The 114538-nt window shown below is 43.8% G+C and overlaps 3 protein-coding genes and 1 non-coding gene across 17 annotated transcripts; 1 reads left to right on the top strand and 3 right to left on the bottom strand.

Moving 5' to 3' along the window:
- Positions 1–775: 775 nt before the first annotated feature.
- Positions 776–10927, bottom strand: tfcp2l1 (transcription factor CP2-like 1). Of its 2 annotated transcripts, XM_029257119.1 has the most exons (15): positions 10646–10927; positions 8994–9142; positions 8282–8355; positions 6606–6711; positions 6056–6162; positions 5805–5957; positions 5523–5633; positions 4854–4951; positions 4562–4613; positions 4327–4420; positions 3832–3922; positions 3586–3668; positions 3079–3221; positions 2351–2402; positions 776–2188 (listed from the first exon to the last, which is right to left on the bottom strand). In XM_029257119.1, exons 1-15 carry the CDS (start codon positions 10708–10710, stop codon positions 2151–2153), a joined length of 1416 nt encoding a protein of 471 aa, XP_029112952.1. In that variant the 5' UTR covers positions 10711–10927; the 3' UTR covers positions 776–2150. The 2 variants fall into 2 exon arrangements, with proteins under 2 accessions (XP_029112952.1, XP_029112951.1); XM_029257118.1 differs by lacking the exons at positions 776–2188; positions 2351–2402 and having other exon boundaries at positions 2612–3221.
- Positions 10928–12643: 1716 nt separating this feature from the next.
- On the bottom strand, positions 12644–74902 carry clasp1a (cytoplasmic linker associated protein 1a). Of its 13 annotated transcripts, none has more exons than XM_018744754.2 (44): positions 74773–74902; positions 72660–73186; positions 59932–60010; positions 59593–59696; positions 58952–59043; positions 58632–58707; positions 58115–58212; positions 55132–55202; positions 45998–46132; positions 45795–45871; positions 45321–45413; positions 45053–45198; positions 44479–44614; positions 43801–43871; positions 43661–43720; positions 42774–42851; positions 42492–42659; positions 42138–42184; positions 41482–41655; positions 41096–41119; positions 37780–37887; positions 37357–37383; positions 36443–36583; positions 34761–34919; positions 33996–34058; positions 32652–32755; positions 31835–31858; positions 30700–30944; positions 29987–30050; positions 29614–29616; positions 29216–29379; positions 29051–29129; positions 27686–27829; positions 26717–26812; positions 25598–25741; positions 25210–25316; positions 21903–22050; positions 20740–20992; positions 19816–19872; positions 18971–19143; positions 18433–18561; positions 17241–17447; positions 16720–16836; positions 12644–14089 (listed from the first exon to the last, which is right to left on the bottom strand). In XM_018744754.2, exons 2-44 carry the CDS (start codon positions 72852–72854, stop codon positions 14003–14005), a joined length of 4767 nt encoding a protein of 1588 aa, XP_018600270.1. In that variant the 5' UTR covers positions 72855–73186; positions 74773–74902; the 3' UTR covers positions 12644–14002. The 13 variants fall into 13 exon arrangements, with proteins under 13 accessions (XP_018600270.1, XP_018600251.1, XP_018600258.1 ...); XM_018744735.2 differs by having other exon boundaries at positions 18971–19161; XM_018744742.2 differs by having other exon boundaries at positions 19810–19872.
- On the top strand, positions 60350–60480 carry LOC114912079 (U4atac minor spliceosomal RNA). Its single transcript, XR_003798069.1, has one exon. It is a non-coding gene; the product is annotated as a U4atac minor spliceosomal RNA (small nuclear RNA).
- A 12149-nt stretch (positions 74903–87051) lies between the features above and the next one.
- Positions 87052–113432, bottom strand: LOC108930614 (band 4.1-like protein 5). The gene is made up of 26 exons (XM_018745970.2): positions 113341–113432; positions 111839–112041; positions 109190–109294; positions 108383–108425; positions 108099–108177; positions 107890–107934; positions 105156–105208; positions 103099–103219; positions 102642–102729; positions 101769–101857; positions 101589–101658; positions 99973–100142; positions 98106–98212; positions 97993–98011; positions 97233–97272; positions 96986–97101; positions 91949–92121; positions 91622–91791; positions 90892–91005; positions 90608–90666; positions 90213–90326; positions 88509–88593; positions 88303–88380; positions 88100–88150; positions 87883–87989; positions 87052–87707 (listed from the first exon to the last, which is right to left on the bottom strand). Exons 2-26 carry the CDS (start codon positions 112016–112018, stop codon positions 87641–87643), a joined length of 2343 nt encoding a protein of 780 aa, XP_018601486.2. The 5' UTR covers positions 112019–112041; positions 113341–113432; the 3' UTR covers positions 87052–87640.
- Positions 113433–114538: the final 1106 nt, after the last annotated feature.

A 114538-nucleotide genomic window follows, 5' to 3' on the forward strand; every position in this document is an offset into this window, starting at 1 on the left:
TATGCAGTCAGGTCAAAGGCATGTAATGTACCTAATATAAAGCATATAAATATAAATGTACCTAAAGGCAGCCTTTCCAAATGGTCACATACAGCAAGGACACATCATCATCCAGGGGCATTTGTTTTAGTGCAAAATATATACGTGAAAACAGAAACAAAAGAAAATTAAAATGGCTGACACATAGATCACAGGACATGCTTTCTGAGCAGCACACATGAGAAAACAGGTAATTTAGCTTGCCAGCTCTCAAATTAATGGAGACCAATAATACGGAGGTTTCTGGGCAACTGCGTTGTCTCAGGGAAAAATATCTCAGACTGTCAGCGCAGGACAGCAGCCGAGAGGGTCCGCTGTAACGTAAGCGTGTTGGCTTTCAGGCCTCGACCGGGCAAAACCGGTTGAGGTTACGCAAGCTGCCGTTCGGAGCCCTTTCGCGTTTGCGAGAATGGGATGAATCCGCCACGCTCTCTGCTCCTGTGACACTGACATCACGGCTACGGAGGAACTCGTTCACCCCTGCGCAGCTCCAATCAGTTACCCGGGAACCAGCTGCAGTCACAACACCGTGCTGACTGAGTACTTTGGTCAGTCCAGATGCTTGTGCAAACAGGACGGGGAGTCCTCCTATTTATGTTTTCACCGCAACACCTCCGGGAGAAATATTTACCACACTGTGTCACAACTCATTGTTATTTTAAGAAAGGTTGTTTCAAGCCAAATATTTGGCTTGACAGCAGTTACAACACAGTACACTGGACCACATAAGCCCGCGAGAAAATACAAAGCAGTGCAAAACGCTTTATTGTGAACAGAACATACAAAACGCAAGGGATTTCCTTCCACGTTCAATCAAAGGAGCGGTAAGGAACGACAAACTGATAGAACACAAAACAAAGGCCTCAGTACATTAACCCTAAAAATAAATGTTACTTACATATTTTTGGAGGAAATAAAATTGCACCTGGACACACTCCATACACAGGATTTACAATTTTGGCTGCAGAGCACTAACCCCCCAAAAAATTTTGCTAGTATTGTAATATGTTACCAAAAAAAAAAAAAAAACATACACACACAACACATATGACACATGGGTAAAAACAATGCTCTTTACAGGAAATCAGTGACAAGGGTGCAGCTGTGTTTCAGTTTGCACAAAAAGCAATAAGTCAACAGTACCACACACCACTTGCTCTTAACATGTCATTTGTTCATCAGCTTTATTGGTGTGACTCTTGCATTGACAATATGTTTAAGCTCCATTTTCACTATTTAAAATTAAACATTTGAATGTACACCAATTTCAGATACAAGGATATGCTAAATATCCTTTAAAAATGCTCTTGAAACTCATTGCTGTTTGACTAAAGGTATGTATGGCGAGGAGGAACGAAAAGAAATGGTTTCCTACAGGACACCAAAGCAAGAGCGTACATTAACCCATGAAGGAAATAAGTGGCAGAGGCTTCTTAAAGAGTTACACATCGGATCAAAGAGATTAAATTGTAAATGCTTTAAGCAATGTGGGAGGTTTTGTTTTCGTGGAATGGGTGTACACTGTGTGCCCAGTTCAGTTTCGAGCCAAAAATTGACACCCTGTGTCAACAACAGCCAGGTATGTTTCTCAGAATGAGTGTTCTTGGAAACTGCTGGCACTGGTCCCTGTTGCCCCAAACGTGCATAGCACACGAGACGATTCTCGAGTTAAGTGCTGTAGTCACTGCGCCGGTGGTGCAGGGCTCATTCCCAATTGGCTCCAAGGCCATAACAGGGGATCCCCAGAATTGGGGGGGGGGGGGGGAAGAGGGAGAGGAAGAAGAGGGAAAAAAAAAAAAGTTTCAAATGTTAGAAAAAGATTGTTACTTTGTAGAGCACGGATTACAAATTGCTTCTTGGTGGGTTGATTCCTTTGTAGGGATGCGCCATGCTTCGTATCTTCAAGCAAATTTGTCAGTTTCAGCACTTCTGTCCATAGATGCAATATTTGAAAGAAACTTAATTCTCAAATAATTATAAATTTCAGAAGTCAATCAATAACTTAAGTCAATATAAAAATACAAAAAAAAAAAAAGTGAGAATTTGTAAACCAAGAAGTCCAGGTTCCAGCAACACTTGAAACTTAGTTCTTGTTGTAGCTGCATTTTCTGCTACTTCAGAACAATACAGTAGCCATCACTGGTCTCATCTGAAAACAGAAGAAAAGTCACTTGATCTTCAAGACCAAGTTTGAACAAAAGCCATTCGTAACGTGCATCCCTTGGTGACGTACTCACATTTTTTGCATACATCATAAATACCATCATAATTTCAATCCACAGAAAACAAGTTATAAAGTTCATAAATATACCTTTAACTGTGTTTAAAATAAAGCAAGTCTCCTCCATGAAGTTCTGCACCATCTGAAAAACAAGCAATTTTTTTTTTTGTTTTAAAAAACAAAAAGTTCAAAGAGTATGAGTTTTACATACTGTATGTCCATGTTCAGCATGACACGCTAAGCTGGACAGTCATACTAATGCCAGCAATGTGTGCTCATACCTATGCCAAAACACTTGCTTGAAATAAAAGGCCCTAAATCTGCCTGGTTAGTTATTAACATGCTCCCATAATCTAATATCTCTAAATGGTACTAGCAAAAAGCTGGGAATGGACATCTGTTCCAAGTGTCATTATTAACTTGGCAGTTTTGCATGCCTTCGTTTCCCACAAGAATTATTGGCGAGCCATTTTCTACTCCAATGACTCTACATGCAGTCATTAGTGTGCAAGTGCACGTTCGGCCAGACCGCAGTTGCAGCGGAAGCAGGCACACAGCACTTCTGTGGCTTTATGGGAACGCTGCCCTGCTCCTCAAAAATTGCCCGTTTTACCAATATTTTACCATTATCCTTGAGTGGCAGAACAGAAGTGCTAATGGCAACCTGCATACAGGTCATTTTATGCTTCCCGTTTATCTCAGTAGCATATACTACCTTGGTTTCAAGGGTTTGGAACTAAAATTGGGATAATATGGGCAAAAGGACACTGGACCAACAGCTTCCCTTTCAACAAAAGGGTACTGCACTTCTCCTTCACCTTGTCGGAAACCAGCACGTGGATGCCCGTGGGACCTTGACGGTAGACGTGGCTGATTTGTGCAGGGGAGATGTTGTAGAGGTGGGCAATCTTCTCCGTGAGCTCTGCTGTTGTCAGGTCCTCCAAGTACAGAGCGTGGTAGACTGTAGGGCCAACAGTGGCCAGTTACCAACCCGAGCTGACCCAGCACTGGGGTTATCAACACAATACTAAGAGCCCTATGCTCTGACCTAAGGTTGGCATTACTCGTTCACATCACACACTCATCTGCTTTATACTTCAACATGTGACAGTATAGTATTAAAAAAGGTTCAACGGGCCAATGTCAATGTCAATTGTGTAACCGCAATGTCAAACAGCAAACCTTGGGCGAACTCAATGATGCATGCGAGCAACTAGACTGTGCTCCTCTGGAACCAGGTTACAGACCTCAGATCTGCTCACCGATCTTACCTGGCATCTAAACAACTGTGTGTGACCAATGAGCGTGACGGCTCAGTGACTCACCATCTCCACCCAGGGACTTAGGCGGTTGCTGGCCTTTCAACTTGTGTTGACACACATAGATTGTGAGCCTAGGTTGTATACACCTGAGGGGAATTTGGTAAACAAAATAAACAGAAAGGCACACATACAAGGAGTTGCACTTCAGTATCGACGTATATAGGACAACTGATCCCTGTTCAAAGACCTTTCAAATCTTGGAGGTCCACAATGCCACCAAGATAGCAGTACGATGATGTAACGACCAACCTTCCTTTGACCGCATTGAAAAGGCGAATCCCATCTGCTGGACCGCAGACCTGGATGAAATCTTCTTTGGTCATCTTTAATAAATCAGCTCCTTATGTGTTCACAAATGAACAACAGAACAGAAGTCACCATGTGCTGGATGAGAGAGGAACAAATATGACTGTACTGGTGATGAAAATTAGTAACCTGCTTATTCAGGTTGACTTCATCATGAGCATTTTCCACAGATTACAATGCTACACTAAGAATACAAAATAACGAGATTGACCAATTTTGTGATTAGGACCTTCTCTAGAGCATTAGTGATTAATGAGTAGACCCCTTCAGAGAGCAGAGTTCCATTAGGTGCATGAGTCCAGCCCACAGCAACATGTACACTAGCTGTCCAAAGGAGCACAAGAGGTCCAGTAAAACGCCATGGGGCTGTCGCTGAGCAAAGTAGAAGCGAACACCTCCTACCCGACCCCACCCCACACCAGCTGTGGTGCCACCTACCAGAGAAGCTGGAGAAGAGCCTGCAGAATGATGAGAACCTGTGTCGAAGCAGCCACTGCTGCGTGTCCTGCATGGAGGACGTGGCAAGAAGGTTCTGCGTCGTGAAGAGAAGGGCACTTTTAAAGTCAGTTCCGGCCCCCTTCACCCCTCCACCCCAAAAAAAACACACACACACACACACACACACACACACACACACACACACACACACACAGAGAGAGAAAGTATATCTCACATCTGAACAGCTAGGAAAGGTTAGGTCCTCCTGCTGATCTGGAGAAGCATTTCTGCAAAATATGGGGGGGTATCATTTAAACCACACATCGAACATTTCAGGGCCACCCTGAACAGAGAAATTGGGGGTGGGGGTGTTAATTGAATTTGACAAACTGCAGAGCAAGAGGTGAGAATTTTCTGCAACTGCTTATGAGCTGTGGCTCCTTCTGCTTATTCTTCAGAAAAATAAAATAAATGAAAAAAGCAATAAAAGGTGGATTAGCAGCGGGAGCAGCAATACCAAGGCATACCCGTCAATAATACTGTAGGGCGTCGGAGAGCTGTGGTAAACAGGGGATGGTGTGCTGCTCGAGCTGTTCATACTGGGAGCGTCAGGCCAGGGTGAACACTGGGGAGGGTAAAGGGGAAAGGAGCTGCCAGTTAGGTCTCAATCATTCTGTTTGTTTTAGGAAAAGGCTGGTAAAAGAACCATATAAGCGGGGTGGGGGGGGGAACGACACCACACAACGCTGGAACAAGCTTTTTTTTTTTTTAAAATGTTCTCACATGATTTCTCTACTGTAAAGCAGCAGCTTATTTGACCACCCCTTTCACCTACAACCCCGTGGGTCACAGTGCATTCGAAGGCAGCCACTTCAAACTTGCCGCACACGAAGGACGGAAGTTGGCGCAGGCAGAGCCGAAAAGCGACGCCAATCGAGAAAGACCCCGATCAAGTGACCAAATAGCGGTCAGAAAAACTGGCTCTATTTGCTACTTCAGAACAGGTCATGAGAATCTGATGGCAAAACATCTGGCTCATCTGTTAACCGGCAGCTTGGTTAATCATTAAGTGACAACGGTACAAGAAGCTGGTGGATCACCGGGTCTTTAACCAAAGCCTAGCAGCGAACACAGTCTTAAGAGTACGACATGACAAGGAAAGCAAGACGGACGCAACGGAAGGGCCAAAAACAGACCTCTCTGAGCACTGTGGTTTCATAGGAAGGCTGATATTTCTCCTTCTCTTGAAAAGATCTCTTCTCAATCTTCTCCCTGTCGGTCTTCAGCTTTCGATCAGCTCCTTTGGGCTTTAGGAAAAGGACGGTGGAGAAGTTTGAGCAAGACCTACAGTCGTGCGTTCCCATTATTTTGCCCTGACTTGACACTCATACTGGCAGCACGGGGGAAGTCTCGTTTTGCTGAAAAAGGACATTTGGCGAAGCTGGTCCTCATTTCAGGGCGGATGAACGACTCCTTACCTTGAACACCTTGACTTGGCAGCTGGCAGAGTGGATGTGCTCCATGTATTCCTTGTTCTCATTCTGAGCAAACGTGTCTATTTGGATGCGGAAGGGGACGCCCTTCTCCCCGCCATGCTTCCGAGGGGTGAACTCTGTGCTGATGCAGTTCACCTGTAACACAGCGGCGCACCCCCACCCCCCACAGGGACTGTTTAATCCTCCTTCTGCACCAATCAGCAGCTACCGCAAATACAAATGCAGGTCTTTACCTGGACGAACGCAGAAGCACATTTGTTCGGATCCCAGAGGAACTCGACAGTGTTGAGCTGCATCGGAGGAACTTGAGGCTCCACGATTCCCACTGACAGGGGAACGTCTGCAAGCAGTCAATCAGAAGCACAAGGCGAACCCCCGCTGAGTTCAAGGACTCTCATGTCACGATGAAAAAAAAAGGACATCACCATCAGCAGGTGTGCGGGAGCTCAGCTTTATCCATAAGGGACAAAAAGCCAAACCCTTGCGTGAAACTCAAGATGAAGTGCTCAACTCAAGAGCTCCAAATCACCTTCATGCACTACATGTCCTTCCTGGACAAGTGAGGATATTTTCCTCAGGAAGGTGTCACAAAGCCCTTATGTACGCTCCCCATACAGATCATTACCTACCCATCCATGCTGTTGACATAATCATTTATGAATGTTTACATATTGCTTATGAAAACACCATGCGCAGCTTATGAATGACGCAAAGGTTTCACGCAAGGTCTACTCTCGTTTACGCAGCCGCTGATAATTTCTGGGGCGAGAAGCCGCGACGCACCGAGATCCAGGATCCTGTCTCCGGGTCGGTTCCATCGCCATCCTTCAAGCTGCTGGTGTTCAGTGTACTGGAGGCGCCGGTCGTGAAACACAACCCGTACGATGCTCTGGAAACAGGCAGGACGAGGAAACACCAGCAGGTCAACTGTCGTGCAAAGAGGTTGTGCACACCACCCCCTCTACACTGACTGAACGCTGCGAAAGGCACCGAGGCTCTCCCAGCATTTCTGAACCCAACGTCTACAGGAGTGCGTGCAGAAGGCAAACATGAGGATGCTTGAAACAATATCCCCACCTTCCTAAGGTGTATGTAAATAACCAGGAGAGGCGACCGTGGTATCTGAGCACCAGAACTGCTGCTTTCACAACCCAAAGCCAAGAACTTGAGGTCTGTTGGGAAGTCTTGGACTTCCGATAGGAACCCGTGGTCATGTCTTTAAGCGTCACCGCGTGGCCTTCATGATTATGTGGCATTACCAAGAGACGAGGCACGTTGAGTGCTTTTTCTCCCCTGCTTTTCCACATTCTGTGGTTTAAATTACCCTCATCCAAAATTTAAATTAACAGGCAAAACTGTACTCTAAATATGGCTTAATCTACACATGTTCGGAAAGTAAAGTTTCGGGAAACATGAAGGAATAATAAATATCCTTTAAAAATATATGTAAGCTTACATAAGGTCCTGCCCTGTAAGGCTCGGAGACAATTTTAACGTTTTGTTTGCAAAGATGCCGCTGTCAAAATCCGATGTCATTAATCTCACAAACACACCAAACTAGAGATAAATTAAGGATCATAAAGGGGGGCGGAAAAAAACACTCTGAGAAACAGAGCCACTGCTGCAACACGTTAAATCCAGCGGAGTTTTCTGTAACAGCCATGTGACAATTATAGCATTTGTATCGTACGCAGGTCACATTTCGGCACATTCTGTGACAAACCCACTACTGACCACACATCTACACTTATTACCGTAGTAAACTAAGCTCAGATATGTCAATATGTGTTCACCCAGCGCAATACGTGTAAACAATACAATTCAGGCCATTTCTAATTTTAAAGGATAATAAAGGCACCTGCTGTAACTGAGTCATATTGGGGACAATTCATGAAATATTATCACACAAAAAGTCTGCACTGCAAAAAGTAAAGCAATACTGGGATGTTGCAAAAAATAAATTATGCCTTATACAGAACATGCTCCAAGCAATTCTAAAGAAACAAATAAGGAAGTAATAACTAATTGACATAGCAAAACATTTAATCATTACTTGGGGTTTAAGATTTTATATTTTAAATTTTTTTCTGATTAAATAAAGTCTACTTTGCACAATTTTACTTATGTGCTAGACACATTTTTTTAAAGATAATATTTGATGAATAAGCCCCATTGGAAAATGCACAGCAGAATCCAGTATAATGAAGAGAATTAGATGAAGGCAGAATGTGTAGCGGGTCACGTGGGGTTGTGCGTCTTAAGCACGTCGGGTACCGAAGGAAAAGAGGCGAAAAGTTGATAGTATCAGAGACTTGAAGGTCACCCAACACCTGAGCCAGAAAGTCATGTTGTGGTGCCACGCTTGGTACCGAAGAGGTAAAAAGGTGGAGGAGGAGGAGGAAGTGATGGGAAACAGTTGAAACACACACACACACACACACACAGTACCTTTAACCTACCTTTACATATTTGCTGCTTATATCTGTACACTCCACTAGTTTTCTGTTTAGCATACGGATTTCGTAGGACTGACCTACATTTTAAGACATTAAAACAAACCTGATTAAAATTTAAGAAAAAAAAAAAAAAGCAGTCAATCAAAGAAGCAGGTCAGTGGATGTTGATGAACTGCATTCTTCAAATAAGTACTTTATGGTATTCTTACGGTATTGTCATGTTCTGTTATGGTGGTATTATTGTTTATCACAACGCTGTCCTTTCTCATTATGTTGCACAGAAATTGTGTACATTTGTTTCGGTAAAGGGTTTGGTTAAAAAAAAAAAAAAAAAAAAACTATGGCATTAATATTGACAAGAACACAAATACAGAATTACCTGAGATGTGTGAGAAACTAAAGTTACAGAAGGACACAGATGAGGTGAAGAAGCAATATGGAATATGATATGAACACACTGCTCAAAGAGGGCACTGGAGTAGGTACAAGGATGGAGGACTGAGGACTGACCACTTTATGCTACTCTGCCAGGGGGTCGGAACTACAGCGGTCCTGGAAGACCATGATTCATAAAGAGGTTGGTTAAGAGCTTCTCGCTCAATGAGCCTCGAGAGGAATGAGCTGAAGGTCAAGAGTGTGTGGAAACCGCATGGCATGAAAAGCTAAGCGAAGCGGAGACAGCTGCTCGTCCCCCAGAGCGGAAGAACCGCGGTACCTTGGTTCAGGTAGGTCAACGTTTCTTCTTGCAGCTTGACAGCCGGAGAGGTGGCTGCGCAAAGAACATACTGGAAAGGCGGCGCCTTGCTGTCCTTCTCGGCCGGCGGTTGCGGGGTCTCGTGCTTGAGGAAGGGTGCCAGCGCATCGCTGAGGAGGAGAGGACAAGCAGCAGCTCATTCGCACATTTTGGATGAAAAAATATTGAGCAGCAGCATCCTCGATACAGTTTTTCGGATAAGAGCTCCTGCCAGAATCGGAAAAAACGGCATCTAACACAGAAGAGAAAAACAGATTAAATTCAATATATGGCTCTTCAAAGTGAGTAAAATCCACTAGTCAGAGAAATAACAGGCGAGGCATCATTGTGATTATATCCAGAGAAACACTTCCCAAATTCCAGAAAAGTTCAAGGAAAGACACCGGGAAATGTTATTTTGACAAGACTCCAGGCAAAAATAGACAGAAAAGATTACATAACAGATGAAAAGTTGCTCATTAATCCAAAACATTCCGGGTTGAGTTTTTCAGGTGGCTGAGATGTTTACAGCACCGGGATTTTTGGAGCGGACATCGCGACGCAGTCTAGAAGATCCAAAGCCCCGAAACCCGAACCGATTGTTCTCTGGTTGAGCCGTTTAAGGGCGACAGAAGTGCGTGTGTGTTTCTGTAGGTTGATGGTTGGCCAAGAAGTGTGACTTTGAGGAACACCATTCAAGCGAAAAACACAGAAGGATTTGCTTCCCGTTGAAATGATGATAATTTCACACGGAAAATACTCAGCGTGCTGTGTGTTCAGCTACTCTCTGCGTTTGTTATTCATCATGGAGTCCCACCCACAGGGCGTAACAACACTTTTACTACGGTAACTCTGCAGAACTCATCCAAGGGATACGCAGTTAGTCGAGCAATTAATTTCTTCAGACATAACTGGTAACTGTGATGGGCTGGAGTCCCATCCAGGGGGGTCCCCGCCAGCATCTCGCTCTGCGATTCCAGGATAGGTTCCGGACCACTATGACCCTGACAAGCAGTTAGGGAAAGTGAGTGAGTGAGTGAGTGAGTAAACTGGTGTAGATGCAAACTGACCTGACAAACTGGCAGATTATTTTTGTTAATCAATAGCCGTCGTTAATCAGTACTCAACCGCAATGAGAATTTCAAAGAATGGAGCACAATCGGAAGCCCAGTTTAGGGAATGAGCTCCAGACCCCACTCACCGTAAAAGACCGGTTCTCAGCTCATCCCTGCATGGAGTCAGAAAAATGTACTCAGAGCTGTCTGTTGATGTTATTGGACGTCAATGTCTTTTACTTGCCTTTTTTATTATTATTATTATTATTAATTTGTTTATTTATTTATTTATTTCTTTTTATTTTAACACCCCCCCCCCTCGGTTACAACAATCAGTCACAGCTAAACAGCTTCAGTCAGTGGTCGATCGCCCCGCCCGCAATCCGTTGTCACCGCGAAGTTTAAAAAAGACAACTAATAACTAATAAATAAAAATAACTCCGAAATCGACCTGCGGCACGGAACACAGAGGGGGAAAAACTCCCAACACGCTTCGGGAGTTACACACACACAGCGCACTCCTGTCACTGATCATCATGGCGAGCGGAGCGGGGCCACGAGTGATGACGGGTCACCTACCGCAGGTAGCCGGCGTTCGCGTGCTGCTGGTGGTAAGTCTCCGGCTGCGAGTGCCAGAACAGCATGGTGTCCGGTCCAGCGGGGGAGGGGCCGGGCCGTTCGCGGGCGGGCGGACGGACGGACGGACGCACGAACCCGAGGAGACGCGGCGGCGCGGCGGCACTCCCACCGACCGACCGACCCTCCCGAGGGCAGACCTCTCGAGCACCTCGTAGGGAAGGCGAGCGAAAGCGGCTCCGCGGCGCGCGCTGCTAACGCTTTTTATAAAGGAGGCGCGCGCACTGACGCCACACCTGCGGTGACCTTTCGGACGGCCGTGGACACACCCCCCTCGAGAAAGGTGTCCCCGAGGCCCCTCCCCGAGAGAGAGAAAGAGAGAGAGAGAGAGACTCTCTCTGGCTCAGATGCACGAGACACACAAACTGTGACAAAGGCAATATTGAATATCTTTTTTTTTTTATCGTTTTTCTTCAGCTTGCTGACCGCTTTCTCCAAGATCACTCTTTTACCCAGGCCATTCTTTTTGTATGCATTCAAGGTAAGTACTTTGACCAAGGGTACTAGAGCAAGGGGGATTTGAACCAGGAACCTTCTGAGTACAAGGGACAGCTCCAACCACCACACTGTCCATTTGTTTGAAAACAGTTTTTTTTTTCCTTTTTTTTTTAAAAAACACACCAAAAAAATCCAATGTGTTTGAGAGTTCAGGAGCACAGACATATAAAGCGAACACTTTCACAGTATAAATAATTCATACAAGGTCAGTGGGACAGTGAATGTTTCACAGCAGAGCAGCAGATCACGCAAATTAAGTGGAACCACATGTACAAGTGGAAGGAGGAGAAAAGAGACCAAAGAAAACAAGCCACGTAACCTTTTCGAGATCGTTTATTTCTACAGCAAACTGATTTATATTTTCGCAAATTCTATCACAGGTGAATATTAACAAAAAATGTAATCTGTACAGTTGTCATAATTCACACAAAATGAAACAATATATAAATACAGATATGGATATTACCGACAAAAGAAAAAAAGCCGTGAGCAGTTTTCTTAGAATACAGCTTCTAATGCCAAACACCTTGGCAAAATATATTAACAGTAAACCACTTGATGTCATCTCAGCAAAGAATTGCTGTCTTCTACAAAACATTGGCTTTTCCCCTGCATGGGAATCAGATATTACCTGCAAAGGAAAGAGGGTTCCACATAACAAAAAGAAAATGCAGTTCACTTAAAGCCAGTAAAGCGTTTGAGAAGTATTGCCGGATACAGTCAAGGCACCAAAGTGTACCTTTAAAAGCCACATGCCTCAGTATGTGAAACTACAGGAGAACTAGGGTTGCAATTTTGAAGGCCCCCAAGGCCTACACACTTGGAGACCAGACACTTTGGAGATCTACATTTCAATGAACTCCGTGAGCCACATTGTTTTACGCGTGATGGCTTGTTGTTCTGTTCTGACCCAGATTAATACTGCATGTACAGGCTGCTGAAAGCATTAGGTGTTCTCCACCAGTCAGAGTATATCAACCGGTGACGGCAGTGAGGGGGTTAAGTAGCTGAAAACATGCAAGTTATTTCTTAACGTGCACAAAAAAAAAAAAAAAGTCAGATCTCAGACCCTCTTGCCTTCTACTAAGATTACTATTAAACATGACTTGAGTAGTGTACAAAAAAAAAAATAAAGAAATTCAGTGGATTGTTTAATTTGAGCTGTGCAAAGGTTTGTGTGGGTGGGAACCTGGGGAAAACACAGTAAGACACATCAGGAACTCTAGTATTGTGGCCGTGGTTGACTAAATGCAGTGAGTCTTCACATTTGAGAACAAAAGAGGCTATGCGCTCATTCCATTTAACAGTCCATACAGTGAAACAGTACCTGGTAGAGTAAGGCCTAATAGTGTTTGGTTATTTTCCCTCAGCAATGTACATGACACATTCTTTCTCAGTAAATACATGTGGTAGACTGGGTGCAGTATTTTTTAAAAAAAAAAAAAAAAAAAAAAAAAAACAGCAGTGTTAGAGATTAACTCCAGTACACCTTACACCTTGAAATCCTATGTGTGTGTCAAACCATGTACAGCACTTCGACTAAAATTACATCCAAAATATATTCCAGGTGTTCTAGTTGTTCTCTTTGACGTCAGGACAAGTACATCCTAAGTAGTGTTCTGTGAGAGGCATGCCTGACGTCGTTGACAGTACGCTTTAAAATGGTAAGATTGAATTTCCCCCCATTGGCACTTCATTTAGAACTAACTTTTCAACCTAAGCCAATTTTAGGCATTATATTCAGATTGTCAAGTTTATTCCTCCCCCTACGTTTTGCCGCTTTTAATTTTTTCTTTAGATTGGATATGTTTTTCTCAGCTTTTCTACTGTGGTCAACTCAGTTTAAATGAAGAAAATGCTCACAGGAAAGAAAGTATGTCCCATAGTGTTACCATCATGCATCATCAAGCACAAAAGCTTATTATATCACACTCAATACTTTCATCTCATGAGGTTTCTGCATCAGATTCTCATTTTTAAAGTAAACAAGTTTTCTGGATGACTGAAGTAAAACATACCTAGCTTAAAACTGGCCCTCATACTGATTCAAAGCAACACAAACTGAAAAACAAATTTCAAACTACTTTGACCAAACAGCTCCCCTCCATTACCCAAACATGGGCTTTAGAACAAATGTCAACTAAATATCATTAAAATGAAAATACCAAATTTGAACACTACACCTTTTGATTTGATTGTACCCAAACTTCAGTTCTATATTTCACATAATTTTCAACCTTTTTATTTAATCACTGGGCCAGCCAAATGATCATCTACTGCAAATGATTACATCACACAGTTCTCTTGTTCACAAACACAGGCTCCTTTATAGTGTTTACTCAACAACATCTGGAATGCTTAGTATTTCCTTACTGTTGGGGGCAATGTAACCAGGTGTGCCAATTTCCTTGCATTTTAACACAAGGAAATACTAATGTATATAGAGGCAATGCACCAGAAGTTCAGAAAACATTTCCATACAGCAGAGTCAAATGGACCTGTGAAACCATTTGAGAAAAAAAAAAAATCCTCTCAGTTTTAGACCTCTTTACATTCACCATGCAGCACTTTAAAAAGGGCGGGCAATAGGAACTGGTAAATAAAAAGAGGGGATTGCATGGATCAAAACATATCTACGGGGGGGGGAAAAAAAAAAAAAAAAAGTGATTGCAGCAAGCAAAACGTCCTCCGGCACGTGTGGAAGGAAGCAGCATGGGTGGGGGCATGTAGTGCGGTGGGATCTGGAGAGAGGCACGACTATTTTCCTGTCTGTAGGGACAGCGAACAAGGGCCTCCTTCCCACTAGCTGTGTGTGGATACATCCGAGGAACTGCTGCTGTTGCTGTTGGTGGTCTGGGCCCTCTTGATGTACAGGTTTAGGAGTTTCATCTGTAGGGAAATATGGTAAATTAAGTTTTCAATTATTTATGTGTTGTATCTGTCATTTTTTGTATCTCTTTCCATGCATCTGCCCTCCTTGACTTCCCATCTTTGTTCGCATCGAGTTCAAAACCAGCTATGATCTACAAGATGGATCTGCACCTTAACACATACAGGACCTCATCCATCCCTACACGCCACTAAGAGCAAAGTGCTTCTCAGTCTCTGGCCATTTAGTGGTTCCACTCACAAGGGTCCAAAACTGAAGGTATTTAGGTTCTCAGTTTTGGCTCTGATGTGATGGAATGAGCTCCCTCTGTCTCTCAGTGTTGCTGAATCCCTCCAAGCATTGAAGAACTGTCTCAGAATTCATCTCTTTCTGATACAATTCTGTCCTGATCTCTAAACAGCTACAAAAATTTCCATCACACCATTTCTCACAATCATCTTTCCTATCTAATTCTTACTTATATTGGCAAGACATCAGAAAAAAAATGGTGATATCAGACAAACAAGCTGTGGATTTCAAGATCATCAGCAGGACCTGTAAATGCAATAAGGAAAGCAGTCACAAAATGGCTGCAACAGGAATGTCATGAGAAGTCAGGTGCCCTCAGGGCTGTGGGGGTGTAGCAGGGCTAGCAGGCAAACAGATCCTTGCTGGCCAAATTTCAAGGTCACTTAGCCATTTTGACATTAACCCTTGGGATACTGCAGGGCACTCAAGGGTGGCAGGAAGGTGACTTGCACTCTAGGAAAGTGATTTAAAAAAAAAGAAAAAAAAAAATCACTAAGTCCAGATTAGACTCATATATGATTTCTTAACTTGATCACATGCCCCACAGTGTAAGCAATAGATTCATTATTGTCAAAATGATTCCCATTTGGGAGCCCACTCAATGTGATCACTTTTTCCACAACCAATACTGGCTTTAGGTCCAAAGAGTGCATGAAGACAAGGGGGCTCCTGACATATTTGAACTCCTCCTTAGAGGCTTGCGCTATGTTTGCATCTCAGTTTGAGATATCCATCTTAATGTGCAAAACAATCATTAAAAGCAACAGGGATTTCTGGAAGTCCTGCATATTCCTAGAAATACTGGAGAACAATTTAAATTTATAAGCAGATAGATGTCTTCAGCATAAGAGGCTGGGACCTTTCATAGTACCTTGAACAGGGATCCAGTCAAACTGGCTGTGAATACAGTATGCTGATGAACACTGGTAAAGGAATGTGAATAAGAAAACTCCTGCCGTAGAGCCCTAAATAATACTGCGCACTTTCCAGAATGATGTTTTAATTGGAATCAAAGTGCAATAAATTTGCTCTCAGAATAAAGTGAACGTTAAAAACACAAATAAGAAAATTAGTGATATAAGCTTAAGAAACTAATAAGTGGCTTTTAAGATACTTAACAAAAGACATTGCTTCTTAAAACAAATAGTAATTTTAAAATAATATCAAAAAGTAAAATTCTTTCCATGCATATTACTCAAAGCACTATACAGTAATCCAAAACAATAAAACAAAAAAGACAAAAAAGAGTGGTAAACTTGTGATGTAAAACAGTCAATAGATGGGTAATATACAAAAAAGTGCTTTGTTTCTGAAGGAATAATCCTGCACAGCTTTGGATCACCTTCAGTTTTGCATTCAATCCCAGGTAAAGGCAGGTGATATCTCTGTGTGTCACACGGTGCTGTTTTGAAGTTACACTAACTATACACAAACCTTGATGTGGACTTTCATCATGGTATGTATGCCAGTAACATCTTTACAATACAAGTGGATGCTAGGTTGCTAATAAAATCTAAAAATAAGTTTTAGCACTGACTGGCAAACAATAAACCTCTGCTAGGACACGAGTCATGCAGTTTAAGTATTGCAAAAGTTGATAATGAAACAGAGGACAAATTCATGGATATAAAAAGTCTCATAGTAAGTAGGTCTGAACGAAGTAAAAATCATGACTTTTCTGAATCAGTGTAGGAGAGAAGAAAATGACCCAATTATGATTACACTACATAATGAGCTATCATTGAACACTTTTATTAAGTTTTGAAAATAAAGAGAAACAAAATCCAGCCACTGCAAAAGAAATGTGTGCAACATGTAATCAAGGCTGAGCAGCTAACTTGCTGGGACAGTCAATCTGTAAAATTCCGACCCACAGGATGCACGTGAACAAGGAATGCAATATCTGCTTTGAGGAGCAGATATGACATCTACCCTGCAGTGTGACATGTCGGACACAGGGGAACTTGATAATTCAGTCAGCAAAGAAAAAACAAATTCTGAAATTCACACTGCTTCTGATGTCACTCAGAGTACAGACTTGTGGCCCTTTTGTGTTGATTTCTGCTTGTGCACGTGGCGGAGCACTGTCAGTCTTTCTCAAGTGTAGAAGGTCACTGGATCAACAGCGACCCAGCGCTTTGCAGCCTGGTTGCTCAAGCCAATAGCGATCAATGTGTAATGGACTGACTCGAGCCAGACTGCCAGCCGCCAAAACGTACGCCTGGACGTCCACCCGTCTCTTATGCAACCCAAGGTGGTAATGCAATGCTGAAAAGACATGACCCTCTGCTGACACAGAAACCGTGGTACTGTAAACATTTGCCAAGGTGGGGATTGGTACCTTGCTGCCTGTCAGTTGGGTCAAGTGAGGCTTTAGCTCTTCACCAATGACTGAGTAGATGGCTACCAGACAGAAGACACTGGCTTTGCGTACACTGCTCTCCGTGTTGTCATAGCCCTGTGGATAGAAGGACCAACATGACACTTCAACAATGTAAACACTTACACACCTGTGCTTGCTATATGAGACACTGTGCATTGTGATGATACTACTGGAACTTATTTTCCTTGGATTTGTTGACAACACAGTTAACCTTACAGTAGCATAACAACTGCAACAGTCATTTTTGTCAGTTAAAAATCAAAGTAAGTGTGGTAGAGGGGAGAAACTAAATAACTGTCCAGAAGGCACAAATATAGCTAAATATGTTTTATCGGTTTTAATTATGATTACATTTTAAAATTTTACAAAACAGAATGTCAGCAGCAGTACCATCAAAACATGAAACTCCTAGGAGACAAGACATTCAACAACAACATCGCCTCTTCCTAGCCCCACCCATCCTATCACCTCCCCATTACCTGCAGGAGGCCTGGGATGATGTCAGGCAGCAACTGGTGCAGAGACTCCTTGCCAATGCGCTCAATGACTTTGGTCTGCATTTTAATGGCGGCCAGATTTATGGGGTAGTCAGCTGTCTGGACAATGGGGCAGAGCACCTTGATGCACTGTTCTGGGTGAATGGACCCAGCCAGAGTGGAGGCCGCCTCCTCTGCTGCCCGTACCACCTGCAAAGGAAGAGAGAACCGCAAAAATGTCAAATGAGACATATTTATAAAAAATAAAATAACCACACCAAATCAAGAGGGAAATATTGTAAACTAAAATGCAATTTCTTTTTCAAAAATGAAGAAAATCATTTGTGAACATGCCTGTTTTTTAGAGAAGAAAACTCATACACCATCAGCCCTGACTCTGTAAATGTTTCATCATGAATGCATGCATCTATTCTTCCTCACCTAAAGTAAAGTTTATACAGTTTATACCGTTGAGATGTGGCATCGGACATCACGTGAAAAAAATTTCTTATACCAGTTAGCCATTCTGGGGTAAAGGCAACAGTCTCTACTTATGAATGTTTTATTAAATTCTATTTTAGCCCCCAAGTTGTCACTCAAGTGCCAGCAATGAACTAGCAATTGCTATGGTGCACTGGTGAAGGATTTAATATGGGATTAGGACAGCCCATTCAGTTTTGTGAGCCTATTCTTTCCCCGGTTGGTTTCTAAGAATTGGTAATTGCCTTCGTTTTCTCAGAATTGCCGGCAAGCACGTAGGTGGTTGGCTGCAACGGGTCTGCCCGCACATGCTTGCTTCACAGACGCTGTTTTTGTGTTGCTTAGCAGAGGAATGTGCTCTACCCCCAAGCCTTTTCCTGGTACTGTCCAATCTAGTCCACACATCGTTGAGATGGGGGAGGGGCCTGGAACAAGACTGACTGCGCTTGGACTGCAGCAAGTCAAATGATGACAACTCTGTTACAGGTGTGCGTGTTACCAGCAAGAAAAAGGGGGAGAAAAAAAAAAAAAAGTGAAAGAAATCATTGAATAGTAGCTACACAAGGGCAGCAGAGTTTTAAGAATAAGGACTTATTACTACAATCTGAGTGAGATTCAGCTGTTGTACCCTTGAGATTAAAATATCCAGCTTTCAAACTCTGCTATAATAGAACCAAAGACAAATGATTTTGGGGAAGATGTGGCTGTGACTCACCTCTTTGTGAGAATCTTTATGGGCCTCCAATGTCTTCATGATTGTGAGCTCGGCGTAGTTCTTGAAGCGGGCAGGCTGGTTCCTCAAGATCTCTTTGAGCACACGCAGCGCCAAGGCCCGTATAGTGTGCTTTGTAAGAGCGTGGAGAGATGAGCAACAGGGGTCAAAACCTGCATGGAGGCCCAATGGCTAACCTGTATGTGCTCTTACAGACTGGATTACTGTTCTGACATTTCTCACATTATAGTGCCTTGTCAGAAGAAAGGTTTTTGCTTTCAGTAAACAACGATAACTTGTATCAGGCAATGACAGACATTTTAACGACATATTTTATGTATACTTATGTATGTGTGTATGCATATGTTTGGATACTGTCTGTGAGCGCATGTGGATTTACACGTATACATTTTTTGTTTGCAGATGTGAATGTCCTCTGAAGCAGCTGTCTGCAAACGGATGCATGCTGCTGCATGTCCTTTGCGTGCGTGGCAGGGCACCTGTGTGTCAGGTAAGGTGTGCTCAATGGACGGAGCCTTACATCTTTGTCTCCCAGCGTTTCCAGCAGCAGCAACAGGACAGTCTTGAAGTGCTCATCCCAGACACCAAGACTGTCTTCCCGTGTAATCTTGAGCAGCTCCACCAGTGCAGCTTTGCGCTCCTCCACGCGCTCATTGTGATTCGAAAGCTCCTTCAGCAGCTCGGCCACCAGGTCTGAGTGGTCCAGGGGAACTTGTATGAGACAGAAGCGATGGGGAGGGAAGGGGGGGGGGGGGGGGTACTGACATCATTCAAACAGGTCTTGACCACCCAGGTCTCCTGGTCCTCTCACAGACCAAGATGCCTGGAGCCAGAAACACGTGAACCCTCATGTGTGACCCTCTTGGGTCTGTTCAACTGAACAAAGCACCCCATACCCCACTTTGCTGCACAAATAATGTGTATCATTACAGGCTCGACAGTTCCAGAGCTGTGTGTGCTTGGAGGGTATGCCCCTCCACCATATTTTAATAATAAGGCTCACAGCCCTTAACCATTCACCACATAAGGTCAGGAAAGTTTCACTTTGGTTAGTCAAGGTCTTAGTAAAGATGTTTTCGTGAGGTGTCAGTAGTACAGTTTGAGTGTAGCTACTTTGGGTCATCAAAGCTATTATCAGAACATGCACATCTACCTGACTGACACACGTAAAAGTGTTAAAAGACCACTGGTCATTATCATTACATGGTAAGAACATGCTCATGGAAATGAACTGCACATAGCCAAATGAAAGACATACAATGGATGAGAGTTAAACTGACAATATGTTAAAACACATTAAAGAGACAAACACACACAGGGAAAGAAAATTTTATTCTACTGATTCTTAAGGGAACGTGCCTTTACCAGGAGCAAAACCCTTGGGATGCAACATCTTGTTTTCGCCACAGTCATGGCGACGGCCTGCGTGGGAGGGGGACAGGAGTGCATTCATGGTCACAGTGCTCACAGTATAGCTTGCCTTCCACTACGCTGAATAAGAGATCTAATACTGGGTGCATATCACGCATTAAAAAGCAGTTAAGCGATTTCACCACAGTAAAGTGATTTCCAGTTCTGCACAGGACCAGATTTTCTGTGACATTACTCATTCCGAGTGTTTGTGTAACTTCTTTGCAAATCTACCACTTTAACAGAGATGTGAAGAAGAGGCTTTACACCATATCGCTACTGCCAAGTAGCTACAAGTTGGTGTCCAAGATACAATCTAGCAAACTTTAAGAAACAGGCACATACACCTGCAGTGTCATGCAACTGCAGATACCCTGAAGACCATCAGGAAATGTGCTGCTCAGTCTCAATAAGGTAAAGCTACATCACAAGATGGCAAGAATTCACATCCTCATGATGCACAATCTGTTAAGAGGATGTAAGGTTTTAGGTCACAGGATGTAAAGACAGCTAACACTACCAACAATCGTGTATAAAGCTGTTTTGTTTAGAAAACACTTGGAAAAGCCCCTTCTTTGACTCAGGAACCATAAAGTTTTCATATAAACAAAACCTGTCTAAATAAATGCAGTGCTGCTACCTGACAAACTGAGTGTGTTTGATGTGTCAACACTTTATGGCCCTCACTTAAACAATAAAGGGGTCACAACTTAGGATGCACCTCCAATATGTGACCTGCAAAAAGCAGTTTATCTGGAATTTCATATTTTCCCCTAGTGTTGCCAAAAGAAAAATGATGGACTACGATGTCACATCATGGAACACAGGTGACGGACAAAGACAGATGGATGAGGGTGCTGAGGGTTTCTCTAGCCTTACCATCGCGGAACTGCTCCACATCGTCGTCAAATACTGCCTCTTTCAGGGCACTCTTGTCGTAGGTGCTGATTGTGTCAGTGTAACTATAAGGGTTGTACTCGCGGCCCCGGGGACCAGCAAAGGAGCGTGGAGAGGGAGTGTTGAGCAACGATGTCTTATTGTCCAAGGCTGTGCGGCCGCCCTCCACCACATCCACACTCATGCCCAGCCGAGGGTCCAGGCTAGGGGAAGCCATCACTCCCTCCCGGCCAGCCTAGGAAAAACCAGTACAGCATTTTCACAAACGAAATGGTGGCAAAGCAGCTCTCTGAATTATCAGCTATATGCAAAATAATAAATTAGTTCACAATTGAGGGGGGCGAGCTGGTGGGGCTGGGGTTCAAGTCCCGCTTGGGGTGCCTTGTGATGGACTAGTATCCTGTCCTGGGTGTGTCCACTCCCCCTCCAGCCTTGCGCCCTGCATTGCCAGGTTAGGCTCCGGTTTGCCGCGACCCCGCTTGGGACAAGCGGTTTCAGACTCTGTGTGTGTGTGTGTGTGTGTGTGTGTGTGTGTGTGTGTTTACCCTCCATACAGACACATGGCAGTAAAGTGCATCCAAATAGGACAGGAGCCTCAGACTGCCTTAATTCAGGTGAGTTTCAGTGTCTATAGCTTGTGCGGTGTTAGTGCAACTGATACGTAACAACATGACGAGCTCTGCATATTTACAGCGCTTACAGTCAACAATTTGCACTGAACTCGAGTTTGTGGAAACAACATATTTTCAGTCATTTTAAACAAGTTTAAGTTGCTTGATGTTAATAAAAATAAAAGTTTAACAAAATATTTTTTATTATAGCTATAGCTGACATTGCCCTGTAATGGACTGGCATTCATTCCAAGGTTTACCCTGCCTCATGCCCCATCTGCTTCCAGGATATGCCCTGGATTACTGTGACCCTGTATTAGAACCAGAAGTTATCAATAATGAATAAATCAACGAAAGACTGAATTAATATAGACAAGATTTTTACAGAACCTAAGCAGTGAATTAAAGTGTCTTCAGATTTATGAGCAGATTTCCAGTCCCATTTATGTCTATTAATTAATGTGGCCATGTGTAACTACACAAACCACTACCCTTTCACATGAGTGATTATGAAATCAATATAGTGTCACTCACAGCGTCATCCTTCTTCCCTTCACGCCTGATTGGCTCATTCAGATCCTCCTGACTGCGGTAACTGAAGCTTTGGATGGCCTCGGTGACACCACGCAGGGAGCTGTAGATCTCATCCGAGTTCAGGTTCTCGGTGTCGTACTCCAGCATACTTTGAACAAGATCACAACAGATAAGAGGTATGACCACCAGAGAGTAGCAAACACACAAACACATTCTACACACCCACAAGGGAGTTTTGAAGGTGGAAAAATGGTTAAGAAGTTGAGAGGGGTGTATGGGCTTAAGTTCAGGGAAAAATATTCTGCATCCTTGCGCTCTCTGACTGACCAGTTATGCTTCAATGAACCTTATTAATTTGTAGCTACAGTCTACCCCATTATCAGTCCTACAGATTAGATTTACATAACATTTATTCATTTAGCTGACGCTTTTCTCCAAACCGATTTACAACGTTAAGCTACTTACAATTATTTACCCATTTATATAGCTGGGTGATTGTACTGGAGCTTAAGGGCCCTACAGCAGTAGGTGGGAATTGAACGTATGACCCTTGAGTCCAAAGGAAGCAGCTCTAACCATTACACTACCAGCCATCCTCATAAAGACACTGTTCTTTCATTGATCTTGGGAGCTGTTAGTCATTTAGTGAGACTATTCTTCAGTGACTGCAGATGAAAGAACTGGGAACAAGTACATCGAGACTGCTGCTGCTGTTATATAATTCAGGAACAGAAGCCTTTGAGGAACTGCTTTCGAAGAAAAATGGGCCACTCCTATTTTTTTTCCATTTCTTTCTTGGAGTGGAGCCAAAGGTACTTATAACAGTTGCCCTAAACAGCACCCCGCCCCAAACAAGTCTTCAGCTGAAACTCCTTGACAGCATCAGTTTGATCTGTTACCATACCAAGACTTGTCTGTGTGCCTCAAAGTAATTAAACAATGAGAGTGCGGCACACCACAGGGTAAGACTGCCGTTTCAGAGCCGTGATGATTCAGTAGTGACTCTCCACAGACCGCATTTGCCATTAGTCTTCTAAGGATTTAATGTCATTAAAAATGTGAGAGAGTAGTTAACATCAGTATATTGTCAAGATGGGAGCTGTGATTTTATTACAATAGAAGCACACACACATACCCACATGCGGGCTCATGTGCGCATGCAAGCATGCACACGCACAACACACACACAAACTTCCCCATTCTACCCCATAGAGTCTCAGGATTTGATAGAAAGTCAACCTGCCAACCTCCTCGCTCTCGTCTTGCGCCACGACATAGCTGAAGAGACAAAACTCCGTTACCCCCTGTGGGGGTTAAAGGTGGGCCTTGTGCTCTTTCAATCAGGTTTGTACATTCTGGGCCAGTGTGTGACTGAGCTGCTGCTTTCCAGTTTCCTTTAATGATCGCCTGCTCTACTGTAGTGCCAACCCCCCCGTCGGTCGTGTGTTACCTGGGAGAGAACGCACGGCGGAAGGCCTTGAGTGAGGGGGCGGCAGGGGTGGAGAGAGGCGGAGGAGGGGGAGTTGGGTGCTTTGACAGCCCGTCAGCGCCCCAGCCCCATAACCGGCTGTACCCGCAGCACGGCCGGGAGGGAGAGGACGGACAGGAGAGAACGGGGCCGTGGGGGGTGGGAGTGGGGCAGAAAACACAAGGGACCAGACAAGAGAGGGGGAAAATACAGAAAGAGATATGGAGAAAGGGAAGAAAAGGGGAAGAAGAGAAAAAGAAACTATAGTCTAAGTGGAAGGTTAGTGAGAAAGGGGGTGGATTTACTCAGAAACCTATGAAAGAAAGTTCCACTAGAATGGAGAATACAAAAGTGAGCCAGTGTGTGTAGTATCTGACCGTTGCCTAAAAGCAAGTGTTCATTGTAGTCCTGTAAAGTGTGTATAAGTGTATGTCTCTTATTTTCAAAAAAGAAAATTCCTTCAAAAACAGGCTGCATACGTGCAGTAAGGGATATGAGAAAACCTCGCATCAGCAACCATTTCTAACTCTTTGTTATATTAATATTAAAAAAAAAAAATGAAAATCTCTGTTATGAATGCCCATTATGAAACTTCTAAACTCTGCCCTCAGACAACCATAGTTTGAAGGACAGCATCCCAGTCACAGCATCACTTTCCATAAAATCACTTGACATACTGTATTAGGCTCCACTGGTAATTAATCAGAACAAAGAGAATATTCTCCATAAAAGATAAAAGGAGAAATTACAGAACAAAGCCGCAAAGTCTCTGTCCCTGAACAGATTAAGGATTTTTATATATGTAATAAAATAACTGTAAAATCTCTTGAGTTTACCCAGTTGTGTCACTAGGGGGGTGCAGATCGCACCGGGTGACATCATCGGAGGGGGTCTATGTCTATAAAATTTTTGTGCAATGTTTCAGCAGAAATTATTTTTTTATAAAAAAAAAAATATCCCTTTAGTTAGTTATAACAGCAAAAACATTTTTTGTAAGCCCAGCTTACATATATCAATATACCGACAAGACTATAACTATGCTAATTTACTTTTTGAACCTTCAAATAAGCTCCAGTCAGAGTTCTCATTATTACCCAATTACAATGATACTTCGAATCACGTGGTTTCATCCGCTTACGCTGTTGTTTTCGTGCTACTGGTGTTTTTATAGTCGCTGATTTTGTCAAATTTTCTGATGTTTTCGCTACAGTATTGTGGTAATTAGTATTTCCGAACCTATATCAATAATGTTAAAATAAACAATTTTGATGTAGTTCTTAAGCATTTTTACTTTTAATTCCATTGTTTTTTTTTTAAAACTAAATTTTCACTTTAACCACATGAAACTACGTAAATGTAAATACATTTAGGCTGTGCATGTGATATCATAATTTAACGGTAATTTTAATTTTGCTAGTTGTTTATGTCACTACTATTGCCATCACATTCAGTGATATATGGAAATTACGATTTACAAGTAACATTAGTACAAAAAACATTACTAAGGATTCTGCATGGTCTGGTACGTGGGGAAGTCCATTGGGGGGGTGATACCATGAGTTACCACACTGGGTGACATCAACCCTTGTGACGCCACTGGTTTACCATGTCCGTGGAGGTCACGGGTTTCACTTTGAAAATGTAAAGACTGGTACAGTTAAGTGGAACAGGAGTGTTAGTATTTTATCATTCAGAAAAGCATGCAAAGGGAAACTGACTGAATCCTCTGAGGTGGAGATGTCAGCCACAAGGGTCCAGGGTAAGGCCATGCACACAGGGTTCCTGTGAGGACTGGTTGTAGGGAGGGTTCTTGGGAATGTTCTGCATGATGTGCAATACCTGGGTGATAGCCCTCCATGGGAACAGTTGGTTGGAGAGGTGAGGGGGCTGGTGCGGCTGCTAGAATGGCGAGGAGGGACACGGCCAATGGTGTTGCTTGGAGACCCCTATGAAAAGGGGGCACAGGACTGGTTAGTGAGTTTGTATTGGATCATGGACACACTCCTCAATATAAAGAAGCTCTCCACTGACAAATTACTAACTGAAGAAGGTACTAAACATCTGGCCACGATAACAATTAACTGACTAGGTAGTTATCTTCAGAGATTATAATAACCACTGTAAACATGAAAACAAGTGTGACAGCTAATTCCTACCCCTCTTCCACGTTTAGACATCATGCTCCCCTAGACCCCAATCCCGCCCCTGTTAGGTAAGAGTTCTTTACCACGCTGGCACTGCCAGAACTCCTCAGGTGATTGTGCAGCAGCTTGGTGGCCCCATCCTGGAAGGTCTTCGGCAGTGCACCCAGCAGCATCGTGAATTCTGGAGTGTTCAGCTCAAATAGGGAAATAAGTACCACCTGGGCAGCCTGTAGGAGGAAAGCCAGCTTAATGCCATCAGTGTTGAGGAACAGATCAGAGGGAAAGCCAGCTTAATGCCAAAGTCCATACCAGCACTGTCATGCTGGAGCTTTGCAGGTCTTTCCAGGAGAATGCCTAAGATACTGACCATGACAAGCCATTTTTAAAAGACAATTTAATTACCTAATTGCTTTATATTAGTGTTTATTACAAAGCACAAACTTACACAGTAGTACTACTTTGAAATGATTTTACTTGTATCTAGCACTATAAAATGTACACAGATGACCGATGTAAGATACAGAAATATGAAATCCTATAAAAGAAAAAAATGAAAGATTTTTTAATGTAGAAAAACATAACCTGACATTTTTGTCAAAATCAATAACTACATGACAGTAGAAAATATGACAGAGAACGACAGACATCGACACACAAATGCTTTAAATGTATAACAATTAATATTATTCTAAATTTTAAGAGAATGCCTGTGAGTGTGTACACAAAGCTGAATGTATGCATTATTTGACTTTTCCACTGCAGTTAAATTTTACCTTTATGAAATGGACAGTTATAAAACTATGCATGCAAATTGACTGCAAGTGCCACACTGCAAGAAGACAGACAAAATGTGTTAAGGCAAAAGGAAGTGCAAAACACACAAACAGGATGATCTAAATAAAAGCAGAATTCATATTTTGTAGATGTTATTAAACAGTGACACTGGCCTTGAAATTCCCCAATGTATAATACCCTTATGTATTCCCCTAACCCTCAAAATTCTCCTCCAACAAGGAAAGAATAGAAGAAGTGAGATTAATCCATGAATCTGTCATCAACCGGAAGCTGTCAGGCAAAGATGGGTTACGGAGAGAGGCCACACTGAGGCATTTCAAACTTTCCAAGTGGTTAATGTGCAAAGACCATGCGTGCTGGTGGGGGTAGGGGCTAGGAATGGATGGGGGAGTTGGGGGGCGCTCTACCTGCTTGCACCTCTCTTCCAGGTTGCCCTCTCCGGGCAGAGAGGCCACGGTGCACAGCCTGCCAGACAAGTCCTCGCTTGCCCAGTTATGGAGGGTCTAGTTTCGACGGGCAGAAGGAGCGAGGTTTAAGGGGGCAATTCATTTAAAGATCAAAAACAACCAACGAAATGAAGTAATAACCTTGCCCTCCTTGTGGCTAAACTTTGAAAAGAATACTTGAGCTGGGAACACCTTGTTCGACCAACAAAAGCTTTGGAAATCGCAGAGTGCAGGCTGAGATAAGTCAAGAATAACTCGCACTTGCCTAGGTTCCATTTTAAATGACCATTAGGGATGATCTGTGACCTTTCAAAGGGAGGAAAGTTTGAAACTATAAATAAATGTATATAATTACAATATAAATAGAGAACATTTCTTATTTGGACATGCTTAAGGATGAAGGAATTGTACACATTTAACAGAATACACACACACACACACACACACACACACACACTTTCCGAACCGCTTGTCTCATACAGGGTCGCAGGGAACCGGAGCCTAACCCGGCAACTCAGGGTGTAAGGCCGGAGGGGGAGGGGACACACCCAGGATGGGACGCCAGTCCGTCGCAAGGCACCCCAAGTGGGACTCGAACCCCAGACCCACCGGAAAGCAGGACCCGGTCCAACCCACTGCGCCACCGCGCCCCCCTCTTTAACAGAATAAAACACCTTTAAGAGATGATCACCTGGAGTAAACCCCTTCATTGTCATTTATTATGAGTAAAGCATCTCATCAGCAGCTACAAGTAGACTACAGTTTACATTAGGTCAATGTAAACTCTTTAGAATGTGTTAATGAGCCTACATCTACAGGTAAGTACCTCATTTCCATTATAATTCTGCATGCGCCATTTCTTGCTGTGAGGTGTACAGGCCCAAAAACAGACACATTGCAATGTAGCAGATGCTGTGGAAACCAGCCCACCTTTCTAACATCAGAGCTCTTAGGTTCTGTTGTCCAGGTGATGATACGCGATACAGCCAGACGTGTCTCACTGGAATTCACAAAGTCCGCGGGGTCCATCTGGCGGGCCAAGGACTCAATATACTTCAGGATGGCCACTTTTACCTGGACACAAAATCCATGTGGGTCACTGAGACTTTACAAGGAAGGTCGAGTTAAATTATTTGCTAAAACCTCAAAAGTGGTTAGAGAGTAGGGATGTCACGATTACTTGATTAATTTCGAGTACCCGGTTTAAAAAAATCCTCGCATACAATTTGCTGTGTCGAGTACTCGGCAAAATGGTGGAAAGGCGGCAGTGCACAGACAAGGGCCCATGCAAAAAACAGCAAAAAATGTCAACGGTGTGGGAACACTTCACGTTAGAAGAAAATAACAACACAGTTGTCTGCAGTCTGTACAAAAACCAACTTAAATACAATAACAGCACATCTGCAATGCTACAGCACCTGAAAAGGCAATGTCCAGGTGTAACAGATGCTCTGCCAGCACGGTAAGTTCACTACTAGCTTTAATCATTTTAAATACTGTTAATTTGCACGCCGCTTTAAACACAAGACCGAACATGATATATGTATGATATATTTGCATTATAAAGAGTTTCACCACTTAAACACCCGTCAGAGAGCACAATTTAATGGAATATAGCTCAAACTCTGACGAAATGTGAAGTTAAGGTGTGAATATATCCATGTTTCAAAATGTTCACATTACTTTTCATTGCGATTTCATAACTCAAACTCCCGCTTGGGTTGGCATGTTTGATGGTTACTAATCGCACAAATCAAGAAATTATAACCCTTACAAAAATTAACCATGGCTTTATTTTCAATTTTGAAATGCAAAGCATGATATGTTATTGTTCACTTGATTCTATTTTTATTGTGACTAAAAAATCTATTACTTGAGTACTCGCCAAAAGAATTGTCCGATTACTCGATTACCAAAATAATCGATAGTGACGGCCCTATTGGAGAGTTGCTCACATTACAACTTACAGATCCAAGATGCATTTTATAAGCTCTATAAAACCAAAAGTGCTACACAGTGTCCAGGAATCTGAAAATATAATTTATAAAGGGTTCTGAATTTACACAGTTGGGATTACAGTCAAAATTTCAGCAAATATTTAGGGCATAAATGAGTTATAACGTGAAACTGTAAGCTATAAAAGTCAGGTACAAAAGTTTTCTAAGTACCAACTACAAAAGCATATTCCACTGGGGACTAGAAACAAAAAAAGTTCCATACTCTCAATTAACCCACTGTCCTTTCCCCAGGTCCTCTAGCCTGTAGGCCAAAGCCAGGTGCAACTAGTCAACAAACCTTGAGGTTGGGGGTCTGCGTTTGATCCACGATGAACCTCATGAGAATATTGAACTGTTGGTCAAATGGGAAAGACTCCCTGCAAAAACAAGAGAAAGAAGCAGTTGAGTGGGAACCACAAGCTGGGAAGATAAAGATTCTATGTGCTGCGATGAAGGGCCTGACCTTGTCACATCCAGTGCCTTCTGGACCTTGGCCTGGACTGAGCCCAGCAGGTCAGCCCCCATCTTTTTCAGCAGCTGGGTGAGTAGGACAAAGAGCCAGTCCTGAAGGTCTTCCTTATGGATGGTGATGAAGTCTACTAGGGTTTCCAGAAACATGCTGAACACCTGAACAGGGCAGAAATGGCAACGGTCAACATTTCTTCTGAAAACACAATTTCTGCTAAGTGACCTGAAGCCCCTAAATCTGTCTCACTGTAGAGCAGCAATATCCTGAGTCAAAACTTTAAAAATCACTCTTGTCAACAGACCAAGTATTAATACATTAAAATATTAATATTACTTGATTGACATTTTTTCTGGTAATATTTAAATATTCAAATAATATAAAAAAAGACTTACTCTCTGATGTTAAAATCCACACCAAAGCAGTCCATGCAACAACATAAAACTTGTTATTAGTTCAAGAGAAAACGTTACATTCACCTTTACAATTGCTAAACATTTAGCTAAAAAGCTATTCAATTGGCAATCTGAAAGTTTTTAGAAGTTCAAAAAAGTGAAAAAGCTAATTAAATCCAATCTATAACTTTGACACTACAGAGAAAGTCAAATATATAACCAATATAGAAATTCCATCATGAAATAGCAAACAGTTATTTGCGCACTCCTACAAGTTCTCCTTTACAGGCAGACACAGTTTTCCTCATTCCAGAATGTACACATTTCTACTTTTAGCTCATGGACTCTGATACACTGAAGAGAACCATGTTACCTTGCTGTGCGGGTCTGCAAACATCCTGGTGAAGATTTCACACAGTCTCTTCAATTCCACTCGGCTGCAAAACACACAGCCGCAGCTCATTAGATGGATAAAAGGACATCTGGCTGATGAACAGAATGAGAAGATGGTGATCATACAGTACCAGTCAAAACCTTGAGTTAACTTTTTGGAAACTATGTCAGATTTGAATTAAAAAAATGAACTGACATGTCTTTCCAGCCCTTCTGCAGCAATTCCCAGAGATATACCAAACTTGTGGATTGCTTTGTTTGGTTATTCTGTCCAGATCATCATACAGGTATTGCCCAGATTATCCAGGTGGTCTCAGATTTTTGATTGCTACTGTATAAAATCTAATACAAAACCCAAGATGGGCCACAGCTGCATTCTCTGTAGCCAGTGACCATTTCTGGACAATGATACCTACTCTGAAACATACCCTTTCACACAAGACATCATTAACAACTGATTAACATATTTTAGGTTTTTACTGTAATTTTCTTGGGGGGGGGGGGAAACCCTACAGTCCTTAGCAGAAATCCAAAAATCCAAAACACTCCCACCTCTCAAAAGACAGAACATATGAAGCAAAAGAAACAGCCCTCTTCTCCCCCTTCCCCTTAATGACTCCATCCTGTAGTGTCTGGCCAGTGGTACCACCTGTGTAGACAAGTCTGATACACAACCAAAGCAGTGACACCCACCTGAGGATCCTCTGGCTTTTGAGCAGGTTCTGCAGGCCCACGAGCCCCTCCTTGCGCTCTGAGAAGTTGGAGCTGGCACAGTGGTTCAACACTTCTGCCACGTCTTCTGTCTGTCGCAGGTAATGTGGGATACCGCCGTTCCTGGAGCCATAGGAGCGCTCTGAGCAGGCACTCGATGCGTCACTATTGGCATCGTCATCTGAATACATTCCCGGAGATTCAAAACGCCGCCGTGCAGGCTTCCTCTGTGGGATGTTGGGCAGAGGGGCTCAGTGTTTGCAATGCAAGACACGCACAGCTGCTTCATGCAAACACATTTGTGGCACTATCTTACATCACCAAAATCATGCAAAAGCTTCATCAGACAGGCAAATGGCAGCCTCAGTAAGGTTTATTCACATCAGTATGTTTTCCATGTCTCCATGTGCACATGGGGTCACATCTTTGTGAATTAGGCAGCGGTTGAAGGGAGGTTTGCAGAATAAGAATAATCATTGCATATGAAGGCCAAACGAAAGAAAGACTCTAGGCAAGTATCACATAGATAATTTCCCTTTTTACAGGAGTGTCAATATGGGCAGGTGTCTGGGACTACCAAAAAGACCTGGAAATACTGTCAAGTGAATTACATTAACTTATGCATTAGTTCTGGGTTAATATGCAAATGGAGGATTGCAAGCACCTTGTTGATTGCAATCCTGTATTAAAAGATTTAATTAGCTCTCTTAGGTGAAGGTTTTTGTGGAAAAGTTAAACCCTGCAAATTACCAGACCAGCTGAGCTGTCTGTGTGCAGCAAGAAATGACTGTGCATGTATGCTTGCATGCATGAAAGGATATAAAGAAAAGAAAAAAAAAAATCTGGAAAATTCAAGATGCAAAGCAGAAGCAAGACTTGACCATGGAGAGAAGAAGGAACACACTTACAAATCATGAACTCACACGAGACAAATTAAATCAGTCAAATAAGCTTCTTCATATGTGAGATAAGAATAAGTTGAGTCTTTCACTAGTAAAAGTCTGTTGGGCCTTTAGATTGAACAATGATGCTCAGCATTACTGATCTATAAGTAGCCACTTTAAGCAATTAGTGGATATCATGGAGGGACAAAACTGTACTTAAATCACTTTACTACCTTATTCCGGGAGTCTCCTAACAGCTGAAAAAGTTAAAGACAAACAAAGGAGGAAAGAGTAAAGAGAGTTATATTTCAAGAGTGGTTGAGGGGGAAAGAAATATACATTACAATTATGTTACTCAATTATTTCACCATTATATAACTAGGTGACTTTTATATTCAGAATAGGTGCCTTGTTCAAAGTAACTACAGCAAGAAAAGGATTCCAGCTCAGGTTTTTTTGATTAAGTGATTTAAACGATATGCCACCTGCTGCCGTAAATGTGTGATTTACAGAGAGGGGCACTAAAACACGATGGCTCCAAAGGGAGCAAAGGATCAGTACCTTCCTAAAATAAACCAGTCTTCAATAGCACAGCAAGGCAGTCAAATTCAAGCCAACATGTCATAAATGTCCTGCTGTAAAAAGTGCGGTATCGATCCCTTCATGTCCTGTGACTGTTTGGCGGGACTGTATACATTGCAGATTATTGCTCCAGACACAGAGAGAAAAAGCTGGTTTAGTGTTTATTTTTAAACTGCAAACGTTACGATCAATTCCAAGGTTCATTTAACAGCGTCTAAATATAGTGCCTCATATAATGTCATCTATCTGTTGACATCTCCATATATATCTCCATATTCCAGACCAAGTGAACAGGGTTGTAACATCACAAGTTCAAAGGGCAAAGACTGTTGAAACACGTTAGCATCATGTGCTGAGCAGTGTCTCACAGAACAGGCAAATTGTGCAGCATACTGGAACAGACAGGTGTCCATGAATGGCTGTTCTTTGCACAGGGGGACTGAAGGGGAAGAGTGAATAAGCGCTCACCAGGGCATCAGCGACTGCGGCTTCCACTTCTGTGCCGGTTTTCAAGAACCTCATGGTGTTGACCGAGTCTGAGATGCGGGTCTGATGGACCATCCCAAATCGGTCTACAGGAAAACAAGAGGGTCAGTAAAAATCTGAGGGACAATCAAGAGTGCCGTTTCCTCACCCAAAGGTGAATGTAAAAAAGGACACTGAAAAGAGGCAAAATAAATATAAATTACAAGTTACAACAAAACAAATGCACTCTCGTGGAAATGAGGAGAAACAACGCAGTGATGCTGCACCTCTTTGTGGGACAGAACAACATGAACTGGGGAGATGAATGATGTCAGAGGCTGACCAAGAGGGTCCAAAAGTTAGTTGAACCATACATTTGGATGAATTGTTCCTTTAGCAGATAAGAAAAATGATTTCAGTCCTTCAAGGTTCATACTGAAATGAAGAATGAGAACAAACCAAATCACAAAGAGAAAGAGTAAATCTCCCTGTATCATCATGTTAAGCACACCCAGAAGGGAAAAAAGCAATCAATGAAAAAATGTTACCAGTATAACTGGGGGGGAGGAAAAAAAAAAACTGAATATACAATAAATGACAAAATAACATGAACCCATAAAACCCAACATGTACCAAATCATAATCCCAAAAATCTTCACAGTTGATGCAGAACTGTGACGACTTACTAATCACATAAAAAATAGTAATGTGCATAAGTTCATTCATCAGCTACAAATCACACGATTCAGAACCACATCACAAATGGAAAAACAGCAGCCTCCACAAAATTTGACCAAAAAATTTTTTCACAACTACTAATGCAACTTCACAGCCCTTAAACAGAACTGAAGAGGAGTAAGCCAGCCATGTAAAATGGGGATGAACGAAGAAAAGTAGGAGCAGCAGCAAAACATAATATTTGTACTCTGGCAGTTGCTAGATAACCAAAATGAAAATCAAGCAGCTACTACATTAATCTCTATACAGGCATGCCAACACAACAATGTAATACTGTACTACAAATAAAATCTGGGTAGAATTATAAAACTTCATGCCTCACATTCTGCAGAGCTTTCTGACAGATGTCTTCTGCAGAATTTGGACTAATAGTGCTGATAATAGCAGAATATAAAATATAAACTGTGCTGATATTAATGTCAAACAGCAATGAATGTACTGGTAGAGAATAGCAGGGATTTCTATCTGCAGTGTGAGGAACAGAAGTTTTCTAAGATAATCCTCCACCACCCTCCGAAATCCATTGCTCTACAGACACATGCCAGTATGGACTCCGGGCCTGAGGCTCTCAGCTCAATGCACACAGAGCCCTGGGCTCATGCAGGTCACCTGGCTGCCCCATGGAGTCGGCCGAGGAGAGAGCACTGGTGGAGCGGGAGTGACGTCTCGATGCTGCAGGAAACAGGAAATGCCACGCCCAATGGGGTTAGTGAGACTCCCTCTGACTCCTCCAAAGGCAAAGGAGTTCTAGAAGGCAGCCCCAACTCATTCCCCCTCCCCACATCCTGGCCTTCCCATGAGTGTGACACTAGACGCACGCACGCACGCACGCAAACACGCACTCACAAGCTCCGCCCATGATGACATCACAATGATGCAATGACACATTCTGTGCGGGGGAACCTAAAACAACGCAGGAGTGAAAGACAGCATTCATAAAAACTGGAAGCCCTGGGAAACTGGCTACTGGATAGACACTACATCCACAGCATCCTAACAGCACTGCTGTGTTCAAAGCACTGCAATGACCAATTTCTGATCACCAGAAAATAATACCTTCTGAAGCCACAAATGAAAAAGTAACCACAAAGTGCATTTTAAGGTTTAACCTTCACAATCTATATCAAAAAAGCAGTCAAATAATTTACTGAAGCAGAGTTACATTGACAGTTTACACAGCCAAGCCCTGGTTGTCTGGCCAAAGAGCTTGTTAGTGCATGCAGAGAAAGCAAGCAAACTGTTAAAGAAAAAACAAAAGAAAATTGTGAAGTCTGGGGGGGTCACTGGCCTGATTTTCCAGTAGGTGACTGGGACGGGGCACCCAAGGCTAGATTAACGGGTGGGAGGGTCAGGTATTTGAGTCTGCATACTCACCCAGAGGAGTGAAGCCCCGAGCGGGACTTGTGTCCCGACTGCTCTCACAACTGGTGTTGCGGCTGCCCCCCTGGCTCACGCTGTGCCGGGGGATGCGGCTCCGGGCTAGCGTGCGGCAGGGAAGAGCGGCAGGGAGAAGAGCTTTACCACACAGCCTGGCTGTCAGAACACAGGTTAGGGAATTAGCGGGTTAGCAAAGATCCGTGGCTGGGCATGGGGCCAGTGAGGGGGCAAGAGCAAGTGCAGAGTTAGTTTTTTTTTTTTTTTTTTTAAAAAACAGTGCTGGAGGATTACAATGCTGTCATTTCAAAAAAGGCTAAAACTAGTTGTTATGAAATAGATAAATGTGGCACAATCCTTTAACTCAAAAGTAGGACTTACAAAAATAAATAAGGTGCATTTTTATACATTTATTTGAAATTGCATATTAGGTTTGGAAAAAATGCACCGATATATAAACCAGCAAACCTGATTCCCACCCCTCTACCACCAACTAACAGAGTGACCGACATCTTGCACAATAGAGCACTACATTTCACCACAGCTATTAGTATAAGGAATCTGCAGTTAACTCATACTACTAACGTGTTTGTTTCACTAAACTTCCACAGCATACATACATCATCGAAAAACAAGGAGAATAAGAATACTGATTTGACTACTAGTATTGCAAACTATAAGTTTATATAGTACAATCCAACATCTCACATTTTCTGTTTATTCCAAGTACTTTCAAAACTTGAACAAACTTCCAAGGATTCTAAGACATTGGTCTGCACACTTTTAATCACATAAATTAGTCCAAAATTTACATTATTTCTTCTTTTCAGTTATAAACCCTTTATGGTCTATAATCTGTATCTTAGCAGGGACAATTTGTAATTTTTGATTTTGTAATTTAATACCTCTTATGTACTTATTGCGAACAGATTTTGAAGATGAACGCAAGGCCAGTATGAAACTATAACCCTTAGGGTTAGGATTTGCTAGGAGAGACTTTTAATGCAACACAGTACACAACAAGGGCATCAAAACTGTTTGTCAGTTAGTCCTTATTTTTCATAAACAACCTCTTCCTCTAAAAACACCTCTGCTGATCACCATATTTTAAGAGGTAACTTGCCAGGTCTGCTGTGACGACAACATTTTTTGCAGTGAGAGAGAGAGTGGCATCAGTAAAGAGGGGACACACAAATGACAAACCGGAGAGTAGCTGACTGGGAGCAGGGCAGCCAAGTCCCAATTCACCAAGGTGGCAAATGGATGAACACATGCCGATTCAGAGGGACAGACTGCATACCAGCTGACCATGAATTCCATTCACACCTAAGAGCACCATCATTTCACTAATGCTGGAAATTAATACATTTAACAGCAAACTAATGACCACACTGCTACTGTGTAACAATTTGCAGCAAACATCATTACAATTGCTAATCTGTTCTCTGTTTCCTTTATGAACAGATGATACCCAAGGCACCTTTCTTGGTTTTTGCGCTGCACAGCCATGGACTAAATGTCCGTAACTGACAGAACTGTGCAATGTGCAAAAACTAAGTATGCTGTATTTTTGCCTTGGGTAAGAGAAACCCTTGTCAATGACAGTTCACAGGTGTTTGCCTTGAATGAACTTATCTGTCCCTTTGTCTCACAGTGTTGTTTAATGGATGTGCTGCCCTTACCAAGGCCCAGGCGGCTGGGGCTGCAGTCCTGACTGCGTGGGGTCTTAGCACGCCTGTCAGATGGAGCAGCAGCCGATGCTCGCGGGACCCTCCCATATGTGTGACCCAGCAGCTTCCCTGGGGAACTCGAACGGCTGCCGGCTGTAAGGTGAACAAAGAGACAGCATCAGAAGAAGGATCTCTGTTAGGCTCAAAGCACAACCTCTTTTCACACAAAATGTGGGAGAACATTGTGGTGGTAGTTAGGGGGGTTAGAACCGTAGAATACATGCAGAACAAGTTCTTACAGTTATTCACTTACAATTTTTTTTAAAAATTTAAGTTATCAAAGCTGAATTTCTTTATTTATGTTCCACATTGCCCCTTTCCCAAAACTCAGCAACTAAATAATTCCTTACAATGTCTCTGAAACACATTTCATCAAGCACACTGGTTTTGATCTATCATCTTTATAGGTCTGATGGCAGTAATGGCCCCAGCTAACCATCTTATGAATAAGAAAATGCAATGAAAATGAGAGTCTTTACTCTAGCTTATGAGATTAACATTTTTAAATGGAATTTCAGCTTTGATGGACAAAAGACAGAAGATAGGGTAAGATGGAGTGAGTAGCCTTGAATCCAGGATCTAACTGTACAAAACAGAAATGCGCCAATGAATACAACAATCAACAACATTTACAATATCAATGACGATAAATGACACAACAGTGAGCAAAAATCATTACGACACAGGTAGGACACAGAGTTTATTATGTTCTAAACCCCAAAATAACATAATAAAAAAGACAAACAAGCTGAATAGATCATGCTTCACAGAATCAGCAACCATGGACCAAGACATGCAGAAAAGGCCTTGGCGATAGGTCTAGAGAAGGTGGGGATGGGGTTCTGATTAGACAAAATCAGGCTTACCACCAGTGGGGTTTGCCGATCTGGATCCTTGTGTGTGAGAGCAAGCCGTAGGACAGCGGAAAGTAGCCAGTTACAAACAGTTAATGGGACAGTCAATGTGATTGAATTCACCATCTCTCCCATCCGTCACGCAGGGAGCCAAGATGTAGACAACCACAGGCAGGCTGAAGCCCGTAGTGGCAACACAAGCATGGGATGAGAGTGTTCGCCTCTGCCAGACAGAGGATGTGAGGTTGGAACAAGAGAACTCAAGGTCACACGAGTGTGCACGGCCAGTGACAGACCCCTGGTCTGGGGCTGTGTTGACAGATGGTTGGAGGGAGGGATAGCTGGAAGGAAGGAAGACTGGATAGATGGATGGCACACTCTCGATGGTCAGAGAAGCTAGAGGTAAAGTTTTGTGAGGGAGGATAAAATACTCACGTTGGGACTGAGAGACCATCTTGGTACGGCTGCGCCCCCTGCTGTCCGTGACAGTGGTACTCACTCCCACCGCGCTGCCGGAGCTCTGTCTCCTAGTTCGCACACGACCTATTTGGAACAAGGAAGATAGAACAGCCAAGCTGATGGCATGTTTGATGGCTCACATGCCTTGATGAAAGGAGATCATCCATGAAGAGAAATAGCTTTACATGAGTGAGAAACACCTTGCGAATTCTCTGTATCGTGACATGCAGACAGAATTAACAGAAGTTTTCAGCAACCTTATATCTTAATTGTAAAAGCTACCTTTCAATCTCCGAGACAAAAAAAATGGCAAAGCACACACAAACGGGTGTGTCCCCTTGTTCTAGCATCAAGACAGTGTGTGTAAGGTTTGTAAAGAAACGTAAACAAATGTTTAAGCATAACCCCAGCCTTGAAACTAGCCACTCAACTGCTGCCCAAAAAAAAGATTACTGAAGGGAGGTCCAGGAGATGACAAAAATAACAGTGAAAAGCAAGAGACCTGCTTGGTTCATTATTGCACTCACTAACCCTATGAGGAATTTTGTAACACTCAGGTATCAACTATGCTATTTGGGTCAATATGAGGAAAACTGTGACTACAGATTAGCAGGGAGCTCTCCTAAGTTCCTGAAATCCAGATTCATTATATGTTTCCATGTGTGCAGGTGTCCATCTCAACCAGCTGTATCCAGATGTTGCAGACAAACTGATCATACACAAACTTTAAAAAAAAAAAAAAAATCATTGAAAACCCTTATCCCATCAGGCAACCAACCTCCTCTAGTACATGGACATTCACAGTAGATAAAGAGCAATAAGTCTGAAAGATAATATTAGAATGGTGTTAAAAAACAAACGCTTTAATAGAACTGAGTTACTGAGTACAACAGTATGTATAATATGCGAATTGTAATTTTCAACACACACACACACACACACACACACACACACAGTCTGAAACCACTTGTCCTGAGCCAGGTCGTGGTGAACCGGAGCCTAACCCGGCAACACAGGGCACAAGACTGGAGGGGGAGGGAACACACCCGGGATGGGACGCCAGTCTGTTGCAAGGCTCCCCAAGCAGGACTCGAACCCCAGACCCACCAGACAGCGGGACCCAGCCAATCCCGCTGCACTACTGCGCCCCCTTTACTTTTCACTAGTATGCGTAAAATATGATTATGACTTAGGATATCAGAACAAAGGGCAATAAATGTGCTTTAGTGCAGAAATGTCCCTTTCCTGCACAAACAAACAACCAATGCAGCCATCACTAAAAGTACCCCGTGTGTGGTTTAAGTCTGTCAATTTACCACACCGAAAAAAAAACCTCTTACCAGACCTATGAAGGAATTATAATTTATATGGTCCATATGAATTGCTGAAATTCAACAACTAGGAAAGTATTAAAAACATGCTACTTAAGGCTGTCTTACACCTTGTGTTGCCAGGTTAGGCTCCGGTTCGGTTCACCGCAACCCCGCTTGGGACAAGCGGCTTCAGCCAGGGTGTGTGTGTGTGTGTGTGTGTGTGTGTGTGTGTATATACTTAGGCTGTCACAACAAATCTGCTGATCATAATTAATTTCCATGGAGGTGGAGGTAAAGGCTCATAGAGAACCCAGATAAATCTGTGACTTACTTAAACCATGACTTTGGTGCTGCTAGTCTGTGTCCTCTCTAATCGGTTCTTTCAGCATGATTCCTAATAGCTGCTACCAAGAGCTGGCTAAATCATGCTGCATATACAGCAGTAATCATTTTAGAGAGAAAAAAATTTACAATGTTAGTTGCTGAGTACCGCACTTTTTTTTTAAACAAAGAATTTTTTTATACCAACAAAATAGAATTCAGCACTGAAGGAAAAACGAGGAAATTTGCTGGATTCTGCTCTCCATGAGAAGATCATGCCTTTTCAAAAAATAAATGGAAGACAAAGGCCGTTACAATGCCAGACCCCTGGAATGCTCTCACAAGCTGAGTAAACCTGGGATTCACAAAAGCAACCTACAGTCAGGTACACCCAGGGGATGGATTTGCTTAGCCCTTCATCTTGAGAAAGTGGCCTCACCTGCAATTCTCAGATATTTTACCAGTTCATACAAAGAGAACTGTTGAGAAAGAAGGCAATGCCCTGACTCACTGATCACGTGAAGCATGACACAGCAGTCAGTTGAACAAAAGTGTGCATTTCATATACAGCTTAGTATGACTGCAAACTCCTCAGCTGCTGATACTTGGGGCAACAGAAAAACAATGTTTATTATCATTATTAGCTTGTAGTACAAGGGATGGATGGTAAATTGAGACCTCATCTGACCACTTGTTGATTGCACCAACAAAGAGTTAAAAATTAAACATGGAAGGTTTTCAGTTTTTATGGAACAAACTTGCTCTTACCCTCAGAACTGCCAAATGGCTAGCAGGGTCCCATCTCTTTCAAACCCACTTCTCGTCTGAACTACATAAATCTGCGTCACAGCACCTGTCATGCTCATCTTCATATTTCCTATTTCACTCTCGATTCGATAGGCAGCTACTTGAGTAATGTGTACTAGCAAAATCAGAGAAAAAACTTCAACTGCATGTATCTGAAGCTCTTCATCTGTTAATGCACTTTTATTTACTCAAATGAACAGTCTTCCTTTTCATGTATTTAAGCTGCTCAGTTCAATACTAAATGACTACAGAAAATGGACAATGTATCAGATCTCAAGCAGCGCATTTTTTTTTGGACAGAACTACTTCATAACTAATGGAAATAAAATTATGTAACTTTCAGTCCATTTTTATATTATAAAATACATGTGTATAATAAATGGAATCAATGCAACCAAATTAAATGATTAGATCCTTTTTGTGACACGAGTGTACACAGCGTGCAGCGACATAGGGACAAGTAGAGACAAAAGGACATCAGAACAGGACATAGTACCAAGACATAAACCACTGAGGGATGATGGCTTTTGCAGAAGAAAGAGAATCTTTAATTTACTACTCAATCCAAAATTTGACATGAGATGGGAGAGGGTGGGGTATAAGTACGCCATTTAAACCAATTCGAGTAGCCCCTTGTACAGGTCCAAAGCTCAAGGTCACACAGATATAACACCGGGAGCCTTTCTTGGTGATTTACAGTGACTGTTTGACGGGAGAGGGGGTAGACCATGCAGACAGTCCATGCAGAGCTTCACGGATGACCACATTGCGAGGGGGGCAATAAACCCCCACCCCACCCTAACTCCCACAGACAGGTCACACACAACAAAAACAAAACAAACGCAGCTTACCGTCCGGTTTACCCGGTGTGCCGTCTATTGGCAACAAGAAAATCAGGGCAGCCAGGGTGAAGAGGAAGGAGGCAGAATGGGAAGAAATTAGTAGTGGTTAACCACGAGGGGGGGCGGGGCCTAGCATGAGTATCGGAACCAGTGGAAAGACCAAAATGAGGGTTCTGATGAATATGGGAAGGAGGCACTCCTGGTCAGTCCCTTGTAAAAATAGCTACACAAAAACAGCCTGAGTTGATCAAAACTGAGCTTTTTATCATCTGATCTTTGCGCCAACAGAGATGGCACACAGCCATGTGAGGGGTCCCATATCTTTCTTGTGCAAGGACTTTGGTGAGCTGATGGACTGAGGCATGTGGTGGGGGAGGCAGGGGGCATAGATTTACCCAGTGAGGCATAGGAGCCTGGGGGCAGCGTAGAGGCCGAGCTGAAGGGAGTGCCAGACGATGGTACCATGGTCATGCGGGACTTGGCATTGGCAGCTGCGTTGACATCGATATCGCTGCGGGAGCGCTGCAAGGAGCCTGGTGTAGAGGACACCCTGGCGCCAACAATTTTTGCTGCCAGGGGAGCAGAGATTAGAAAAAGTTCCTGTGCTATTAGATGACAACTCTGAAGCCAGTTATTAATTTCACATCTTCGTTCAGGGTGACATATACTCTTAAATAAACATATGCTGATGTCCTGATTCACACATCTGTATTATTTTTACTGTATCAATTGAAGGTAAGTACCTTGATTGAGAGTAAGCAGGACTCAAATCAGGAACCTTTTGATTTTAAGAGTTCTTTTTTTTTTTTTTTTTTTTTTGAAACAACATATCTAATCCCTGCACTACAATCTACCCCAATCCAAAGCAGGACGTAGGTGAACCTGAAGCTATTAAAAATCCTTAAGATATCTTTATATTACAGCAATGATGCATACAAATTATAAACCATTAAGGTAAAGCTTACCAACTACTGATTATACATTACTTAGTCTAGCTGAATAGCCAAAGCAAAGCACAAGAAAGGTATTCAGAGATGTTAAAACGGCTTACTTCGAGCTATGCTGCTTCCTATGTGACTTTTGGCAGAGAGGGGTCGGCTGTAAACAAGCAAGTAAACAGTTAAAGCATTTTGTTATAACCAAATTCCAACACCAAAACACTTCCTGAAAGGTTCCTATCGTGACTACTGCAGTGTGTGGTGGCAGCTGTGATCCTTGTACTGCGACCGGCCATCACTATCCTTGACCATGTGGAAGATCTCTCACTCAGCTGGACATGTGAAGTTGCTTGCAGAATATCCAAAGTACCAATCAAAGAACTGTGATCATTGTTTTCTGAGGTTTGAATACTGAAAACCTTAAAACAGAGCAACTTCACTGAAATATAAGAGACCAAGAGACTAACTTGAGGCTCTCCTGTGAGCTGGAGGAGGACCGATCTGACTGAGGCAGGGAAACCACACTATCAGAGCTCTTCAGGTGAGACTGCAGAGCCTTCTGATAGGATGCCTCCAGTCCTTGGAAGAGATGTTCTGCTTCACGGCTGAAATGGCTGTGGAACCCCCAGTAGCACCTGAAGGTGGAGGGAGACAAGTACAGCCAAATAGCTCTCTCCTGTGTCTGCTTCCAAAGCAAATTTTTTTCAGATCAGGATTTTCCAGCAAAAATGCACCAGAAAAGTACTTACTTCCTGGCAACAGATCTGGCTTCAGAGTCAGCATCGTGGATCCCTTTCTTTATGGTCTCCATCAGAACTGCCACGTGCCTGCAATGACAGAAACAATGTTAGGTCCTATAAAGCAACCAGCACCAATCACCTAAAAAAGAAAAAAAAAATTATTTCTCCCTAAAAAGTTAAACCCTACTCCTTAGTAACACCCGCAACATCTGTGACAGCTGGTGCACTGAATACATAAGGCAGAATCAAGTGTGTTTGAACGAGGTGGCAGTCATATGCCCACAAAATAAGTGAAATTAAGTTCACAAAATGAAAAATGAATATAACAATTTATTAAAATCTGAAAAATCAGTATGGCATAATTTCTCTACTCAATTTTGTACTGTACTTTCAATACATCTTACTTTTGATTTTAGTGAAGTCCTCCCCTTTCTTGTTCCCCATTAACAGCGGCCAGTAATACGTTTACATTTATTTGCTTACCAGACGCTATTTTCTCCAAAGTGACTCACAACAGATACAATGTAGCGTTACTAGCCACACACCTTATTCACCAAGGTGACTAACACTGCTAGATACACTACTTACAATGGGTCACTCATCCATACATCAGTGGAACACACTCTCTTTGTGGCACTCACACACTATGGGGGAACCTGAATAGCATGACTTTGGACTGTGGAAGGAAACCAGAGCACCCGGAGGAAACCCACGCAGACACGGGGAGAACATGCAAACTTCACACAGGCTGAGGAGGGATCGAATCCACATTCTCTCACACCACCCAGGCACTGTGAGACAGCAGCGCTACACGCTGTGCCACCATGCCGCCCATAATAATGCCTCTGCAGCGATATTTAAGGTTCTGCTCTGCAAAGGTGGAGCCTGAAGCTCACCTCTCCAATGAGTGCGTCTGCCACTCCTGCAGCAACAGGTCCAGGAACTCATAGCAGCGCCTGGCAAAAGAGAAAAAAGTGGCATTGAACAGGGATCAGTGACATTGGTGAGGCCAAGCAGATGAAACAGGGATACGTACCTCCGGACAGCGACCGACTTGGAGGTGCAATTACTGGTCATGATGGGTATCAGTCGAGGATAGTGTGTGTGCTAGAAGACAAAGTGTTACAAAACATCAGGAAAGACATTTCAAAAAGAGCTACTCTGACACAGCAGAGCTTTTAAGGATGAATTCATTCTAGAAATTACCACAATAAAATAAATTGATTGGGGTAAAAATACACTATGTAACAAATTTTCTTTTTTTTTTTTTGATGCTGGGTAGTAAGTGTTATTACCTTGTTGCTTATGCCTAGAAAGTATAGAAATGCCTATTATTCCCTTCAAACTTTGCTTTTCTGACCAGGACACTGATATTTTGAAATTTATATATTTCCAATGGGAAAATTGGTGAATTTGCACATTTTCACTCACATAAAGTTAGGAAAAAAACACATGAATCAAAATTAACATGTATTTATATTAAAGTTATACAAAAATGACTACAAAAAATTTTAGAAGTGAGTAGTTTTTTGAGATTTACAATTATACTGTAAATCACTTTCACAAAGCAGCCCCCAAATATAGTCTTATAGAATTCTTTAAGAACACAGCAGGTCCCACTGGAAGGGAATACTAAGGTAAGTTTCCTGCACACCTGACCTCCTGCTCACAGACCTGTCAGATCTACTAAGCGGATCCTGGCAAGAGAGCTCACCCGTATGATGAGACGGATAGCAGCCACACCAGATGTGGCCATGACCTTAGCACTGTTTGGGACAAGATTAAGGAGTGTGGGCATGATGGATTCTGCGCCATGGTCGAACCGGATCCCCAGCACAGAGGACAGATGCCTGTGAAGGAAGGGGGTTGAAGGAAATGGTAACCGTAAGCCAAACATACTCGACTGCCTTCAGTTGGCTCTAAGAACATGGAAGCAGAAGAAAGACAGGAGACCCACTTCATTACAAAAACATCACTAGCCTACAGTTTTATTAATTAAGTTCTACATCACCTGGATGTCACTTAAAATCCAACCTGACACCTGTTCTCCCTTATTAAAATGACCGGATGACACCATCTTTGTCACGTTCGCTGGTTTTCCACTTGCAGTGAGACACTTCCAATAATTAACTTATCCACTTTTATTACAGACTTTTCAGGTCAATAAATTGGGACAACCAAGATTCCTTTGAGAAGAGTAAGTAATTACACAGTAACTACTGATTTCTGACAAAGCAGAAAATGTGTATCAGAAACAAATACACTCCCTACACCCCCACAACACTCACCCTAGTGTGATACAGGCTTCCCGCACCACTTGTGAACGCAGGTCCTTTGCCGATAGCTTGAAGGCTGCTTCCAGGACACGAAGTTGCTGGAAGAAGCTCTCGTACTCTGTTGCTCCAGCCAGAAGCAGGGAGCGCACCTTCTTCAGCTATGGGGGGGGGGGGGGGGGGGGGAAATATTGTAATGAGCTGGACAGGGACAGGAGAGGAAAAGAAACAAATGCTGCCGGAACAGGAGATGAAAGAAAAGTGGAGAGGAAATAGATCTTACGGCAGCAACCCTTTGCTCCCAGTCATGCTTGTCATCTGAGAGAACCTCACGAATCTTGTTCATGGATTCCTCCAACTCCCTGTTAGAGTAAATCTGCACAATGGAAAAAGAGGAGCATCAGCTACTGTAGGCTACTAAAGAATCAAGAGATTTTTTAGCAAAAAACATTGACACAGAGGCTGGAAGTCTATGTTTATATGCACACACACATACACACACATTTTCAGAACCGCTTGTCCCGTACGGGGTCACGGGGAACCGGAGCCTACCCGGCAACACAGGGCGTAAGGCCGGAGGGGGAGGGGACGGCTGTTTATATGCATTTAACAAAAATGTATTTAACAGACTATTGAACTGAACAGCAACAGCCTTTTAAATACATTTTGCATACTCTGGGCCCATGAGCAAATCAGTGTTGCTGCATCTGTACCGGTATTGCATTTCATTTGCTCACTGGTGTGATAAAAGGCTCACCTGCACAGTTGGCACATCCTCAAAGGCGCGGATGAAGTCTTCCTCATCTACAGCCCCTGCACTAGCACTCTCTTTTCCTTGGAAGAGGTGGGAAGGCCTCAAAATCAATTTCTCCCTTATTGTCAGAAATTACTGTTGCAGTTGATCTAAACTGAACGGTGTCCCTTAAGGAAAACAGATGGCACACCCAGCATGGTCCTCACCTGTGCTCTTGGGGCCAGTCGCAGAGCTGGGCCTGCGTACAGAGCTCATGCTCAGCACCTTCCGGCCAGCAGAGGGTGCCTTTGAGGACGAGGACCTGCCTCCATCCACAGAGTCTTCGTCATCAAAGTTCTTATCTGTAAGAAAACAACATCACCTTGCTGTCATGCACTGTTCAAGATGAAATGCAACTGAAGCAAGCTTGAGATCTGAGTGGTAAAAGTAACATGGACGACCAAAAGGTCGAAGATACCAAAAGGACCACTGTCATGTTTTTCCACCTCTTCTGGTTAATTGCTTTTGCCTGTAAGCAGAGTTGAATTTCATCAGGTCGGATAAAGGAACAAACAGAGAACAGCAAGAAAGATCCACAAAGAGAGGGAATATGCATTAATGCATTTTCCAGTCAACAAGCACAATACTCTTCCTTGTAATCTCTAAGGTCCAGTCCTTTGAAATGTGTCTAATAGGAAATTCTGTGGTTGTAACGGTGTGTTATGATTGTTTTGTCCCTGCTCAGGCTAATAAATCATGTTTCAAAGTAAAAAGTTCTCAGTACGATATTCCACTTCAAAGACCCAACAAACAGCAGCAAATCTTCTGCTCTTGATGGTGACCCTTCTGGAGCATTCCTCAGGGGATTAACACTCTAATTCATAAATATGCATGATTTTTTAAGGCCCGCCTTTGTATTTTATCCATTTGCTCTCATAGCACAAGTAAACAGTACAACAGTTGCTGTGACTCAGCTCATTCTTCCCGATAACTCCCCCAACAATACAAAAAGTGTGCATTGCAGACTGATTTTATGGACACAAAAACACGAACACAAGTGCACGCGCGCACACACAGTCATGTCCTGTAACCTCACTGCACATTTCCCTTTCCAAAAAGCAAACTTAATGAAAAGATCATCACTCTCCATAGATCCCTTTATGGACATGCTCTCTAGATCATCCTTACATGTCACATCTCAGCCTATGGCACCAGTCAGTCACCCAGTCACCCATCAATCTGGCATTCCTGCATGTCAGGAATTAAACAGTGGTCTGTCCTTGCTGATGCATTTCGGTCCTTTACATAAACCAAAGCCAGCTGGCAGGCTTCATCTTGTTGCGTTAGACAGGGGTCAGAGGTTTCACTTCCACCGAGTCTTTCAACACTATTCTAGGAAAAATTAATTTTGGACACGTTAAAAATGGGCAGAATTTTCGGTGATGAGTCACTGTCTCCCTCTGCTGGTCAATACAGGCACTGCACGTCCTCCCTCCCTCTGTACATTGACTTCTGTTCCAGCTGAGATTTTATTTCAGATCAGTTTACGAGCTGTTCATTGAAAATTCTAATTTTCCTGCCATATTCACAGCGCTAATGTTAGAAAATCACTGGAATAAACATGACAATGTATATAAATAGGATAATGGGCAAACTAACAGTCAGATACATTCGAATTAAAACAATATGAAGTACGAACACAGACATATGAACAAACGGAAGCGGCATTTGAGCGTTATCTGCGCAGCACAGTTATATTAAATAAAAAACAAGACACTATATTAAATTAAAACTCATCGGACACCTCACGTTTCCCGGTGCTCCTAGTCTAGTGAATTAACACACCGCGTATTTCCTCAGTATAAGTAACTCCTTATCGAGGGGGGGGAAAAAAAAAAAAAAAAAAAAATTAAAACACCCGGCACTGCTTGAATATATCTTCCCAGGCATTTTACTCAAAGTATTTTAACTTTGCTCCGCATTATTATTTACAGTTTTCCACGACACTAGGACCAAAGTTCCAATTTACACACAACCTCCCGCCAGGCGGCACGAGCGAGGAAATTGGCGCCAAGACACACAATGACGTCATTTACGCAGCACGATCTTAAAAGTGAACAAATTGCCTCTAATTTTTCCTCATGTCTCCCACAAAGCGAAATTAATTTAGATAGAGTTTCAATAAAACTCTATCTATCTATCTATCTAAGACTACAACATCAAGACTGGAAACCAATAATCAGGGTTCCCTCAACATCTAACTATAACCTTTTGTCCGTTAACTGACTAACTCTCTACAGAACACAATAACAAAATAAGAAACATTATTTAGCTGTATTAGCTGACAGCTGAGAACAGCCAAGTGACTGGTGGAGAAAAGGGAAAAAAAAAAAAAAAAAAAAAAAAAAAAAAAAACACCACTGCAAAACTAAAATTCCAGCCTACCTCAGTTACCCCTGTACACAATGTATTACAAAAATCCAGTTTACTTACGATTTTTTTGTAATATCAAACCATTGTTTAGCAAGAAGTACTCGTGCAGATCAGCCTCACAAGTAGAAAAGATCTAAGGTCGGTGCCCAAAGTGTCGTGTTGTGCGGGACTCCTCAACGTCCTGCACTCTGTTCTTCTCCTGCTGCCCCCCCCCCCCGGCCTATTCCCTGCTTGGGGACCCCCAGCAGAGTTTCTTCTAGAACTTACCACTAGACAGCCGCAGATTCGGAGCATTTAGTGTAGACAACAGTGGCTCAACAGAAAAGCTGAGCGCCCAAAAACAGGCCTGTAACTCATAATGTTTCTGTCAACGTTTTGCTCCCGCCTCCACGCTGCAAAGAAATTAAAACAATATCACCCTCTGCGACAAACTGCGCCCCGAGGCTCCACGCGGGGGGAAACAACCTTTTTCGAAGGCTCAGAAAGCTGCGGCAATTTGAGGGCTCCCACGATAAAAATGCAATAATCCCCTGGTAAAAAAGCAGGGAGGGCGAACCAACTTCTGACTAAGAGAGATTTAAAGGCCGCTATTAATCCGAACATATGAGCTTAACTTCCTACTTGGACACGGAGAATAAAGAGCGGTCTAATGAGACTTGACTGGGGGGGGCAGTCGGGGGTTGCTATGCTACGCAGCAGTGTGTTTATTAACTGGATGGATGGTGGGTTAAATGCAGGTGTTCCTCTGAAATCCAGGTCAAACAGCACACAGGGCAGAAGATAGAAAAGAACCAAAGAATCCAGCCAGGGTTTCATTTCAGTATAATTTTTGCAGAAGTGAAAATTAAAGATATTCACCTAAATCTAGGAAAGAAAATGGATGCAACAGCTCCTCATCTTATAAACACACTTGGTCTGCTCATCATTAGTTTGGTAGGAAACCTTAAATTTACTCATACCACTAAGTCACAATTAATAAGTAAAATACTGCATACGTCCCTCCATGTATTTGCAGGTTAGGTTCTGTAAAAATCTCAGATAATGTTAAAATAAACAATACCTTGTAAGGCTATTGAGATTTTATTACACCCGCCTGCTTTGTTCTTGGGTGTTACGAAAGGGAGAAACACATGACACCCTCTACTTGGCTGAAATCCTCTCGTAGGAGTAAATTTGTCAAGGTACCTAATTATAAACCACCATCCACACACATTCACGGTGCAGCCATACAGACCCTGAAAGCTCATTATTCCAGCACTTTAGCGCAGGAAGTTGAAGAAAGAGCCACTGTCATCGCAGAAATAATGTTGTACCGCTCAGTGCTGTACACTAGTAAATAAGTGTAAAATAATGAGGCAGCAGGGGCCATAGCGGTTAGAACCATGAAACTGTAATCAAAGGTCCCAGGTTCGAATCCCTTCTGTCACTTTAGCACCTTTCATCAATGTACTTACCATAAGTTTCTGCAAGAAAAATGACTGCTGTATAAATGGTTAAATCATTGCAAAAAAATTCTATTATTACTATCATTACTCACTTTCATCAAGAGCCTGCCCAGCAGTGGATGGCAATGGTCTGGAGCATTGGGCAAGAGGCACCCTGGACACCGGGAACACCAGTCTACTACTACTACTACCACTATTAATTCATTTTTATGACACTTTTCTCTAGGGTAGCTTACAATGTTATGTTTGTACACCAAGCTACTTGTACTGATTTGTCCAGCAGGGTAATTTTTACTGTATCAGATCAGGGTAAGTACCTAGCTTAAGGAAATCACACCTGGAGTAGGGGTTCGAACATGTGCCCTACAAATTTCAGGCGATTGCTCAAACCACTACGCCACCTGCTTCCCCATAAGATGATGAAACAGACTTGACTCACAGAGCTACCAAAGATCCCAGTGATCCCTTGTGGGCCCTCGACACCACAAAGCCGAGTCCAGGGGTTCCCCCAGGGCCAGTGGGCGGAGCTTTAGCCTTCAATTTCAGACAACCTGTTCTCTTCCTGGCCACATGGTCCAGCCTGTGAAAGATGCCGCACACCTCCAAAGCAACACAAACTCACACCCATTCAGGGTTCAGCACTCTCCCACTCTCCAGCTGCTGTGTGTCTCCTTTGTGAATTCTCTCCAGAGCATCTCCCTACCATCCTGGACATCACAAGTCCAAAGATCTCCTCACCCTTCTCCGTGGGCTGAACTCAGGTGTGTCTGCAGGTGCTGAGAGTCAAGCAGAACGAAGAAAACTTGCCCCGTGGCAGCATCCATGGCACACAGCCACCTGGGTTAAACGTCCACCTGGCTTCAGCAGGTGGGTTCATGAGCGCAGAGCACCCAACAGTGCTCTCACCACTCCCTGGGAGGTTATCGCCAAAACGCCCTCCCCCATACAACCACACCCTCTGAAAAGTGATGGGATAAATGGTCTCAGTTGTCCCAATGTGTCGCCATGGCAACGCACAAACACCTCAGCCCAGCCGGAGAGCAGCTTACTGCCCCTCTGCTGTGTTGGCGGAACCTGAACAGCCGAGACGGCCTGAGGTTACATAACGTTTATTGACTTATCGCGCACTTTTATATAAAGCATCTTTCGGTGTTAATATACATGCAATTATTTACCCACTTGTACAGTTGGGTGATTTGTACTGGAGCACTTCAGGGTAATTACTCTGACCAAGGGTGCTACAGCAGGAGGTGATCCCGTCCATGGTGTACTCTGCCTCACTGCCCTGTGATTCCAGGATAGACTCTGAACCCCTACGGCCCTACACTGGACAATAAGTTCATGACAACAAGTTCATGACAACAAATGGATTTGCATTTACAGGATCAGGAGACCCTAACAGCAAAGTTCGACACGCTGCGCTTGGCGGGACGGTCTGAAACGGCAGATACCTCTGAGACAATTCAAGAGAGGTCGATGGCACAGGTTGTTCCAGCTGCTTCAAGTTGTGAGCATTACCTCTTATCTCCATTTATACTACCGAATGAACAACCAACTGAACCAGCAGAAATAACACATTCAAGCAGCAAACCCATCTGAGGACAGCAAAAAAAGATGTCAAGACACATGCTAATGCACATGTGCAATCCTTGATGTCAAGGGTCTCCCTGTCTCTAGGGGTAAATGGGGTGGATGGCAAGCAAGGAGCACCTTTTTTTTTTTTTTTTTTTTTTTTTTTTAATACAAGAAAGCATGGAGGAATATAGGAAACAAAGGACAGAAAATCACAGGATCTGGCCTCTGCAACAAACAAACCTGGTTCTGAAAACCCGGCCAAGCTGCCTGGACAGAAGCTTGATGGGGAGAGTGGGACAGTGTATAAATGAGCAATCAGTCAAAAAATAATTTAAATAGATACTTTTTTCCCCACAGCAGCCAGGTTTGCCACCTAGAATTCAATTCATTGCCAAAAACTACTTGTCCATTGCAGGGTCACGGTGGTCCGGAGCCTATCCTGGAAGTGCAGGGTACTAGGCCGGGTAACCCCTGGACGGGATGCCAGTCCATCTCAGGTAAATGACCATATTCTGCTAAAAAAGACCTATTGTTGGCTCTCCATCCAAAGAGACTGTTACACAGGAAAATACACTCGCTCGCACGACAACTGGAGACGTATCGACACCGTAAAACAAGCAAATGTTACATTTTACGTTAAATTCGTAACTGTGCTCTCCAGTGGTTCGTAATAACTCACCGGGCTACACCCCGGGAAAGCAAAGGAAGCCCACGAGAGACTAAGTAACACAGAGGGAGAAAACACCTCTACACAGTGTCCACCCTGGGGGGGGGTTCGGCTCCATCCTCCACCAGCCCCCCATTCCCTCAGGGTCCTAGCAGGGCAAGCGAGAGCCATCGGCTCCCCCCGGGCCGTCCGCCACTCCACCACACTCACCTTCCCCGCTGGTCATGGGGACAGAGCCACGTCCACCCGGCGGATATCGAGGATCTGCTGGGCGAAGCTGCGCTCGCTCCGACTGCGTCTTTCCGTGCTGTGCCGCACACACTCCTGCCGTCCCTCCCTCCTCCCCCGTCTTGTGATTTCACGCGGCTCCCCGATGCCGCCCTCCTCCAAAATGAACGCCTGCAGAGTTTCTCTCGCTTCTGTCGTTCTACAGCATTCTAGGTCCCAGTGCTGCTACTGTCACTGCCACTATTTCTATAACTAGCGTGTGTGTGTGTGTGTGTGTGTGTGTGTGTGTGTGTGTGTGTGTGTGCGCGCGCGCGCGCGCGCTGCAGTTGGGCCCCCTGATTGCCGAGACAAATAAACAAAAGGCAGCGAAACGAGGAGGATTTCCCAGCTGCCTCACAGGGCGACAAGGTTCACAACGTTCATTTATCTGGAAACTGAGCCTTTTGATTATAACAGTTATTGTTATTAACAACCATCATTTATCTCGCTCTTTTCTCCCACGGGACATACAGCATAAGCTCTGCACATGAAGCTACTTACACTGATTTACCATTTATACAGCTGGGTCACTTTTACTGTATCACTATCAATTCAGGGAAAGTACTTTGATCAAGGGAACTAGAACAGGAGCAGGGGTTCGAACCCAAGTCCTTCGATTGGTCAGAGTTGTCACTTTGTAAAGCACCACCTGCTGTCCCCAAGGGAACTTACTTATTTGGAACAAACTGAAGTGCTAAGTTTATTACAAGTGCCCTTCCCACAATTCATAGCAGGGAACAGAGAATAATGAGCCCAAATGAGAGCAAATCTTTCATGGTTAAACAAAGCAGCCCAGTTTGTCCTGGAACAGTTGGGCTCCAAGCCCACAGCCCACCGTGCCGAAAGGGTGCCGAGCAGAGAGAAGGCTGTAGCTACAGAACAACTCACTCGGAGTCCAGAGGAAAACAGCCTGCGGCCAACAGCGGGGCAGATCTCAGCACTGACCACGGCGAAATCGCAGGATTACCACAGTAACCACGGGGGAAGACCGAGGTGCAAGTGAGGTCAGCGCTGCGTGACCAGATAAAACGGAACAGTCCTCAAGTTTTATATTTATATTACATTTATTTATTTAGACACTTTTCTCCAAAGTAACTTCCACTGAACTCTATGTAGTGTTATCAGCCAACACACCTTATTCACTGTGGTGACTAACACTGCTAGATACACTACTTACACTGGGTCACTCATCCATACATCAGTGGAACACACTTTCAGATGAACCTGAACAGCATGTCTTTGGACTGTGGGAGGAAACCAGAGCACCCGGAGGAAACCCACACAGACACGGAGAGAACATGCAAACTCCACACAGACTGAGGGGGGATCGAACCCACGTCCTCTCACACCACCCAGGCGCTGTGAGACAGCAGCACTACTCACTGTGCCACCCCAATATATTACAATATCATCCAGTTTCTTACCACCACACGGTTTTATCAAAAGGGAAGTAAAGTGCAATTTCACACTTTTATTTGTTTATTCCCTTCCTACTGGAGACTGACTGCCACCTCAGCAGGATCCTCCTGAACACCATTAACCAGCATGTGCAGTAGCATGGGGTAGAACAGACAATGTACTGTACTCCATATGCCCCCTCAGGGAGGGATTCCAAACTCGCTTTTAATATCCTCTATTAAATCATCTATATCCTCTAATATTCTGCATAAAAAGAGCCCCAGATGAACAACCCATTGACCTTCGATGGGAACGCTGCAAGAACGCATCCAAAAAAGTGGACCTCGCAGCCCTGCCCGTGAGCAGGAGCCTAAAGCTCATGAAGCGTCAGTAAAAGACTCCGCTATATTTGCATTTACACTTATTATCTCAACACTCTTCTCTCTACAGTAACTAACAATGTAAGGTTTATACACTAAGTGGTTTACAGCAATGTACCCACTTTCACAGCTGGGTAACTTTTACTTTGTCAATTCAGGGTAAGTGTACCTCGATCAAGGGTACCACACAGGAGCTGACATTCGAACCCGGGACTTTGGGCGCAAGGATGCAGCTCTAGCCACGATGGTGCCAATGCTGGCAAAGCAAATATCTGTAACTTTCCGCTGTCACCCATCTCAATGCACCAAAGAGGAGGAAAAGACCCAAGCGTGCGTGCGTGCGTGCGTACGTGTGCGAGAGTGTGAGTGGAAAAAGGAGTTTAGGAAGAGGAAGAGCAGCACACTCCTCCGCCCTGTACCCCTGACCCGTCCCCCTGCAATCCCAAGCGGAGAGAGGACGCGGTTCCTCCAAACCCACACCCCCCCCGGCTCCACTGGGCTCCGAACCGGCGCAGCCAAACTATATTTACCCGTGTCCTGAATTTCAAGCAGTTGTTGTTAAAAGGAGGCTGAGAGAAAGCAGGAGAGCGAAGGGCCTGCTTCCCTCCATACTGAGCCCGTCTGTCATCTCCTGCCTTCACATGCGTTAGGCTCAGCGGGGGAGTGGGGGGGGGGGGTTGGCTGTTTAATCCGTCTGCCAGTGAGAAGAATGCAAATACCCAGAGAAGAAGAGCGCCACGCAGGGAGGGACCATCGAGATGATCCGATTTCACACGAGGGCCCCGGAAAAAAGTACCAACCGTTCAGAAATTCTTTGTTTGCTCAGCACATATTTGCGTACAAAACACAATCTCGTTGTCGCGTTTACACATCGAACCCCATTTGGACCTTTGTGGAAAGTAACAAAGTAAGGGTTTGAATCAGCACCGTTCTGGTTAAAATCCCAGATCCTTAATCACTGCGCCCTCTTCTGCATCAGCACAGCACTTCCTCTGCGGGTCCCTGCAGGTCCATCACAAAGAGCGAAAACCGTCCACTCAGCTTCTTGCATCACGCGCCCTGGCAGCTACTGGTCAGTGGGAAACTTGGGGCAGCAGTGGAAGAAATTTTAACACACACACACACACACACACACACACACACACACACACACACACACACACACACACACACACACACAAATTGTCTCCACTTACCAGAAGAGGAAGACAGAATCATGTTTCCAGATCTTTGGACTTCGTCAAACTTGGCGAAAATTACATTCAACCTGGACATTTTTTGAAAACAGATAAAAAAAAAAAAAAAAAAAAAATGGGTTAGTGACTGCGGCACAGGCTGCTTTTTAAACACCTCTCAAGACTCAGCAGGCCCACAGACAGGACAAAAACACACACACACACACACACACACACACACACACACACACAGATTTGAGCCTTTGTTATGTAGAAACAGAAGGCGCAGGAGTGACACCTAGTGGTCAACTAAGAGAATGACAATTACTTTGCTGTGGCTACATATATTATTATTCAATCATCTAATTATTTTGTCCAAAGTGACTTACAATCCTAGGTTTGTACATTAAACTATTGAGTGACTTATCTGTGTATACAGCAGGATCATTTTTACTGTATCAGTTCATTTACTCATTTAGATGTCACTTTTCTCCAGAGCAACTTGAACAGTGATGAATTTTCCTACAACTACTTACCCATTTATAAACGGAGTAACTTTACTGAAGGAAGTTTAGGGTAAGTGCATTCCTCGAGGGTACTACAGCTGGAGGAATTTTAACCTGCAACCTTTGGATGCAAAGGCAGCAGCTTTAACCATTACGCTACCAGCTACCCCTAAGGACTTTGATCAAGGGAACTACAGCTGATGGAGGGATTCAAACCCAGGTCTTGTGATAGCAAGGTGACAGGTCTAACCACTGCACCACCTACTGACCCCCATATGCAGTATAATTATGTACAGTTATCTAGGTGACATACAGGGGTTGCCCAAAAAATGCTGCATCACTTCCAACACATCAGTGAAAAAAAGAGGAGGAAAGGTGTGGATCTCATTCTGTTCGACCTGGAACGTCCTGCTTGCGACTGCAGCACTGCGGAACAATCCATTTCCTACCGCACGGTCGCCCAATGGATTCTGTGCAGCGACGTGCGTTTCAAACATCGGGCTCTTATTCCATTTCTTTTGATGGAGAAGGAATCAGTAAGAAAAATTCACAGGCGGCGAAATGTATACAGCGAGGTGACGCCTCTAACCACTACGGTGCCTGCGGCCTCTGCATGAAGTGACATTCATACGTTTATCGGATTTTCATATAATGTTTAAATATCAGTCGTGAACAATACGAACAATACGCCGTGTCCCTGTGTTAAAACACTATAGTAACACATTTTCAGAGACATACAAACATTTTTCAGTTTATTTTCTTCACTTAACTGTTTTTTTTTCTTTAAAAATTTCTGTACTTTTAAACTTCTCTGTTTACTTGGCAGTAAGGAGCCCAAGAACAGAGTAAGGATGCGAGACTGGATTTAGTCAGCCAGGTTCCAGCATTTGCAGCTCGTGTCTTCCGTGTATTTTAAAGCGGAACATGGCACACTACGTCGGCGCAGACGACACCCTTGCCCTCCTCCTCCGCCTCGGAGGTCGGAAACCCACTCAAACCCGAGCCAGTCGAGCTGGTTGTCGCTTCACCCCACGCCGCTGTGAGCCTGAGGACCCGTCTAACGTAAGCACTCCCAGAGTGCACTGAACTTTCAGACCATTCTTCGCTTTAGGGCACTCGTGACAGCACAGCCTGGCGTGCGTCACGTCCGCTGGAGACGGCGCCTCCCAGAGGCAGAAATGGGACGTTTAACAGCCCATGTGTTCTGAAAAGATGGTGACAGTCCTCTCGGAGGGATCTGATGCAACACCCACCGTCTATCTTCATTTGAAGACCTCGTTTGAATTGTCTCGGGCAGCGTGGTGGCTCAGAGGGCAGTGCTGGTGCGTCGCAACTTCTGAGAGTCTAGACGCGGGTTCGAATCAGACCCGCATTAGACAAGCTGTTACTGAAAATCTACAAGTGAATAAATCCAAATTGCCACAAAGGAGGGCAGAATAACTTGGGGTGTGAAATCCTGCAGGGACCTCATTGCTCCTCTCTTTGTATTTAAATGAGCTGGTACAGCCACCCTGAATTGACATTAATTAATTCATAAAAAGGTGACATGCGTTTTGGGGCACATTCAGAACACTGAGATGACTGGGGACGTATTGAAATGACACGAAGCCTCAAGTGACTTTGCGAGCAATGAGGTACGGCTCGGCAGTTTACAGCAACGCCACACTTGACTTCACCTTCCGGACATCCGAGGCTTAGCAGTTCATTTGCATTTCATGGCTTTTATCTGAAGTGTATGCAAATCTATTTCCATAAAGGGATTAGAGATTTAATCTAGAGATGAAGGTACAGGTGGGACTGACTGCCACTGGGACTCCAGTGTGGAATGGAGCCAAATCCAATTACGAGCGCCGGGCTCATTAAGTACGTTCGCTTAGGCTTAACGAGGCCCGGTCCGAGTGGCGCCGCGGGTCCCGTCGAGCCCCTCAAAAAAGCCTTTGTTCTTGGCATTTTGAATCTGGAGGCAGGAAAATGTAAAGGAGTGATGGATTCCGGGTGTCGTGTGGCTGCCACTACACACGCTTTCCCATTGCTGGGACTCGGGGATCCGAGGAGATCAGACAAGCAGGTGCCTCGCAAGGACCCCAGGACACCCATGTACTGATCTGAAGGAGAACGTCAACAGATGCTCTGCTTTGAGCCCCAAGACAAAGCCGTTGGAAAGAGGACGTGCAGAAACTTCTAGAGAACCAGCTGTATGACAGACACGAAAGACGTTAACGAGAACAGGAATGAGATGAGCCAACACCTGATTCTTGAGGAACTCGGTTAAAGGATCCGACTGCACCTCATATCCGCGGAGCCACGCTGTGTGTCCGCGAAGAGATGCTACGGTGCGAACGAACTCGGGAACGGGAATCTGATGCGAGCTTTAAGTGGCAGATCCAAACCCAGGTTCAGTGGGCCAGCGTCCCCGGGGGGTTAAAGACACAATGCAGCACAGGACAGACCGGTAGCTGACTGAACACCTACGAACACGGGGCCGGTGAGACACACACCGTGATTGTGGCAATCCCTTCTTGCTGAGGTCCACTCGCACCCGCTCCCCGACGTGTCGATAGATTTCTACCAGGCAGTTCATGGCTCCATCTCGCACCTGCAAAACAGACGTCGCTCAAGGTAGCACCACCTCCTATTTCCATCCTTCTCCTGCCCACACAACAAGCAGCACCAGTATGTTTCTCCTTGGGGCCACATAAAAAATAAAATACTAGTTCATATAGTAATTATTTGCAAAATTGATATATACTGAAATACTTCAGCATAGTGTAAACAAAAAAAATTTTAAAATATCTACTATAGGAGAAGGACCAAAATATTACTGCAAACATGGGAAGATGGCAGCACTCCAAGTTTAAGTTCTCCTGTCGGCCACTAGGGGGCGTCGCAAACCCACACAAACGTTCATTCCCAGTTAATTTCCAGCTCATTTTTTCAGCACAGTCAAAACTGAGACTTCTGGTTCACATTGTTGTAGACTCCTTTGTTCTGTGCAGCTAAATTTAAATATCATACCTGACTTGTTGGATCACCCAGCAGATTACAAATATGGGGCACAATTTTGCTGAGGGTCAGACCTTGTGCTCCATATCTATAAAGAGATGAGAATGTGTAAACATCAGTGTCATGGCAACAAGGTGATGATTTCCTGATGTCCAAATGAGTAGGAAAATACATGTAATCCCATTTATTGATTTATTTTTTTTTCTTACAGATCAGAATGGATCCCATTTAGCATCTCAGAATTAAAGCTACTGTACATCCTCCAGATATTGGAGACGGGCTGAGCTCGAACCCCTGAGGTTGTCAAGGACCTCTGGAGATGGTGGACTTACACACTGAGCGTGGCGATAAGACAGAGACAGACTCCCTCTCTGGTCCGGTTGTTCTTGTGCTTGAACCCCCCCAGCATTCTGTCCCACACGTACTGCGGGAACACACAATGTGCGAGATGTCACACGCCTGCAGCCGGGTGTCACCCACCAACCAAGAGCTGATGCTAAAAGAAAGAGCTGGACATATGAGCACCTCCGGGTCAGTTTAAAAACCAGTTTTCCTATTTTTTTCCTCTCCCCTTTTAATGTGGGTGACTCAGCGACTGCAGAGAAACGGAGGGGGTTCTTCTTTGAGCCCGTGAGCGCTGCTGCCACCTAGCGGTCGCGAGAGGAACAGCGGCAGCAGCATTGTACAGAACCTGCAAAAAGTGTCTGGGGAAATCATGTACATTTATCCATTTAGCTGACATTTCCCCCCCCCAAAGCGACTAAGAGTATTAATTTTCCTACACCTATTTACCCATTTAAAGAGCTGGGTAATTTTAGTGGAGCAATTTTAGGGCAAGTACCTTGCTCGAGGGTACTACAGCTGGAGGTGGGATTTGAACACGCAACCGTTGGGTGCAAAAGCAGCAGCTTTAACCACCATGATACTAGCTGCCACACAGCCTGTCTAGATGAGCGGCGACGGAGGGGCTTACCTGTGGATTGGCCGCTTGCTCCATGATTTTTAGCAGCAGAGTCTGATCCTGCTCTCGTACCTGGTCTTTGGCATCCCCCAACCTGTCTATCAAACTGGGCAGGACTGCAGACAGCAGCACACGAAAGATGAAGTGGGACACGTTCAGCACAACTCAGCAAAACTCTCAACCTCTATGCAACGTTAACGAGGTTCAGCCAGGACAGGGACGACGTGCAACATACAGCTGCACATCAAATGCTCTTTTGCAAATATTTTTAAAATAAGGACACTATAATCAAGGATTATGATCAATAAAGTAATCCTGCATGGCTCTGGCGAAGCAGCGGAGTCTCCTCACCTGTACCGATTTGTGTTCTGAAGCGGTCCTGTAGTCTGGTCACCAAGGCTGAGAGAATATCTATACCTAACAAAGCCACCTAGAAAAAGGCAAAACATAAATAATTAAAAATAAAACAAAAATGTACACACAAATAAATAATTAAATAGACATCAACAGTAACGTCACCACTCTCATTTCTGGAAAACGTCCTATTCAAAACACAGGCTGCAAGGGATTCTGGGTAATTCAACACCATCTTCTTTTAAACGATCGTTTTAAGGGTGCGGGGGCCGGTTCATAGTCTTTATGCGTTTCGCGCAGACGTTAAAATGTGTAAAGTTGACGACAAGCAGCAAACACACACCTATTTTTAGCCAACCACAAACGGAAAGCCTCGCGCTCCGGCAGGGTTTGCGGTGAGCGCGCATGTCATTTAACCTTCCTTGTCTCGGGGTGGACTGGGTTGTTCAATGAGCGGTTAGCGAGAACAACCCTGCTGACACCTACAGCAACACAACTCGCGTCACCTGCGCTTCTCGCGCAGTGCACGGCGCAATTTTTGGAACCCTTCGTACGGCTGTAAAAACAGACATCGAAACTGACGCGAAATTCCGCGAACGCGACAGCACTCTCTGGTGGCGGAAGTGCTACACGTCACGGACGACAACACGCGGTCTTGCGCGCGCACTTCAAAACCCTTGAATAGCCCTTAATTTTCTTGGTTATAATAAAAGGGTTAGTGCGCATGTGCAGACAGAGCAATCGTGGGCAGCCCGCAAGGGTCTGAGCGCAGAATCTGCCTTTGTTCTCAGACAAGGAATTACAGTAATTAGAGGGACACGTGAAGGAAAGGAGAGAGAACGGGGGGGGGGGAGCAGAGCCCGTCCATCGCCATCCAGGGATCACTTGTTACCACAGCCTGGACTTTTTTCCTTTTAATTACCTTCTTGTAATTTGTTTCACTCCTTTCTCAGACATCTACCACACACACAAACACACTGAGTCAGACCCATGTGCTGGCCTCTCCGATGCTTCCTGTCCCCACACGCAGTCCTGCCGGGCTGCCCCTCCCCGCAGACGGACAGATGGCCGACCCCATGCGCTAAACTAAACCCCGAGACACCATGGCCACCCCCCGCATCCCACCACCAAGTCCCCAGTCCCATCTTCGCACATTTAAGACCAACTTCGACAGGAAGCGGGAGGCGAGGGCCGGGAGCGCGAGCAAGCGATCGATCCTTTCCTGTCGCACGAGGGCTCAGAAAATACTGTCCTGACCCAATCGGGTCGGAATTAGAAAACTTCGCACGCCTGCGGTGCCCCCAGCTGACGTGCGAGGATGGAGTGTGAAGAGGGGGCGGTACGAAGACTGAAACGCAGACCGTTTGCGTCACTTACCAACGCGCCATCCTGCACCTTCAGACCTCCCACTCCTCCTCATCCTCATCGCTCCTCATCACATGTCTGCGGGGGCAGGGGCCGAAACCCAGCTGATGTCGTGGGTAAAATAAGCTCATCCTGGGTCCCAGTGGGCCCTTGTCCCCATTACAATGTGATCAGCTGGGTTCTGGAGGAGGGAATCGAGTGTGCGCTTGTGTGTGTGTGTGTGTGTGTGTGTGTGTGTGTGAGAGAGACGTCTGACTATCCAGGCTGTCTGGCCCTGCTGCGGTTTCTCTGCAGCTACGACACTGCCGTACGCATCACATCAGTCCGACCACTGATCCTGGACCAGCGATGAGGGGGGGCACGCCAGACAGCTGGGCCACACGGTTCTGAACGTGACTGCTTTCTGCCCAAGAAGCCATGTGATCGATTCCCTTCCGCATCACTTAGCGGTCCAACTGCAGCCTCATCATTCGCTCAACTCTTTGTGACACACAGCACAAAACAAAAGGAACGTAAAGGTCCTTTCATTGTCACGTCCGCTCTGGGGCTGTTGCACATTACCGCGGTAAGACTCCTGCTCCGAGCCCATGCGAAGGACATCAGAACAGGTGGATGTTAGATCAGAACTCAAAATGGTGACAGTGAGGTTATCATACTCTGGACACAAGACTGCATTCTGGAGACCACGATGCCTGGGCAAGTTGAAGGGAAAAAAGATGAGCAGAAATCAGATGGACGGACTCACTCAAAGTCACAACGAATAAACGCTAAGGGCACAAGCGGAGGACAGAACTTTCTGGAAGGACGCTATATACGGGCTGATCAAGAGCGGGCATCGACTCCAGAGCGCTTAACACCGCTTACTAAACCGTCTTCTGCTGCCAACACTCCTGGATTACTAACCATCTCGGCTCTGCCCAGGATGAGGCGGCGACTGCAGGGAGAGTCCAGCAGTGGACGTGCGGAGCTCTTTCAGGTCCCTCCCTCACTTTCACCCCGCAACAGGAAGCTGTACCTTCCCAGGAACTCATTCCGTTTCACCTTTTACGCATAACTCTCGAACCTTGCAACTGATGCCACTGCAGGGGGCATTTTTTCCTTTTTGTTTCCTTTATCTGCAAAGTAGGGGGGGAAACGGCCATAGCACAGGTTCGCCATCGGCGCCGTTTCGCATCCGCCCCGGTTATCTGATCACGGAGAGCGGTGGCACACAGGAAGCTCTCGCTCACCGTCGCCCGGCACCTCTGCCCAACTCGGATGGGATTAAAGGGTGAGCGCTTAGCTGGAGGCTAAAACCGCTGAGCCCTGGAAGGTCACGCGAGAAGGTCAGCGCTCGCTCGCCTGCTCTCTCTCTCACTCTACGGCACCGTCTGAAACCATGGAGTCGTTCGGTACCGCTGAGATGTATGGCATACCACAGTTATGCCTTTCTGATTGGACCGACTTGAACACAAGGTGGAGATGAACCCGGGGGGGGGGTTGTTCTTGCTGGTTCTGCGGCACCGTTTCGGGTCCCGTTTCCCCCAAATGTCTCAGGCTGTTGGACGGCTGGCACAGCGCTGCATTCAGTGATGGTCACACACACACGGGGACTCAGTCCAGGAGAAACACACACCTGCAGGAAGGCTCAGTATACAGCTCTCGAACCCAGTAAACATGAGGTATCCAGCTCCTTGGTGCACTGACACACACACAGACAGGCGTAGACATGCAGTGATGATGGTGTGTGTGTGTGTGTGTGCGCAATGTGTCCCTAATTTCCCTCCAATCACTGATCACTATCCTCCCCACCACACACACACACACACACACACACACCGGCTGCAGCATCACATGCAAAGCTGGCCATTCTAACATCTGACTTAACAGAACATGCCAACAGCTGGCACACATCCATGCGAATTCCACCATCCCCATCAGGGAGAAAGCGGGATGGGATTAGTTCTGAGCTCCATTTCGAAACAATGCACGTCACACCTTCGCTGAGCTTCGCTGAGCTCCACTTTTAAAGGCGGCACGTTAGTACACAAACGGCATGAATTTCAGGGTCTGAAAAGTGCATCAGTAACAAAGAGGCACAAGATTATCGAAGCATAGCTTGTGTATCTGATACCACCACGTTGCTGGTTCACATCCCTCCAGGAGCTCCTTTAGCAGTGACATTCAAATGGCAAATACATACATAATCATAGCAGATGGTGTTGGATTTATAGAGCTGGTGGGAGATAAGTGGAACAGGATGGGTTTGAGACCCTTCTTGAATACCAGGAGGGATTCAGCAGCTCTGAGGGGCAGAGGAAGCTCATTCCACCACACTAAGACTAGGACTGATGGGCACCATGTTTACACTATTCCTGCACTTTAGGCCACCAACACCATGCCACCCACACGTCTCCACGCTGAGAACCTGTGTCCACAGGTACCAGGAGCCTCTAATCCCCCCCGACAGCTTGTTTAAACGGATCTCATCAGGGTGCAGACAGTGCAGCCTCATCACTTTCCCCACACGACAGTCGAAATGCAAGCAGCACAAAACAAAAAGATGCAAGTGTGTGTATTAGTACACAGGTGGTTTTCCCTGTGCGGTGACCAGCAGGACACCGCCTCTTGCTGGCGAGACGCGTGTGACACACTGCTGTGAGAAGTCCTTCCACTGTAACACAAAACTGTCAAACAACCTGGGCAGCAGGAGGCGTAGTGGTTAGAGCTGTGAGATTCAAACCCACTTCCCGCTTTAGTACCTTAAATCCAGATATTTACCCTGAATGGATACAGAAAAATTACCCAGCTGGATACACGGGTAGGTAAATCAGTGTAAACAGGTTAACACTGTAAGTTGCTTTGGAGAAAATCACCAGCTGCACAGGTATCAGTGTAATGCAGTGTAACCCTAATTGAATAAATAGAGGGTTTATTACACTGAGGTCTACACCTTTGGTGTTCAAGGTAAATGAAACCCAAGTGGAATACAGTCATGCACCGCTTAACAACTGACCGCATATATGACGGTGGTTCCATAAGATTATAATGGAGCTGAAAAGCGACCTTGTAGCACAAGGTGTTACTCACATGTTACTCGTGGTGCTGCTGCTGTAAACAAACCTACTGTGCTGCCAGTTGTATAAAAGCATAGTGCATACAGTTAAGTACAGTACATAATACTTGATAAACACTGATGTTACTGATTTATGTATTTACTATACTGTACTTTATTTTACAGTGTACTCCTACTAATAAAAAGTTTACTGTAAAACAGTATGCTGCTGCTGGCGGCGTCACATCTCGCGTTTACTGCGTCTCTTCACTGCATCAAGGCTATACTATCTAGGTTTGTATACGTACACTGTGATCGAGGCTATACCATCTAGGTTTGTAGACGTACACTGTGATCGAGGCTATACCATCTAGGTTTGTGTAAGTACGCTCTGCAATCGGGGCTATACCACCTAGGTTTGTATAAGTACACTCTATGGTGTTCATACAACAACAAAAGTAAAGCATTTCTCAGAATGTATCCCCGTCATTAAGCGACGCATGTCTGTAATCTGTTTTTCTGAAGGGACAGCAGGTGGCGCTTTGGTTAGAGCTGTTACCTTGCAACCTCAAGATGCTCACTTTCAATCCCCTTTCTGCTGAAGTACCCTCGACCACGGTACTGTAAGAATTACCCAGCTATATAAATGGGTAAATCATTGTTGGTCGCTTAATACAAATGAGTCCCCTTATGGCTCCAAGGTGACACGTGGAATGGAACCGCAGGGCTCGCGGTGTGTCCAGAACGCTCTGTGAATATTTATTACTTTAACAAGAGCAGACAGGAGGTCTTTCCAGAGCTACAGAAAGTGGCTGCACAATTACACAAGAAGGGCACAAAACTGCGCACGCAGCATTCTTTCCCACACCGATAAACACTCTCAAACACAGTTCAACAGGTCAAGTCCATTAGAACCAAAATGCTTTGCTTTATTCTGCCGATTAATCCCCCGCAGTGCAGAAAAGAGGCCCACGGCTGAAAATCTGCTTTGCAGACTTCTAATTAACAACAATCCGAATTCCCCGAGTAGCGGTGAGCAGAAAGTGGCAGGCCGTGTTGTGCGGACAGCAGCGCCGTGACTCGGCCCCGAGATTCGGCCGCCGAGGGGCCAGGAAGAGACGTCAGGACACATTCCCCACGTGGACGTGAACCCAAATGAGCCCAGTGCGAAAAAACATTATTGAAGCTTATTAAGATAGGGCGAGGATCACGAAATTCGGAGCCAATCGGCAGGGCCATCTCGGCGACACCCAAGTCAAACGCCTCCACGGGGGTTCGGCGCGTCAACCCACAGCGCATGTGGAGGGCAAACGGCAGCGGTTACAAGTTCTAATAACCCGAACGCACACAAAGAACTGCACGTGGATTTAAGCGGGAATTAAAAGTGACACCAGAGCTGTGGGCAGAGTCCACTGAGCCAAAGCTGACCAATTGGAGCTGCATTTTTTTTTAAATTACATTTTTCATTTATGTATTTAGCTGACACCTTTCTCCGGGCCCACTTACAACGCTGGATTCGTACAGCACACTACTTACTGTGATTTACTCACTTATGCTATTTACCGCATCAATTCAGGGTGAGTACCTTGATAAAGGGTAATGCAAAATGAGTGGGACTTGAAGCTGAGCCCTTTGAGAGGCGATGCCTCGAACCACTACGCCACCTGCTGGCCCAGGATCCGCAACCTCAAACACAAAAAGAAGGAATATTTATTGTATTGCTTTGCGATACTCCTGCCGTGCCAACAAGACAATACGGCACTCATCATTTCTTCAGCTCAGATTAACGGAGGTCAGACAGGCGGTGACGGAAGGTGGGTTTGACACCCAAGCCCCGCCCCTGCCCATCTGTTGTCATGGAGCTCTCGCAGCCTGCCGCCCAGGCACATCTCGTCCCCACAGCTCCGGCTGAAGGCCAGGCTATCGACGAGATGCAGCAGCAGGGTGTGTGCGTGTGTGTGTGTGTGTGTGTATGTGTGAGTATCCTGGCCTAGTTCCCTCCCACTTGACACAACTCGCTGTACCACGGTAGCCCCTAGCAACCTCGTATTGAGGACAAGTGGAGGACATGAGATTATTACATTACATTATTTAGTGGTTGAGCAGATGCTTGTACCCACAGCGTCTTGGTCGTCTCACAGCTGCGCACCGTTCCTGTCTGCAGAGATACACACCAAGTGTTCACCGAATCCATCCAGGTCAGGCAACTTGCTCAAGGACACAGGATGGGCCATGTAGAGAAAACTCGAGTGTGTGTGTGTGTGCTCTCGTCGAATGGCTGTCAGCTGATGCGTCTGCATAACTGTAAGATGTTTCCAACCAACCAAGTCCATCAAGACTCGAACACGCAGATGCAGACGCATCTTCCATAGTCGTTTCCAACGTGGCCAAACTTGCACGGGACTTCGGTGGACGTGGACGCAACTGTCGAGGACACACCCCAACGGTCAGACCCTGCCGCTTGACGTCGGTCTGAAACGGCTACTTTGAGAAGACCGAAAAGGATCGGGGCAAGCGAACGATGACCTTCATAAATTAATCGAGTCTAAAGAGGAATTAAAATTAAGATGTCACGTCCACGAACTCCTATTTAACGCTGACTGTGGAACAAGTCGCCCCATAAACACATGGCAACATTCCCGAGCTGTAAATACTGTGGAAGTGAGTTGAACTGCGGTCGCCCCCGGCTCCTACTGCGTTTGGGGGCTCTTTACTGCCATCTACTGGGAGAGTGGGAAATAAGCCAAAACATTTTGAAAACTAATTATTAATAAAGAGGAAAACATTTGTGTCTTTGGAAAATAATAACTGTTTATGGACACAAGAAACCAGTGTTTTTACAAAAGTAAAAATCTGTGACAGTTCTGTCTCTACCACATACACACATTTAAACACAACAGATCACAGAAATGTTCTCAATCTCTCACTCTCACGGAGTCATGAACTCCAAAATTCTTCCAGCAGATATAAGCAGTCTCTGCGATCAATTCGAGAAACTGGATCACATTAAACACGGGGTATAAAAAGACCGTGTGGAGGGGAGCGAAGGAGCAGGGTGGCCTCCCTGGGAGGTACAGCTTAACTAAACATGGCTGCTCGGTGCTGTGGAGTGTCATGTTGCCTAGCAACAGGACCTCACTACCCTCCCCACCCCTACCACTTGCAAAAGAAGAGGGTAAAGAACCTTTTGTCCCTTCGACTTTTCCATCCCATTGAACGCACTGCTTTAACTGGCATTACAGCACTGCAGATATAACGTACTATTACCATAAAACAAAGAAAATTAGGAACACAGTGGGAGAGCATTATCTTCCCGATTTTATACCAGGGGTATCTCGGCAACCAAGCTCCTGATTTGATCTTGTGATTAAGGTGTCTTCAGATAATTAACAGGATGTATATGTACATACACACACACACACACACACACACTCGTATATACTGTACATAGATACATATATACACACACATATGGGGGGGTTAATTCTAAATCATTAGACCACAAACATGCCTGTGTGTGACTCCATAGTGCATCCAACTTGTACAGAAAACACGGAAAGTTCAAGCTACCGGATGTCATTTTTAACCAATTTCGTTAAGCTTTGCATGTTTTTTCTGATGACGGGCGGTATCCCCACGCTCGTGTTTGGTTTAACTTTAACAAACAGGTCTGACTTTCCTCACCGGAGCTTAAAGTCCACGGCGGGTCGGCGCCAAGGGCCGAGTCTGAAGGTGAACGAGCAGCACGATGAAGCAGCTCTGGACACACACTAGTCCCACCACGCACAGGATGAATCAGCCAAGGGGAAACAGCCGAATGGCCTGAGACATCCAGATGGACACTGGACCAACCAGTGGCACACTGACACTGGCCAAGGGGGAGTGTGGACGACACCAGACCACGTGTTGAGGGTTTTTTTTTTTTTTATAGAATTTAAAAAAAAAAAAAAAAAAAATCATTGCACTGCACTGACACCGTAACTCGAGCGAGGAATTCCGTGCGACTGCCACCATGCGCCGAGAGCTACGGTGCAGCCCACACCCGTCAGGTTTCTGACGCTGCAGACTCCCGTTGATCTGCTTAGGGCCGTAATGCCCTGCTGGCAAACTGACTCAGCATCACGCAGCCTTAAAAACACATTCCACAAAAGCCAAATTGCAAGGCTAGGAAATTCGAGGCCTCTATAGCTGAGGGTCCAAATCCCCCCAAAAAGCCCTTCCTGTGGGTAACCTGTCAAGCGCTGCATGGACGCGGGAAATAATCCGGCACGAGTGAGTCACAGAGAGGGTGAACATGGCCGACTAACACACCACACCATTTTACACTGATGTATTATAAGGAACAGATTGCACGTCTCCATCCAATAGACACAACTTGTTCGATCAAATCAATCTGTTCCTATGCATAACTTGCAAGGGAAATTCTCATGTAGCTTCCCGTATCAAGTCCAGCACTCTAATTGCGGCCTACAAGAGCGCAGCCCAGTCCCTACAGGACCTCATCGCTCCTTACGCCGCACCCCTCCAGGTCTGGTCACTTGGTGGTCCCACCCGCAAGGGGTCCGAGATCAAAAGTCTGTACGTTTTTGGTTTTGTTCCCGAATGAGTGACCTCTGTCCCTCAGAGCTGCTGAATCCTTCGATTTAAGAAGGGTCTCAAACCCATCTCTTTGAGAGCCACTTTTCCCCTGATCTTTTGACAGCTCCATAAATGAGTCCAACACCATCTGCTATGATTACCTATGTATCTGCTATTTGAATTTCGCTTCTATAGGAGCTACTGGAGGAATGTGAACCAGCAACATGGTGGTGTCAGACACGCAAGCTGTGCGTCAGTAGTCTCGTCTATATCTACAGCTCTTTACTCTCAGCTGTACGTGGCTTTGAAGAGGAGGATCTTCAGGAAGAATAAACGCAAGTCTAACTTGTTTGTTTACTTCTGGATTGAACTGATTACCATGACGATGGGGACTCGGGTAGCGGACAGGTGGCGCCCAGCTAGGGCGGTTTACATCAAAACCATTTCGGCCGAGGCAAGTTTGGAGAACCCACGTCTGTGCCGGAGATCAGCCTGGTTACGCCCGAATCTGTGGAGACGAGAAACATGGAGTCCTTTGGAGACGAGCGCTGCCTCCAGGGTCCCTCTCTCAAAGAAACCCCGGTAAACCGGCTCTGTACTCAAGACGCAAATCGTTTTGACGCTGTCAATCAGACGGTCTAGACGCCTGTGCCTCATCACGGAACACGCGTCGAGAACAATGGCGTCACCTCCACGTGTCTCCAGGCAGTTGTGACACAGAGGTTCTCGGGTAGAACCTCTAACAGCTGGTTAAGCGGCGCAAGCCGTCGCTCGCCACACGCCAGCCGAAGCCGTCGCGTCGATCAACCCGGTTCGACGAGACGACGCCAAACACACCCAGTACAGGCAACCGTAGGCTGCGCTTCACCACGCCCAACAGAGCCTGAACTGTACTACCGTCTCACCCTCATCTTACCCTTCCCAACCACACCTTCCCACATCCCATAAAGAAAGGATGACCGTATCTCCACACTCACACTTCTGTTTGGGGCCATAGCTCTCCAACGGATGAGATTGCCCACCGGGCCCGTAACCCGTCTGGTCCTCCCAGCCCGGCCCGATCTCCAAGCCCCCCCCCAGCTGACGGACACCCCAGGAGCAGCAGGCCCCCATATAGGCCGGACAGCAGGAGCTCGTGCGCCGAAAACCGTCAATTAAGGGCTTTGTGGAGAGCTCGCCGTGACACAGGACAACAGGCCTGCGCTTGTCCAGACTCAGAGCCTCCTTTTATTAACCTCCCAAAGATCAAATACATCCCAGACACAAACGACACATACGGTGTAAATCACACAATGGGAGCGCTTTGGAAAGAAGCCCTTTCAAAACCTGAGTTTGCTTAGCGATGTCACTAAGATGTACAGTGGACTTCGGTATGGTGTTCACACCACACACACAATGTCTGTGCGTGAGAGAGAGAGACATTTCCTGAAAAACAACATACGGAATTGGTCATTACACACCTATTATGTCACGTGAGACAGACTGTACATCGTTAAATAACCATTTCGTGGTAAAACTAAAGGACACAAGGGTTTCGCACACTTTAAGGGAGAACAGCAACCACAGAGGACTTAAGGAATCACTAGAACCCCAAGTAGTGGAGATCTCTCTCTCTCTCTCTCTCACACACACACACACACACACACACACACACACACACACAGGTGTGGAGAGGCCAGGACTTTCCACAGTACTGCCACATGGTTGCACTCCAAAGGCTCACCAATTAACAACCTTCACCATCAATCAGTTCAGAGTGACGTCCAGACTGACTGGGCAGCTGAAAGTCACCTAGGGTTAAAAGAAGAAGAAAAAAAAAAAAAACACAACAACAATAATACTAATAACAATAATGATAAAAAACAAGTAAACAATATTCATACGAGGGCACAACTCCACAGGCAGAACGACGCACACGATCTACCCTGTGCTCCCCATGCAATAAACATTTACTGCATTAGTTGACGTCCCTGAAATCCTTTCGGGATTAATTTCACAGCAAGACCAGCGACAAGCAGCGCGACGGGAAAACATTCGAAAACTATTCGCCGTTTTTCTGGCCGACCTCACGCGAACTCGAGTTCAAGGAAAAGAAAAATCTTTACATGACATCCCCAGCGGTCGAGCGCAGCCTCCGGCACAAGGACCTGTTGTGCGACCCGAACCCGGGGCCAGGGAGCGCGGGCCCCAATTGGAGCGACTGAAAGGGAACCGTTTCCTCTAACCAGGATGACATTCTTCATCAAAACGTGTTTTCCGTACAGTTCAATAACAAAATAATTACGCAAGAGGCCCACGAAGGAGAGGGAACCGTCTTCGTTCTCCGCAAACGAGAACTTATTGAGCAGAAACGAAGACACAATAACAATAAATGAGTAACTCCGAAAGCAGCCGTGCTGGACAAGTCTGGCCCTGTTCGGACAGATCGGAACACTCGGTTCATATCGCACGTTCAAAACCGTAGTAATATGAGCCATCGGCAGACACGCACTTAGGGGGGGATAAACGGAACCCGAGTTGGGAGGACGAGCCGACTTGGACAAGAACGAGGTCAGCGCTGCTGCTTTCCGTCACACACCATGACATCGCCCTCGCCCGCCGGACCACCGCCGTTTCAACTCGACTCGCTGACCTTCCGCATCAAGAACTACAGATTAATTACATCATCATCATCATCATAATCTTGTTTAACTATCACTTATCTGACTCCTTTGTCCAAAGCGACTTACAATGTTAGATATGCAACACGACTGCGATTCAGGGAGTTATACAGGTAAAAGAAGGCAGCAGGTGGAGCTGTGGTGGAGGTGGTCTGGACCTGGAGGTCACAGGATCAAATCCCACCTCCTGCTGCAGTGCCTTTGATCACAGTTCTCACCCCGAACTGATCCAGCAATAACTACCCAGCTGTATAAATCAGTTAATTTTTATTAATCTTAACACTGTGAGAAAAGCATCAAATTGTAATTTTCACTGGTTTAACCACTATAGGATACAGCGGCACAGCAGGTAAAAGGTGGTAATTCTCACCTGCTGAGCTGGGCAGCGGACATAGGTTCCAATCCAATTTAGGTTGTATGGAGTTTGCACGTCACCCCCAATGTTTGCACCCGGAAGAAGGTCCTGCCAAAACCATTGGTTCAAGCGCACGCACACCAGAGCTGTTGTTCGCCCCTTGCGTAGGAAACCATGAAAGTCATGGCCAACAGTCCAACTTCCACTATCTGCCACTCCCACACACACACACACACACACACACACACACACACACACAACACCACCCGCAGAAAAGAAGACAAAAAAGATTCACCCATTTGTGCAAGTAGGATAATTTTTACTGAATCAGTTCTTGAAAAGTACCTTGACCAAGGGTACTAGAGCAGGAGCCCAGGTCCTCCGTTTGATGGCCGGTGGCTCCGACCGCTACGCCACCTGCTGCCCGTAAATACACGTCACGACACACAAAGCGCTTCTGTCGATTTAAGAATCGCCAACAACCCCAGCGGTGCTCAAGAACCTCACTTTTCGTCCAAGCTGGCAAATACTTCCAAACAAAGGTGATCTGGTGACGTGCATGACAAAGCAAATTTTCAGAGACGTCCAAGATTCCCTTTATGATGCGCCGCGTGGGAGAGGACGTCCCGATCGACCGATCGGGCGCGGTACCCGTCCCGACACGAGCGCGTACGCGTGGAGAACGCAGCCCGCGTAGCCGGGCACCTCCATCCGCCAGGACCGGCCACCTCACCTTGAAATTGCTAGAGTTGACCCAGGAGGTGGCAATTGCGTCCACCATGCGGTCCAGCATGGTCTGGTCCTGCTCCAGGTCGTGAGACTTTTCCTTGTCGGAGATGTAGTCTATGATCTCCTGGCCCACCTGCAGCCGGCGGCCCACGTCCCTCTGCATCACTTGGGTTAAACAGCTCTCCATGCTGACCTCCATCGCTGGGACAGCTGGTCAAGGCGACGGAACACGCAGGTGCCAAACGTCTTTGTACGTTTTAAAAATAAATACACGCCGATTTCCACCTGAAGGTGAAGTCTTTGTTGGCCAAAGGTGACCGAGGGGCACAGAGAAGTGAGGACACAGTCTTGGGGGGGGGGGGGAGGGGGGGAAGACCTCTGGGTTTGGCCTGCAGCTTTTCGGGGTTTCGCTTTTCACCAGAGGTGGACGCAGCAGTGCGGGTATCAGCGCCGGCAGGCAGGTAAGACGAAGCGGTCAGGGCTGGAGGGGCCAAGCTTCATAATTCAGTGGTTCTTTGTTCCTGGGCAGCCCTGCAAAGGAGAGAGAGAGAGATTCAGCAGCCTGCTAACGTGTCAAAAGGAAACGGGGTTTGCCAGCGTGACAGCACCGGGGTCACCCGGCCGTCCATCGAGCGATGGGCATTGCGACTTGTCCACCGAACCCGCCAACTGATGTGGCCTTTTACATTTACATTTATCTCACAAATATTCATTGTGACACTTCTGGCACAAATCTGTTACCCGGACAGCGAATTCCGGCAAAAACGGCGGCGCTGGTGGCGGTGGACGCGTTTGGCGAAATGCAAGTTCGTTTACTCTGTACATCGCTTCGTAGAACAGCCTCTGCCAAGTTAATGCAAACTTTCCTCCAAGGTGACTTACAACGTTAGGTTTGCACACCTGGAATCATTTCCTCATTTACGCAGCAGGGTAGTTTACCGTATCAACTCAGGGCAAGTACCTTGGGCAAGAGAACCACGGCACGACGCAGGATTCGAACTCGGGACCTTCCGACCGCAAGGGAACAGCTGTAACCGCTACGCCACCTGCTGCCCTGTTGAGATGTCACACGCTGTAACCCTAACGGTAAATCCTCTACAGTTAGGGTACACATTTGCACTGTCGGTGTATGGAGATGTGTCCCCACACTGACACCACACTGGTGCTGGAAGGAGGCACAAGGGGTGGGGGTACAAAAACCAATTTTAGTCCGGATCTCTGTTCAGTTGCCTGTGTCCCGCAGGAGGTCTCTGCCTGCCTGCTTTCCTTCCGCTCCTGTGCTGCTCCAGCACGAGGCCCCTCTGTTAACATGTTACACGTACACGTTACATGTGGCTCGCGGACGTTGGGTAACACCCCTTACCGCTCAGAGCCCGAGCGAGTCAACTGGCAACGAGTCGAGTGACCCTGAAGGGCGGGACACGTCGCCCCGAGAGAGAGAGAGAGAGAGAGAGCGAGAGAGAGAGCGCGCACCTGGCTGAACCCCCACGGAGCGGCCACTGGACCGTGACGGCACAGCCGGAGCACAAGTCCACTTCATCATCATCATACTGTTATTAATATACTGAGAGATCGACTCGTGGCTCAGTGTCCCGCACCACTAGGCCCTCGTTTTTACACACACCCATAAACTGCTGGGGCTATTTACATGATTTGACAATCGTCGTCGTGCATGCATGCCTGTGTCTGTGTGTGAGAGAGTGAATGTGTGCGCGTGCGTACGGACTACGTGCGTGTTCCTTTAGCAAAACCGTGGAGACGTGGCTAAGGAGCGCAGCAGCAGCAGCATCATCATCATGCAGCGGAGCGGGGCGGCCCGCGGCGGCGGCTCGCGCAAAAACCTTCTCCTCGCGGGCTCGCGCGGGGCCCACTTACTGCTACGTTTTGCTTCGCGTTGCGTCGCGCCGCCCTGCTCGCGAGAGCCACGGGCCCGCACGTCCGATCGCCACACGATTCCATCAAGACAAGAGCCCCCGGTCGGTCACGCAGGAGGAGGATAAACACAAACAGCGCGGCTACGCTCGCCGCTCGGCCGCACGGCCGCCGCCGTGTAATTGATCCGGGGAGCCGAAGAGCGCCTAAGTACGAATCACAAAGCACGAATAGACAAGACTCACCGCGCCCCGGTTCTCTGTGATCTCGGCGGCTACCTGGACACACGCGCCGGAAGAGCCCGACGGCCCGATTATTGTGCATTTAATGCAGTCGCGCCGAGCTCCGCCGACCTGTACGAGCGCCGCGGCTCGAAGAATGGGAGCGCTTGTGCGCATGCGCTGAAATGCGACCGAGCTCAGATCCGCGCGCCTCCTGGTGAGCGGCGCGAGCGACGAGTCCGGACAGCTACGCGATTACAATATGGGTGCAGGAGACCACACAGGACGGCACCCTTACAGTAAGCCAATACACGTAGGAACATTGGCGGTCAGGTTGGACTCGCAGGAAAAAAGGGCCGCACTGTACACTACACTGTAGTCTACAGTGACTCTACAAACACTGCTTTGAGAGAGCAATACTGAGTCTCAGTTCATCGATTTCTGCTTAAACATCATCCCACTGTTCAGATAAGAATTTTGCAGCTACAAGCGCCGCGGGAATGACACCAGCGAGTGTATATGACTTTTTTTTTTGCCTTTTTACTTCATCTTACCTATACAGACAGTGCCGTTCATAGAATTCTAGGGTGGACTTTAATCAATAACTGGATAATCATGGTTACAGTTTAGAAAAAAATATGGTATACGTGACGGAATTTCAAATTTTGTTTTTTTATTACTGACAATATTATACGCATGAAATTCCACTTTACGTGATAAATATATTTACACGTAAAATACTCATCTGTGATTTATATCCTGGGGCCACCCGCAATGCGAAATCAGTTCATTTAATTTGGACAAGTTTAAAGACATTTAAATAATCTACAGCGAATTAATTTTCACGTAAATCCATTTGAATGTAGCTCCGTACATGTGTGTATAGCGCCATCTTACGGTCATTTAATGGAAAGCCTTTACTGCGCCCTGCCAGCTCCAGTAGCGCTGCTGTGTGGAAACACGTCCCGATTACGTGTCCAATACATGCAGTAAAATCATATCAGGTGAGAAATTATTTGTGAACTCACTAATCATCTACCCGTTGCGCATCTCTTTGGAAAAGCTTCTGCCAAATGAAGAAATGTTGTGTATTGTTCGTTGCTTAGATGCTACCTTGACAGCAGCGGACAAAATTTAATCCTTTTTAGTTTTAAACATAAACGTATTTCACCGATATCCTGTCGTGGACGCACCGTGTCGGGTTTACCGTGCCTCGCGCCCTCTCCTTGCTGCATGGGCTCTGATCCGTCATGATCCTGCAGTGGATGTACTGATAATAAATGAATGAAGGATTCATGGATGGATGACCATTTTACTGTCTCACATCAGGGAAAGTACCTTGATGGAGGTTACTGCAGCAGAAGCAGCCCTTGGGGTTTGAACCCGAATACTGAGATATTGTCCTTGTAGCAGAAGATCCAATAAACATCATACATTTCAAGCATAATTTCATATTCTGTAGCGCGTAAGCCCTGCTCTCTATCCCCCCCCATCACCATGGACAAGGGCTCTCATTTTGTGGACACATAAGCTGTGCAATCAAGACAAATCCTGCTCTTGCACAGGGAGGACTTGCCCGACAAATGTTTACATATTTCAGATATCAATCTGTCTCACGTTGAAATGCAGTAGTATATGTAAGCGCTGCGCAGGAGGCAGTGAGAATTCATACAGATTGTATTGTTCCAAACACCCTTTGCAGTTATTTCACTGACACTGTTCTCCTAAGCAACTTACAACATTAACCTACCTACAACTATTTACCATTTTATGCAGCTGGGTAATTTTACCAGAGCAATTTATGGTAAGTACCTTGCTCAAGAGTACTACAGCAACTGGTGACACTTGAACCAACAACCTTCAGATCCAAAGCAGCAGCTGTAGCCTCTACACTGCCAGCGATCCCCTGCACTGCACCACTTCATGCTATTCTGTCATCGTGCCATCAGTTTTAACTCATTACAAACCAAGGTATTTGACTAGTTAAAGGTAGTGGCAAAGGCTTGTGGTGACACACTACATTATATGTGTTCTACCTGATTTCTGCATTTAAACCATTTCCGTTTACATGTATTCATTTAGCAGACGCTTTTCTCCAAAGCGACGTACGTCTCAGAGAAAATACAATTTGTGCATCAGAGACATAGTTGCAGACATGATTCTTAAGTAAACCAAGTTTGTTCCTTTCCACTTTATGCACCGGCGATGTTCAGTATCAGCTCATCATCTCCATGTCTGACTGGAACTGTCTCCATTCACACCAGTCCACGTTCATGTTCATGTTCATGTTGCAGAGCACATGATGACTCATGTAGGGGACCCAAGGCTTCCCTGCAAGAGGGATGTGACCTCAACAGCTTTGCAACCTGCGTCTTGAGGTGCCTGAGACAGCGGTGATTCCTGCACCTTTACAGCAAACCTCCTTTGGCCAAATGGGACGAATAAACAAATAAAGCAAGAAGAAGAAACCACAGCAAACTCATAAAGCACAACAATACAAATATCCAAACATGACTACTTAAAAACAATGTATGTGTTTCACCTTTAATTAATAGGTGAAATGAGTTAACAGACAAATGAGAAGACTTGAGCCCGGCTATCCAATGTTTATCCACAAACAGTTACTAAAACACACACTTTCAGAACCGCTTATCCCATACAGGGTCACGGAGCCTAACCCGGTAACTCAGGGCGTAAGGCCAGAGGGGGAGGGGACACACCCAGGACGGGACGCCAGTCCATCGCAAGGCACCCCAAGCGGGACTCGAACCCCAGACCCACCGGAGAGCAGGACTGTGGTCCAACCCACTGCGCTACCGCACCCCTCGTTACCAAATCACCGTTTCTGAAAAGACTGAGTTTACTGCAAACAACCGTTTTCGCGACAAGTATCTACATAACATCAGCCGTTCGCCGAACACGCGAATGGTGCGCGTGCGCAGTCACGTGACGTCACAACCCACAGCGCAATTATCCTAATATTGTGCTCTAAATGACAACATTTCAAAAGGACATATCCCAAATGTGTAAAGTGATCTTCTCACCACACATAAACAATCCCGGATACTGACAAGAATCTCACAATCGCAAAACTTTACTTCAGAGAGGCCGGGCTCCATTTTCCCTGTCCGACGCCATGTACCGTTCCATAATCACAGCAACTCCACTAACCTGTGAACAAATTTAAATAATCCACGTTATTCGAATAGTTTATCGAATAAAATGGCTCTCAATCGCCTCCGGATTCGGGGAAAACCAGCAACGCGGCGGGCGGCATTTTCCTCCGGCGGATAGAATCATGAGGCGACTTCCAGAAGTTTCTCACTCCAGTAAAATCGTGATCTTCATCTTGCGTTCAAGTCTCACACCTGGCTGATGGATTTTGTGTTCGTGTTTAGCTACCGCTCTCAGTCACATGTTTTAAAAGCATGTTCATCAACTGTCAGTTTTTAGTTCAAAATACAAGAAAAAAAAAAAAACAGTTTCCGTTAAACTGCTTAAATTGACAATTGAATCTCAGTATTTAACATACATTTTCCCGAACATAACGTAACCAAGTTAATTAACATGAAATGAGCAATCAATGTAATTAACAGTATGCTTTGATTGCAGCATATTTTACCGAAATGGTGCTCACGACAAAACGATGCTAATTCGCATAATTCCCACCTGAGAACAATGCACAACTTGTCCACATTTCCAAAATGTTTTCTTAGCTACATCTCGGATGGATAGAATCACTATTTGCGTTTCACTCATTGCATATTTATTTTTTTATGCTTTTTATCTTATAAGTGTTCTAAGAAAAGCCTGAGAAGCAGGCAGTAGTAGAAGCAAACCCTGTATTCTTATATCTTGTTGTTATATTCCGGTAAAATGTCGTTCATGGATCAAAAATGTTGAAATAAAACCAATTCGGTTTAATCCCGGCCTGTATGTGTGTTTGTTGTGGTCACGTTCACCAAGTCTTCTTAACCTACTACCTAGTCGTGAAGTCGTGAGGTGATGTCGCGAATATCTATGGAAAATGGCGCCCTGTTTTTTGTACAGGCCGGAGGGAAGTTTTATAAAACAAAGCCCTTTTGTTTATGCCTCTTAACAGGAGTTGGGCATCTCTTTCGGGAGCACTATTTTAGTGTTGTGATAAACACTGACCGTGTTGTTGAACTTAAGAGACATAACTAGGGTGCCTATGTCATATCATATGTCGTATGACAAAGCTGCCTCAACTAACTTGACTCATGTTAAATTTACATGTATTCATTTGTCAGATGCTTTTCTCAAAGTGACGTACATCTCATAGGAAATACAATGTGTTCGTCACATTAGTAGAAACAGACACTTAGATGCAGACGTGTGATTCTTAAGTGCAGTTCATTTAAACGCTTTCTTTCCGCCACATGAATCAATGTTCATCACACGAGTAGCTGCATAAAACTTTATCCGAATATCCACCATTCCTGATCACCTTACTGATTTTTTTTGAGATACATATAAATTCACTTAGTTTGCAGTACATAGCCAGTCATGGTAGATGCTTTTCATTTACAGTTAGCTGACATTTTCCTCCAAAGTAACTTACAATGTTAGTCTACCTACAATTATTTACCCATACACCTGGGTAATGTTACTGGAGCAATTTTAGGGTAAGTACATTGTTCAGGAGTAACTACAGCCAGAGATGGGACTGAACCTACGATCTGTATGGCCAAAGGCAACAGCTCTAACCACTACACTACTAGCTGTAGAGTTTTTATAAGGGAAGAGAATTTGTCCCATGTGGTGGAGTTTAAGTATGTTGGGGTCTTGTTCACGAATGAGGGGAGAAGGGAGCGCGAGATCGGCAGCAGTAATGCGGTCGCTCTACCGGACTGTAGTGGTGAAGGGGGAGCTGAGCCATATGGCAAAGCTCTCTATTTATCGGTCGATCAACGTCCCTACTCTCATCTATGGTCATGAACGCTGGGTAATGACCAAAAGAATAAGATCGTGGATACAAGCGGCTGAAATGAGTTTTCTCCGTAGGGTGTTAGGACTCCGTGACACAGTGAGGAGTTCGGACATCCGGGAGGAACTCAGAGTAGAGCCGCTACTCCTCCACGTTGAGAGCAGCCAGTTGAGGTGGTTTGGGCATCTGATAAGGATGCCCCCTGGGCGCCTCCCTTCGGAGGAATACCGGGCATGGCCAACTGGGACGAGACCTCGATGTCGGCCCTGGATCCGCCGGAGGGATTATATCTCACAGTTGGCCTGGGAACGGCTGGAGATCCCCCGGGCTGAGCTGGAGGAAATTTCGGGGGACAGGGGCGGCTGGGCCTCTCTGCTCTCTCCGCTCTCTCCGTTGCCACCGCGACCCTAGGAGGAGAAGCGGGCAAGAAAATGGATGGATGGAGAATTCTGTATACAGTAATGGTGCAAAATGTTGTAGAGTACACACAAGTACTGGCCTATTACCAGTTTTAAATATTTCCTCCAGCTTTGTCCTTACAAATGTAGTTGTCTTTTCTCATGTTCAGCTTGCATGTTTGTGTTGCCCATTTTCCTCCCAGAATGGATGAATTTGTAAGGAACAGATCTTAGATTTGGAACTTCATGGTCTTTTCTGCTTATGCTGAGCCACTGAACCAAAGCACCATCTTGAGACTTCTCCATCAGCTTTTTATTAGCAAACTGCGATTCTAGGAATGGGTTCAATATAGTTTTGTTGTCTTTAAAACTTTTGTTTTACAGCCACTTTACGTTTAGTGCATCTTCAGCTCATTATGGAAAATGAATAAGTATACTTTGTATAAACTTCCCATTTGCCTTCCTCACTTTTAAGGCTGAGACTGAGACACAAATACACAATTTTCCTGGCTAACTAAATGACCACTGATATAAGGAGTGCATGTAATACAACAATTTGAATGGCCACTGAGCATCGCAAGTGCCAAGAAGGGGAGCAAGAGCGTGCGTCTGGGCCCACAACCACTTATGCTGTAACAGTATGTGCAGCATTTGACCCTTTAACAGCTGGGTATTTTACTGGAGCAATTTAGAGTAATTACCTTCACGTGGGGTGCGAAAGCAGTTGTAGGGTGTGGGATGTGAACCAGCAATCTTCAGTTCCAAGACCAACTCACCTGTTGCATATTACAGAGCTATGGCACTAAACATTTTAAGTACAACTGAACCCAAATTAAAAAATCTGAAACAAAAAAAAATGTAGCTTCATTGAAGTATGCACACACACACACACACACACACACACACATTTTCAGAACCGCTTGTCCCGTACGGGGTCATGGGGAACCGGAGCCTACCCGGCAACACAGGGCGTAAGGCCGGAGGGGGAAGGGGACACAGTGAGTAAAATAGTAGTTTTAAATTAACTCAGACCCTTTGTGCAACTTACAAAACAAGTTCACACACACATACACTGGCTGAAGCCGCTAGCTGTCCTTAAATCAACTACATAAAATATACTAAGTGTAGTTAATAAGCTGATAATGATTAGTTTTCTTCATTTCGATCTTTACTAGTCTTCTTGCCAACAGTGGTAATACAGTTTTTATTAGTGCAGTTTATCAGTGGGTCCGAGGAAATGGACAAAACTGAGCAAAACCAAAATACTTGATGGTTTAGTGTGAAGGCATTCTGCAGTCTATAAGGGAGGTGCTTGCTTGTCTCTCATTCAGAAGTATGAGGTTCATAAATGTTTAATGGCTAAATGTGTGTAATGATATTTGTATCTACTTGTTAATGTACAATTTCTAAAATTTTATTAGGGATGGTACATGTGAAATCAGCTGATTCAAATTGTTACAATTTGAGAAGAGAAATCTAGAGTGATGTACCAATTTTATTTTTAGTGTCAGCTGTGTCTAAATGCACATACACACTCTGTAAGTGCCTTGATCAAGGATTTGAACTGCTTACCAGAGCACATGGTGAAAAACCTTGCTACTACACTACCTGCTGTCCCCAGACATTTAAATTTACTTTCCTTGAAACTAAACCTGTAGTTTTTGTTAATTATCCATGTTTTTAAAACATGTATTTCACACAGCTAGAATCACTATGCATAAAGAAACATTATTTAATCTAAAGTCTTGAGCAGAGGACTGAGTAACTCATTCCATATCTAAAGGAGCTTCTTCTAAATCACAGAATCCCATTTGTACTCAAATATGCACTGGTATAATTCGATATTTCTTACGACCGTCACTTTAGGGGTTGAATGCTTGCATATTTCATAACATTGCTGCAGGATTCATAAATTAAAACACCTTTTTGCTTCAGGTTCATCAGGCTGTATCTGTAAGAAAGCTCCACTTTATAAATCTCTTCACTCGAGTGCTGTTATGAACCAAGCCAAAAGTGAATTAAGGTGTGGAGTCAGGAGCTATAAGGGACAGAGTCAGATTTAGGAGTGATCAGTCAGAGCCAGGGCTTGAGTCACATCTTCCATATGGAGGCCTGAACTCTATGGACAGAATGTGATATTTCAGTCAAGTTTTTAGCACCCAAAAACCCAAAGAACTTCAAGGTAAAATCTTTACAGGCATAAAAGGGGCACAGACCCGGACAGGTTGTGTAGTCCTGTACTAATAATACTAGAATATGTTTCCTTATCTTTTTTCTGGGGAAAAAACACATTAACAGCTTACAAAGTTGCGCGTTAAGGTCACTGAATGCCAAACTGAAGACAGCAAAATTTCACAGCAGCATAGTTTATGAGTGGCATAACAACTTGTCCAGTATTGTGGTGACAAAAAAAAATGTCAACAGTACAGCGTGTCACCGGAGGGCTCCTGGATACCTTCCCCACAAGCGTCCAGGGTGCGATCACCAGGGCAATCCATGGCACCAGCAGATTTGGTGGTGCCTTCTGCAGAGGGCTCAGTGGTGTGGTTGCCAGAAAACGCTGTGGTGCAGTTTTGAGATCAAATAAGATAAAAATGTACAGTTACCCCTTTTTAACCAGTGCTAATTTTGTTCCCTTTTGTGTCCACCTTACCTTGCAGTCTTCTGTATAAACAGATGGTGCTAACTGCAGCAACCATGAAGCCAACAAGGTATATACAGTACTCTGTACTGGCTGACTTCAGGAGCACTAACAAAGTGTGGAAAGACATGGATCTGTTAAGAAAATGACTGAGAATTTGTTAGATGTCCTTTCTCACAAGTATCCAAAATGCATATGATGACAATGACGTGAGTTTATAAAAGTCACATTATTATTACTATGTATGCATATTGGTTGTCTTGGTGATGTCTGTGCATTTAGGCACACAACATTCTCTTGCTACATATTGGTTGCCTAAGTGATCGGATTTCCCCTAAATGATTATTCCTGTGATACCGACAGCCAACATCTGATCATAAATTGGTTTTGCCCGGTGATCCAATATAAGGAGTTACACAGGGCTTTATGATATGACATATAGGCAGTACCTCAGTTTGGTTTGAATAGATCTCAGGTGGTCTTGTGAGTGCTTCTACAGTTTGATGGCTATGGGACAGCTGGCAGCATAGTGGCTAGGACTGTTGCCTTCAGATCTGAAGGTTGCGGGTTTGAATTTTGCCTACTCCTGTAGATTAAAATTTAAAGCATGTTTTCCCTCTCAAAGCAGTTGGAAGTCCTGATTGTAATCCTGTGACTTAACCCAAGAGATGTGTGTCAGAAGAGAACGGTGCGCTCGGTTTATCTGCGGAGCCATAATTCCCTCGCTGGTGCCAGCAGCATGTATTCATGTGGAAGTCTGGTGCACAGAGGCGTGCGGAAGGACAGTGTAGAAACATGTCACTAGGCTAATCTGCTGCAGGAAGCTCAGTTGGTTCTGGGAAAAACCGTCTGTGTTGCTACCCAGATGGCTCCGTAACACTCCTTACAGCACCTTCTCCATTGGCTCCACCCCTAACCCACAGTGGGACGGGAAAGAGTGTGACAGCGTGTGACCTTCTTTCAAAGACGCGTATGTACACAGACTATTGTGTGGAATATGAGGGTCTTAATCCTTGTGAAGTTAGTTTGTTCTAAACTATGCTTATGATGAATAATGTTCCCTTGCTTGTGTCTCAAAAGTTAAGCAGACGATTGTCTCCGAAACAACATACGTATTGACTTGAGCTGGTATCTTTGTCCAGTTTTTCAGATACCCTGAATTAGCTATACAACAGAGCACTATAATAATAAAACATATAAGCTCATGTAAGGTATAAATGTTCATGCTTGCAATGTTCATGATCAAACTCAGATCAATCCTTTACAGAGCCACTCCTGCAATATAACAAATGTTTATATGTATCTTCAAAAAAAAAAAAAAAAAAAAAACTACTAGGAAGATGATCACCAGAATATTGCCGCTTCCTAAAGTTTTATGCTGCTACTTGATGAACGTGAGGTCAGGTGGTGAAGGAAACTACTTAATCACATCTGCAGCTATGTCTCTTTCTCCTAATGTAATGAACACATTGTATTTTCTATGAGATGTACGTCACTTTGGAGAAAAGTGCCTACTACATGAATAAATGTAAATGTAATGTAAATATAGCTACAATATATAACAATATGATACACAAACACACAAATGGCAATTTAGAGTCACCAGTGTACCTGAATCATGGGAGAAAACCCATATGAAGACAGGTAAATGTACAAACTCCACACCGACGAGGTGCCACCCATTTCAGTTTTTTTGGACTTTCTAACAATTTACCTCATGCTACAAACAAAAAACTTGACAAGGAAGTAAAGGAGAAAGAGCTGGAAGAGCAATTCCTTTCAGTAGCGATGTTCTTTACCCTGAAGGTAATAGGACCTTTAAATACCAACCAGTTACCCTTTGTGCATGAGAGAAATTGCAGGTATTACATTTCTCAAACCCTGTGTTTGTAGGATAAACTCCAGCTCCAGGACACGGTGACCCTGCGAAGGTTGAGTGGCTGTTGAAAATGGAACAAGTCCTAGTAAATTAATTACAGCTTTGAGATACATTTTTACAGAACTTAATACATGATTAAATTGCTACATGTATGACAAAGATTTTTAGTTATAACAGTGGTTGAATTTACAAAGTTGAGGATCCAGTGTACTCTTTCCCCCCCTTTTCTTCCATACAATGGGAGTAAACAGAACAGTGATAGTTCAGGGTGTTGCTTCAGCTGCCAAACTCCCAAACACCAACATTTGCTCTGGTTGTGTATCTTGTCTGATTCTTTCCCTGTTTCTAGAGATTATTTTTCTGTTTGCATTGTAAGGTTTATATATAAAGTTTATTTTATATTTAGTGCCTCAAATGTCAGGCATGACAACTTTGGCACATCAAACTCTGATTTTAGAAAGTTAAATGATTTGATTTACCATACAAGAGTTAATGTAATATGCATTTTATTTTCCTCATGTGACTGATTCGCATTTAATTCTGTGTACAGTGTTTGAATTCTTAAATGCTCAACCAATTTAGTGTTTTACTTTGAAACTTAATTTCAGAATTACTACAATTAGGAAGTTCTGTACATTTGAGCACAAAATGAAAAAGGACGATTTGTTTGATCAGCACACAGCTCAGTCTTTGACAGTCAGCTCTGAAGGTGAAGGACATGAGCAGTAGGATCAGTCTTACCTGCAGAAGAACCTAGAGAACAGTGATGGTGCCAAGAAAAGGAAATGTTTCTGAGAAGTTCCTTTTTAGCACAAGTGACAGCTGCTTATTTTCATCCATTTCTTTGTTTCCCTACCTGTGAGGAACATGGAACTCTGTTTTAACCTTAATGCCTTGATCATTATATTCATGGCCAAGTGTCAACCCTCTGTCTGTCTCTCTGTCTGTCTCTCTGTCTGTCTCTCTGTCTGTCTCTCTGTCTGTCTCTCTGTCTGTCTCTCTGTCTGTCTCTCTGTCTGTCTCTCTGTCTGTCTGTCCGCGAGAGAGCAAGAGTGTATATTCTCATCTATTAACTGGGCTGTTTATAACAAAGCATCAAACTGTTGCCAAATAAATGTTTTTCTTCTTTGTAACCGTTCTGTGTTACTCATAGCAGATATAAGGCGGTTGATGAGGTAAGAGATCGGTACATACTTAAGAGTAATCAACCTAGCCTCATTCTTTACAGGAAAAAAAAGGCCCAATAGTGATTCATCTCACACACACACACACACACACACACACACAAACCTTTTCCTAGTATTCATCACATAAATGACAGCAGCAAAGGAAAATATTTAAGGCCTTTTACTTAAAAATGCCACATTAAAAAAAAAATGCTGGTGATACAATCATACTGTATACAACAATGTAAATTACATAAAATGAATAGAGCAAAACAGGCCAATATAAAAAAAATAAATTAAGCTATAACAAATTGCACTTGTTGAAATAATCCTGCAAACAATGCCAGTTTGCTACCACTAGCAGTAGGACATAACCAGATGGTTAATAAAGGCTCATTTTTCATCACACCAGCTTAGACAGTGCTCACAAAAACTGTTCACCAGTTGCACAGAATTTCATGTAAGTGTTCAAAATTAAAAATATAGTCAGCAGCTTATTTTACAATTGTCAAAAGAACCAAAGTAAATATTTACTGAATGCAAGAACAATTTGCAGAGCTGAGATCAGAGGAGAAGAGACTTCACTGGCCTCACCAGTCTAATGGTGACAGCTGGGACAAAGAGCTGGAGGAAGTCAAAGCCTTGACAACATCAGTACTGCTGAAAAGTGGCTCTGTTCATACAAAGTCTAAAACTGCACTGAAAATATGACAGTAAAGCATTTACAAACACAGGTACTTTGAGTCAGTTATGAAGACACCAGGTACTAAAGAGCACTATGTTAAGAAAGAGGGATTATCATCCCTTTGTTAAAACAGCATACCATCAGGAGAGCTTCTTCCAAAACAGTGTCTTCAACAGCTAGCCTTAGGGGTTTTTTTCTTACACAGGGCTTTATGGTCTATCAGTCATAATTCAACTTGTCATACAGTAATACAAAAGATGTCTAATCAGACAGTAGGCATTTCCCATTTCTTAGGAACTATGAAAGACAAAAATGAGCTTTTTCCATCATCAACACAAGCTTATTATTTTTTAATTTACACAAAAAAAAATTAAAGAAAAATGTTTCTCAGGATGAAGATTTGTTCACAGTTCAATACACCTTCACATGTGGACCTAAAGGCTGGATCACCATTGGATTAATAATCCCTAGTTAGGAAAGAGATCAAAATTTCTCTAAAGCTATACATATTTAAAAAAAAAAAAACAAGAGACACAATAAAATAAAATAAAAAAAAAAAAAAAAAACAAAAAACAGTGAAGGCCATTTCTATGCAAGAATAAAAACAATCATAAGAACTCAATTGAACCACATAAACCCTGTGGTTTGAGGTAAAGCAGTTAGTTTCACAAGGTGTTCTGATGCTCCAGCTGGTATCACATTGCTATGCTGTCTTTTGTTCAGTTCATTTTCCAGTGTAAAACTCCATTCATACAGCTGAACATTTTTCTAGAAGTAGAATTTAGGATAAGTATTGTCTTCAAGGGCAAGAATAAAAATAGTCTTTCCTGGGCAGGAAATGAATTAGAAACTTGTTGGTCAAACAAAGTTCTCTGCCACTAAACCACTTCCCTCCCCCCCCAACTTCTCATTGGGGCTACAGCTGATCCTTCTATATTCTCTAAGGTCCTCTTTTCTCAGACATTTCAAAGCACCGATGGAACCCCCCAAACAGCAGAGTCAAAAGCATTTAGCTGCAGAAGGGCACTATACCATAGCAAGTATCTGTCTGCTTCTTATGTTAGTTTCTGTACTGTAAAAGCAGCTTCTTATGAGGCCTTCAGACTCCTCAATGTAGCAGGAAGCAAAGGAATCAAATGGCTGTGTTATGGGAACAATCCAGGATGTGCTGCATGTCAGAGGTCAGTTGTAAGGAGGCCTCGGGTCATGGACCCATCCTGCTTGGGCAGGCAGGTGACAGTGCTGAAGGTTAGAATGACAGGGCATTTAACTGACTTCACACACCTAGCCACAGTGCTGATGATCAACACACATCGACTCCTCAAAAGATACAAGAGATGTGACATGTCACGAAGAACAGAAGCAAAAAGACATTCTGGAAAATGATTCAAGATGTGGTCACAGCAGACGGGACTACCTGGTTGCAGTCACAGTGCGACACTGATAGGGACGAGGGCCAAGTGAAGCTCCTTCAGGATGGAGAGATGTCCTTTTCATTTCGTTGTGCAAAAGGCCATTTGTATGCTTACGTGGAAAAGGGACCGATGATGTTTCAATGCAAGTATTCAGAGAATTATATCAATTCTGATTCATTCTAAACAATTTTGAACTCAGCTCCAGGGAAGAGAACTCACCGAAGCCACTGGGACAAGCCATCTGGGAACTATCACTGGTTTTGGCTGGAGCTGCAGAAACGAGAAAACAGTGCGGTGGCTGTTAGGCACTCATCTTTAACTGCACCCTAAGGGGGCTCTTTATACTTGTTTTAGGTCTTGTTATGCAGAACAAAAGCATGGATGAGCAATCCTGGGATTGACTACAGATGATTCAGATTTACCACTGGGCTGTGATCCGTGAGGTCTATCAGATTCTCAGTCAGGTGCGAGATCAGTGGCTTTACAGAATCTGGTTTCACCTGCAGCACAAGATGTTGTGTCTGACTGTTTCCAGGGCAGCTTACCGTTATCAAAAACAGTACACTGCATGTGTCAACAAAAACCACAAAGATGGCATTGGAAACCAGCTTGTATAAACTGCCATTACCTTTGCAGAACCAGCCTCGCTTACAGGCTCAGCAGCTGCCACTGACAGTTGAAGGAAGGAGTCTTCCGTAGCTTTGAATTCAGTACTGGGTGGAGAAAAATGGTTTCGTCCATAAACAGAAAGCGCTGTTCTTGCTGTATAGAGTTAAACAGCAATGTATGCTGCGAATGTCACGTTTTGATTTTAAGTGTCCATTCAGGGCAGCCATGTACACATCACACATTATTCCAGCCATTAAGGTCTTCTGTGGGTAAGGTGCCAAAACAAATTGTTACAGTTGTGCCACAACACCCCCAGGGACACAGTGAGGTTTGCAGGGTGCTACAAGACTGTGGTCAATAACATGGTATTGTGGATGTCTGGGAAGTAGTGAGACAGAGTGGAGAAACAGAAAACTGCACCCTTTAAAGAGACTACTGGGATGACAGTGTTTGTGAGACACAATGAAAGTTCAAACCAGCAAGAGTTACTAGGTCAGAAAGCACTCATATCCACCACAAGCTGCATTGCTGAATGTCCACCATTCTCACAAACCTGAAAAATGAATTAATTCATTCCAGGTTTCAAGAGAAACTAAACAAGCTACATCCTGAGACATCTTCTCACCAAGCTGCCTGCCTAGTTGTGGGATTTGCAGAGGGGGGGGGGGGGGGGGGGGGGTATACCATACCTAGCACACTGCCACCAAGTGCCTAGCACAGTCTCTACAGTTGAACACACTACAGTTCCAAAGACCAGCATGGCAACAACTGAGGGCTGCTGGATCAGAACCAGTTTGTGCAACCAAAAGGAACATCATAGCAACTCCTTTTATGGAGCAGTAAACCTAAAGTCTTCCTCAATGCCACTGAACAAAGAAGTCACTGGCACAGCACTCCATACCTGTAAAATTACTACAGTAACATATGCAGATAATTCCAAGTGTAACCTACAACTCAGTGGAAAACTAAAAATGAATGTAAAAGCAGTTATGTAAAAACACATGAAAATGAAAGACAAAATTAGAGGGCTATAGGTACTGCTGTTATGACTCCAACTGTAGTCCCCTTAAGCAAGATACTTACTCTAAATTACTCTTGTAAAATTACCCAACTGTACACACACACACACACACACACTTTCTGAACCGCTTCTCCCATTCGGGGTCGCGGGGAGCCAGAGCCAAACCTGGCAACACAGGGCGCAAGGCTGGAGGGGGAAGGGACACACCCAGGACAGGACACCAGTCTGTCACAAGACACCCCAAGCAGGACTCGAACCCCAGACCCACCAGAGAGCAGGACCCGGTCCAACCCATTGCGCCGCCGCACCCCCCTAACCCAGCTGTATAAACGGGTAAATAATTGTAACTAACTTAGCATTGTAAGTTGCTTTGGTGAAAAGCATCAGTGAAATAAATGTGAATGTACAATAGCAGGCAGCACTTTGCAAATGTGCAACCTGAACAAAAATTAACACCTCAGTGACCTACATTCATGCTGGTTTTAAATACAGCATATTAATATTTACAACTCAATTAAGTTAAATAGTGGATGGCAGCAGCAGAAGATTTAAAAGCTTAGAGGCACCAGATAAAGTGGAAATTGGTGACACTACAGGACAATTGCACCAGTGGATGGCAGCACAGTGCTGTATAAAAAGACTGGCTGTTTGATCCCTGTTAGAAATGGCACCTTCCCTTCTCAACAAACAGGTGAGGTTCACCTGGGCTCAGAACAGGACACCTGGGTTGGTCTCAGAGTTTCTGTGGGCTTATGTTCCAGCTGAACACATGCTGGGGGCGAGACTCTACCTGTGTTGCCCCCTTGGACCTTATTCCTACAGCAAGGAAAGAGAGAAGAAAGACAAACAGGTAACAGAAGCCATGAGCAAACTATGTTATAAAAGCTATTTAAAAGTTAACACCTTCTGTTATATTGGAACATTTCACCATCATCAAGGTTTAACCTAAAACATTTACTGACAGCAAAGGGTCCAGTTAGGGTCAAGAACTCAAACGAGTACATTATGGAAAAAATTAAAGGAACCTGGGAAGGACAAAGCATTTCAATGGCGATGTGACAGACTACCACAGTGAAAATTCCTTCATATGCGAGTACCTTGCTTCCCGGAGGTTACAGTTCTTTTCCTTGGTCTTCAGAGGCTCTTCCCTTAGAACCTGTACATCAAAGCAGGAAGTCAGTTACATACCATTATTTTGAACATATATACACTATTCCTGTCTGACTCCTCAATAGTTCAAATTACTCAAAATTATTTTCCTATTTATATACCTAGGTATACCAAAAAGAATACTTTGTCATATCCTTCAGCATTCTGAATTATAATAGGAGCCCTCTGTGAATCCCACCTGTTACAAAAAGAAAACATTTTTCACTCATACCTTAAGCACTGCTGCCTCAGTCTCTGCCTTCAAAATGTTGCTTTTCAGTTTCTCAAGAGGGTGCTGCGAGGGCACGTTATTTGGGCAGTCCTTGACCAGCTCTGCAATGTCTTCCTGCAGAACAGCAAGCTGCTAATATTAAACACACATTAAATGCTTTTACTAAATAAACAAAAAACACCTTAAATTTGTTTACTTATTTTTCCAGCAACATATTACAACAAAACTACTCAGGTGACGATTATCACCAGTACTCTTTAACCGGCTGTTGCTTCTACATGGAAGAGTTGTTTAAGCTGTCCAAGATAGACCCCAAATATCACTTAAAATCAATGTTCTCTAAGGTCCATTAGGACTCAACACTGTAAGATGTACATTTCTGGGAGATACACCTGACGTATGTCCTCCCTGGTGGACAAAAATGAATGACAGGGCTTCTGGGTGACTATAAAGCACATAGCTCTCCCCTCTTGTATACAGAGGCTACAGTCAGGCTAGTTAAACAGAGTTACAGAGTCTAGGGTTAGTCTCCAACAGGTACTGGTACAAGGCAAATACAGACATCTACACAAGGTGAAATCAAGTTGATTTTGTGATATAAAATTTCATGAAGCTAGAATAGACCTCTGTGAACATTAATACATGAACACACAACTGGCAGTCTGGAAGCGGTGGAGGCAAAGAGTGCTTAAGCACAGCTCAGGAAGTCTGCTACCTCAGGTCCACCTACCTCTTTTTGACCCACTGCCATGACCCTGTTGTTCATGTGGATGCTAATGTCAGACCTGAGGGGGTCTGCTAGTACTGGGCTCTCCATTTCCACGTGCTGGAGGATTATGGGTGTCTCCAAGGCAACCAGGGCAAAGGGAGGAGCTTGTGTCTTCATACTGGAGCTAGAGCCTGTCACAGAGTAAACATTCACATCTGAACTCAAAATCATATTGGAACACTTTGCCTGAAAGTACAGCTCTTTAACTGTTCAGTATCATCTATAGAGGATAAAGCTCTGCACATTTTTTTGTTTTCTGTACAAAAGGGAGCACGTGCAGCATCTCACCACTGAGAGAGACACCATTCCCCACACCGACACTGGGTGCCATGAGAATCGCTGTAGGGCACACTTCCGTTGGCAAGCCTGCTGTTGCCGTGGGAACCGACACCCTGGCGACCTCTTCCAAGCATGTCTCCAGCAGGTCCTTTGTGCTGAGCAAATCTGCCACCAGGGGCAGGCTGCGGGCAGAAAGAGAAGCACATCACAATGTGGCTTGTGGATTAAAGGCAGATGAGTACAGCCCAGAAGCCCTTTAAATGCAAACCAAAAAGCCCACCTTCATTTAAAAATGCTAATCACTTACCAGCAGCCAAGCAAAAAATCCAATTATGCAAGGATAATCTTGACTTGGGGTTCCCAGAGCCCAGCAGTACATTATTAATGCTCTAATTACACTACAGAATCTGTGCCCGTTCAGGTCAATGCAAATTTTCACCAGTTAGAGCCACAACTTTACTGAAAACACAAACTGAATGTGTTTCTCTAATCTCCAAACACCAGTTCTCCCTCAAATTCTCTGCACAGGCAAGTTACTGTGTATAATGCGAAACAAAATGTGGCTACATTTTAAAGTGTAAAGACGACCCACAATAAAAACAACATAAAACCCAGGTATTGTCAGCCACACCCCACAGACTCCAATCTTTAAAAATGGGTATTTGGGTAAGAAGCTTCACTGCCCAACACAAAACCTGCTTCCCAGTTCCCAGAAATGCAGTCCTTCTCACACTGCATTCAGAGACACTCAACCAGCTCAGTGCACTACTCAAGCATGTGTGTGTTCGCAGAGTCCCTGTACCTCTTTGCCCACAGAAACCTGTCAACTTAAGTTCCCATAAGACTGGTCTGTCTGGGTCACACTGAACATGTGCTGAACAAACAGGTACTACAAAATTGCTTTTACAACACCAAGTTTACCAAAAACAAGCACATAGCAGCTTACACTATTACACATGAACCAGAGGTACAACAGAGTATTTAGTGAAATACAAGCACAGGCTGACCACCTGGCTTGGCTTGGGTACCAGCTTCCAGGTTTAGTCACCTTTGTCATGGGGCTACCTGCAGTTGCAAGACTGTGCTCTGGGGGGGGGGGGGGGGGGGGGGGGGGCACAGAGCTGTGAGGAACACGTTCCACACATGGCAGGACCACAATCATAGGCCATAAGAGGTTTAAGTACAAGTTGTTTCAGTTTTAATGGAAAAATATTACATGGTAAAGGCAATGAGCTCAAACCAGCAGTGCAGCTGCTACTAATTTAAAGAACCAAACAAAACATCTTTCCACACCCAACAGACTGATAGCAACTCAAAAATATCTAAAAATTCTACGAGATACAGATATTTGACCAAATTGGAAATTTGTACTACAGAGGATTTCTGTTGAAATGGTAAACCTGTAGAAGGGGGTGTGGTGGCGCAGTGGGTTGGACCACTGTCCTGCTCCCCGGTGGGTCTGGGGTTCGAGTCCCGCTTGGGGTGCCTTGTGATGGACTGGCGTCCCGTCCTGGGTGTGTCCCCTCCCCCTCTGGCCCTACGCCCTGTGTTACCGGGTAGGCTCCGGTTCCCCGCGACCCCATATGGGACGAGCAGTTCTGAAAATGTGTGTGTGTGTGGTAAACCTGTTAACAATAGACCTTTCGAAATATATTTTTATTATTGCGATTAAAACTAATTAAGCCAAAAGAAATGCAACACAATGCTGCAAATTCTGAATAGACAATCAGCTACAACATTTACAGGAAATAATTAAAAACACAATTCTCTTTTGATCATACCACAAAGTTGTAGGCAAGAACACTCAAATCATACCCTGGAGGGTCAGTGAGCATGCAGGTTTTTCGAATAACCATTAGATCAGCCATACATCATTATCGAGGCTTGTGCCCTCAAGGCAGACAGTGTTAATTAATGTAACAACACATAAAAAACCTCCGGGTTAGGATCTGAGCATCCCTGGTTTACAACTACAACAGAAAAATAAAACCAAACAGCACATAAAGTCTCTGTGGATGCCATTTGTTAAGAGGCTCCTCAAAGGCTGATCTTCTCTGAGTCCCCTCACTCCAGCCTCCGCATGTGGCTGGAGTCCTCCAGAGGGTCATTCCAAAAACCAGAGCAGGGGGGAGTTGACAAGCAGAGGGATCCAACCTGGAGCAGGGGGCATGTGGGGAAGAGGGGACTGGGGTTCCTTTCTGTAGGGTCGGTGGTAGGTAAAGGAGCAGGAGTCTGTATATACAGGAAAAGAATTCAGTGGTGGTGACAAATGGGGTTTGATGAAATTACCAGCAGATAGGGAACGAGAAGTCCGAAAGAGAATGTGGAAACACAAAGTCCAAGGAGATGAGAAAGCAGCGTGCGGTGTAAGCATAGATGCATGTGATCACTGCAACACCCTGTCATCTGTCTTGACTCTCTGTGTGGAGTTTGCATATTCTCCATGTTCAAGTGGGTTTTACATTTATTTGACACTTTTCCCCAAAGTAACTTATAGTATTAAGCTACTAATTATTTTCGTATTTATACACTTGGGTAATTTATTTGAACAATTCAGGGTAAGTACCTTGCTTGAGTATTACAGCAGAAGGTGGAATTTAGAACTGGGTCCTTCAAATGCAAGGAAGCAGCTGTGACCACTACATCACCTGCTGCTGTGTGTATGAGTGTGTGTTATATTTCTATATTTCACTGTGGGAATGGGTAGGCAACTAAGCAACTAAGTGTAGTGTATCTAGCATTATAAGTTGCTTTGGAAAAAAGGTGACAGCTAAACACAAGTAAATAATGCAATTTTTTGAAACTGTGACAAAGACCTGAAAGAGGATTTAGAAAAATTCTCAGTAGAAAAGCCCATCTGAATAGCATCTCAACATTACAGGTGAGCAGTAAGAAAAGGTGACTGACAGAGTACACAGCAGAACATCAGTGTATAAAAGACTCAAAAAGATGTGAAGTGCAGGATTTTAGAAAGGATTTCACTCGCTTGGACGGACAAAGCCGCAAGAATATTTTCAGACCATATGTGGGAATATTATCACGAGACTGTGAGCAGGGAGGATGAAACCTCATCCCTTAGCATAAGCACATACTGAGGGGTAGACTGATGTGTGTCAAACTGGCAGCTGGCATATGCTGCTGGCTCCGTTACCCCATACCAAGTCCCACTTCACAGTGCGTAAAAAGAGCAGCTTGAACTTTCATTTCAATCATGTGTTTTCTTGCAATTTCTAGAAGATTATTAAAAGAAAGGCTTGATCTCAGGGTTGAAAAAGAACCCATAGGCCCAGACGGTAACATGAAGGAATGAACAAAAGCAGGCATGGACCGAAGAGCAGAGGGTAAGTACTAGAAAACCCAAACATCTTTCTAAGGCTGACTATTCCCACTCAACACCATTACTGCTGAGTTTATAGCCTTATTTAAGCTACACAGTGCAAAGACTGACAGCTGAGTAAACTCCTCAGATTGCACTGTCACCAACCTTACAAGTCAAGGGCTAATTCAGTACCAACACACTAACCTGTGGGTGAGCTTTGTCACGTAGACTATTCAGTCTATACATTGTTACAATATGTCACAGTATTTGGTCTTAATGAAAGCTTGCATAATTAAATTCCATCACTTATGCCAAAACCGGCTACTTTTAAATAGCTCCAGAATCTACTTCTGAAAATACGTAAATACAAACCCTAATTTCTCAGTGTTACTCCAAGGTAATTTCACTTGAATTGACGTGAACTTTTATTAAAATTGTAAAGGCAAGTCTCCTTTGGTTTTTTAAGTGGAATTAAATAGGTTCCCATTAATCTTTCAAAGCTGTAATTTACAGATCAATCTTGAGGTTTGAGTCTTGACATGAGGATTTAAAAATATATATTTTTTTTTTAAAAACTGAATTTTTCTTTGAAAAATTTAACCTTGTTGCAGTGGCACAAATTGCAATCCAGTAGGACAGTAATGGATTGCATTCCCCATTATCACCAAAATTCTGTAGTTGGACTTTTCCAGAATCTGGGGAAAAGGTTCCTTCTGCCCCTCCTCCACCTCACAAATATCTGACTGGAAAGAGGGATAAAGCCAGCCTTAGCTGAGAAAAACCAGGCCAGTTGATTTGATAGCTTGCCAAGGTTAGTAAATCACACGATGAGGCTGATAAAAAGTCTAAGAACAGGGAGATGACACCAAAGAGAGAAGCCCCACAGTACCACAACTCTCATTCCATCACAGACCGAACTGGTACTAGCAGGGAACAGCGACACCGGAACAGCTCCTGCCGAAGCAGACCCAGTCTAGCTGAATGAAAGAGAACCTTAATCAGCAAGCCCTTCTCACCAAACCATGGGTCAGATTTAGTTGGCCAACTGAATGCAAACTGTTCCCTGATGGGTACGTACCTCGTGACATAGAAAATTGATTGTTAGATTGCTTTCAATACAGCAAGCTAGAACAAACAATGTGCATTTTTAAAACAAGAACCAAACAAAAAATAGTGATTTCAATAGCAGCATAATTGGCTGAAGCGGTTTAAGAATATACTCTGAAACTTGTGTTGCCTGACTGCAAACTTAGGTTGTGCAAAACTGTTAATTTTCCGCTTCAGGATAAAATATATCCTTTCGACAAGATCAGCATTACACAGCCCCTGGCTTCAGTCTAATTCATTAGACCAGCAGTGCCCTAATCTTGAAAAAGATGCTGCTGGCATTTTCCAGCAGACCATTCAGATGGAAATGAGTCTTGTCCCCAGTGTAACTAATTTACTTAAGCACTAATGTTTTTCTGTAGGGACACCTGTAAACAGGTCTATACTATGAAAACACAACATGGGTCAGGACAGTAGATGCCTTGTTCAGATCAGATGACAGGATAACTGATGAGGTAGGAGGAAGTGATGTCAACTGCTATACACACACACACACACACACACACACACACACACACACACACACAGAGAACTGTGCTGTTTGAATGAGTGGAAGAAGGGAGAACCCTGTTAGACACTGGAGAAACCACGTTATTGTACTGCCATAACATTTCATGTACCTCTTCTCTTCCAAATGGCTGGCCCGAGGGCTCTTGGGGAGGTCCTCGATTTCCAGTGGACCTGTGTTACCATGTGATGTAGCAACAGGCATAACATTCCAGGGGATACTGGGCTGCTGACACAAAAAAATTCATGTGGGTTAGGGTTTTTGGTGGAGGGGCATGCTGCACAGAAAATATACCCAGTGACATAATAAAGAACTGGTCCTTCACACAGTGAGCAAGGTCTGAACAAACACCACAGTACCTTGGCTCCTTTGCTTAGATTTGCTCCATTGTTGTGTGCTCTTGAAAAGGGGATGAATGGAGTCAGGATTAAACAGAACGTTCACTAACAAAGGCAGACATTGCATTTTTCAGAACAATGTTAGGAAGGTTTTCAAAGGCTTGTGTTTATTCAAAGCATTTCTAGTAAATCAAATTCACCCTCATGTTCATTCTGCTGTAGAACTGTTCTTGAGAAACTTAAGGTTAAAATGGTCATATCAATATGCTAAGTTGGTCATTTAATAAACCCCACCTCCATCATGTTCTCATCTCAAAGCTTGATGAATTTATTTGACAAACTTTCAGCCAGGACAGTTTAGTCTCATTGGCACACAGCATAAAGTATGGCGTGCCTAGCCACAGCACCAACAGCTGCCTGAGGTTTCAAGTTTCAAGCTTTATTGTCATATGTATTTGAGGAACACAATGAAATTCTTGTGTTCTAGTCCTCTCTTCCCAGTGCAATATACATTGCGGGGGGGAGAGGACAAAGGGGGCAGTGAAAAAATATAAAAAACAAAAACACAAGCCAAAATAATACTGAAAAAAACATTACACTAATGCAAGGGCATTAAGATAGGGGAGTCCAGTAATAAATCAAACCTCTTCCCTGCCAGATTGCAGGTGAGTGTCAGTCATCACCCAAACGTGGAAGACAACACAAGTAAACGGACAGTGAAAATGTTCTGAGATCCTTTCCCAACAGCACAAGAAAAGGATAATCTGGAATGAATACTTACTCTTGGTTTTGGTTGGCAGCTGTGGAGATAATCAAAAAAAAGTGGATTACTGATACTCAACTTTTTACCTTACTTTAATATTAAATTTATTTACACACACTTATAACCCTCACCTTTTGGCTGTAATGTCCGCCTGGAATAGCGACGGCTAGGCCTTCTCTCAAATGACGCCGACCTCCTGGCTTTGCAAGCCTTTGTGGCCTGGTATTCAGTCTTCCCACTACAGGTTTATGGTGTTGGTGGCAGCAGCGGGATCGCATAGCATAGTCAAAACATTTATTTAAAAAACAAATATATAGATGCACACTTGTACGCCTTGTTATGACTATGTGAGATACACATTTTCAAAGAGCATTTCACAATTAACTTTTGTATTCTGTATTTTCTTCACCGTTCTATATGAATAATGTCTCTATTGCAGAGTGAAAATGGGCTGTGCCTCTCCTTGGAAGGTGTCCCTATGCAGGCAGAGTGTGAAAGTAATTGATTGCAATGTAGTGGTTGGACTATCAAAACAGACTTTCAGTCCCAATTGTATTCATAAGTTGAGGTCCAAGTCTATCTTGATAGGCTGTGAACCAGTTGAGGTTACTTTGTACAGAAGTTCAACAGCAGTTGCTTCTTTGGCCAAAAAAAAAAAAAAAAAAAAAAAAAAAAACTACAGGCTTCTTGGAAGGTTTGAAAGTTTCTAGAACCAGAGTTCCTTTTCTGGACTATGGATCTCTTTAAGAAGCTGATGAATGCTAAGGAACCATCCAAGAAAAATATAAATAAATTGAGAAAATATTGCACTACAAACTGATTACCTTCAACCAGAATTGTCATAAACAGAAATACCAAACAAATATTCCTTTAAAAAAAAAAAAAAAACCTTTGTATAGTCAGTGCTATTTTCAAAGTAAGTTTGCACATCATGGAACCCCTGAAGGCCATTCATGAATCCAACAGAGGTCTATAAACTCCAGGTTAATAATCCTCAGTTTAGACATAGAATGACCTCCAGTACACCCCAGTCCCTGCTCAGAGAGCTCAGAAGGACCATGTGGAGTAACTCATATAGCTGAAAACTGAGTTTCTCCTTCAAATAAACAGCAGGAAAGAAAGGGGAAACATTAAATTTGTTTTCTGTTTCAAAAATATGTTTTTTTTTTTTTTTTTTAGGGGGGGTGCGGTGGTGCAGCGGGCTTGACCGGGTCCTGCTCTCCGGTGGGTCTGGGGTTCGAGTCCCGCTTGGGGTGCCTTGCGACAGACTGGCATCCCGTCCTGGGTGTGTCCCCTCTCCCTCCAGCCTTGTGCCCTGTGTTTCTGTGTTAGGCTCTGGCTCACCGCGACTCCGCTTCGGACAAGCGGTTTCAGACAATGTGTGTGTGCGCATCTTTTTTTTTTTTTAATCATTAAAGAAAGCCTATGAGCAACCCCACTAGAAACACTAACCTTTGCCCGGGGCAGCACAGTGGCACAGCGAGTAGCGCTGCTGTCTCACAGCACCTGGGTGGTGCAAGAGAATGGGGTTCGATCCCAGCTCAGTCTGTGTGGAGTTTGCATGTTTTCCCCATGTCTGCGTGGGTTTCCTCTGAGTGCTCTGGTTTCCTCCCACAGTTCAAGGACATGCTGTTCTGGTTCCCCCATAGTGTGTGAGTGTCACGGAGTGAGTGTGTTTCACTGATGCATGGATGAGTGACCCATTGTAAGTAGTGTATCTAGCAATGTAGTCACCTTGGTGAATAAGGTGTGTAGGCTAGTAACACTACATAGTATCCATTGTAAAGTCGCTTTGGAGAAAAGCGTCTGCTAAGTGAATAAATGTAAATGTTGTACCATGTATATATTAATGTATTTGTATTTTCTCAGTATACCGTTTGGGTCTCTCTTGCTATGACTCAGTTCTGTTGTGTTAATAACAATAAAAGACTAAGCTCAAGTGCAAGCAAATTCACCCCTCAGCATCGCCAGAATGACTGTCTACGGCAGAGAACCCACCTGTATCGGAAGCGTGAGCCCATGCGGAGGAAGCCAGAGTGAGTAGAACTATTCTGGATAGGGCCGCGCAAACGGAAGAAGGCATGGTGCTCCACAGCACACTTCCACAGGTGCTTGCAGGCCTTAGGGTGGTCCATACGGAACACAAATGTATGCTCCTGCTCCTTCCCCTGGAAGACAAACTTCACAGTCAACAACATTGATAGAAGCTTCATCCACAGAGCACCTAGCACCACTGACAAAAGTGGTAAAAGTGGAGGTAAGAGGACTCATAGGTTCCTTAACAGTTTCACAGCAATCTGTCCTCTCCTCCAGCAAAAAAAGCTCCCCTTGAATCAAAAAGCAAAAGCTAACAGGAGTTTGTTGTTGCTCATTAATCCAATTTCCATCAACTGAGGCCATTAAAATTCCCTCACTTACCCTTATTAGTTATGCTGCTTGCACCAGTACTCTACTTTTGATGTGTTTTTGCTGTAAGAGGTGTGGTGTAGAATCAAAACACCTGTGTACAGTCTGTTGTGCATGCTTCAAAAGAATACAAAAGGGATTGACAAACAGAAACAGCACAAGTTCACTGCAAGTTCAGTCTAGTCTCGAAGTTTTTTGGTTGAGCAGCTGATTCTGGTCATACTGCTCCTGTACGAGTTAGTCTGAGGCCTGCCCTAGCCTGTCGGTAATGTGTCACACAACAACATTCCTTCACACAATACAATCTACATTTCCCTCGGTTGCCAGTCACAGCCCATTTGCTTTCACAACTAATGTGTGTGAGCTATTCTAGAACCAATAACACTTTGCTACACCACTACAACAAAAAAGAAAACAGCTGCTTTACACAGTTGCTACTCCTGCATTGTATGTAAATGTTTGTGTACCTTATTTAAAAAAAAATTAAAAATTTGTAGGAAGGTTATCGGGATTCATCTATCCTGCATTTTATGCACCTACTCCAGTGGTGAACATTGGTACATTAAGTGGAAAGTAAACTAGGTTTACTTAAGAATCACATGTCTGCAGCTATGTCTCTTTGTCTTAATGTAATGCACAAATTTGTATTTTTTGCTGAGATGTACGTCACTTTGGAGAAAAGCGTTTGCTAAATGAATAAATGTAATTGTAAAAACAAATGAGGTCAAACTGAACTGTTAAAATGTAACACTGTGGCTAGAAGCCTGACACATAGCAACCTAAATGGCTCTATAAATCAGGTACTTCAGACCACAAAAAAGCCAGCAGGGAACAAAGCAATTTTATGGATTATGTCAAAGCCTATCGCATGGCACCTATCCAAGCATCTCTAGGCACAGACCTTGGCTACTAAACAGCACATTCTATGAACTGTTACTAACAGTACTGAGTGGATAGCACTGTTTTTATGCTAGCTTAACTGCTCAAATTGTGCAAGAAAAGAATATCAGAAAAGAAATCAGTTCTGTAACCCCACTCAGCTGTCCAGTCTCTAGTAACACCAATGTCAAATCTGTCTCCAGTAAGAACTTCATGAAACTTTGCAGTCTTTTGCACAGTGATCATAAAATTTAACATGTTTTGATTCTATGTAAAGACATAGCATATGGGCAGGTATAATACATTACTTCACCTGCTTCCTGCATTACCTGTTCATCATCCTCTACCACAACCAGTGTGAGCTTGGTCTTTCTAAAGTCTAGACGAGTTATCTTTGGCCTGAAATGAGAAAAATTATGAAGTTTTTAACAACAGAAAGGGTTGTTATAGATACATGTCAATGTAGAATTTTTCCTCCACATAAAGAGGCTCAGACTGCATCCCCTCACCAGAAGAAGAGGCCAATCTTGGCACTTCCCTCAAACACTAGTACTCCAGTAGGGGTCAGACCCAGGCTGTACTCGTTACCATCTCGAGCCTGATTGGATTGAAAAGAAAATGGAGTCAAGTGCAACTTTCTCTGACCAGTTTAATTGACCTTTAACATTACTTGGTGCAATAAATTATCAGACATCAGTATTCATCCCCATTATACAGTCTCCCATATCCAGTTTTTCCATGTATTCAGTCCACAGTTATTACATTCACATTTATCAATACTATTTTTTAGTCTAGATTTTCATATATTCAGTGTGTAACATCAGGTCCAGGCCCACGACATTCATTCCAAAGAGATAAACTAAGACCACATTTATACTGTAGTATACATTTTATTTAAATGGGACATATAGCCTTTGCTATTGCAGCCATGCACGTGATTCAAAAAAAGTTTTGGTGACCAGCGTACAGTTTCAATAAACAAAATAAATAAAATAAAAAAAGCTTTCCAAACACAAATATAGTAATATAAATTACTGTATAGTAACAATGTTACCATTTGTTATTCCTTATATTTTAATGCTATACATAACTTTTTGGCATTATTAAGAGTGATTTTGGAATGAATTCAGGATAGGCTTAGGAAGAATTAGAGCTTTACCCCATAAGAAATAATGGTATAAGTAATTTCATTATCTGTTTTTCTAATATGCAGTATGTCTTTAGGATCAAACTAGAACTGGTTAACAGGGGATATGTGTACATTGGAATTGTGACGCTAACAAAGATGCTACTGTAGGGCTAAGCACAATATACTAACACCATACAAAGCACACTGCAGAACGGCACACAAGAGTGCCAGGTGTGACATCACTGTCACTCACCCTGACCAAGTGCATGTCCACACCATACATCTCCAGCCACTTAGCCTTGTTCAGGTAGTTGATCTCTGCTTGAGCTGGTGTCTGACCCCTGGGGGGCGATGGATGCATGCCAATTTTAAAGCGAGCATGAAATCAGGGTACACATCATGTCTTTGATAAAGCAGCAACAACAACAACATGACATTACGATAGGCATTCAGTTCAAGTTTTTCAAAAGCAAAAGTATATTAACCAGGTCCATGGGCAAAAGCAGATCTGAGTAGCCAGATCTGGCATAACAGTGTCATTATACCCAAAAAAAAAAAAAAAAAAATTAAAACACAAAAGGAGCTCCTGTATAAGTTTGTGACCCATGTGGCTACTACTATATAGCAATGCTTGTTTTTAAAATACACTTTAATGTACCAAACAATTTGAAAATTTCTCCCTTTGTATTTTGAGAATTCATTTAACTAACCGACACTCTTTCCAGGCTTTGTAGATTGCAACCTCCATTTCTTCCATCTGATCAGGAACAAAGCGAAACTCTGACACCAGATCCAGGTTGTGCTCTGCAGGGTCAAAGTCACCAAGCTCAGCTAAAACAAAAAGGTCGGCAAAGGGTCAGCTTTGAGGCAGCCCGAGGATCATGAGAGAGAAACACTGCATGTACTAAGTACACATACATTATTTTGTAAAATGAATGTAAAAATATCCACAAATTTCCCCAATATGTGTTTTGTTCCTATACCTGTCCAAAACTGATAAAATCAGCAACATTCATACCTCATACAGTTGGTCTTGAAAGTATCTGAACCTTATAGGTATGGTCATTATTCTTGCACAAAATGTTAAAATAAACTTAGAAAACCTACATCTTAAAATAAACTTATAAAATTAATAAACAATTGATTTACACACCTGACTATTTACCTACTTGGGTTAACCAATACAACTTTGGCTTCACTAATTTTTGCACCTGCACTACTTCCAGTTTTCTACATGATTTCCTCTATATCAACATATGGAATTGATCAGTACAAACCTATTATTTCAGAAGAGAAAGAGTGATTCTCATTAAATTTTGTAGGTAAATTAAGCATTTTGTGGTCAAACTAAGGAATACAAGGGCTTCACATACTTTCAAGTAACGTTACACATTCGTTCTTCCAAATTACAAATTTCCAGTACTTCATAGGATCAGATGCATCTCTCAGCACCCTCACTCTTCTGAAACAAAAATAATGCCTTTTTCTCTGGAAGATAAAAATTCCAGAGACAGTGAAGATGAGGTCTACACACAAGCCCAAGAACCTGGAGGTTACCAGGCAACAAGCTCCATACTCATCACTGGAATAAGATATAATCATAAGTGTGTATCTGTTAAATTTGCAAGACCAAACAGATGCATGCAGAGACCTGAAAATGATTTTGGAAAGTATAGCTCCTACATAGTCTGTGCTCAAAAAGTTATCAGGATAACATTTTGATCCCAGCAGATACTGATCTGAATTATCATTAGGATTCAGTGTATAGACTTTCTACAGTGTCCCACAATCTTCCTTCAACTTTTTGTTTTTGTTAAAACATCCCCCAAATAATTAAAAACCAGACAAACAAACCATTAGCACTTTCTTTGGGTCACAAGAGGTATGCTGCTTTTCCTTTTAAAAAACTGAATATTTAATCCTGAGGCATTTTCAAGGGTGGCAACAGGACCCCATTTACAATACTGAGATAAGAACCCAGGACATGTCAGGGACTTTATTGACAGAGCAGATAAAGCACACCCTTGGGTCAACAAGCATGCCTGAAGATAACTTGGAGGCTGGATAAAACCGCCTACACGCTTCCCTAACTGCACCCATCTACAGACCATGTCAAACTTATTTAATTGAAAAGCTTGAAGAAGGCTGTCCTAATAAAAGCACATTTATTACCTAAACTTAGTTTGTGAGGGCAATTGAAATGTCAATGAGGTAGCTGTAAATAGAACAAAACATTTAGCAAAAAACTTCTGAAATGTGATCCAATGGGTGTAGGGGACCCCGGAAATCCATCAGGGCTGAAAATCTTCTGTTGTAGTAATTTTACAACCACAACACACTCCCAATATCTTCCATCTAACACACACCAGGGGAGAAGCAGAACTCCATTTCAAGTTTGCATAATTCTCATTGGGTTTAGCAGAAAAATGTGCTTTTTCCTTACCCTTTTTAAGTAATAGGCTACAAACTACCTGAGACACCATGACTATGTTGAACTCATCAGAGGTCCAGAGTGGTTAACAGTATAAGTTTTGCTGATTACCTTTCATCATTCGTGACACTCCTGCCATTTCTAGAACACAAGAGCGCCGCAGGTTTGGCGAGCTGGTGGTTTGAATTACTCTTCTCCATCTATCCCAAAATGGGTACAAGTGAATTCAGTTCTCAGGGTGAGAATAATGTGATCCCTGGATCAATCCCTCCCAATACAAAGGATTAATGATGCCCCAACTGTGTCAAGAACTTGAGGTGTGCAGGGGGTGCTTACCTTGCAATGAGAAGGCTGCCAATTCCACTGCTGTGTCAAAAGGACATTCTAACCTGAAAACGATAAAGAGTTCAAATCAATTATTGTGTTGTGTTCGCTAACCAAAGTGAAGGGGGAAAAAAAAAAATCTCTAAATATATAAAAGGCTAACTGGAGACTGCAGCCAGTACACACAACAGAAAGATGGCACTCAAATTCTGGAGACAACAAAATGTAACAATCCACAGTGTCATTACAAAACCCCGCATTCCCAGCAGTTGAGCAACACTTTGGTCATCTTCTTACAACACTCATGTCACTAAAATGAACTAATGCCTAAACTGGGGTCTGAACTTGAATGGGGGGGAATGTATTTTTACTAATCTATAAAAGTATAGTTATATTTAATGAATAAATAAATAAGCACATGCACTGGTATATCGCAAATTTGTTTTTAACCTTTAGCTACAGTGCTGTGAAAAAGTATTTACCCCCATTCTTATTTCTTCTGTTTTTGTGAATATCTCAGTTTTAGATCTTCAAACGAAATATAATATAAAACAGAGGCAACCTGAATAAACATAGAATACTGCTTTGAATTTTTGTTTTTTTTTTTTATTGAAGCAGAAAAAAAGTTAACACCTATCACCCATGTGTAAAACTAATTGCCCCCCCCTTAAACTTAAAATCTGGTTGTGCCACCTTAGCTGCAATAACTGCAACCAAACGCTTCCGATAACTGGAGATCAGCCTTTCACAGCACTGTGGTGGAATTTTGCAGAACTGCTTTAGTTCAGCCACACTGGAGGGTTTTCCAGCATGAACTGCTTGTTTAAAGTCCTGCCACAGCACTTCAGTTGGTTTGCTATTTTTGAGCCATTCAGAGATGGACTTACTCCTATGCTTTGGACCATTGTCTTGCTGCATAATCCAGTTGTGCTTGAGTTTCAACTTATAAACTGAAGACTGGACATTCTCCTTAAGGATTTTCTGGTAGAGAGCAGAACTCATATTTCCTTCAATTACTGCAAGTTGCCCATGCCCTGAAGCAGCAAAGCATCCCACACCATCACATTGCCACCATCATGCTTAACCATAGATATGATGTTCTTTTTGTGGAATTTGCGTTTGGTTTACATCAGATGTAACGGGACCCCTCTCATCCAAACAGTTCCACTTTCAATTCATCAGTCCACAGAACATTCTCCCAGAAGGTTTGAAGATCATCAAGGTGTGTTTTGGCAAAATTCAGACAAGCCTTAATGTTCTTCTGGGTTAGCAGTGGTTTTCGCCTCGCCACTCTTCCATCGATGCCATTTTTACCAAGTGTCTGATAGTGGAGTCATTAACAGTGACACTTATTGATGCAAGAGAGGCCTGTAGTTCCTTCGATGTTGTCCTCGGCTTTTTGTGACTTCCTGGATGAGTCATCGCTGTGATCTTAGTGGAGTTTTGGAAGGGTCACCACTGTGCCAAGTCCCCCCCCCCCCCCACATTTGGAGATAATGGCTCTTACAGTGGTTCTTTGGAGTCCCAGAGCCTTTGAAATAGCTTTGTAACCCTTCCAAGACTGATGTATTTCAATCACCATCTTCCTCATCATTTCTGGATGGACAGTGTTACTGGGTAAGACCTTTTAACCAACTCCAGTCTGTTGAAAAAGTTCTACTTAAGTGTTGATTTGATTGAACAGGGCTAATCAGGCCTGGTTGCATCTAGTCCAGCTGAACCCCATTATGAATGCAGTTTCATAGACTTGGAGAAACCTACTACAGTGGCAAATACATTTTCACACAGGCCCCAGTTAGTAATGCATAACTTTTTGGCTTCAATAAGTATCATCATTTAAAAACTGTATTTTGTGTTTACTCAGGTTGCCTTTGTTTTAATTTCTGAAACAATTTAGTACAGGATATACACAAAAACAGAAGAAATCACTATGGGGGCAAATACTTTTTTCCACAGCACTGTGACTCTTTCAGTACAATAGATTTCCTTTATAATCCTATGTATTTTATGTATTTAAATAGATTATTCCGAGAAGGGGTCCATAAGCTTCAACACACTGCCAAAAGGGAGCAAAGCATAAAGAAGTTTAAGAACCCCTGCCTTAGAGCCTGAAGATCAAATCACTATAAATTCAATACAACCTAATCAAATTATAGCAACAAATCACATTCCCTAAAGGGAAAAACAAAATACAGTGCTGTGCATCCAAAGACAGCACAGAGATCCCGCTACAGCCAGGAAGCAAAGGAGACACAGCTGCACATAATTGCAAAATGTCAAAATGCATTTAAAAAAATAGGCAATGCTCATATCAAAGTAAGTGACAGAAAAATCCAGCCTTGGAGCTTTTTTACCCTCACACAACAAGTCCACGCAAATTATTAGGACAGCGGAAGGACTGAATAAGCAATAGCCATCACTCTAGCCATCTGTACCGCTGCCAAGCTGGGATACGAAACGATGCTTCACAGCTGCTCCAGTGTTCTGCAATGCCTGTCATCGGCAACTGCATGGGACACAGTCATTCGTTTGAGCTACTACACCCATATGGCCAATATGGACCAAAAGCCAGCACAGAAATTTAATTGCTGCTGATGAGGATGTATATAAATAATTCTACTAAAGACCTGAAACAGTTACCATTATGCAACTTACAAATTTCAAACACAAGAGGTATTAAAGTATTAAGTTAATTTATATGATTTATCAAATTATGCAATCTGACAAACTGTAAAGAGCTACTTACTTTCCACTGAGAATATCTTGTTTCAGCTGCAACACAAATAAATATCTGAGGAGAAAATAAGTATTTTAAGACACCAATACTGTTATATTATTCAAAGATATAATAATATACATAGATTAACCAGCATTAAAGTAGCATCACCGTAACAAGACTACGCAATGCTTAAGCACCACATGCCATGGCTTGTTGTAGAAACAAAACTTGGTTACCTTGTGAGCTCCTCATGCAGGTTGTTGGGTTCTGAAGAGTAAAACTTCACCTTCATGTGGAGGCAATATGGGGGCCCAACTGTAAAAGATCACTCTGTGTGAATGTGCATGTGTGTGCTAAATTTATCTGTATTATTCATTCAATTTATTTTTTATAGCGCTCTCTACTCACACAGTGACACAGAGCACTGAACAATGGGATAAGACAAATTACCAAAAAATCTGTTCCATACACTACTGGGAAAATGTCACATAACTCATCACAAGAGAGAGTAAGGACTTACTTTGTACTTGCTTTTTTATGCTTTTCGTGTTATCCAGCCAGTGCTGCAATAAGAGAAAATGTTTCTTACATCATAACACAACCTTTTCAAAAACATACATTCACATTACTGCTGATTAACAACTGGCTACATCTTTTTAACATTCCAATTACACAGACAAAAGATCACATTCACACCAAAAAATTAGTGTCAAACTATTTCATTTTACCATTTACATTTATTAATTGACCAGGGGATTTTCTTCAAAGCAAGGTACATCTCAGAGAAAAATGTAAAGATTGCATTACATAAACAGGAAGAGAAATTTGAATCCATACACATGATTCCAGAGCACAGTCAGCTTGTCACAATCCATCATATGAACTAGTATACATCACACAAGCAGCTGCATAGAAGGTTTATGCATTATTCAAGAATTTCTAAGTAAAAAATTAAACATTCACACATTCATCATGCACTTAAGAGACTGGGGAAAAGTGAGTCCAAAAGAGGAAAGCACAGTGCAAGGCTAGGTAAATACAGGAAATAGGGTGGGAGATGGTGGCGTGACTGTAGCTCTGATGAAGAAACCCAGGGGTCCATTGCCATCACCTTTCCACTCCCCGACATTCCACACTTGCCTCTGCCACCCCCAACCCACCCTCTGCACACTAGTGCACTGCTTTGATGTTCTAGCTGCAGAGGAGGGCATCCACCCGCCCACCTGGTCTGAAAGAAGACCTTCAGGTACCCAGGAAGCTCAGGATAATAAGGTATAAAAAGAAAAACTGCCATCTTGTGTGCTGGAGGGCAATGGCTTGTGCATACCGGCACTTGTGCAGAGTCCATGAAGCGCAACCCAAAGTAGTCCTTCTCCACAACATCCAGATGATACATGATCTGGTCAAACAGTTCCTCCCCTTTAGCATTTTTCTACAAAGGAAAAAGACATAGCTCATAACAGGGGAAGGAAGGTGGTGTTATCAGAGCTACCCACTGTGATAGAATAAGCATAAGAATAAGGTTAATGTAGCAGATGGAATAAGGAGGACACAGTACCCTGTGCAGTCCCTAATGGTGGAGGCTCATCACTGTCAGCAAAGTTCATACCACAGCTAACTGTAATCAACCAGCAATATCTACCTTGGGACAGACCCTGGCAAAAGCTCTAAATGCACCCCTTAATACTGGAAGTAAAATCAGTCAGAACCTGTTCAAGTTGCATCTTCTAAATTCTTCTTAAAACAGTTAACACACTTGAGCCAACAATGTAAACACAATTCCATGCTGTATTCTGTGTATTATTTCAACTAGAAAGCAGGAACATATTTCACCACTGAGAGGTGAGAACACAATATGATACTGTATTTTCAGCTTTTTACCCACCTGAAATTAACAAAGGGTATTTCTAAATATTGAAAATACCATGCAGCAGAGCAAACATGGCTGAAAAACCAAACAGCAGAATGACATCTCCCCACTGACACAGACCCAAACATGATCAGTTTTAGCACATGCAACAGCTTTGAAGCCACCACAGGACCAGTTAATGTAGATATGAACATGTAGACTGAGTGTGAGCTAAAGTTGCACTCCATGTGGGCTGTTACAGGAGACCTTCTGGGTGCTGTTAACATTACTCATGTTACTCATTTACTGACTACCACATAAAATTGAGGAACCCTGAGGGGGAGCCATTCTAAATGCACAAACAATAAAACTTAATGTCCATGAATAATTTTGTGTTAGTGTCTACTGTTTATTCATTCTGCAGACACTTTTGTCCTAAATCAACTTACAGTGTTAGTGTCTAGGAAAGATGTATTTTTTTTTAAAAAAAAAAAGTTGTTCACATGATATGTCTGTCACACACCACACACACAATTATAAATGAAAGGAACATACTTAAGAGATGAAGACATAGACCTGTTTAGCTGTGCTCAGACTGTTTTGTAAAACAACAGCTTAATGACTTGAGTGCCAGTATGTCCTAGAGCTGAAACTACCCACTGTCCAGCCAGTCTGACAAAAAGTGAAAGGACACAAAGGGACAATTGTGAGTTGCAGTTATGGCAACCCAAGGAACCTAAATCCAGCTTGTCCAAGAGTTTCGTGCAACCTGTCGCAGTTCCTCTGTGCAAGGAGCACACTGTCCACAAGTTGGAAGGAAACACAACCTTTACTGTGCCCCCCCAAAGGGTAATGTGACCCCCATACGCATCAAAGGCACCATTTAAAGCATTATTCAAGACAGGTTTTCAAAAAACCAAACAACCATGCAGAAGTCATCTTCTGAAAAAATGGAGTCAAGAGTGGGCTGTGCCATGTCTGGTTACTAATAACTAATGGATCCAGAAAAACAAAATAGGCAACCAGCAACAGCCTCCTTCCTGAGATCTTCCTTCCTGAAATCTCAGCTGCAGCTCCAAATTCTTATCTACACGAAATCATGCGCTGCCTGCATCTTCAGACAGCAGGAAGCAGCCAGTTGCCCAGACTCCACTAAAGTGGGACAACTCCCTCACAGATTCAGCGACCCACTGTAAACATGAATATCAATCTACAATGTTTAACCTCCCCCTGACACCACTTTCCAGCAGGGAGCTGTGTAGGGACCAGTATCACCACCAGCAAGTGGGAATCATGAGGATTTATTATAATAAAAAAAGCAAGCTGTGTTACACCACTTTGATGTCAAAGAGAGGCTGTTTATTCTATGCGCTACCCAGAGTTAACCCCATTGGGAACCATTTGTCAACATATATCTTTATCCCAATTTATTTAGCCAGCACCAACAGGAGTTCATCTGTCAGATGAGACAGAATGTTTAAATAAAAGAGAAATTTAAAATATCCCTCTCAACTGAGAACACAGACATGATTCCATGTTTGCCACAAACACAAAGCCACTAAAAAAACTGTTCAAAAGCTTGAGAAGCCTATACTATGAGTTTAAATGTATTTTAATGACACTGTCCATTTTGTCAAAACAAACACTGCCAAAAACAAACACAATGGTTATGCAAAATAACATTCTTGTTTTAACTCGCAATGATACATATTAAATGCAACTTCAACAAATGTACTGAATTCTTTGGATATGTACTACGGCATAAAAGTAACACAGGATTACTATGGCTTCTTAAATCATAAACCCACATAAAGCAGCATTTAACTTTGCGCAACACCCCATTTTCCACTAAGCTGCTAGACAGAATGAATGGATATTCTAGAAATCTTTAAGAAACACAAAGAAGCAGCAGTGATTATTTGGAATTTGTTGCTGGCTTATTCAAAGTGATTTGTAGTATGGACATTTTATTAGAGCAGTTCAAGTTAAGTGCCTTTCTCAATGTTATTACAGCAGAGTAGGTGAGAGTGGGGCTTGAGCTAGCAACCTTCGGCACACAAATCCAGGTCCTTGACCAGTATGCTACGTGCTGATGAAAAAATGATGGCGAAAACCCATGCATCTCACCGGCAGGTCTACACTGACATCAGTGCCATCGAGCAGGGACACACGGCAGGTGATGATGGACTTGGCATCACCGGCAGCTGGGATGTGCGTGGTGGATCTCTGGGCCTCGCGGAGCCGCGTCTTCTCCGTGTTTCTGCGAACGGACCGCCGGCCCAAAGTCCGTCGAAAGAAACTCAGCATATCTGGGGCCCAGTGTGTCCCACCTGTGAAGAAGGAAACAAAACAAGGAATCTACTTTTGCTGCTGAAACACAAAAACACTGTACAACCATTGAACAAGATGAACGACTACTTTGATTTAAGGTGGTCCTACTTAAAGGTGGTTCATATCCCCAACAGCTGAGTTATTGATCTGAAAGTCACTGTTAGTTCAATAGTTGCTATCTGCAACTTTCGAGTTATTGCCTGTTTGATAGGTAACTGTTCAGGTATGGTGACTGTTTATTCATTCTGGGGACACTTCAATTTACAGTGTTAAGCTACTTACAATGATTTACCCATTTACACAGTAAAGAGTCATTTTTATCCAAGCAATTTACATTATTAGATTAGTGCACAAGGCCAGGGCAGCAAAAGGTGGGTTCAAACCTGCTATCTAAATCTACAGATCTGAAAACAGCAGCTCTAACCAAAACTATGAATTTTCCAGACCAATGTGTTCTAGAATTTTCCAACCAAAAAATTATGGGAATGTGCATGAATGAATTTAAGTTGCAAGTTATTACCTGTTTGCCAGGAAATAGTGACCATTCATTGCCAACCTGCATTGCAAGTTTTTACTTCTTCAGCAGGTAAGGTATCAGCGTGACAGCGACCGATATAATTTACAAACCTGTGTGTGAGTTTTTACCTGTCTGAAATGTAACCCTGACGTGACACAGGTCAGGTGGGTTACGTTGTATCATGTATGTTAAAACATTATTATTTCGAAGTTAGTCTGGCAGCAAAATATAATCGCCCAAATTATAAACATCAACAATATAAATGAAATATAACCAGTGAGAGGTGTGACGTCGTTTGCTAGAATTCATGATGAACTTCATCTTCTGCAGTGTAGAAACCAAAGGTAACCTTTTTTTTGTGGAAGTCCGGCAGCAGTACAGGCTTTTCCTGTACCGTCTTGCTTCTCCACAAAAAACGCATCAAATTAAACCGCGGAACTCTGGCAGCGTCTTCTGTAAAATTAGGACATGAATTTGATAACTCCATTATCGACGTTCTGACTATTCGCTTTACCAAACGACAGCGGTGAAAAGACTTCCCTCAACATGCTGCTCCCTCTCGTGACGCAGAACTAAGCCTACCGCGAGCCTACCGCGAGCCGAGCGCGAGCGTTTCCGCGCGCCACCTGTGGAGCCGCCGTCCGGGGATGCGGCGCGGCACGGCTCGCCAAAAGGACCCGCGATGTCCGGGGGAGGTGTGGAAACGCACCACCAGTGCGTCCGGCCGCAGTAAATAAAGGATACACGATGAATCAATGCACATATTAGACATAAAACATACCCCAGCTCTGACAGATCCAAACTCAATTTTCGTTCCCCCTCTGACTTTTCAGACTTTTTTTTCCCCTCACTGTTCTAGGAGACTACATTCCATGCCGGAAATGACGTAAAGCGAATCTGGATTTGCATTTAAAGGGACAATATCAGGAGTTGTGCGGGGGAGCCGAGCTAGACAATGATCTGGACATGATGAACATGCTAAACTAGATGTTAAAATTATTTTATTATTCACACATCTTTGAGAAATTGCACACTCCAAATTCACGTGAAGTTCTCTGAAGATACTGATGCAGTGGGGTTCTTAGAGCTACGGTAATTCTTGATACGGGAATGAATGAATGAATGAATGAATGATCGGTCATATTCCTAGTGGCGATAGAATGATCATTTCCGAACAGCCATGATTAGACATCGAATTCAGAACACTGAGATGCATCAGTCAGAAAAAAATAACATGAACTGGTTCCTTTAAAATATCGAGTGTCATAATGTGTGAAGCATAAAACCGGCTACAGCGCTAGACCATGAAAACCAAACTGAAGAACGCGCTATGGCTCTCAGCTTCGACGCAACATCAAAATGCTGTTTACATCTGCTTCTCAGTCCAAGAAGTATTGAGCATAATTCATAATTGCATTGCGCTTCACTCCGCAACAGCGCCATCGTCTGGCCGCGCGTGGTGCGCAGAAACGCGCTTCCCACCGTGCGCGCGCGCGCCCTGCTCACGCTTAATTACACAACTGTGCCAATTAAGCAGGAGAGATGAATCAAGAGGATTGTGGGGGGTGGGGGGCAGTGGTCAATGGTGGGGAGGCGTCAGGATTCCCTTCAAACACGTTAACAAAGTGAGAGATGAACAGAGAATAGTTTCAGAAGGAAGAGAAACATAACCCGCAAAGTATTTCGTTTTTTTTCACACTGATATTAGTTTTAGTATTCCTTAATATTTAATACTATTTCTCAATATTCATAGTGCATTTTTATGGAAACCAACGCATGGACCCAAACACTGACTGCTCAATGTGTGATAAATTCATACATTGAATGGAAGCACAGCTTATTTCCATTCCCCCTGTGAATGTTCCATCTTCAGAAAGAAGCACAGTAACAAATGAGCAGTAAGAAGTCACTAAAAAATAAATTATACTTCGTGTCAGAGAGAAAACTGACATGAATAGTAAATTATATTTACATTGATC

Source organism: Scleropages formosus, chromosome 12, assembly GCF_900964775.1.
Source record: "Scleropages formosus chromosome 12, fSclFor1.1, whole genome shotgun sequence".
Classification (NCBI taxonomy): domain Eukaryota; kingdom Metazoa; phylum Chordata; class Actinopteri; order Osteoglossiformes; family Osteoglossidae; genus Scleropages; species Scleropages formosus.

Bases quoted from the DNA above. Each gene is read 5' to 3' on its own strand.
- tfcp2l1 (XM_029257118.1), bottom strand. From the start codon at position 10,710: ATGCTGTTCTGGCACTCGCAGCCGGAGACTTACCACCAGCAGCACGCG. The intron at 5,958-6,055 runs GTAAAGACCTGC...GCTGTGTTACAG, and splicing joins GTGCTTCTGCGTTCGTCCAG to GTGAACTGCATCAGCACAGA. The intron at 4,421-4,561 runs GTGAGATATACT...TTCACGACGCAG, and splicing joins CCTTTCCTAGCTGTTCAGAT to AACCTTCTTGCCACGTCCTC.
- LOC108930614 (XM_018745970.2), bottom strand. From the start codon at position 112,018: ATGCTGAGTTTCTTTCGACGGACTTTGGGCCGGCGGTCCGTTCGCAGA. The intron at 98,213-99,972 runs GTGGGTTCTCTG...ATAAACCTGTAG, and splicing joins GGCTCACGCTTCCGATACAG to TGGGAAGACTGAATACCAGG. The intron at 88,151-88,302 runs GTAAATCTGAAT...TCGTTTCTGCAG, and splicing joins TCACGGATCACAGCCCAGTG to CTCCAGCCAAAACCAGTGAT.
- clasp1a (XM_018744735.2), bottom strand. From the start codon at position 72,854: ATGGAGGTCAGCATGGAGAGCTGTTTAACCCAAGTGATGCAGAGGGAC. The intron at 43,872-44,478 runs GTGAGCTCTCTT...TTTGTCTTCTAG, and splicing joins CTATCCGTCTCATCATACGG to CACACACACTATCCTCGACT. The intron at 37,888-41,095 runs GTAAGCTGCGTT...TGTTCCAAATAG, and splicing joins CACACCGGGTAAACCGGACG to GTCGTGTGCGAACTAGGAGA.